The sequence below is a fragment of the Xenopus laevis genome, chromosome 9_10L (genome assembly GCF_017654675.1).
Source record: "Xenopus laevis strain J_2021 chromosome 9_10L, Xenopus_laevis_v10.1, whole genome shotgun sequence".
NCBI classification, from domain to species: domain Eukaryota; kingdom Metazoa; phylum Chordata; class Amphibia; order Anura; family Pipidae; genus Xenopus; species Xenopus laevis.
In genome coordinates, this window is record NC_054387.1 from 70,306,686 (window position 1) to 70,428,581 (window position 121,896).

The window sequence follows — 121,896 nt, forward strand, 5'->3', positions numbered from 1 at the left end:
ACTTATTGGTTCAAGAATAACATTTTATATGGTAGAGTGAATTATTTGCAGTGTAAACAGTGTAATTTAATAATAAAAACAACAATAAAAATTATTACAGAATCCCTTAAAATTATATGCCAGCAGCCATGTTGTAAGCATGACATGACATTTGCAATACATGTTAGATTGCAGTTCTAATGCATAAATGCATTCTAAATGGTAAAACTACTTCCCTGGTTTGGCTAAGCAGACACTTCTGAATGTATTGAGCATGGGGTTGCCATTCATTTACACAGCAGTCATAAAGTCATTTATGCTCATTTTAGTGACCTTCCTCGTTCACACATCATCTCCAAATTTCTCAGCATGCTGAGCGTACTTTGCAGGAAAGTGGCAACCAAACCAAACATTGTTACTAGTTATTGTTAACTAGTTATTAAATCTGTCACTTGAAATGTGTTTTTTTTTGTTCTTCCACCCTCTGTGTTCCCTTCACTGCCTTTCCCTTATTTATTTTTTTCATTTTAGATAGTTCACCAGAAATAAAGACTTTTTCCAACTACTTTCTGTGTGACTGTTTTTCTAATATTAAAGTGTAAAGTGTAATTTTTCACTTTCTAAAGCAGCTCTGGGAGGGGGGTCACAGAACCGGTAAACTGTTCTAAATTGATACATTTAGGGGCAGATTTATCAAGGGTCGAAGTGAAAATTCGAATTTAAAAATTAAAATTTTCGAGTTATTATAGTGTAATTCAACTAGGGAATAATAATAAGTTTTTTGAAAAAATTCGAGATTTATCATGTACTGGCCCTTTAAGAATTCAAATTCAACTATTTTCACATGAGCATGAGCGTTCTGACCTGCGCTCCCCTGCGTTCCGTTTTTTGGCGTTCAGCCGCAGGGGAGCACAGGAATAGACGCAAGTCATTATTTGAAATGGGGCTGTACTCACTCAGGGGCGTGAAGGCGACGAACGCAGGTTCAGACGCAACATGCTGCATTTTTCCTGCGTTCAGCGCCTACACGCGCCTGAGTGAGCGCAGGTCAGAACGCTCATGTGTAAGAGCCCTAAACCTGCTGAATTGCTGTTTGTCTATGGGGGAAGTCCTGGAATCAATTGGGAGTTGTTTGCCGACATCCTGAAAATCTATTTTTTTTTTTGGTGAAAAAACTTTAATCGAATTCGATTCGAGTTTGCATATAGATCCCATTCACCGTATTTGAAAAATAATTTTTTTTTTTTGGTAATTTGTTTCCGAATTTCAAGTTCATGGGAGTTTATGGGAGTTTTTACAAGCTCCCATGAACTCGAAATTCTGCCCCTTAGTGGATACGTTTCTTATTTTTGTCCCTGCTGAGCAGAATCCCTGAGTTTCATTACAGACAGCTGTTAGAATTGATACAATAGTTGCTAAACTCCAGTGATGCTGCTGAGAAATGTATCGACTAAATTGTAACAGTTCAGACTGCACCTGAATTACTGAGCTCCCAGACTGAAACAACACAGACAAGAACCTTGAAATTTAAACTTAGATGTTTAAAAAAAACGATAAAAAAATAGTCTTTATTTCTGGTAAACAATCTGAAAACACTGAACAACCACTTTAAATAGAAATGGACAGACATACATGGTTAAACTACAACTTCTAGCCCCACTGATTCTGGAAGTTAAAGTGTAGCAACATGTGGGAGGCCACAAAAGGCTTGTACCTCATATACTCATATTTTGTTTTACTTTTCTTGCTGTTCAGACTACCTCAAAGAAAAGTTAGACACATATGTGAAGAAGCTTCGCAAAGTCCGGGTTCTTCATCTCCCTGAAAGACATGGACTAATTCGTGCAAGGATTGCGGGGGCCAATATTGCCACAGGTAATAGTGTTTATTGTGTTATATCTGGAGTAAGGGTTACTCATATGCCCAAATAAACTACATGTTTAAACCTGGGAAAGTATAGCCATCCTAACTTGACATCCTACACATGTCCCCAGAAACCACATGTAATTTTGTTTATTACTTATAGCGAAACATTTTACAATAGAAACGTGATCCCGAGTTCCTGTGTATGTGGAGGCACTGAATCTGCTCCAAGATAGCAACCTATGTGGTTGAACTCTTGATAGAGTGTACAATATACATATACAAAACGGACACATTTCTAGTCATGTGCCTGATACAGCTTTTGGATATTCTTGTGAACAAAGTGCATTCACAGTAATTCATTGGTCTCATTATCTTTCCCAGGAGACGTTCTGACATTCCTTGACTCCCATATAGAATGCAATGTTGGGTGGCTGGAACCACTTTTGGAGCAAGTTCGAATAAATAGGAAAAAAGTAGCATGCCCAGTGATTGAAGTTGTTAGCGCTCTGGACATGAGGTAATGTAGTTTAAATAGGAATACCCCCTATCTTTTTTAACCAGTATAGTACCTTTTGCCCTACCACAAAGTGCATCAACCCCACTGCATAAAAGTGAACAGTTGCCTTTAAATAGTTTGTTCACATTTTAGTTAACTTTTAGTATGATGTAAAGAGTATTATTCTGAGGCAATTTGCAGCTGGTTTACATTTTTTATTATTTGTGGGTTTTGAGTTATTTAAGTTTTTATTCAGCAGCTCCAGTTTAAAATGTCAGCAATATAGTTGCTAGGCTCCAAATTACCTTGGCAACTATGCTCTGGGATGAATAAGAGACTGGGATGTGAATAGGAGAGGGTCTGAATAGTAGCTTTACAGAGCATTTGTTTTTAGATACCCCCCATTTGAAAGCTTGAAAGAGTTAGAAGAAGCAAGGCAAATCATTTAAAAAAACTATGAAGAAAAAGACTGATTAAAAAATTATTTAGAATTGGCCATTCTATAACATACTAAAGTTCAAATTACATGTGAACCTCCTGCAGGGGCATGTGAAATGAGCCAGAAGAAGAGGTTTCCTCCTAGTTGCATACTGGTTGATGATCAGGAGTATGCAGTAATGTATTTAGAGGAGTGTATCAACAATGCTGAGAGGAATGGTTTTAGTGACGTATGGAGCCTTCTGCAGCAAAGGGATTTTGTGAGGATTTTAGCAGACTTGCCTGAGCTGTTCCTTTTTACAGCATGTTCCACCTAAAGGTAGAGAGTAGAATCTATTATTAAATATTAGCCTGTGTAAGTTATGGGTTGGGCACTCAGCAGACCTGCTATAGAGGCACAGCTATAACTAATAAAATATGTACCATTTTTATTTTGATTGCAGCTATATAACAGTAGAGAACTTCCAAAGAGGCGTATTCACCTGGCCCTTAAATTTTGGCTGGAAGCGCATGTTACCAGAAGTAATTCGAAGAGATAAAATAACAGAGATGGATCCGATAAAGTGAGTAAAATGGCATGATCCTTTAATTTTATTTTGCCCCTTTTTAGTCTTGGGTGAAAGGCATGCTGGTCCTCCCTATAATCACAGGAAGCAAATGAGGGGTATTGGGTGTCCTCTGTCAGGTCAAATATGTTGCCAAAGAAATGCTACACGTATGGTGCCTTTCCAAAGGCTCGCTTGGGTAAAATCAGTTATATATATTTCTATTGAGCAGGTAAGTAGGTGTCAAATGATAACTGATTTGGCACAGTGATGCGGTCCTCTCTGCATGGGTCTCTATATTCCCACAGTATGATTACCCAGGGACTAAACATATAGCTAAATCCAATGAGACCCAACACAGAGGTGCCAAAATTGGAAAAGACCAACAGTTTGGTGACCTCAGCAAAGAAGCAGATCTTCCCTGTATGGACAGCTTTGCACTGCAGCTTGTTTATCCTAGAGCCAGGAATACAGTCAGCTGTCCTTTATAACAAGTGGTTCCTGCATATGACTGCCCATGCCAATTTTTTTTTTTATATACACTAAAGCATAGTATCATTTTATAAGTATACTTATAGTAGTAACTGAAATGAAAAGTGCACAGACAGTTCTGTGTTAGATAGAGCTCTATGCATTTCATTGCATGGGAATATATAAGCTGAACATCTTCTTTACATAACTTCTGTTTCAGGTGCCCAGTCATGGCCGGAGGATTGTTCTCCATTGAAAAGAATTATTTCTATGAACTTGGTACCTATGACCCTGGATTGGATGTTTGGGGGGGAGAAAATATGGAAATATCATTTAAGGTATTGTCATACTGAGTTACCTTTGATTCTCTTTCTATATTAACAGACACTTCCAGGAGAGGTAGTAGGAATTTAGGTAACTATACGCAATACATGTAGCAGGGTTTGGTGAGGCTCACACAGTGATGGCATAAGGAATCAAGCATAAAGGGGACATTATGTTCAGTTGTTCTGAGCAGAACAAGAGGATTTCCATGCTAAGAGATGGGATAATCTTTAGCCACACGAGAATGGTCTGTGCAGTTCCAGACAGTATACATTAGCCAAACCCCACACAGTTTAGAGTGAGTTTAGAGTTTGGGACAAACAGTTGTGGTATGAAATTAATCTTGCCATTGTAATTGGCCACCAGAGGACACTGTTTAACAAGAATGTATTATTATTTACTGGTTCCTTAACTGGCAGTAGTATGGCACCTCCTTGTGCTCAGAGATATAAATAAGTCTTTTTGCATTAAATTATTCATGCAGATATGTTTTATTAAACATTTGTTGAGATACAAGGTGACCCCAAACTCTTAAATATAGTATATTTTCTCTTTAATAGTAAAATACTATATATTTATTTAAAGTAGATTTAGAACTCCAAGAAGTCTGGAGAATTTCAACAACAGATAGAGGGCTACAGGTTGATCATTCATCACATAATTACATCAAAGCCATAAATTACCTATAAAATATATCGTTATAAACAGTGCTTAGTAATGGCATCAGCTATTATCAATGATTAGTAATGCCAGTTACTTTGTTGGCATCTGGTATTGATGTGCCATATTTGTCCCATTCAGATATGGATGTGCGGAGGGGAAATTGAGATCATTCCTTGCTCCAGGGTTGGCCATATATTCAGAAACGACAATCCATATTCGTTCCCGAAAAATCGTGTCAGGACGGTGGAGAGGAACTTGGTACGTGTTGCCGAGGTTTGGTTGGACGAGTACAAGGAGATATTCTACGGCCATGGGCAGCACCTCCTTCAGTATCTCACTGATATTGGGGACCTGACGGAGCAAAAGCAGCTCAGAGAGAAACTCCAGTGCAAAAGCTTCAGTTGGTACATCGAGAATGTGTTTCCAGACATGGGAACTCCGCTGCTCAGGGCCACTGGAATGGTGAGTGGAGGGAAAATAATTGCAACTTAGATTTGAGGAGGAGGAATTAAATCTGCTCAAAGCTGTTGTCTTATTGCCATCAAAGATGATGCTATGTGCTGCTACCAGGAATTCCAGCCACATATTTCTCTATGGTGCAATGCGGCTAGCTATATGGCAGAATGACCCGAATCAACCTGTCTAACTGCTACTTTTAGTATATACCCTATTTTACCAGTGGTCCCTATGCCACTTATGTGCCCTATATATTAAAACCTAAGGAACTGGCAACTAGCTGTCTGCCATTGATTAACTGATTGACCTGGGAACCTGCAGTGCTGCAAGATCAGAGAAACAAGAGTAAGAGTAAGGGTGTGGTTACTGTTTTCTGGAGTTTTCATGCATTTGCATTGTACATACCTTCTTACTGTGTTTGCATTTATACATATGAAAAGGGGGGGGCGCTGTAATATTTGAATCGCTAGAGGCATTTGAACTCCTCCTTACAAAAAGGGCCTCTCTTGGCTGATAATAAGTACTGTTTCAATGTAGAAATAAAATGCCTCTGCAGAGGCAGGCAGTTAGAACATTCACTTTTTATTTTCCCCTTTTAAGACAGTAAAGTATAATATTATATACTTGTACTTTACTGTCTTATAAGGGGAAAATACAAATGTATATTCTCAGTTTCGCATCATGTCTTGGGAATCCGGACATGGTTACATTCAGTTACGTTCAGTAAAAACATTACTTGGCCATGCGCTGCTTATTTTGTGCATCTGCAGTGATGAAAGCCAGACTAAATCACACTTCTTGTTAATATGGAAACTATGTGTTCCTAGTCTGGGCCGTACAAAATCCCTTCATTTAACCCTTTTCAGTCAGCCTCTGCTAACATATATTCATTAGGAACTTTTTAAAGGGTTAAATAGTCTGATTGATTTCCATAGACCACTAGGGGGCAGCCATGCAATGTAGTAATTAGTAGTAATAATTTACTTCGAAACACAGCCATCCGCATAAGGCGGTCACACTAAAGATCACCATGGCACACATTAAAAAAAAAAAAAACAATGCAAAACATACATGTTTAAAATTTAATGTGTTTTTTTATTGTTTTGTTTTATTTCAGTTGTCAAATCCAAAGCTTAGGAAATGCCTTGCCATCGAAAACAACTCTTTTGTCCTTGACTCCTGTGATGGAAGCAAAAAGGTAGTCTAACAAGTTAAAACATAAAGCCAGCCAGAATGGAAATATTCTTAGTTATCTGGTATGACCCAAGCAGGATATTATAATACAGAACAAGGTCCTCAGCCTAACGGAAGTTACTCTGGCATGACCCTTTCCAAATGCATACAAAACAAATTTATTGTTGTTTCTAGATTCTCTATGTTTCTATTGTTTCTATGCCTGAACTGTATTGTGACCCTCAATAATGGTTTGTCCTGTTTTAGCAATAGATAACACAAATTCACTTTTGTCACCCCCAATGACATAACTAGAATTTACTGGGCCCCACAGCAACTTCCGGACCTCCCTTCCTATCATGGATAAGATATCTTTCATAAACATATGAAAACTGCCTATCAGTCTGGGCCCCTCTATAGCTCCTGACCCCTCTAGCAGTTGCAGGATCTGCTTCCTCTATAGTCCTGCCCCTGATCACCCTGACATAGGAAAGGAAGGTGTCTTCTAAGGAAGCAGGTATTGGTTAAAATGTGTTACCTATTGTGGGTGGAGCAAACTTGTACAAGTCCTGCCCTTCTCCACCTGATGCAGCCATAAGGTTTACACCGCACCAGTACCCTGCCTGTGATACCCAGGTAGCGCAGATCTTAATATCATTCACAGTGGAAATTAAGAGATAGTACTTTGCAAATTGTATTTATTGTGATTTTCTCCTCAGAGCCAGCAGTTTAACTATACCTGGTTACGGCTAATCAGACAAGGGGATCTCTGTATCACTCCTGTTGAGAATGAGGAGAGACTGACCCTCCAGCCCTGTGACTTTACAAATGTTTATCAGAGGTGGCTGCACAAATCCCAGATCAGTTTCCACGCAACTCTGGTAAGTGAGCCCTGTGTGACCCTCCCGTGTTTGTTTTCCACGACTTAAGGAGTCTCAGATAGAGAACTCACATTGCATCACTTAAGGTGGCCTTACACAGGGAGATCCACTCGTTTGGCGATGTCACTAAACAAGCGGATCTCTCCCCGATATGGCCACATTGAAGTGGGTGATATCTGGCTGATCCGATTGTGAGCCCTAGGGCCCAACAATCGGATCAGATTGGAGGCCAAACGGGCGGTCGGATTGCGGGACTGCATCAATGAAAAGATGCGGCCGCAATCAGACGGTATTTTTTCAACCTGCCCAATCGGCATCTGCCCGATATCGATCGGGGACGCCGTCCGATGGCCCCACACACGGGCAATAAGCCGCAGACTTGCCAGCTTTTATCGGCCCTTTAGTTGCGGTGATGATGTACCTGCAGCTGGCCCTTTGACATTTAAAAGGATTCAGCACCCTATTGTGCTCCCTAAATATTGTCATTTGGAAGGAGGCTGGGGGTTTATAGATCAAGGCAAGTGAAAACTGTTGTCCTTTATATGTGTGTCATGTCAAAATGCCTTAAATATACACTTAATTTATAGTGCATAATGTATTCCTACTGTAATTAAATATGTTAAAAGTCACTGAGGAGTTCTGTGATCATATTAAGACACAAGGCTGCAGGCTGAGTTACACAGGGAACTCTGAGAATCACTCCTGTATTATAAGGGATAATGTACCCCTACTGTAAATTATAAGGTTATTAGAAGTTGATGAGGAGTTCTGTGACCATATAAAGGCACAAGGCTGCAGGCTGAGTTATACAGGGAACTCTGAGTATCACTCATGTTTTATAAGGGATAATGTGTCCCTACTGTAAATTACATTGTTACCAGCAGCGACTGAGGCACAAATGTACTGCGTTGGTATGTCAAAGATGTATGTAATCATATCTTGTTTGATTTGCCTTTCAGCAAGATCACATTTTGCTGGATAGCACTTTTGTAACATGTCTTGAAGCGGATCCGGGTAGTGGCGGCCTGGCAGCGAGAGAATGTAACTCATTAAAACATTACCAGAAGTGGCGTTTCGAGAGGTACCTTGTTCAGTGAAGAGGACGCAACTACCCCGAGAATTAATTTATTATCTGCTGTCAGATGATGTGCACACACCTTACTTTTTACTGAAGCCCAGAGAATATATTTTTGTATGACCAGCTTCTTTTACATGTGATCGGATGTTTACAATTGAGTTTGAGCCTTACAGCGTGAGCCTCAAGGATAAGACTTATGCCAAATAGAGATGCACCCAGAAAAATATGGGGCACGGCTAAAGATTCTAATGGAGAACTGGATAAAATGCAACTTTGCTCTACCCGGGGTCTGGTGGGATGTTTTATAGACTGTAAGTTTGTATGTGTCTGTTACATAATTTTCTAATTTAATAATAATAATGAATATGTATGTGTACAGTATATGAGCATACAGGGTTGACATAGATAAAGTATAAATAATAGAATCCTCAGTGGGACTAGGGCAAGAGCAAATACACATGGTACGAAAAACGAAGGCTTGTTTTTATCGGCTACATTTTATGCCGCTTTGCAGCTGCAGTTTAAGGAGAACTAAGCCTTATACTGGCTAGAAATGCTGTATTTTATATAAATGTATTTATTGTACCAGCTCAGATGTTCAACAGCCCTATATCAGTAATGATCCAAGCCATCAAAGTTGAACACAGTAGCTCCCCATCTTGGATCTTGTTCGACCATCTTTTGAGTGCTATACTGCACATGCTCAGTGTGCTTTGGGCAGCTCTTGAAAAGCTGAACTTAGGGATCGTCAGAAATCATCAAGCAGAAAATTAGCTGATGCTGCATTATTCAATTTGGGTGAAAAATGCACTGGTTTCTGCGCTGCCATGTATTGTGAATCTGAATTAATTATTAATTAGCCTTGTATTGTGACCTTTATTTTTTATATATACAGTATATTATGAGACACTCCCTAAGCTCAGTGAGAGAAGCCCAGAGCATGTGCAGTAAAAGCAGGAAAGAAGATGTGAAGCTACTGGGGATATATTCAGAGATCTGTACTACTAAAGGACTGTGGTGGCATTTGTTTGGTACAGAATCCCAAAACAATGTGCAGCATTTCTATTCTACTTCTTTGTTAAGATTTAGTTCTCCTTTAAACTTCGTTAAGCTGTGGTTTTAAGGGGACACTATCGTCAAATAAAAGTATTTTATGTGCACCTATAAATGCTCTCAAATTGTGATTAGATAATTAGATTTTCTGTACTTTGCTGATTTCAATACCCCAGCAATCCATGACCCACCACAAGAGTTACAACAAAAATCACTGGTTGTCGTGTGGATCTGGTTAACCCCAAATTGGGCTGACGGACCAACAATCTGATCATAAATTTTGGGCCTACAGACAGCCATTTGATGAGAACTGCATCAACCAATGCACTCTTTGTCTGACAGGATTTTTAAACCTACCAGATTGCTATAAGATATTGGCCCATACAGATAAACTGCAGACACAGTCTATAGGGGTTGAATCAGCAGCTTTAATCAAATTAAATCGTATGTCCAACTTAAAGGAATAGTTCAGTATGAAAATAAAAACTGGGTAAATAGATAGCCTGTGCAAAATAAAAAATGTTTCTAATATAGTTAGTTAGCCAAAAATATAATATATAAAGGCTGGAGTGAACAGATATCTAATAAAACAGCCAGAATCCAACTTCCTGCTTTTCAGCTCTATAACTCTGAGTTAGTCAGTGACTTGAAGGGGAGCCACATGGGACATTTCTGTTCAGTGAGTTTGCAAATGATCCTCAGCATTCAGCTCAGATTCAAAAGCAACAGATATGACCCATGTGGCCCCCTCTCAAGTCTCTGATTGGTTACTGCCTGGTAACCAGGGTAACCAGTCAGTGTAAACCAAGAGAGCTGAAAAGCAGGAAGTAGTGTTGTGACTGACATGTTATACATCAAATCATTCCAGCCTTTATATATTAAATTTCTGGCTAACTAACTATATTAGAAACAGTTTTTATTTTGCACTGCCTATCTATTTACCCAGTTTTTTTTTTACACTGAAGAATTCCTTTAACATACAGGAAAGATTCATAGAAAAGAAAACAAAAGCATAGTACTTTTAAAGTTATGTAACACTATTGAAGCCTGTGTAAAAAGAGAAATAAATGTGAAGTAACTGTGAAATGATGTGATGATAGTGCCCCTTTGAGCAAGAAGATGCAAACATGGCAAGTCTGCCATGTCAAAGCTTTAGTGCATCTCTTTGGGGATGACTGGTGCAAGACAAACTGATTAAACACAAATTACAGTTGAAAATAATGAAAAATAATAGTGTGTGACCTTCAGTGGCAGTAAGTGAATGCACCAATAAGCTATCAAACCTGTTTTATAAATAGGTGTGAATTGGTACATTACAATAGAGAAGCTCCCTTTTTTCCCTTACTGCACTGAGTTGCACTTCATCATTTTAAATGAATGGGCTTTTATGTGGGTTTAGGGCAATTTATGATTTTAGCTCTTGAAATTTTAATAGGGTTGGGTACAATAACAATGTTATAATAAAGGACGTTAATTAGGAATCTTTTGTTTTGGAATGCAAGACTGCTGTACAGTCTTCTGTGTACAGCAGTTTACCTTTCTCCCCTCTGACACCCTGCCTCTTTTCAAAAGAAGCTTATGAAGTTATTTAATTAATGTCTGGGACTAAAGTTCAATAACAACTGGAGGGCTCCTGGCTGGACATCCCTGTTCTATAACTTATGTGGCCTTTAATAAACGTATTAATGCACTTTTCCATTGAATCACAATGTGGATCTGTGCAGTCTAAGTGACTTCACATTGGGGACCTGCACCCCTGCCCAGCGTTGCATTCGTTTTTATGTATACATTTAGACCTCAACCACAGGAGCTGTCCTGCTGCAAATGTCTAATCACCTGGTGCAACTATCAGTCTCATCTTGCAGTGTCCATGCAGCAGTTTCTGTGAAACCTGATTTATAAAAAGGCACATTCTGATAGAACAAGGGATATTGGATCTAATTACCAGTCACATCAAATCCTTTAACCTACAATACTCTCTTATGGTTGCATTAAAGGGGATGCAAATCTTACTCTCTGTTTGCATTAAACAGCTCTCCAAAGTAGCCCAGACATTGCTGAATTTGAAATCCCAGCAAACTTTAACATATTATCAAGAGATAAAGTATGATGAGAGCTGTGGCTCTGGAACATCAGGGTTGCATTCTTACAGTAGTATTGCTTGAAAAAACTTTTGCCAACTTCCGGGGCTAGTGGCCCCAATAAAATTAAGAGAATTGTCCAATGAGAAAATCACCTGATCTGTAAAACTCTGCAGATGTGTTTTTGTTCTTTTAAGGCAAGTCGAGTGGAGCTGGAAGCATTATTTTGCTTTTTATTCTGCAGCTCTCCAGTTTGCAATTTCAGCAATCTCAGTTGTTATGGTCTGAATTACCCTAGCAACTATACATTAATTTGAATAAGAGAAGAATATGAATAGGAATAGGAGAGGGCCTGAATAGAATAGAAATATGAGTAATACAAAGTAGCAATAACAATAAATTACAGAACATTTGTTTTTTTAGATGGGGTCAGTGACCCCCATTTGAAAGCTGGATAGAGTCAGAAGAGGAAAGCAAATATTTAGAAAACTATGAAAAATAAATAATGAACTAATTAAAAAGTTGGTTATTATTTAAACACAATGCCAGAGAACATAATAAATCCCATTGTTAGTCATGAGGGGACATATTGGGGGTATTTTTAAAGGGAAGATGTGTTGGGCTAAACACCTGAATATGTACAGAACATATACCATAGGCCTTAAGGGTACATTTTGCTGGAAGGAAAGTGTAACAGCTCCCCCCCCCATAATTAAAAAGTTCTGATGCAATATCTGTTAAGATGTGCAATATCCAGATGTATCATCTAGCTGCTATAGCTTCTCAAACTGTGGTACATGTTCACTTGGGGGTACATATGGTTACTCTCTTACTTCATTTCACTGTTGATTGTGTTTCCCATGCCTGTACATTTTAAATAAAATACTTGTTTGGGCCACTTTTTCTTGTAATGGCAATTATTGGGTGTTTTACACTTTGCAAATATTGGGTGCTTTACACTTTACTTCACAATTATTGGGTGCTTTACACTTCGCGTGCATAGATACCAGTAGACCAAAGTTCATTTATACAATATTTTGCGTTAGATTTAAAATACATTTGTTTGTTTTTTATTTTAATTGGCAATTTATATGTAAGTTTTCTATTAAAGGGAAACATAACCCCTGCTTTTGACATGAGCTCATGTAGTTGGGCTTATGTAGGGCTCATGATTCCACAGATTGAAAGGAAACCAGTATAGTCTGTCCTTAAATCATAAAGACCAATTCCCCACTGTCATGAAAACGGGACTCTCAGCCACATGTGACTTTGGGTTTGGTTACAAGGGGTTACACTCTGTCTCTCAATCACCTTACACACAGGTTAGCAGGGCCGCCATCAGAAATCACGGGGCCCCGTATGGCAAAATTTTCTGGGCCCCCTGGTCACACCCCAGATCCTATCCCCAAGCCCCACCCCCAAAAAAAACCATTTGTGGTCAGGGCCCCCCTACAAGTTAAAAAAAAATGTCATTAGTGGTCAGGACCCCCCTATAAGTGAAAAAGAAATCATTGGTGGTTAGGGACCCTGAGGTTAGACTAGCATCAAATGCTCCAAGACATACCAACACCCAGCAAATTTACTTGCTGCCAGAGCCACATTCTTTCGTTAAAACTTAGGTGGATAGAGTCCTACTATAATTCTCCTGTTCTCTATAACAAGTAATACCTCACTTAATAACCAATGTATCAAGCACTGTCTCTAATCCACAAGTACTCCAGCAAAGGTTAAAGTGAATTCAACCAGTACATTTAAACACCCTCTCCTGTTAGCATTCAACTAGTTAATTAGCAAGACACAAGCATTCATACAGGCTATGAGTTCTTAGAGCAAAAGGACAAAACGTATTACATTTTATATTTAATGTTACAGCAGTAAAAAGTGCATGCATATTTACCTTATGCATGAAGTAGGAGTGCCCAGGAAGTGTCATTTACGACCCCTGTAGGAGGTTTCAGGCCAGATTCTCCAATATAATATTAGTACTTGCCAGAACCCAATATTATAGGGAAAATATGGGCATGCTGTGATCCATATGTGGGTGATCAGAACAATACCAAACATGAGGGGTGTCTTATGTCCCCCAGGAAACATCCCTCCTAACTGGTGGGTGTAGGTTTGGTATTATTAGGACGCAGGTAATCGCCTCATAACTAATATGTTCGTTACAGGATGTGAATCCTATGGCAGAGGGGATATGGATCTTTTCCTATAATCCATATATTTTCTCATAACTGTCCCCCCTGCAGTTCTAGATTCACAGCTCTGTTATTTGAACACCAGGTCAAAGAAACCAGCTCTCTTGCCCAAATGGTCTGGCTCCGAATAGTCCTATAGGCAAGATAAGGATGTCACCTTTCCACAGCCCCCTGGTGGGATATCCAATTAATGGTCTCTTTGTGAGCCTGAGACCAAGGGGGTATATTTATCAAAGAGTGAAGTTAGAGGTCACTCTCCACCACTCTCCATTTATTTATATGGGATTTTAAAAAAAAGTGAAAACTCCCCCTTAAATGCCATAGAAATTAATGGAATTTCACTTTAGCTGACTGGGATGATCTCTAACGTCACTCTTTGATAAATATACCCCCAAATGTCTCCAGTGTTAACCCTTATAAAGCCAAAGCAATAATGCCCTGGCATTATACCCACCCCCTCAGGCTCACAGCGTCATGCAACCCTTCCCTCACCTTGTTCTGTTGTGAAGTGATGAATTCTGGGACTTGAAGTCCCTCTGCGTTCCAGAGAATCTGTGCACCATCCGATAAAGAAAGCAGAGGGACTTCAAGTCCCAGAATTCATCACTTCACGATGGAACAAAATGAGGGAAGGGTTGCACTACACTGTGAGCCTAAAAGGGGTTGGGAAAGGGTTTGTATGAATATCTTGTGGTTTTTCAATTTGTGTAATCGGTTATTAATTAAATTATATTTTTTTCTGGCAGTTCAGATAATGTTTTTGTATAGGCGGTGGATGATTTTTTTTGGTGTGGGTGGGCTAAGCTAATGTCACATGGACAGTTTCTTCACCAGCAATCTTTCATTGGTGGACAAGCAGCTGATTAAGTCCCATATTATGTGGCACTGACAAAAGCTGTACTTCATCTGTCACTGAGAACATGCACAGGGTGGACCTTTTTTGTCTAAAAATACACTCCAGCATTATCACGCTGAAATTTGTTATACATGGGCTGACTTAACAACTAATGGCATACCTCTCAACTATCCTGCTTTTGACAGCTCAACCCACAGTCCCAGATTTGTACTGATATTTCCCGAGTTTCTCTTTGATCTGCTGCACTGAACAGCCAGAAAAAGATACAAAGTTTCTAAATTAATTGGCTCTTTACAGAGAGCCCAGAACACATACTTAATATACTTTTGTAACAGTTTTAGATAAGATAAGAATGAAGACTCACAGCTTAATGGGAAATTCACCTTCATTAGCAAAACTGTAATAACATATAAAAACCATAGAAATGTGTTCAAACTTTCATAACCTATCAAATTTTGTAAAATGGACATAATAATTAGGGGATGTGACCACATAATGGGTGTGGTCAAAAAAATTTGCAGCGCACCACACAGCTAATATTTTTTTCCCTCTTTCTGTTTCCAAAATTTTGGGAGGTATGCAATGGGCCCATATGGCTACAGATATAGGTACTGTTTTATTATTACAGAGCAATAGGAAATCATTTTGAAAATTTTGGATTATTTTGATAAAATGGAATCTACAGGAGACGGCCTTTCCGTAATTCAGAGCTTTTCGGATAACAGGTCCAGATAATGGATCCCATATCTGTAATTAAAAGTGGCCCTTTTTTGGTGCAAAAGTATGACTTTCATTAGAGGACTTGAAAAATTAATGCAAATTAATGAGAAAAGCAAATGTTATTTGCAAAAATGTGTTCTCATCATGTATGCTGTATGTTCAGTCAACTACTCTGTTTACATTCTCCCCAATATTTCACCAGTTTTTTACAGTAACACAGTAAAAATGTAGATGAGGTTGAAAAAACAGACTTGCATCAAGCCATCAAGTCAACATTTTTGTCTGAGTGAAATTTGTCTAATTTCTCTGATAGTTGAACCAGAGGAAGGGGAAAATGGTAGCGGGAAAAATTCCTTCCTGACCCCAAGAGGTTAATCAGACCAGTACAACAAAGGCATGTATGTGCAATGTAAGCTGTTGCTGTATGGCCAAGCATTAGATGTTTTGAAGGTGCTGTGAACAGTGGGGTATTCACAAACACCTTTGTCTGATAATGTCCGACAACATAGTGTTCAACACAGAGACAAAAAGGTCCTTTGCACCCCTGGGTGCATGCTGAACCCTCTGTTCGGGTGCTTTAATACAGAATAATGAAAACAGCAGCACCAAAATCCTACGGATATTTGTTTTCACAAGAAAAAAACAGATGCAGCTGTTTTTCATTGTTCTGTTTGTCTGACACTGTAGTACATTTAAAAGATGAATGAGTACCAGATACACATCCCACATATGTATACATGCTGTAGCAGACTGCCTGATGCTACATCCTTCCAAAATATGGGACCCTGAGACACTAACTGCTGTTGCATTCCATTAACAATAGGTACTCCACACAAACTGCCTGCTATTTCATTCCAGTTATTGCAGTGGCCCCTAGATGCAGTATAATAGAACCTTTGATGCCAACTTTAATAAAGCCTTCAGACATACTCACTGCTGCCACATCCCTTTATACTAGCTTTAGACCAACTGCTACTGCATCTAGTTAGGGTCCATAGACACACTTCTTTTTCGTTTCCAACATTTTATTGAAGTTTTACAATAAAACATGCAAGGTTACAAGTTTTCAGACATAAGAATGTAGGGATCTAGAGGGTTGATTCCCCTCTGTTCCTTAAAATGTGGAACCACATGTTGGGAAATCCCCTGACTGTGCAGCTACAGGTTGAACTTAGAGTGGCAGGAAGAGCAAGAACCCTTGTCTCTGTACAGTGTGTCTGGCATATACTGGAGGGTCCAAACAAACCAGTGATTCCCTTGTGTAATAATACAGATTCTTATCCTTGTATTAACGCAGAGGTCTGACCTAAATCAGTGGTAATTCAGTTTAGATTTTTGATAGAAAGAGAAAAAGTACCCCGCTTAATCACTCAGTCACAGATTGGGCTAGCTTGTAGCTTATTCAATTACCTTATAACTAGGGTTTAAATTATAAAGTGCAGTGCTATAATTATATTACATTCATTAAAAAACAATTACTTAAGTTGATGATTAATAAATTAGTAAAGTGCAGTGCAATATAATCTCTTCAGTGATTCAAATTTAAAAGACAAAAGTTCAACCAATTATAAGCCACCAATTACCCTTAGCTGTGATATAACCCACTAAAATATTGTAAATAGCAACGTTGCTTGAAAATTGGATACTTCTATTTCTTGATGGGGGAATAGAAGTATCCAATTTGAAACAGGTGTTACTTGTGAACATAAAAATCTAACATATCTGTTTAAATATCAAGCATTTTAAAAATCTCATCTTTATTTGTGGAGTCGATAAAATCAAAATAAAGCGACCATATCTTTTTAAACATCAATTTGAATTTAACTTGTTTTTTCTTTACACACTTCTTTTTGCTGCTAGACCCAACACACACTGCCTTATACAGGAATACTGTCTGCAATACTGTTTTAAATTAGAGGTGTTTATTTTTTTTCAATAACTTGCAACCCAAAGCCCGAAGCTACTTCTTCAGGGGTTACTGGAAGGGGCTTTTTTGGACAAATGGTTTGGGGAGGTTTTGGGGAGGAAAGGCAGATAGGGAACACAACAGAGAAAGAACAGGTGTAAGCATAACTAGAGCAGGAAGAAGAAGAATCGAAGAGCAAGAGAAATAAAGAATGAAAGAAAGAAAGCAATAGAAAGAGTTAGAGAAATATACAAACAAAAGCCAAGGTGTTCACGGATCTTTTGGGTTACATTGCTAGTTGAAGTTAGAAAAAAAATAAATCTACACCATCACGGCCCCTCTAAGGCCAGAAATTGGCATAATGTGTAGAGTTCTAATAATGATGCTGAAAATTTGTATACCTACTGTATGTGTAATTAAAATGGCAGCATACTTTCTTGTTCAACATGATTGCATATGCATATTGTTTTAATCACAAAAAATAATGTTCTTTGTTATTTCTTGAGCTTAACAGGTCAAACAGGGAGAATGAGTCTACTCCATATTTGGTCTTTGTGAGGTAGATTACCAATATAAAATGCTTCATCAAGGGCTGTATCTGTGCACTGGAGATTTAATGATCTACCTTGCAAGGACCAAATATTGAGTAGCTTCAATTTCCATGTTTGCCCTGTTTAGCTCAAGAATCATAGATGTTCTGTGATTAAAACAATAAACAAAAGGTACTGTATGTTCAGCACCCACCCCAATTATTGCACTCTAAAAGTATATTTAGGTAGGAAGTTGTCGCAATCACATCACAGTGTAACACTGTGACAGGAGGACTTCCCAAAAACACTCCTCTTACAACAAGCTTTTATACCTTAAATAAGAGCAAAGGGTACACGGATATACCATAAATGGTCAAAGCCCTCCTTCTATATAGGTAGTCGTGTTAGCTTACTATAGTAAATATTGCAATACCTGTTGCACCAATATATGGTTCCTGATTCCGACATTCACAAACCATAAAATCTATGTCTGTTAGTTTGAGATTTGAAGCAACACTTCGGTATCTAACTGCTGTTTGACTTCTGTCTGCAGAGTCTTGACCTTTGGTCAGCATGCCATTGTTTGATTACTTGAAACCACTATTTGCCTCCATTCACCTATCTGTCTTAGGTCTGGCCTCTGTAGGTACCAGGACGAGGGGTCTTGATTTTAAATTTATATTAGTAGTCCTGAATACCAGCCATTATCCGTCATGGATTAGTGTCTTCTCATTATTCTATTGTCAATATCATTATTTTATTGTCAGCTCATGTTGAACAAGAGGTATACTTCCCCTCTTGTTGAAGGTGTAAAGTCTTCCAATTACTCGCCTTTGCTTGGCAAATACTGTATGACAGAAATAGGAATCATTTATATAAGCCACCTCAGAAGTATTGATCTTAAGAAGTTTAGTCAATTACAATTTGGATTTTCACTGGAAAAAAATCACAAATGTCTTGGCACATGGGGTCCTATTGTTACATTTATCACTGATTGATGAATTTGTCAACAGTGTCGGACTGGCCCACCGGGATACCAGGAAAACTCCCGGTGGGCAGTGGGCCCTTGTGCTGCTAAAGATTTGGTCTATTTCATGGCCATTCCCTATTTCTTTGAGAACAAAGATGCTGCAAAAATGGAATAATAGATTATAGTATGTAAAGAATAGAGACTAGGAGAATAGAGGTTGAGTGAGGAGAAGAAGAATAATAGTACTGAGAGTGGGTTCTTTGGTGGGCCCCTGGTCTAAGGTTTTTGTTGGGCCCCTGGTGTCCCAGTCTGACACTGTTTGCTTCCAAGCATACGTATTCATTACTCTCTGCACTGGCTATGACATTGCTCTTATACAATGTATACATTCTATTTAGAGGAAATCAGAAGACGTTAAACACTAGCTGAACACAAGATAAACATTATGTATACAGAAGCCCTTGATTCCCTTTGAAAGTACTGTGTTATGAAAAACAGGTGAACATTCATTTTCTAAAAGTTCTGAAATCTCAGCAATCTGGGCATCGGGGGGTAATAGCCTGGTGCAATAGCAGGGGCTACACTGTTTCAGTCAATACTGGACTAATTTGCTGTATGTTGCTTTTTTTCCCCTTCTTTCTTTCTCGTAACACAAAATATTTGCTTTTTAGTTGTGATTTTGCGGTTTAACAGAAATGCAAGATCTTCTGGGCATCTCAATGTGTTTAGTTCTCTGAGAAAAAAATTCAGAAAATGTGGTCAAAACCAAAAGAGAGGATGAGTGTATGAAGGAACAAGAAAGAGCCACAATGTGCATTTTGCAGCTCAGCAGTCTCCTAGAGGTGCACGTACACATAATGCAGCCTCATCTTACTGCTTGGTTAGTGTCGTCTGATCAGTTGCCATTCCAAAGAGCAATATGAAAAAGACCATCCCCATTGCAGCATCCAAAGGTATTGGCGTCTTTTTCATATTGCATTAATCATTGGCATGTGGCTTGGCCAGTGCCATTAACTTACACCCCATATATACAGAACTGTTATTCCAAGGAGCAAAACATTATGGGTCCCCAGTACATAAATGGATCATTGGAGGGAATAAGAATTTAATCCCATCAGATAAATGTTGGCATAAATGTTTATTGGCCAGTCCCATCTATCAAATTAGACAATAAAAGATAAATAAAAAATACATAATACAATAACATATATGACTGATGAAACAGTATGCAGTACAGGTATGGGATCCGTTATCTGGAAACTGGTTATCCAGAAAGCTCCAAATTAGGGTGTGGTAAGTGACAAGGAGGAAAAAGGTCACTCTAGCCTTTAGTTTCTCCCCAGGGACTGAGATAGGCTCCAGGAAGGGAGTTATTAAACAGAGAATCAGTGCCAGGTACTCCATTCCCTAGTTCCAGTCCAGAGATTGGAGCTCACCTTCCACAAAAAAGCTGTCCTGTGTGTCCTGCAGGACACAGCAGGTAGTAGACCTGGCTGTGTTAAAGGGATACTGTCATGGGAAAAAAAATTTTTTTCAAAATGAATCAGTTAATAGTGCTGCTCCAGCAGAATTCTGCACTGAAATCCATTTCTCAAAAGAGCAAACAGATTTTTTTATATTCAATTTTGAAATCTGACACGGGGCTAGACATTTTGTCAATTTCCCAGCTGCCCCATGTCATGTGACTTGTGCCTGCACTTCAGGAGAGTAATGCTTTTTGGCAGGCTGCTGTTTCTCCTTCTCAATGTAACTGAAGGAGTCTCAGTGGGACATGGGTTTTTACGATTGAGTGTTGTTCTTAGATCTACCAGGCAGCTGTTATCTTGTGTTAGGGAGCTGTTATCTGGTTACCTTCCCATTGTTCTTTTGTTTGGCTGCTGGGGGGGAAAAGGGAGGGGGTGATATCACTCCAACTTGCAGTACAGCAGTAAGGAGTGATTGAAGTTTATCAGAGCACAAGTCACATGACATGGGGCAGCTGGGAAATTGACAAAATGTCTAGCCCCATGTCAGATTTCAAAATTGAATATAAAAAAATCTGTTTGCTCTTTTGAGAAATGGATTTCAGTGCAGAATTCTGCTGGAGCAGCACTATTAACTGATTCATTTTGAAAAAAATTTTTTTCCCATGACAGTATCCCTTTAAGAACTCCCACAGAAGCTGGGAGTGCCGTCTGATACTGCATGAAGCAGAGGGAGCATGTGACCCTGACAAAGTTGTGACTGTCAGAGAGAGTCTTTCTAAGAGATTGAGAAGGCTAAAAACTACCAGGAAGGAGTCCTGTGAGTACAGGGATGAGCCACAACATTGCTTTGTTTGCAGGTAGTCCACAAGAGGCCCAGCCTAGTCAGGGGACTGCTCCAAAGTTGGAAGGTAGTACCCAGGGAGCTAGGTTTTATTTTATGACTTGTTTGTATGATGCAATGGTCACCCCTGTGTCTGTGAATAATTGACTGTTTAAGTTTGTTTGAAGTGGGAAAATAAACTGCTGTTTTCCTTGAAGAAGCTGCGTGTTCCTGTCTTCATGCTCCTTTGTCCTATTCTGCCTGCCCACCATTGACTAATTCCCCCAAAAGTTTTGTGTGCAAGCTGCCAGTTTGCCTCATAAGGATACACCAAATACAGGATTCGCTCAAGATTCAAGATTTTTCAGCAGGATTCGGTAGAATCCATGTGCCTGACCGAACCAAATCCGAATCCAAAAAAATCACACAACCAAGGAAGTCAAAACACTTTTACCATGTGTAGTTCTCTTTCCCTAATATGCAAATTAGGGTTCTGTATTTGGCCGCATCTTTCACATAGGATTTGGTATTTGGCTGAATCCTAGAATAGTGGTTTCGGTGCATCCCTACTCCAAATTAAGGGAAGGCCATCTTCTATAGTCTCAATTATAATCAAATAATTCACAAAACCATTCTATTTGGTTTAATTAACGTTTAAAGTGATACTGACACGTTCCTATAAAAATCATAGGCATGTGTCAGTATCAAGTAGTTGAGGCACCCAGAATATTTTCCCTGAAAACCCCCCACAAAGCTGCCCCCCACCCAAACCTTTGCTCTGCCAACCTGCTGACACTACTTACGGATCTTCAGTGTTGCTTCCGTGACGCTGGGCTGGCCATAGACTGAAGTCCTGTTTTAATTCGTAATCATCCAGCATCACTGAAACTGCACAGTAGATCTTTTAGCAGTGTCAGAAGCCGGAGGGTCGGGTCAAAGCAGGTTCAGGGGGCTTTCAGGGAAAATATTCCGGGTGCAGCAATTACTTGATATGATTTTTATAGGAACGTGTCAGTATCGCTTTAAATAATTATTGGTAGACGATAGGCATGGTGATCCAAATTACAGGTACCGAGCATTCATGATAATAGGTGGCATACCTACAGTATGCAGAGGACACATACTGTAATCAAATCTTAACAATATATATATATATATATATATATATATATATATATATATAGTGAATAAAGTACCCCCTCTTGTAAAATATAAGGATATTATAAGTTACCGAGGAGTTTCATGACCATATAAAAACACGAGGCCGAAGGCCGAGTGTTTTTATACAGGTCATGGAACTCCGAGGTAACTTCTAATATCCTCATATTTTACAACTGGGGGTACTTTATTTATTATAATACACACATTTCAGTGAGTCATGTGACAGAAATGACATCAGAACTCACCGTTTATAACTGATGACATCAGTACTCACCGTTTATAAGGATATAATTTACAAGATATTCATGGCTTTTGTGTATTATATAGTGGATAATGTACCCCCTACTGTAATTTATAAAGATATTATGTTACCGAGGAGTTATGTGACCATATAAAAGCACGAGGCCGCAGGCCGAGTGCTTTTATACAGGTCACATAACTCCGAGGTGACTTTTAATATCTTTATAAATTATAGCAGGGGGTACATTATGTATTATAATCTACATTTTCTAGGTGCAGTGTCTTGATTCCTAAAGATGTCTGGCTTTGCTTTATGAACTACAAAATTAGCCTGTTTTGCTTCTGTCCCACTTGCTGTTCTACAGTACCTGTAGTTGAATTCCTAATTTTGTTCTACCCTTGCCTTCTTGCCTGCCATGGGTAACATCATAGACATAGGAGAAAGGCCAGGGAAGGAGGAAGATTGAAGGTGGGAGAGAGAGAGGTTATGCAAAAACTGGGAGGGACGGTGGAAAGGAGGGGGGGGGGCAAGAACAGAGTGAGACCATGTGAGGGATGGGAGATTGGAGAGGGTTCCTAGACAGAGTGAAAAATGGAGAGGCAGGTAGTGAAATTTGAGACAGGGGGTGTGAGAGAGATAATATAAAGAGGAAAGGGAGAGCAGTAAGGCATCATAGGATGAGGGTACAGACGTGGATATGCAGGGGGGAGCGAGAAATGAGACTGAAGCAATAAGGGGCAGTATCGAAGGAGTGAGAAAGTTTCCATTCTTAGGGGATAGAGGGCTGAGTTTTGTTTGCTTCTGTGAGACCCCCTCTATCCCAGCCTATCCCTCCTGTGCCCAGGAATAACCTCAGCGCTGATCATTCCCACACTTACTTTTCTTTTGGAGTACAATCCTTTCTGCTGCTGCTCTTAGAGAGCCTTCCCTGCCTGCGTTGCCATTTGTTTACTATTTGCATTCAGCCAAATAAATCTAAGTCCATTGGCTGCTGATATATATATACAGTATACTACCCTCCATGCATTAGAAGCAGCAACAACAGCAGCAGGGCTACTTGGCAGCCCGAGCACTGTGTTAGGCTGCAGCGGTCACTCGGCACTAAACAAGCAGCTCTGCTCCTAACAGGAGGGGGATTAACGCCATATAAGGTCAAAACCGCACCTCCTTAGATGTGTCCGGCTGACAGTGCTGCTCCCCTGGCTGGGTTTAGAGGTTTGGCTCTCGTGAAAGGAGGAGCGCTCCGTGCTGCGTAAGTAAACATATAATCCTGGCAGTCAGATGGGAGGGGGGAAAGAGCGGAGGTAGAGCTGTAGGGAGACGGAAGTGCTGAGCAGCGGCGGAAGTGCTGACTCAAAGAAAACGGCGCGTTCTGACGTCAGAACGCGCCGTTTATAAGGATATAATTTACAGTCTGGTCCCATAGGGAAAGGACCAGACTGTAGATTATATATATATAAACACACAGGTGTGTATATATAACATGGAAACTATAGGAAAATGACATAGCTTACATCTACAGGGACCAATTATAAAGGACAAAAAAGTCACAACCCTTAGAGACAGTTGCAGTATGCTCTTGAGTTTCTACAGTTGCACCCTGACCAAGTTTAAAAGTTCAGCACAAGATGAAGTGTAGCGCACTAGATCAAAACATTGTGCAGTGTTGTCAGACATAAGGGAGGTTGTGCATACAGAGTTCCTATGTGGCACCCACATCCCACCCCTTCTATAAGCAGCTCTGCTCAATGCAAAGCTTTATTGGGCAAATGAGGTACAGTGTCTTTTTTTGTATATATGAGTTAGGGCTCAGCAACAATTTACTGAGGCTACACCAACAATGCATATAGCAAGGTGTATAAAATCAAACTTTTATCATGTTTGGTTCTCACCCTGTGGTCCCAGCACAAGCAATGGATTATAGTAGTGATCTATTTACCCAGTTTTTATTTTTACACCTAACTGTTCCTTTAAAGCTAGCACCTGCTTTGAGGTCATTAATTATAGTATCTAAGGGGTGATGAACAACATGTTGCTGAAAGCCACTGGTTGGGAATCAGTAAGTCAGAGGGATCTAGGACTGGCAGTGTGCAAGTGCTGCTCTGTGGTCAGTCTGGAAATTATGCCACTACATGCATATTCCCTATGTGTTTTTGATTCCTCTGTGAAAACCTACCATGAGTCCTGAAATGTTTCCTGCTACCTACTTAGCAGTTGGCTGTTCTGAATATGTTTATTCTACATGTGACATATTCCTATGGCACATCCCCTCATGCAGTCACAAAAAGCTAAGGCCACTGGGGGTGATTAAGTGCCTAGTACTGTGTAGTAAGCAGGAATCAAAATAATCTTTCTCTGGTGCCCTTTATTTACAGAAATGTTTGCTTAGCTGCATACTGATTGATGTGATTTCATGTGACTCCTCACTTAAGCTCCGTTCTGCAAAAGGCCAAGCACACTGAAATCCCTGTTTCCATTGGGAGACAAAACAGTCTTGGGTTTTGATTCAATGCCCCCTTTTAAGAATGTGTTTTTTCTTTGGAAGCAGAATATGAAACAATGCTGGGATTGTTATTGCCAAGAACAGAAAGCACTATGATGTTATTGTTGTCAGTCATCAAGTAAGGGATGCTTCTTTCTATTTATAGAACAATAATTGTTGTTTTATTCCTGTAATTTTATTTTTGCATTTCTTATTTTACCACTGTAAAAAATGTTATCAAAAAGTAAAAAAAAAAAAAAAAAAAGCTGCTTCATTACCCTTTAGTGGTTAATTAGAAAAGGGGACGCTGGGTAATGAGGTATTTGAAAATTATTTCTTGATATAATTATTCGATTCTTGATTTTAGGAATTTTTATCTAGGTCAGGCTGACATGCCAGAGTAACAAAGGATCTTCAGGTGGACCCAAGCCATGGACAACCCTTATCAGTCCTTTCTTGTTTCCACCATAGACTTATATAATACAGTTCCATGAGTGGGCCCTGATTGACAGGTTCTCTGGTGGACCCTAGAAAGCTCAGTCTGGGTTTGTGATCACCATGCCAATGCAAAATCAAGGTCAGTTCTCTGGCAGTGTAAGATTAAACTTGTCTAACAGGGCCTAATGGGTAGTTCACGTATAGGCAACACTGAAATAGGTGGTACAAGAAGCTACCTGCTCCTTAATGGGAACAGTCATAAGACAAAGCTAAACAACGTCAAATGCTATAGAAACAGCAGCCAAAGTGATGGGCTAAACTCCAAATTATATAAAGTTCTAAATCAAAACCATATCACGTTTGCTTTCTTTTTGCAAATGTTATAATATTTAACAAGTTTCTCAAAAAAATTATTTGCAAGGCCTGAGATCATCAGGGAGCATAACAAGTATAATAATGGTTTGTGATCACTGTTTTGCAGTGTTGCTTGCTTTCACATGATAAAGTATTAGGCAATGGGGTGTAAGAAGTAGGATTGACATTTTTAGAGCAGTCAAAACATAGGACAACTACCCTATATGCCACATGCTTACATGTTTGCTTTAGGGAAGGCAACATTGCTGAAATGCTGAATATGAATCCTCTTTCTGGATCCTGTTTGATGAGGAAACTGACCTTTGAGAATTTTTAGATGTTTAAATCCTCATTGCACCTTGGCAGGAAGCAGTACCATGCCTAGATCGTCCTTGGGAATATAAAATGTATTATACCCTAGAATTTAAGTGGGATGAGAAATCTCAGAATGACACCTGGTCCTTCATCCTGATCTTCCTGTTGCTTAGTCAAGTAAAGCACATACAGTAGTTAGAGTCCAGAGTATAGATAAGCATCAGCCAAAGCATTTGGAGTAGAAAAGAACTAGAGCATAGAACTTTATTAGTTATTCACAGGGTGCATACCATATTGCTGTTAGATTGTTAAAAGGATATGTAAGGCCATAACGTTTTGTTCTCTGCTCAGAAATCTGCATATCCAGCTATAATATTAACTTTCTCAACCCTAGCAAAGATCCCGCCTAATAGAAATGCCCAGCATTGAATTTTCTAATAAAACAGGATCCTTCCCTCATACTAACTGAATTATTATCAAGTGAAGGCATCTGCAGTTCTATGGACAAGCCTAAGAATTGCTCACAATGCCAGGCTTGCTTCTTGTATGGGTTTACAATATAATAGAAGGTCTGTGGGAGATGATAAAGAAGGTGGTTGCCAGTCAGTCTGATAACAATGGCAGGCAAGACTGAAACTGCAAGCTGACTCAATAGCCCATTTACAGAAGCTAGGGCAAAAAAGCAACAGAAGTATAACAATAAATTATCTTCTTTACAACTTCTTTTACGTAATGTACAATGGGAAAATAAAAAAATGACGGTATACAACTTAATATCTGTTATTATCTAATAACCCAATGATTCTCAGCCTGTGTGTTTGGACTCTCCATGATCCCCTTTAATACAGTAATATTTCATTGTACAATTGAAAATAGTAATTAGAAAGGTATTACAAATGGTTCCAAACCAATTTTTGGGTTGCAAGGCTGATTCCCCAAAAAAATTTGGGGCCCCTGAGAAACCCTTTATTAACCATTATGCAAAATCAGAAATTTGAAGAAACAAGAATGACTTTTTTTATAAGATCTATTGAATTAATCATTAACAGACTGTGCACAATTAATAAAGGAGCAAGAAGAGTTAAAGAGAATAAATATTTTCAGGATTATTATAGATTCATCATAGACTCAAATTCATCAATTCTTTGCTTAGTGTTTCCTTTGCGAATCTTGCTGTAGGAAACAGTATTGTATCGTGAGTAACTGTGCCTGAAGATATCCGGCCGGTTTCCACTATTCGGGGGTCCCTCGGAGGAATCTTGTTGGCTGCCTGTTGGACTGAGTGAAAGGGAATATTTTGACCCGTTTTCTTGCTCATCATCATCAAATGACTCCTTTCCGTTTTCCTTGCCATGCCCAGTTGAAACCATTTCTTCTTCAACGTCAGTCATAAAAAAGACTGAGAGATTCTCTGTTTTCTGAATCGGAAATAAGTCTGGCATTGCTATTTGTTGGCTCATTGGACTACTGCAGTGCTGGGCAAAATCTGTATCCCCAGATATTTCACACACAGGGATATTGTCTTCCTCTGATCCTATGGACAAAAAGAGTTAATGTTAAACTGTTTCTAGTATAGCCAGAACATATATTGTGCAGTTATTTTCATACAGAAGTTCTATACCCATAGATCGTGTTTATTACAGGGGAATATGCATGTTAGCTAGGTCCTTTGGTCCCTCTCTGTACAATATTGGTTCCTAATCTGTTGGGATCAACCTGAAGGACAGTGAGATTTGGGGAGAATACATATTTGTAATACTAGTATGGTGATCAGGGATTAGAGGTTAGCACTTATGTGTTATCCCTTATATACAACCACTGCTCTTTCTGCTATATAAAGAGATATGTATGGCCCTGTTTTATAGGCCATGTCTCTAGTTTCTTCATGTCACATACCCTGAATTGTTAGGCTATGCTTCCTTCTGGTTTCTCGATATGAGATTAACACACCAAAAAAACTACTAAGGCAAAGCAAGAGACATTGCCTGGCTGGCCTATAACATTTGATTACAGAGTAGTATTAGCGAGCAAAATTTCACAGTAATTCCTATATATTAGATAACTTCAAAGCAGGTCTGGACTGAGAATTAAAATAGTCAGAGGCCCAAGTAGCCCACACAGAGGCCCAAACAGTCCCCACCAGCCCACTAAATACTGACTTTCTATGGCAGCTTATAGCAGCCCCTCTGGCATTTGCCAGAACTCACAGATTGCCAGTCCAGGCCTGCTTCAAGGTAACTGATGTATAGAAGAATCATTCTCAATGGAGAATTCTCTTGCATCTCTAATTGAGCTTGGGATTCCTACTATGGAGAGTTGAGAGGGACCAGAAATTCAGTTTTAGGGAAGTTGCAGTGAAAGTGTTTTAAAAGTAATGAAAATATCATATAGTGTTGCCCTGCACTGGTAAAACTGATCTGTTTGCATCAGAAACACTACAATAGTGTAGCTAACAAGCTGCTGTGTAGCAATGGTATAAATTGAAAAAAGACTATATGGTACAGGTTAAACAGTGGAAAACAGATAACCTGCACCTTTTCTCCTTTGAACGGCTGCCCCGTTGCTACACAGCAGCTTATTTATATAAACAATAAGGGCTAGTCCACACGGGGAGATAGCGACGCGTTTGCGGTCGCCGCGACCGGCGCAGGCGACAGTTTTGTATGGGCGCCTATGTAAAAACGCCTGTGCTAACCACACGAGGCGATGCGCTTTTCAACAGTCGCCTGAAAATGCCTCGCCAGGCTTTTTCAGGCGACTGTTGAAAAGCGCATCGCCTCGTGTGGTTAGCACAGGCGTTTTTACATAGGCGCCCATACAAAACTGTCGCCTGCGCCGGTCGCTATCTCCCCGTGTGGAATAGCCCTAATAGTGTTTCTGAAGCAAACACGGAAGTTTTACTAGTGCAGGGCAACACTGCATTATATTTGTATCACTTTAAAACACTTTCATTTGATAATGTTACTTTTCCTTTAAGAAGCAGCAAGTTGACTCATACAACTCTTGCATTATGGTTTTCTTGAAATATATATGACTAAAAAAAATCAGATATTCTTCCTCAAACTAACTGGCTGAAGCCAAAGGGTAAACATATTTAAAGGAATTAAAACTGTTGCTTCCCCCCTTAGTGGTCTCTTCCTCAATTGGGAGAATTAAGAAGAAGGGGAGAAATGCTGCACATTATATTTTGGGATTCTAAATCAGTCCAGAGAAACCACAGTCATTTATTAGATAAGCTATGTGCCTCCAAATATCCCCCCAGTAGCTCCCCAGCTTCTTTTCTGCTGATTCCCAGCACATGCTCTGTGCTGGCTGACAGTTATCTAAGCTCAGGGAGTGACACACACTATCCTGTTTATATAGAATAAAATTCTTTCAGGATACAATTCTGATTAGTAGTTAATTCAGATTCCACATGACAGCACAGAAACCAGTGCAAATGGCATCACAATTTATTAATCAGTCACAAAGCAACAGTTTCTATTGCTTTATTATTTCATTACTGTTATAGCGACGCTGAAGGCTTATGCATTAAGCTCAGTATATAATATATACTTTAAGATACTTGTCCCCTGCTAGAGTAATGTTTCTCTTGGTAGGCTAGCAAAGATGTTCCTGCATGTACATACTGTATAAAAAACATGCGTGTGTACAAAGTCACCTCTTTGGTTAGACTGTTTAAGTGCCTAGGATATGCATCAGAATGAAATATCACCCCATTTCTGCCACTGGGAAGATACAGACATCCACTGGCAATAATGGGTGCTAAAGCCTGCAGAATGAGCCAAAGTATGGAACAGTATAAGTATCACAGGCAAATAAACATGGCACATCCCATTCAAACCCAGCAGAAAAGATGTGTGTTTAACTTTTAATAGATACATGACCAGTTTCAGACATAAGACGCCCATAATAAACATTTATTGTGGTATCTAATAGGGAGGCATAGTGGCTCAGTGGTTGGCACTGCTGTCTGGGGCCCTAAGTTTAATTCCGACAAGGCCATTATGTGCCATGTGTGAATCTACTCTGATTTCTTCCCACGCTCCAAAATATACAGGTAGGTTAACTGACATCTATTGAAATTGCCCTATGTTTCTGTTGTGCTTCTCTCTGTTTCCTTATATGGAAGCCATTGGGATGCCTTATTATTATTCTTACCATGCATTAAAATGTGCTGACATATTCTAAATTCCAATATGTTCTACCATATGTGCTAGTTTCTCTAGTTCACCCCTGTAACTTTAAATCTAATGGGACAGAGGTGGATGCTGAATTCAGAAAAATTAGATCAAGACCTATAAATTGCCATTTTCTTACCAATTTCCATCCTGGGCTCCTCTGTTATTTCTTTGGCAACTTCTCTATTGTGGTAAGTGTTGGCTATAGCTGTATCTCCAAGCTTTATATTTTCTTCTACAATTTCAACTACAGAAAGAAATAAAAACAGGATACAATCAGTGCATCAGGATATTATAATTGAAAAAAAATAATCCATCAATGCATTGACCGTGATTACAGTTATTGTTGGATTCATTTATGCTATGACACAAAGTCACATTGGTATGCATATATATGATATAATTAGCAAGTGTACCATCCTTTGCCTTCTCTTCTTCAGTAACCAGTTGTTGGCCTTCACACTGTATGTGTTGCTCTTCATCAACTGGGTCTTGGATCCCAGAGTCACATCCCAATGTTCCACACAGAATGTCTTCAGCTGGTGCTGCCATTTCATCAATAATATCAGTTATCTGCACTTGCTTTACTTCTAAGCATAGATCTCCATTGTGGTCAGAAATCAATGTTTCATCCATGGTTATTCCTCGGAGAATAATGATGGTATCCCAAAATGGCACCAAATTCTGCACTGAATGTTGGTTTAACAGCCAACCCTGGTCAGGACTAATACAATAGGATTACAATACCATTATGGGTGGGTTTGCCAAATGTTTAGTGGTATTCCCTTTTCAGAGGTCCGTTCCTTTCTGCTTGCTGGCATTCTTTGTGAACAGTGACAGCCAAATTCTCTTTCTTATAAATAAACAAGAGGAATGAGCGTGCTGTCTGTGCAAGCTGACCATAAATGCTATGCATATTTCAGGCCAATGGTGACAGAGATATTGTATTCTTCAAATAATGGCTCTTTGTGTATTTAGCACAAACAGCCACAATGATTGTTCTTTAATCTGTAATCCCTAGCAAGTGACCACATTTTGCAACAAAAAAGATTAAAATCTACACTGGGGAGTTTGTTTGTATAATCCATGGAATTAAGTAATTAGCAAGAGGCTTCTCAGCTAATCATTTGTGCACCCTTCATATCAAACTTGTGATCGAGATCAGGTATTTTTATATCTGAGTCATGTCCGAGAGAATTATTAAATACAAGCTATGTTTTTTAGAGCTGAATTATTTTTGAGCTAAACAAAAAATTGTTGAAGCAACTGAGCACTAGAGCATCAACAGTAGAATATATAATTTTCCATCATACCACTTCAAACATTTTAAAAAGAATGATGTCATGTTGACGGCAAAGATGGTGTAATAAAATTCAGATTGTTCCAGCTAACTAGGAGTGCTGGCTTCTTGAATATAGAAGTGGCTGAAAATGAAGAAACAGGTATCATTGGCTTTGTAAATGCTCCCTTTTTTGGTTCTTTTTACATTCATCTATTTTGATAGACAGTAACACCAAAAAATAAATGTACTGTTGCTATGCATTGGTAAAAGTTGTGTTTTTGCTTCACAAAGACAACTATAGTTTATATAAACAAGTTGCTGTGTAGCCATGGGGACAGCCATTCAAGCTTATAAAAGGAGAAAAGGCACAGGTTACTTAGTTGATAACTATAGTAGTGTTTCTAAAGCAAACACACCAGTTGTACTAGCGCAGGGAAACAGTACATTATATTTTAATTACTTTAAAACGATTACATTTTTTTTGTGTTACTCAATGTTCCTCAGTGATGTAACTAATTTTTACTGGGCCCCACAGCAAATACATTTTACATGTCCAGATGTTGTCCTGTTTTACCAATATATGTTGAAATTTCTCATTAATCATGGCCTCATCGTGCACCATATACCTCCTCCTGGGCCCCCTGCAGCCGCAGGGTTTGCTTTCTCTGTGGTTATGCCCCTGCTGTTCCTTTAAAGCAGTAAAGTAGAACAGTATACCCAGGGCAACTCAAGCAGGAATTTGCCTGTGTTCTATTCATGGTATTTCTTCACAAAACAAGTTTCAGTTGCACTTAATACATGCAACAAACAAAAGATAATTCCCTTGAAAACAGATTGGTTGAATCTTAGTCTTCATATTTAAAATGCTTCCCTTTGTCCACTATTAGAGCAAAATAATTCCAGAGAATTATGAAGAATGCTCTTACAATCTCTTACAATACTAAATTGTGCAGAACTATAAGTTCCATGCAGGATGCTGCCACTTTGCAAAGTGGTTTGTCTAAACTGGAAAACTGGGCAGCAAACTGGAAAATGAGGTTCAATGTTGATAAATGCAAGGTTATGCACTTTGGCAAAAATAATATAAATGCAAATAAAACACTAAATGGCAGTGTGTTGGGAGTTTCCTTAAATGAGAATGATCTAGGGGTCTTTGTAGATAACACGTTGTCTAATTTCTGGGCAGTGTCATTCTGTGGCTACTAAAGCAAATAAAGTTCTGTCTTGCATAAAAAAGGGCATTAACTCAAGGGATGAAAACATAATTATGCCTCTTTATAGGTCCCTGGTAAGGCCTCATCTGGAGTATGCAGTGCAGTTTTGGACTCCAGTCCTTAAGAGGGATATTAATGAGCTGGAGAGAGTGCAGAGACGTGCAACTAAATTGGTTAGAGCGACGGAAGACTTAAATTATGAGGGTAGACTGTCAAGGTTGGGGTTGTTTTCTCTGGAAAAAAGGCTCTTGCGAGGGGACATGATTACACTTTACAAGTACATTAGAGGACATTATAGACAAATGGCAGGGGACCTTTTTACCCATAAAGAGGATCACCGTACCAGAGGCCACCCCTTTAGACTAGAAGAAAAGAAATTTCATTTGAAGCAATGTAGGGGGTTCTTCACAGTCAGGACAGTGAGGTTGTGGAATGCACTGCCGGGTGATGTTGTGATGGCTGATTCAGTTAATGCCTTTAAGAATGGCTTGGATGATTTTTTGGACAGACATAATATCAAAGGCTATTGTGATACTAAACTCTATAGTTAGTATAGGTATGGGTATATAGAAATTTAATTAAAAGTAGGGAGGGGTGTGTGTATGGATGCTGGGTTTTCATTTGGAGGGGTTGATCTTGATGGACTTTGTCTTTTTTCAACCCAATTTAACTATGTAACTATGTAACTATGTAATACAATTTTGGTATTCCGAAAAACAGCACAAACCCCTTCTCCGCTTTCTACTTTCTCTTGGACAGAGAATTTACTTGGAGCCCCCACTCCTTTATTACAGATAATTTCAGCACCAGCATTGGTCTTTTCAGCCTGAGTGAACACAGCCTCTATTATCCTCTACATCTGCTGTGACTATTAGAGCATTCTTTGATACACCTTCACTCAAGGGCCTTTCCACTTTGACCCTCAAGGGCCTTTCCATACAGTGAGTTCTTTTCAGTTTATAACCAGCAAAGGCAATTCACGTATAAAGGTGTGCTTTAGATATTTAAACTTTAAATATTTAAATTTTATTAGGTTATTCCCCCAATTTTATTTATTTTATTTTAGTGGGAATTATGCATCCTGTGAGTCACTAATAACTAGTATGAGTCTTTCAGCTGCAGAATTTGACTAGGGTAGAAGTGGACCAGCAGGAAAACATAGTCATTCTTATTTTCCTTTTTTCTGTTCAAGTATAATTACAATGTCTGTTCTAAACTCATTTCTTCTCTATGTAAGAGGTTCAGTGCTAAGGAAACTGTGCTTAAAGGAGAAGGAAAGCCACAGAGACATTTTATTGCCAATAGCTGCAATAGTGCAAGCTAGAATACTATATTTATTCTGTAGACTATTTTACCATACCTGAGTAAAAAGCTCTAGAAGCTCTCTGTTTGTTTAGGATAGCAGCTGCCATATTAGCTTGGTGTGAAATCACTTCCTGCCTGAGTCTCTCCCTGCTCACTTATAGCTCTGGGCTCAGATTACAGCAGAGAGGGGGGGGGAAGAAGAGCAAACTGAGCATGCTCATGCCCGGGAGCTGAAAACAGGAAGTCTGATACAGAAGCCCTATTGGACCTCTGCCTGGATATTGACTACGATTACGCCTGATCCTATTTGTACCGCGAACTTGGACTTTAACCCCTAAGCTTCCTCCTTGGTCCAGACTACTCCTGCTGGGAGCCGATAGGCCCCCTGCAAGTACACAATAGAAGGAAAGAAATGCAGTGTTTCTTTTGACAGAGTACTCAGAGCAGCCAGGCCCAGATTTGTGGAGAGGCCACCAAGGCCCGGGCCTAGGGTGGCAGGATTTTAGGGGGTGGCATGCTGCCCAACCACATCCACATTGGTTCAGAAACACTGGGGATTCAGAGGAGATACCATCGTATTTTTAAATTTTCTGTGCGCCAATCTCCATTGCTCTGGTCCCAATGAAAATTTGAGTGAATAAAAGGGAGGGGACAGGGGCGATGAACGAGAGCAGGCCTAGGGGCACCCGGTATGTAAATCTGTCCCTGAGAGCAGCATTACTTTGAGGGTTTACTGGTATATTTAGGTGGACCTTTCTGATAAGGTTTACTTACTTTTAACACTTCTCCTTTAAAGCTGCCAACTCCAGTTGCAGGAACAAATAACATGGAGCCATGTTTACACTGATGAGCTGGAATTCTCATTGGAGGATTATTTTGCATTTTAATGGGGAAAAGTTTTAGCATGCAATGTAGCTTTACGTATGTAACCCTGATGATGCTGGACTACAGGTTTAGCCATTGATATCATCTTAAAGTGTGCACCTGTCTGTAATTTCAGCAGTTATAGGTCATGGTGTCCTGATGTGTGGTGGGATTTCTGTAGCACTACACTGTGGGTAATTGCAAACTTTAAAAACTAATATAGTTTAAAATCTTTCTATATTCCTACATACTGCAGACAGTTGCAAAACCAATTACACTTTCTGTATAGTATGTGTGTTTCCTTTTCAGTAGATAGGTGCAAAGAATAGATCTTGCGTTTTTGTCTCGGCCACATCCTGTTTTGAACAGTAAAAGACGTACCAGCTTGTGTGGGTTTTATTCAAAGGAATGGATCATTTACCAGCTAAGGTAAAACTGAATTATATTCATTTTTTGTTAAGGTGTGTCAATTTTGGGTTTATTATTAACATCATCTGCCGCCCTTATCATTAATCAGGGAAAATCCTACAGTTGAATATAGAAAACATTCAAATTCCGGATCATTCTTGTATGATGAAATATGAAGTTTATATATTTCTGATGATCTTGGACACTATAATGTTGTTCTAGTTATTCACATTAACCAATCATATGTTTTACTTTTAAACTGCAACAATTGTATAAAACCGAGAATAAAGATTCAAGTGTAAAGATAGCAGGTAGGATCCTCACCAGAGGAGACTCTTGCACTAACTGGGATGACGGTCCTTAAGGAATCAGAAACATTTTTATTGTGCAATACTGCTTTAAGAATCTATAATTAAGGTTTATGGACAACAGTCCCCATTATTTAACTCCCCAAACAAACCCATATTTTGTTTATTTGAAGTAAAATTGTCCAGATCTGTCACAATACCATTGCACTTCACTTGCATGTTACTTAGCCTTGGAGTGCTCCCTCAACCCCCTTTTGTGTATTTTAGCAGAGTTCTGCTTTAAGAATGGCCAAACTTCCATATGGTTGTTCCATCCCCCCCTTCCTTTTAATGGTAGTCTTGTGTGTTGGTCATGAAGATCCCTACCACATAAAAGCTGCAAATGGGAAAAGATCAACCAATGCAGTAACCCCCCTTGGGGTCCACTGAGTTGTGATCAAGTTATATCATGGGTGAAGTACCAGGGACCTCAATCACCTTGTGGGACCACTGCCCAAGTAATGCAATCATGCAGGGTGGTGCCAGCCTATTAAAAAATATGAGCAAAGGTCATCTGATGCAAATTTAAAAAAAACTTTCTTCAGTTCCGACCATTCTTGCTCGGAGTATTCTTTGCCACACTTTCTTGCCCAGTGTATGGGCATCTCGAGAACCAAAGTTCCAATACTTTGAGATTGTCCAACCTAGAGGGCCCAGAAGCAGTGAATGGAGAGTTGAAAACAGCTCGTAGCTTTCCCAGATAATCGTAAAGTTCGACCGTTTAGGATGAATATGCATACTGTCCTTTATAGCAGTTTGAGTAATGCAGAAGTGTTTTCATATGGCTGTAACCTTGGTATAAGCTGAGAGATGAACATAGAGGCATGAACCCCAAACGTCTAAAGCAGCTGCTTCATAAAGTGGTTGTATTTTTTAACCTTACAGAGGGTTGATAAGGTTACAGTTTTATTTAGACAAAAGACTGGTCTGCCAATGCCTCCTATAAATGGCAACTCCCTCCTACTGGACTCTGTACTATCTGACTATCTGACTATCTACAGCATGTTTATCATAAACGTTGAGCATCAGTCCATATATGGGTTATTGTCGTGTTAATCTAGGACTTTAACATCCCATAGACCTCCAGATCTTGTTAAAATGTAATCTCCAAAATAAAAAAATGCTAGGCATATATGCAATGAAAGATACATAATACCATCCTTTCATTTAATAAGGTTTATTGAAAAAAGTTGTGTTTAATGACTGTCTATATACAAAATAAATAAATATTGCAGAGCTGCTATATAAAGGTCATATACACATAGCAGTACACCTTTGTATTAGTCAGTTTACAGTCATGTCATTATTGTGATAACTGTCCTTTTAGTCCATTACTCCCATTTGGTCAGTTCTCTTTTTAAAATGAAATCATCTAAATTAATGCTACCAGACCTCATTAACAGAACAATGAGTGAATGTCAGACTGGGCTCTCTTCTTCCTCTACTGATCTATGCAAACCAGGGATGAACTTTAAGAAATGCTTCCTAATGCTCCCTCTTCTGCTCTTCCTTGGCAAAGTCCCAAAGAAATTTGAAATGCTCAATGTGTCCCAGTTTGGCGACATGGATTCACTTCCGCTACTCGTCACGCTGATGCTCCTGTGACGGCTCAGTGAAGACCTTTTAAAGGAGATCCCATTTGGCTTCCCATAAAAAGTGTCCTCTTCTATACTAGATTGGCGGCTGAAACCTTCACTAGCCGAGTCTTCATCAAAAACAGACATCTGCCACAAGTAATCATCACTGGAGTCAGTCATGAAACTTAGACGACTTTTGCAACTGCTCCCACTCGAAACTCTGTGCTTATTCAGGAATGAATTTGATGCTGTGGGACTTTCAAACATCTTAGACTGAAGGGTGTCCATTGCTTCTTGTATTTTTTGTTCATCTACTGTTCCTGTTAAAATTATAGTTTGGATAAATTAAAATATGGTATTGATGAGTCATGCTTATTAACCAAGCTTTAGAACTGTAGTGCTAAAAACTCCAGCCATCCCCTCCATCAGAATATACTTGTTAGACCAGCTGATTGTGGTTGGCTTAAAAGGATACTAAACCCAGCTGTACAGCAGTGCCACTTTGCACCCCTAGTTCTCTATAGAAGTTGATACAAAACTTAATTACACATAGAAAATAATTCACCACTGAGAATTTTACTGACCAAAATGTTACCAGTGAGAATGCTGACTACCAGCGCTATGTCAGGCATCTTGCTGTTATCTAATCATACAGTCATTGTTATGTCAATTTAGCTTCATTATATTACATTATGGATTCCATTTAATTTCCATGTATGCATAGGGCATAGGGCAGCTTAGTCTGATATCACTGGAAATGTGGCTGGAGCTAATGGTTCTACCTGGGCATAGCTGCAGGCAGCACAATTCACCTGGAAAATAATAGTATACAATTGCCCTTAATACAAGAATACAATTATACTGGGAACTGGGGGATGACTATGCATGATTTTAGATTTTAGACTTAGTTACCATAAATGATTTGCTGCTCTTTCCTCAGTACTGTTCTCATCTCGGCCCATTTCTCACGGAAATCTTGCTGTTAATTACAAACATGTAAATGTTAATGTGATGTCATACAGTAATGTTTTCACTGGAACCATATTGGAGGCGTTTATTTTGGTGGCAATAAGTCTGTCAGAACCAAATCTTTTAAGGCGGCCATGGGCATCTAGCAGTGCCCCCCAACATCCTCTGGAGGGATGTTGGGCTCTTATAGCTGTGCCTCAATAATAATGTGAGCTGACTTGCTTAAGAGGCAAGACAGTAATAAAAATTGCATTCATTACATTCTTGCAGAAATTGTAGGGTCAGCCACTTTAATCTTCCTTTGCATATCTATATTAAAGCAATGCTTTAATATAGATATGCTTACTCATGCCATCAATATGTTGTACATCTTCCCTTCGTCCCAGCAAGGGGATGCCCTATGGGCAAATTAAACCTATCATACAACATGTTTCTTAAATGCTATTAATAAAACTGTCTCTGGACTGCAAGACATCCAAGGAGTCGCAGAGCATCATGTCAGTCATGAGCCAATGATTGGGGATCACTGACCGACAGCATACTTATCGTAAACCCCCATCATCAGCCCATATATGGGTTATTATTATTATTAATAAGGGCCTTAACATCTCCTAGGCCTACAGATCCTGTCGAAATGTAACTTCCAACCCAAAAATGACTAGATTTGCAATGAAAGATACATAATAACATACTTTCATTTAAGTTTTATTGAAAAACATTGTGTTTAATGACTGTCTGTATACAAAATAAATAAATATTGCAGAACTGCTATATAAAGGCTATATACACATAGCAAAACACATTTGTAAGTTTACAGTAAAATCAGTATTGTGATATTTGTCCTTTTAGTCCCATCTGGTAACTTCTCTTTCTAACATGAAATAATCTAAATTAATGCTACCAGACCTCCACCATACTCCAACATATTATCATGTGATCATTATTGGAAACAAGCAATTCTCTCTGCATTACATTTATGTTTTAAGATACATATATATTCCTCTTTAAATTGCAGCAGTAGAGGGATTTGTCTTGTCTCCAGGTGTTAAACTATCAAGAATGTGCTGGATAATGGCTGTCCCGTAAAGAATTTGAGCAATGCATATTTCTGCCTCCTGCTGCCTCATGTTCTACAGACTAAAGAAGGATTATATGATTTATAGAGGTAAGGGTTGCTGGGAAACAGGCATCTAATAAGCAGAAATATGCTTTGGCAATTCCAGTATCTCCTCATTACGGTTTTATCGGTGCCAGATCCAAAGCTGTCAGGTCTATAGACACAAGGGCACTGCAATTCACAGGCTGCTGCTTTATGCCCATTCTCTGCCTTACATTCACTCTATTGAATTCTTGTTACAGCTATGTGTGTTGTATATGGAAGAATACAAACAATTATACAATGGATATCACTTCAGAGATAACTGATCAAAGTGGGTGATTTTTAATAGCCCCCTGGAGACCCTCTAGTCTATTTAGAAGAGGTATCAATAGCTGGTATCTGATATTTCAGGCTGATCTGCCATAACCACACCCAGGCATGCCCTTGACCCACATAAAGCTGCCCACTTTCCAGTATTGGAATCTCAGACTGCCCTCACTTTATCAATACCAATGGGAGGTGTGAAGATATATGTTAATGTTTTGTTTATGTTGAAAATTTGAAGTGGCCCAACATAGGTATTCAGGAGTATAACAGAAGGTGCTAGGAAGCCTATAGATGCCCCAGGGGGGAACCTGATTGGTAGGTAGTAGCAATCAATGGGCACTAAATATATTTGTCACCATTTTACAACAAAATTGCTCCTAAAGTGAGTACTAAGGGGTGCACTTTTACAGACCATTTGTGCTCTTGCACTTCTGTCTGATTCTTTGTAAATGAGTCCTATTATTTTCCAAAGATTTGAAGATGACAGGTCCTAAAAGTAATTCAGTTGGGTAACCGAAAAAATCAACAAATAATATCAGAATTACCTTTAAAAACAACAGCTTGGCTTCCAATTCTGATCTTCTAATTCTCGTTCCATTAACGGCTTCTATCCTATCAGGACAAAAATGATGAAAATAAGTCAATTGAGGTAATTAATTGTGTGCTGTCACATACATGGTCACTAACATGGATGCAAATGTTACATTTATTGATGCTATTCATTAAAGGTATTTGCATCCAAAACACCTCTTACACTTCTACTGCACCCATCATGCCTCTTCTGCTTAATCACAAATGCGCCTATTGATGTTGCAAAATCCTGGAGCTACTGCCACCCTGAACAGGAGACACGGAATCCCAGGGTTTCCAAAGCCAATATGCACAGCAGAATTGCATCAAAAGAATCACATGTAATTTTAATGCCAGAAGTAACACAATCTAGTGAGGCCAGGTAGGGGTTGGGTTGGTTTGGGTTAGAGTTGGGTGCTGGTCCATTTTTTCTGACCTGTACACAGGGTTGGAACTAGGGGTAGGCAGAAGAGGCACCTGCCTAAGGCACAAAGATGTGGGGGCGCTGGGCAGGTACCTATTCTGCCTACCCCTTGTCCAGGTATCTCCCTGCCCTGCTGCTCTCCCCCCCTCCTCTCTCCTCCCCTCTCCTCTTCCCTCCCTGTCACTCCCCCCTACCTCCCTCCATTGTCTTCATATGGAGCATGCGCACTTGCACATGCATGCAGTACTGAGTGTGCGCACACGACGGGGGGGGTCGTGGGATAGTCGACCGGGTGTCTAGGGCACCCTGTCGGCACTGCACGGCCCTGCCTGTACATCACTAACCCAATCCCTACTTTGAAAATGTTAGGCATTGCATTCAGTCTGCAATCACACACACATATGTAATTGTGTTATTTTTGATTGTGACAGGTGCAACTCCATACATGGGTGCAATAAGGCTAAAATTATGGGAAAGATTCCTGCATCATTTTGCACACTGTTAGCATCAGTATATGAGCCCTAATGCATTCCTGCATAGTCCCACTTTGTCAGACAACACTTGACCAGGTATATGCAGGGCACTTAAGAGAGGCTTGTCCCTATCTGGCAAAAGTCTAAAAGGTAAAACAGGATAATAAAATATAGGGGCTATGTAACAAAAGGAGCAAAATATTTTACAGGTCTAGTCACCTATAGCAAACAATCGGCAGGAAACATTTGCTATCAAACTGTTTAAAAAAGCAAACATTTTATTGGTTGTTATGGGTTACTGTGCCAGGGCAAACTTTGATTAAATATGGGGGAATTCTTCTGTTTGAGGGAATCATCATTTAGCTTGTTGGCAAGGGAAGCAAAACACCTACCTGAGGTAATTTCCTGACGACCTGATTAGATCTACAGTTTCCTGGTGGCTGAAGCCATCTGTACTGACTCCATTTACAATCTTTAACATGTCACCTACAACACAGATTTAAATAAACACTCACATTTTTCAAATTAGTATTTTAACATTAAATGCCCCAAACCAAGGAGTTAAATTAACATTTTAAATATTCAGTTATACCAAAGCCATGAAGAATCAGAAAAATATAGACTTATAAACAATATTTGTCAATGTCACCAGTTCTAATTCGTGTTCACCACTTTTGTGCTTAATTATGTTCCTAGTGTAGCTGCCGTACCGTAACCAGTCCCTGTTATTTGTTGCTGCTGCTGCAATGTAAAATAGATGGCACCATTGAGTTTTATAACCCTTTGACCTCTTTCATGGTCAGTGGGGTGCAAATGTGCCCAATATTCAGCAGCAAAACTACCATACAGCAGCCCCATGATCTGGGCTCCTTGTTGCTCCGGCCTTGGAGTCTGCTGCATGGTGGTCCCTATCACATGCACTTTGATGATATTACCGATATTTTCACATGAATAATATTAAACATATTTGTAAAAAGCCAATGAAAAGCAAACTCACCAATCTTTAATCCAGCACGTGAGGAAGGGCTGTTTTCGTGCACCCTGCAGACGTAAGTGCACATTTCGTAGGCATGGACATTTTGATGCTGCAGTTTATAGGTCTAAAAATGAAAAGGAAAAAGATTTAGTTATTCTAGTGATAAGCAAGAGGGGCCTTCAAAATTCTGTTTAAAGAAGTTGTAGTTGAAAGTATCTAGGGGAGTGTCCCATTGCTCCTGCTTGTGTTAGTTTTTGGTCCTTCTTATAATGGATCCCTTGTAGCCATTGGGGAATGACAGGCCCCTGCCACAGTGATGTAAAACTTGTACCTGCCTTACAATGTAGAAAGTAGAAAATAACTGTTAAAAAAGAGGAGAGATTTCTTTTTGTCACCCTCTTTTTCTGCCACAGGTGTTTATGTTCATTGCAACAATTAGACAGTGGAAGATTCCATACTGCATTTTGAGAGTTAAGAGGTGTAATTGTTTTTTGAAATAGTACCTGTCTGGCTTAGATGCTGAAAGAATATACGTTGTGTTGTGGACAAAATCTTTCCATAGTGCAAATGCAGGTCACTCCTGGGTGCACGATACCCACATGCCCATTCAGTGTTAATATGAGTTGGCTCTATAGCCAATAAACTATAACCTATATATAAGTTACTGACCATAATATATAGTATATCTGTTACACTATATCCACAGGTGTGCATGCACATACGCATTTCATTGTGTAGTTGGTGGGGCCAAAGCAGTTTTCTGTGCCCTAAACTCAGGGGTGCCAGAGATTTGAGTGGCAAACAAGAGACAATATATATCCAGACTTTACAGAGAGGCATAATTAAAGGCAAAATGCAATATGTGTATGATTATCAAATATCTTATAGTACCACTCCTATACAGTATAAAGCACTTTAAACAGATTGTTTAATCATCCACACCAGTCCCCCAAAGAGAAGCTTTCATTCAAATTCCCCAACCACTAGCACACACAGTGGGGTTCAAAATCCCAAGATATTCTACCATTTGGAAATTAACCCATGATCACTGTGCCAACAAACTGCTTATTTACTAAGTGCAGTGAAAGGTGGTAAGTGCCAAAAAGGATGTTGCATCTGCTAGATTCCACAAGCAGAGGACCTCATTGGCCCATTAATGTGATTCTCTAGTAACAGATCTGCATAAACCCCCATTATTATCCAATTGTGTGAACAGGGGCCAAATTAGGAGGTCAGTTCAATTTGGCTGAGCACATTGATGGCCAAATCAGGCCATCTGCTCCTCATCCTAACAAGTGGATGTTCCCTAGTATTATTATATTTACACATTATTATATTTACACCAATAAATTGACAAAAATGGCTTACCTGAATTTCAAATCCAAATGTTTCATTGTCTTGCTTAACTGCAACCAGTAATCTTCTGTAAAATAGAGTACATGCAATAAATGATTGTATTTATAAAATTATACTATACAGTTCTATCAGTATTAATTATAGCAATAACCATTAAAGCTATATTTTTGTTTTATAACTATATATAGTTCATAGCTGAAGATATTTGATATTGTAGAACATGATCTGGGCAGAACATCTTTTAGAAAGGATGCTGGTAAAGGTTAATGTAACCAATGGAAGTGCAATGAGGCACAGCCTGAGTGGGAATGCCTCTGTCTGAGCGCACTTCTGCATCACTACTATACCCGATCAAACAACACATCTGTTTGCAAATATTATGCAACTTCCAGGATGCGACTGAGCGTGGGTGTCATAGCAATTACAGTAATGTTTTCATCATTCACATTTGTTTGTCAAGTACATTTGTTCATCAAGGCCATCATCAGGCCATGAAACCACAAGCAATGCTGAACCACGGAAAAGAAAAAGCTGATATGTATGGAGAGCAGTAAACTATTTATTGAAGTTGGGACAGGGAGGCAGTGCCTATATAGAAAAAAACATCCCCAGCCCACTAGCCAACATGGCATCAAAAAATGAGGTGAGGAAGACTATTGCGCATGTTCCATCTGGTAGTAAAAGGGGCAGGTGAGGAGGGAGTGCTTGGGGACCTTGTAGTGTGTAAATACCTTACCTTCTGTGCATATTTCAGTTTACATGTGGGAGCTGACATGTGTTTGACCATTCTGTTTAACTGTAATAAATAAAGTCTAATTCTCCATCCCTAGTGTTTTGATTAGGGTTCTAAGAGTCTCTCGTGAATAATTCACGCCTAGTGTGTTAATCAGAAGACTTCATTACCAATAAAGTTAGCAAAAACAATCAAGAATGTTCAGTTAGCAATAAATAATATTAATAAAATAATCAAGAATGCATCACTGTTTGAGACAGCATCATCATCTGCCCCAAGCATCCTGTTTCATTTGGCAGAGAGGTCTCAAGCTGGAATCAAGGGTCCTGGGCAGCATGCGTGTTTACTCCACAGGGGAGATCTCAGTCAACAAAATGGGGACCCTCAGTTTTATATGCTCTACTAAACAATAAGCTCATACTTTGGTCAACAACAGAACTTCCTTCCCATGCACTCATCAGGAGCTGGCCAGACCTCCAACATGCACATCCGAATCAGAGATCTTATCTTATCGGCTAGTACATATTCTGCCCCTGGCTATAATAAAAGAGGTTCTCATGAGAACTTCCAAAAGTCATAAACATACTAGGACAAAACTGTAATATTGTGGGTTAACTGAATATTTCTCAGGTTCAGCAGTTCTTCTCTACAAAGGTGTGTTATACACAACTATGATAAATGTATCCATGTCTGAAGTTCAACAGTTCCTTCCTACAAGGCTGTTTTGTACAAAACCTAATCAAAGCCACTGATGAAAAAATTCTTTCATTACACCAAGCATGTCATGGTTTTCAGCAAGGTTCATTCAGTGGCTATTTATCTACAATTTTGCAATAGACAACATGGTAAATCTGGATACCAACCTTTGCGGTCCAATTCCAGATGAATCAATCAAAGAGTTTGATCTGGTCATGGCAACCTGTGAATACAAATACTTAACATTCATTTCACTGCTGTTAATTCCAACGACACATTCTTACAAAATACAATGGAAGGGGTTGCACTAAACTTTACTAAAGTCACATAAAACATAAGGAGTAAATAAAAATTAAAGGTAGATATTAAAAGCTCTTCAATCTCATCTTTGAAGGGCCAACAGGACCCAGAAGCTTACTCTGGGCCTAAATATGGTGGGACACAGATTACTAAATTGAAGCAGGCTTCTACTTCCCTCTCTTAATGCAGTGATTGTCGGTCTTTTTTAGTTCAAGACTCCCTTGGAACTTTGATCTTTAATCAAGCCCCCCCAAGGTTACAGATATAGAAAACATTGATGTTTCAGCAATAGTTCCAATAATATTTAATCTTTTAACCACCAGTCTCAACCTACTTGATCTTTATGCTGGACTTTCAAGTGCATCTTGAAAAAATCTTCCCAAATTGCCTTCAGGCTGAGCTCCCTCTGCCTCTATTCCAGTTTGGAAACCACTTAATGCAATAAGCCTGCAGGACACTTCTCTGACTGGTAGAGGATCAAAACCCATCAACCCATTATCATTTGATAAATCTTTGTGCCTGGAGTCAGTATAGCATTGCATGGCCATTGCAATACAACATCATAATTTAATGTAATCCAATAGAAAATAGGGATATTTACCAAGCCTAAAGCTCCCCCAACCTAAATCTGCCACTTGGTCAGACATAAAATAGCCATAGTTTGAACTGTGAGACCCTTGTGGTTTAGATTTGTTAGTTTAGGATTAAAAGAGCATTTTTTCACCTTGTTATGGGCTACTATGGGTGAGGAACATGCCAGCTAGTTAACATCACTGACGTCACCAGTACAGGTATGTGATCTGTGATCCAGAACCCATTATACAAAAAATTCAGCATTACAGGAAGGCCATCTCCAATATACTCTATTTTAATCAAATAATTCCAGTTTTACAAACAATTTCCTTTTTCTCTGTAATAATAAAACAGTACGTTGTGCTTGGTCCCAACTAACACAATAATTTTTATTGAAGACAAAACAAGCCTACTAAAAGATTTTTTTAATAGACTTAAGGTATGGAGATCCAAATTACAAAAAGATCCCTCATCTGGAAAATCCTTGGGCCAGAGCATTCTGGATACCAGGTCACACATTTATTCATAGCAATTGTCTCACCATGAAAGTACTGCTGTGCATCCATTGTTCATCTAAAGCAGGTATTGCACATAGAGCTGCGGAACTGCTGTCTGTTGTTAAAATGTTTAGGCACTTTGTCCTGGTGATTACACAATGGGTGATTTTAAAATCTTGTAACCTTTTGAAAACCTTAGACTAACCAAATCATGAGCTATCTCATGTAAACATTAAATAAACCAAACAGGCTGGTTTTGCTTCCAATAAGGATTAATTATATCTTAGTTGGGATTATGTACAAGGTAATGTTTTATTATTACAGAGAAAAGGATATTTTACATTTTTTCTTTAATTATTTAGTTAAAATAGAGTTTATGGGAGATGGTCTTTTCTTTTTTTCTGAGCTTTCTGGATAACGGGTTTTCCAGATCCCAACATGCATCGCCAGTTTTCACTAATATGGCAGCTCCCACTGGTATGTAAATATATTTACATACCATACTTCAAATAGTACCAGCTGTTTTCGGGTTACCAGTAGTTTTGACACAACCAGATGTGGAGGCCTTCAAGTTCCCATCACTGTTTCTAGAATGTCAGTTGTATCTGTGTTTAGTTCTTTACAGTCGAGAACCGATAAGCATCAAATACCCTCTGACCAAGGGTCAGCAGCACAAGAGGATAATTGCCCTTCTCTGAGCCTTCAGTGGTCATGCTTCATCTAACCCTTTGTAGTATTCCTGGTTGTTCAGACTGGTCATTTTGCTGCATCTCCATTAATGCTACAAGGGATCTCTGTAGAAGCTTTCATTATTCTTTATGGGGCAGTTGGCATAATGGGGTTGCAGCAAACTTGTCTGTCTAAAACCTGACAGTAATTGCAATACAGCAAGATAGCATACTTAGGTTCTATAGCTGAATACCCACTTCAGTTCCAAGGCAGATAAATCTCCTTCAGTCAAAATAAAAGAATATTCTAGTAGCAAGCAAAGAGAATCTTCACACGAAAGAGAACCTACTCCATCTACATATTCCAGTCCAAGAAAAGATTTACTAATACCACTAGTCCCAATAACATCCTCAAACCATAGCTACTTCTTTATATCAAAAACAGAAGCTGCTCCAATCCCAAATCAAATAGTCCAAGAATAAAGGACCTATTCCACCCATTTACAGAAGACAGAACCTTCTCCATTCTTAAAGCAGATGTATTATTTCAGTCTCCAACCTGTTACCAACCACAGAATAGCGACAATACTTTAGCCTTCAGACAAATGACTTACCTGTTTGTGCCCCCTTGGCAAAGTTGCCAGTGCTCTGGCCAGAAAGTGGCTCCTTTTGCCATTCATCTCATTGTTACACAATTGTTGTGAATGCGTTCCAATTTTATTAAGGTTGTCCAGATTAGATCTGCAGACATCTTCATTCTTGTGACTTTTTGAAGACATTTCACTGTCATAAAGATGCCTTTTCTAAAACCAGTAACATGTCTATAGCTAAAAAGAAAATATGTGTCGCCTAGCTAAATGAGAACGGAAACAACCGTGTGTGGTTTTCCTCTGCTCGGCACGCAAATTATTTGTGATGCAGTAGTATAGACTGTGTTATCTTAAAGGGACAGTGGATAACTATTGTTTAGTATATATACATATTGCTGAACATTAAAAAAATACATTAAGTGCAATGTATTAAAGGGACTGACATCATGCTCATAAGCAGGGGTATCACTAGTGAATTCTTTTGCATCTATAATGAAGTTTTGTGCAACCTACTTCAAGAAAGCTAGGGGATGAGGTGTGATAATTTTATGTAAAGTTTATATTTCCTTTAAAGGTACACAACCCAATCATTAAATTGTTTCACTGCACCCCTAGTTCTCTGTAGAAGTGGACCAAAAACGAATTTACTCATGAAAAACAGTTCAACGATGAGAATGATACTGAGAAAAATTTTAAAGGGCATGTAAAGTCTAAAATAGAATAAGGCTAGAAATGTTGTATTTTGTATACTAAATATAAACATGAACTTACTGCACCACAAGCCTAATCAAACAAATAATTTATGCTTTCAAAGTTGGTTACAGGGGGTCACCATCTTATAACTTTGTTAAACATCTTTGCAAGACTAAAGGTGGCCATACACGGGCCGATAAAAGCTGCCGACAGACCGTGTCGGCAGCTTATTGGCCCGTGTATGGGGGCCCCCGACGGGCTTCCCCGATCGAGATCTGGCCGAAAGTCGGCCAGATCTCGATCGGATGGGATTAAAAATCCCGTCGGATCGCGGCCGCATCTGTTCGTTGATGCGGTCCCGCGATCCGACCGCCCGTTTGGCGAACGCTAGGATCCGATCGTTGGGCCCTAGGGCCCACGATCGGATCAGCCCGATATTGCCCACCTCAAGGTGGGCATATCGGAGGGAGATCCGCTCGTTTGGCGACATCGCCAAACGAGCGGATCTATCCGTGTATGGCCACCTTTAGACTGTGCACATGCTCAGTGTGGTCTGGGCTGCTTAGGGATCATCATAAACAAAGCTGCTTGAGTTCTGCATGGCTGGGAAGTAAGGCGAGGGCGCCCCCTGCTGTTCATAAGTATGATTGTTTCCTGCTCAGCAGTTAGGGACCATCTGACAATTCCTATCCACAGCAGTAAATGAAGGGAGAATTTCACTACATACAGTCAGGTTTCTTATAAAAACGGTACACATTTTTTAATTAAAGAGTATTGGAGATAGGTTTCTTTTTCATTTAAGAAAGTAAAAATGGGATTTTATTTTTGTTGCCTTTACATGCCCTTTAAGTATAGATTATTATAGAACAGAATTCACCAGTAAGAATGCTAATTACAAGAACTATGTCAGGCTTCTTGCTCTTATCTTACAGAGATTATTACATCATGTTGGGGTCATTATATTACACTGGAATCAGACATAAAAATAAAGGACAGACTGGTTAATGCTGGGAAACTGTGCTTAAAGCTTCCAACTTCAGTTGCAGAAACAAAGAGCATAGAGCCAGATTTACACAGATCAGATGGGATTATCATCGATTGTTTTGTATTTTAGTGCAGCCATTGGCCCTGGAGAACTGGATGCTTGACCTAATGCATTCTCATTGGTGAATTCTTTTGTATCTATAAATATGTTTTTTGGCTTTCCTATTGGCTAAATGGTTCCCATGAGTAATTACATTTTTCATCAACCTCTACAAAGAATTACGGGATGCAATGGGACGGCTTTATGGGTTGGATTAATTAAGTGTCTCTTAACCCAACCCAAAATTTTGTATTTTATAAAATTGTTTAGAGCTCTCCCAGTGAATTGAAATAAGGGGTAGGTCATTTCTTGGGAAATTCCGAGGTACTATGGGGCTGATTTACTAAAGGGCGAAGTGGCTAACGCTAGTGACTTTTCTCCAGAAATCACATCTGCAGGGACATCGCTAATTCACTAACAGGTGCAGGCATCAATTCACTAGCAAAATACATTATTGCTAGCGTTCGTTTGCACTCTATCACCAGGCGATTTGCCAGATTTGACATCACCATTTAGACCAGGCAAAGTGCTTAGAAGCAAATAGAACTTCCTCAATCTTCTGTGTATCCTGTGTGCCGAAAATGCATTAAAGTTGAAAAAACTCTGGCGACTTTTCCTTTTTATAAGCCGGAGTGACACTTCCTAACATATGGAACAGACATTTACAGTGGGCTGATGTGTAGGGCATTATATTAACTCTTGTGTCTTTATTAAGGTACCCTGGACATTTTGTAATAAAAAGTGGTAACTTCAAGCATTTGCACCAACATTTATAATAAAGACGTCCATGCAACTTTAAATTACCCGCCGTATGCAAATTGAACTAAGAGCAAGATCACTAGCTAATTTTCGCTAGGCACAAACAAACAATAGCGCATCTTTGATATGAAATGCTCGCACTGCCAAAGTAATGCTAGCGAAAAGTCGCCAGTGTTCGGTGCCCAGGGCGCAAATTTGAATATTAGTTTATTAGCGTAGTGGTAGCAAATTTGCGCCTGTCGAAGTGGTGCGATGTGTGCAAAGCTGTTGCTTGTGACAATTCGCCCTTTAGTGAATCTGCCCCTATGACTCTACAACCTCCATTGTGTATTAGCTCTTGAGAATCTGAGTATGCATGATTTGTTGTCAGTAAAATGTGGGCAAAGTAAGACTGAGCAACTGTATTTAGATCTTCTATAATTATCTGCCTTCTTTTGCATTTTATGATGATGTGTAACCATAGCTCATGTATGTATGTATGTTGGTAAGGTGCTTAACTATCGCCCATGTATCTGTGTATCATCAATATGACAATATGACAAACTGATACTACTTACATCTGCAAGATTCTGCTAAATCTGTTTCTTCATGAAATTTCATGAGAATTGGTGGCAGTTGGACCACATAATGAGTAACAGTTTCAGTCATGAAAGAAATCTTGCGTTTCCAGGAAACTCTGCTCATGAAAATGTTGTTAGGCTGACTCCATAACTGGGGTTACATTGGGTCAACTAAAACGTATGTGATGGTGTTGGCATTATCTTCGCTTGATATTGATGGGTCTTTGTTCCTATACAACAAACTTGTCCTCTAATATAACTACATATTTAATTTTGTTTTATTGAATTATGCGCTTGAAGAAAGAGCACTGATATCCATCATCTGCAATAACCTACTGTGTCTAGAACCTACATAGAGGAGGTTTGTACAGAACTTTAATGGGACACAAAAGCCTAATGTATTGCACTGCTTAACCACACTTTACTCAGAACCCCAGTGCTGCAAGGCAGACATTGCCCATATGCATTACGATTATGTTTAATAACATATATATATATATTCACATCTGGAATGTACAGGCTGAGTCAGGCTGATGGTAATCACTTTGTATCTTGTATATCTTCATATGCTGATGCAGCTGGTTTCACCCATAACCTGATTCCTGAGACAAACTTCCAGTTACTTGAAATGAGCAAAATTAACATACTTTTATCTATTTAGTCACCACTGCGAATATTTTGTCTTTCTACTCACTCTTCATTATATAGGTACATATAACTAATGGTTAGTGGATTACTCTGCAGCGCCTGGGTTCAATTCCAGCCAGGGCACTATCGACCATACTGAGTGTGAATGTGATGGGGACCTTAGATTGTAATCTCTGCTGGGTCAGTAAATGCTGTATAATTTCTGTCAATCGCTATATAAATAAATATAATACTATATCATGTAACCTTCCCATTACTCTCCAAAGGAGGCACATAAATGTAAAGGGACACATAACCGTACTGTACTGCACTGCTCCACCACACTTTATTCTATTGAATACATTTCTGTGGTTTTGTGTGTTATTAGAAATTTGCTAATGATGGTGAATTAGAAATGCCCCATACTTTATACTAACCCCTCGTCGCAGATTCTGGCAACAGACTTCATTCATCTTCCGGGTCTTCGGTAAATTACTGGGAGATTGGCAATCTCCATGAATTTCGATGCATGCGCAGTTGTCGCAAACTGGCAAATTGCTCCAACTACGCATGCGCCTACATACTGATCTCCCAGTCAGCTTACCGCGGACCGCTGCCAGAATCTGTGACGAGGGGTAAGTATAAGGTATGGGGCATTTCCCTGGGGGGGGCAGTTAGCCTGTGGGGAGGAAGGAGGGGGGTCTATGTGGGGTGGGGGTAACGGAGGTTTTTTTTCTACAGGGTTTCCTTCTCCTTTAAGCTGCAAGTCATAGTTTCCCCAAGAGACTTGCTTACCTTAAATTGTTACAATTGTTTCTTTGCTTATCTTAAATTGTTACAAAAGTGCACCTGCCACGTATTTTAGTTTTAGAAACTTTGTATCTTTTTCTGGCTGTTCAGTGCAGGAGATCAAAGAGAAAGTTGAGACATTTCAGTAACAATCTGGGACTGAGGTGTCAAAATCGGCACTGTCTCTCGAAAAACGGGACAGTTGGGAGGTATGCTATTGTTGCTGGGCTTTGATAATATGCTGGAGAATACTGACAAAACTTGGCTTGGGTCACACAGCTAACTGAGAGGTCTATTTCCCCTTTAAACCTGGGTTGCTGGGGATTGTACTTTAAAATGCTTGAAAGTAATCTTCCACTTTGTTTGAATGTCTAATATGTTATTTCTCTCTGGGGCATCCCAATTTACAACTTTTGATCTTCTAAAACACCTAGAATTGATGGCTGACTTTAAATGGGAAATTTGTTGGAAATCAGGTCCATAAATGAGGTGGTAAATTATCCCTTTATGCTAAAATATTAGAGGCTTTCACCCACCATTATGTTTGATAAATCTTACCCTCTCCCACATAAATTCTCTTCTAATCATTAGTTTAACGTTCCCTCCCCTGCCGCCTCGTTTTATCCATCGACCCCTTTCATTATACAATCCAGCGGCTGAGTGGTTTGATCGGTCCCTGGGCAGCCTGCACCTCGTACATTAGGAATATGTCATTTTTACTATGGGTTTATGCTACTTTTATATATTTTTTTATTCCTATTTAGCCCATCCAGCCGCTTTATGAAATACATACGGCACTTGTGTCAGGCAAGTTTAAATACCAATGATCAATTTTACTTCATTAGCGCTTTGATAGGAATTCTAATGATTTTTTTTTTTACAACTTAAAGTAAAAACTGCATCTTATGTTCACTCTGCTTCTATAGAAAAGAATTTTGGATGATATTCATAAAAGAAACTTTAAACCTTTCTATTTATGACTCAGTAGTATTAGCACCCAAGGCAACTCTACTTGGCCCAGCATCCCCTGAGAATGCTGCTCTACCGCTTGCTCCACCAAGTCTTACCCGCTGCTGCCGCCACCACTGCTCAGCTCCACTCCAACCCTCCGCCTATTAGTCACTCGCTCCCTCTATGACTTCCGCCTGCTGGTCACTCACTTCAAATTGTGTGCTTTTTATTCAGCAGCTCTCCAGGTTGCAGTTTCAGCAATCTGGTTGCTAGGGATCCAATTACCCTAGCAACAATGCATTAATTTGAGTAAGAAACTGGAATATAAATAGGAGAGGGCCTGAATAGAAGGATGATTAATAAAAAGTAGCAATAACAATATATTTTAGCCTTGCAGAGCATTTGATTTAGATGGGGTCAGTGACCCCTATTTAAAAGCTAGAAAGAGTCAGAAGAAAAAGGCAAAATATTTTAAAAAACTATAGAAAATAAAGTTGCTTAGAATTGGCCATTCTTCAAAATACTAAAAGATAACTTAAAGATGAACCACCCCTTTAATTTACTGATGCAGGAAGCATGTCCTAATGTTTGCCTGCTCATTTCTATGAGTAATAATTAGATATCTTATATCTAACTGACAATCTCTATAAAATCTAAAAAAATAAAATAAGCACAAAGACACCAACCCATACCTCCCACTTGTCCAGATTTCCATGGGACAGTCCTGATTTTGACAGCTCAGCCAACAGTCCCGGTTTCTTACTGAAATGTCCCACATTTCTCTTTGATCTCCTGCACTGAATGCCAGAAAAAGAGACAGCGTCTCTGAAACCTAATTAAATAAGAGGTTTTAAGCAGAAAGCCCAGAATAAACACCTGCACTTAGACTGCACTGTAACTAATAAGATAATAAGGTCTCTGGGTTTAAAGGGCAATTTTCCCTTCATTAGCAAAAATGTAATGACACATAAAACAAGACCCTAAAACCCCACAGAAATGTGTTCAAACTTTCCATAATCTACCAAGTTTTGTAAAATGGGCATACCTCCCAACTGTCCCTATTTTTGGAGGGACAGTCCCTCTTTTGACAGCTCAACCTGCAGTCCCTCATTTGTACTGGAAAGTCCCTATTTTCTCTGCACTGAACAGCTAGAAAAAGAAACAAAGTTTCTCACTTCATTGGCTTTTAGCAGAGAGCCCAGAACACCTAACAGGTGCAAATAAGATACTTTGTAACAATTTTGAGACACAAAAAACTGTTTTTAGATGAGAAATATTTTCAAACTTTCATAACCTGCCAAATTTTGTAAAATGAACAGGGTAATTAGGGGGGGTGACCACAGAAAGGGGCGTGGTCAAAACATTTCGCTGTTCTATGTGCGAAAAAATTTTTTGTCCCTCTTTTTACTTCCAAAATGTTGGGAGGTATGAAATGGGCGTGGTATTTAGGGGGTGTGAACACAAAATAGGCGTGATCTCCATGCTAAGGTCAGCAGATGTTTTTGTCCTTCTTTAAATTTTTCGAATGTTGGGAGGTATGCAACCCATTGGTTTTATATTTCAGTTGTGTCCAAGGCTGTCACTAGGGAGGGGTAGACAGAAGAGCCACGTGTATAAGCCCTAGGCACATGAGCAGACCTGGGTGCAGAATGTACACCTGTGCCCCCTCCCTTTTGGAAGTGCACCCAACTTTCTTTTAATGTGTGGGCACACAAATGTCTTCAGGTTTGCCCCCAATGATATTCTGATGCATCTCTAGTAGGCCTAAGTGCAATATGCATCCCCCCAACCCCCAGTAGTTACACCACTGCACATGGCTCAAACAAATCAACTTCTCACATTATCTGCAAAAAAGTAGGTGAAACTCTTTTACAAAAGTTTCAACACACGCTGAGAGATGGTATTTCAAGGCCATGAGCCAGCCACACACTTACTTTATATAGAAACCCCTATGAGCATTAGTATAAATAAGAAAAACTGGAAAAAAATACATACAAAGCCAATGAGAAAGAAAAAAAAATTTTTAATTGAATTATTTGGTAATGTTCTAGGCCTAGGCGGGTATTATTTTAGTAACTGTGTAGTATGTGGCCAGAGTTCTGAATATATATATACAGGTATATCAGTATTTAAGTATTTATCAAGGTACCGCAATATACTCTGAAGCATAATCTGACGCTTTCCATGCTAGTGAGAAATGTTGGCATCTTGAAAGTCACTTATTAAACTAATCTAAGTAGAGGAATATTTACAGATATATTATTTAATCGTTCATGCCCTAAAATGAGATGTAGCAATAAGGAAAGCAAACCTGTTTCTGCTTGGGGGGGGCAGAAGTGTAGTGGGTCCAGCAGAGTCCTGGCTAAATTATGTTTGTAGTGGACCCTGTAAGTTCTAGTTATCCCTCTGATTGTAATGATCTCTGAAATACTTTTGAGACAATACTCTTCAGATGGTTTTGATAAGGACAGTGAAGTGGAAATCAAGAACCTACCTTACTGGTTTGGATCTCCATACACCTTCTGGTACAGAGGACAGACAGCAGAATCTAGAGATCCCTGTAGGACAAACAGATGGGCATGGATCCCAATTGTTGAAGAGATGCATTTTTGATGGTGAATGCATTTAGGGATGCGCTGTATTATTTAGCAGCTGGTGTGAATATGTAAATATGAATCTGCATTCTAAGACTTTTAGTCTGTCCAGTGCACCCGAGCCTCTGCCTGCATCCATAATTTTATGTTTTTGAATGTGGTTTGAACTTTATATGCTTTCCTTTAGATGCTGCCCAATCAGTCCAACGAATTCAATCGAATTTGTGTCAGCGCATGGGTACATGGTGCTGACCCTAAACAAGAACAATCTTAGTCTATAGTGCAGTGGCCTTTAGTTGTACCCCAGGGCTCCAATGGGCCTTAGCGAGCTGCACCTTGAGCCTCAGTCAGTTGTGAGAACCAGCTGTGGGACTTCACTGGGGTGCACAACAGCATTATTTTTTTCTGCAAGCTAGAAGTATTGTTTCCAAGACTGGGATGGTATGGTAAGTCAGGGGTAGGTTGAGAAACTGCTTTTGCACATATTAGCAGGCATTGCGTGTCAGGGCCACCATCAGGAATCACTGGGTCCCATACTACTACTTTAGCAGGCCCCTCTCTCCACTGGGTACTGGGCAGAAGTCCCCACTAAACAGTAAAATGATCTGAGCTCACACAACTCTGCCCCTGATTCACCCCAGTCATACCTAATTATGCCAGGACCCCACCCATGATACATCCATGCCATGCCTACCCTGCAAGTCCCAATCCCCTTCATAATTCGCTTATCTTACTTTTATCTTGGGGCCCTCTCTGCCACAGAACTCTTGACTGCTTTACCCCTGTACCCAGGCCCAGACTGGCAATCTGTGGGTTCTGGCTGCTATAAGGTGCCATAGAAAGTCAGTATTTAGTGGGCTGGTGGTAGAGCTGTTTGGGCCTCTGTGTGGGCTGATTTGGGCCTCTGTGTACCTGAAATGCCAGGGCCTATTTTAGTTCTCAGTCCAGCCCTGCCTGTACCCCATTATGGTGGCCCATTAGGGTATAGCTAACTTGTTATAGGAAAAAGAATTAGAGTTAATACAAATGGAGTGGCAAATTGTGATTTTTTTTAACCTATTTTTTCCCCTATATGTTAAAAATTTGTTCAAAAACAAACTTTTGCCCCTTTTTGTTTGAATCGCCTTTTTTACATTTCTCCCACATCACCTTTAATGTGCAATGGTCACTTTCTCATTCACCATCATGTACTTTTTAAAAACAGGTTGTATTCTAATTGCATTTTAAAATATATGCTTTGAGAATATTATTATTAACATTTATTTATATAGCGCCAACATATTGCGTAGCACTGTATGTAACATGCCCATTTCTCTTTTTTTTGTGGTGAACACAGGAAGCCTGTTGTTAGTGCCTGGCACACCCACAGAAGTGTAAAGAGCATACAGCTTGCCATGCTGCACCCTTTCTTTCCTCTCTCTCTCTCTTTGTGTTTTGTGTGTGAATCTGTGGCTAAATAAGACTCATCTTAGTTTACAAAGTAAGATTTTGGGGAGATTTTAGAGCCACAGAAAGATTACAACGATGTTAATATATTTTCAATATGGAGAAATTCAATTCACAGTCTGATCTTTATTTTCAGGGTCAGCGTGAATTATATCTTATTATAATACACAAAAGCCATGAATATCCTGTAAATTATATCCTTATAAACGGTGAGTAGTGATGTCATCAGTTATAAACGGTGAGTAGTGATGTCATTTGTCACATGACTCACTAAAATTTGTGTATTATAATAAATAAAGTACCCCCAGTTGTAAAATATGAGGATATTAGAAGTTACCTCGGAGTTCCATGACCTGTATAAAAACACTCGGCCTTCGGCCTCGTGTTTTTATATGGTCATGAAACTCCTCGGTAACTTATAATATCCTTATATTTTACAAGAGGGGGTACTTTATTCACTATATATTATTACTACGAGGTCCATGGGCTCATTTACAGTACTACAATGGACATGAAAACTGGTGCAAATCACAAGTACAATAAACCATGCTTTCATGAATTGCACTGCCGAAATTCTTGTGCTTGATTATGAAGGCAGACAGATTTGTGCTTGGTAGCCAACAGCATATAATTTGGCATAAGTTGTGCCCACTATGTATGGGGTGGCAGAAAGAAATCCACTTGCATACCCTTTGATGCAAGACAGCACCTATGGGAGAATGAACTCAGTTGGACCCCTGAAATCATTACCTTTCAATCATGCTATGCCTTGACCATGATATTAAGTTTCATTATCCATAGGGTGGGGGAAAAACACTACAAATCACCCCCACCCCCCATTCAATGTGAATGGAAATCACAGCAACAACACCTTGTTCTTTTTAGTGACATGTCGTACTAAGATAGGTGCTTACTGCATGTGCCATTACAGTATGGGGCTGATATATCAAGGTTCGAAGTGAAAATTCGAATTTTCGAATTCGAATTTTCAAGGTTTTTTATGGCCTAGTCAAATTCGACTTTTAAATAACCCCCATGAACTCAAAATTTTGATAAATCTGCCCCTAACTGTAAAAAGCCATTAAATTTCAGCTCCTAAATGGTTATTATAGAGCACATGACCTGGTAAATTATTTGCATCTACATTTTCTTACAAAGCTAGAACACAAAATGGAAGCAAGTGCTAGATCACCAAGCTGAGGCCTGGATGGTGTTAGGTGCAGAACACAGTGCCAGAGAGCACAAGGCAGGCACAATGCAGCCCTGTCCTTCAAGCCGCAATAAGGAAAGTGGTAATACATTGCTCCGTTGTGGCCAGTGTCAGCCCAGTCTAAATGATGTGCAAGGAATCGGGCAGGAGAAGGCACCTATTTGCCTCCCTTTAATTTATGAGTACATTGCTGCTAAATGCAGCTCTCCCTGTATTCATGGAGTGAAAGGGTCTGTGATTAAAGGGCTGCTGCTGGGATTCATCCTTTTCTTTTAACATTTTACAGGTTATTTACTAATGACAGGGCAGGTATGAAAAACATGATGGTTTGTGCCATTTGCTGCATTCATCCCATACACAGGAGCACACTCTGAAGAACAGAGAGAAGTCACATCTGCAGGCCCTGAACCACTAAATGTTTAATTCACATGAACCTTATCCCTATTTATTTAAAAAATCAGACAGAAAATGTTTTCATTTTTTTATTTAAAATATAATTTGATATTTCACAGAAACACTGATAAGAGAATGGACTATAGCGACCACTTTACAAAACAATACTTAATAAAAATAATGCATCAAAATACATTTATAGAGTTACATCTAAAAGCCGAGGTCTTAATGTTCTGCAGAATAAATATCCGCACGTGTTTGGCTTATTTTTAGTAATACATTAATATTTTGCAAAGGGGTTTCAGCCTGCGGCTGTGTAGCTGTTGTTGCACTGCTACTGCCTGCACCCAGAAAAGCTGTATGGCAGCAGGTTTAAAACCCCTAGGTATACAGCAGATACAATTAGCTACACAATACAAAGACAAGACACTGTGTGCTACAAAACAAGTCATGATACAAGGTCACAGAATGTTAAAATTATACATTTTACAGCAAGGGCAGGCAACCCGGGGTTCTCCAGATGTTGCTGAACTACAACTACCAGTATTCCAGCATCTGTCGACTAAGGTTAAGCATCACTGTAATCATTAATAAGATTAAGAATTTCAGCATGACCCAGCTTTGTCACTAGCTGTTTATTTTAATCCCATGTGACCATCATTATACTCAATCCATTATACATTCTAATAATCATAGAAACTATTTGTTATTTTTGCCCTTGCACAGAAGCTAAAGTATGAGAGCATCCATCCTCATTCCAAGGTATTATTCCTAAATATCCATCCTCATTCATGGACCACATTAAAAAGGGGTGGTAAAGATTGTGGGCTTTTACCTTTGAGGGGTGTGGCTTTGGAAGAACAAGGTATGGCTAAAAATAGTTTTCAAATGGGTGATGTTGAAAGGTATTCAATGGTAAATCTAAATACAGTTGAACCCCTACTTTACATTTTACAGTGGACCAATAAAAATAGTGGAAAATCAAGGAAAATGTAAGATCAGGGAAATGTATTATGGGTTTTATATTGGTGGGACAAGGTGTAAAATGCAGGAAAACTTCAAATCAGGGTATGTGAAATTGAAGTTTGGCACCATAATAAAAGTTCCATGACAACAATTATGTTAAAGGAAAACTAAACCCAGTTACAGACCAAAAGGATGCTACAACTATCTTGCTGTTATCTTACATCTAGAGATAATTATTCAATTTTTCATAATATTATACTGGAATCGGACATGAGAATAAAGAACAGACTGGTTTAGTGCTGGGATATTGTGCTTAAAGGGATACTGTCATGGGAAAACTTGTTTTTTTCAAAATGCATCAGTTAATAGAGCTGCACCAGCAGAATTCTGCACTGAAATCAATTTTTCAAAAGAGCAAACAGATATTTTTATATTCAATTTTGAAATCTGACATGGGGCTAGACTTATTGTCAGTTTCCCAGCTGCAGGCACAAGTCACATGACTGGGGGCTGGGAAACTGACAATATGTCTAGCCCCATGTCAGATTTCAAAATTGAATATAAAAAAAATCTGTTTGCTCTTTTGAGAATTGGATTTCAGTGCAGAAGTCTGCTGGAGTAGCACTGTTAATTGATGCGTTTTTAAAAAAACATGTTTCCCATGACAGTATCCCTTTAAAGCTTCCAACTCCAGTTGCAGGAACAAAGAACATGGAGCCAGATTTACACAGATCAGCTGGAATTCTCATTTGAGAATGTTTTGCATTTCAATGCTGCCACAGGTAGTGGAGATTTGGAGAAACGTATTTTTGAGCAATATTGCTTTAAAAATACAACCCTGATGTTGCTGGACTACAGATCCCAGCATGCCCTAACCTTTATAATATGTTAAATTATACTGGGATAAGTAGTTCAGCAACAACTGAGTAAAGTGTGGTAGAGCAGAGCAGTGCAGCAGGGTTTAGTGTTCCTTAAAACACACATGAGCTGCTCTACTTTCTTCAAGTCATAGCACCGGTACTGCTGATGCAGAATATTGTTCCTGAACAAAAAAAAATAATTAGTGGAAATGTGTGTAAATATCTGAGTGCAGCAATCAGGCTGAACTTGGTGTATTCTGATATATAACATACATTGATTGCAATGTATAGACAACACAGTCACCATGCTCAGCTCCTGATATCATTCTGCAGCCTGCTAGTTATAATACTTCTACATATTTAACATTCTAATAGTAAATGTGCTATTTAAAATTAAGTGCAGGACACACAACACAAACATATTAGTTTCTCACATATATTAATAGGCAGCTACATGACTTATTAAGGCAGCACAACAGAGTAAAGCAAATACCATATTTCTTGCTATAAAGCTGAATTCCTCCATTTGGTCAAATTATCAGCAGCTCCAAACCCTCTTATTCTGAATTTGATTTTGGTTTGGCATCAGTATATCCAGCAATCAGAGCTGGTTTTGGTTTAGCACTGCCTTCTGGTTGGTGCCTATGGCAAATGCCTCGGTAAAAAGCTATCACTATAGCAGCGCTTAAAGGGAAAGTCAACCCCCAAAATAAAAGTTGTCTAATCAAAGAAAACATAAGTCTAAGCAACTTTCCATTATAAAATGATTAAACATTTTAAGCGCTTTTAAAGTTATCTACAAAAACAATCGCTATTGAAAGCAGCATTTGCTCAACTCCTGGTTGTTACTTTTAAACAATGTTGCAAAAGTCGTAGTTCCCCAGGATAAAGAGGTCAGCCATCAGGGCACAGAACAGAAACGGACAAACACTGCTTTCAGTAGCATAATATATACAAATAACTTAAACACCATAGAAGAATTGTAATGATTGTATATTGCAAAGTTGCTAAGAATTATGTTTTCTTTTATTAGCAAACATTTATTTTTGTTAGGTAAATATTTCCTTTAGATGCAGAATCATAATATCAAGCACACACGTGAAACTAATCTAGGGTTTATCTTCCCTTTTAACTCCTCCCACTGGGAAGGTCTGATCCCTTTATGTGCTGTGCACACAGATAAATAGGAATATTGGGAACATTATCTACTTGCTGGCAGGATAATACTTTTGTTGTGGCGCTGTAAATGTACATTTACTAGCATGCAAAAGCTTAAAGCAGAACTAAACCCTAAAAATTAATATTGCAAAAAATGCCATATTTTATATAATGAACTTATTGCATCAGCCTAAAGTTTAAGCTTTTCAATAGCAGCAATGATCCAGGACTTCAAACTTGTCACAGGGGGTCACCATCTTGGAAAGTGTCTGCGACACTCACATGCTCAGTGGGCTCTGAGCAGCTGTTGAGAAGCTAAGCTTAGGGGTCGTAGCAAAATATCTTGCAGAAAATTAGGTTGGCCTGTGGCTGATGCTACAAGGCTGATTATTAAATTCTGATGCTAGTTGAACTGGTTTTGGTGCTGCCATGTAGTAATTATCTGTATTATATACTAATTAGCCTTATTACTGTGACATTTGTATTCTATGTGTACTGTATATTGTGAGTGGGTCCCTAAGCTCAGTAAGTGACAGCAGCACAGAGCATGTGCAGTGAATCAGCAGAAAAGAAGACAGGGAGCTACTGGGGCATCTTTGGAGACACAGATCTTTACTGCTAAAGGGCTGTGGTTGCCTTGGGTTGGTATAGAATCCAAAAACATGATGTACAACATTTCTAGCTACTTCTTTAGTTAAGCTTTAGTTCTCCTTTAAAGCAGTTTTGCCCACTAAAGCAAGCATCGCTGCACTGTGGATTCATTTTAGACCTCTGCGTAAGGGCTCTTACACATTTGTGTTACTGTGCAATGGCATTTTTGTGTGTCTGAACTAGGGATGCACCAAATCCAGGATTCGGTTCGGTATTCCCAGGATTTGGATTCAGCTAAATCCTCGTGCCTGGCCGAACCTAATCCTTGAAATCATGTGACTTTTTGTCACAAAACAAGGAAGTAAAATATCTTTTAGCTGCGCGCTGAGCGAACAGCTCTTTTTTTCCTCTCCCACTCTGATTTGCATATGCAAATGAGGGTTTGGATTTGGTTCGGTATTCAGCCGAATTTTTCACAAAGGAAATTCAGTGCCTCCTTAGTCTGAATTCACATGCACCCTATTCCTCTCTATAGGGACTGTATCCATGCATGGCAGAGCATTGTCTGGGTCTAATTTCTGAAATACAGAACCCCATCATGAATTTTTATATGGTTTGGCCTGCTACCCAATCTGACCCACAACTGATTGCTGGCCACAATGAAACTGGGGTCACCAAAAAGTGAAGGTGCCAACATTAGAAGGGAGATGAAAAATGTTGAGTCACATGACTTGACTCACTAAACCCAAAGACTCGTCCCTATACCCACATCTGTAATTCCAACCCACCACGTGCACAATAGCCACTTTTTGGGGGTATTATTATTTACATCTATTTATAACATATTCCACAGCGCTGTACAATAAATGAGTTTATATGTTGAACATACAGAATTACATACAAAGCAACCAATAACCAATACAAGAGGTGAAGAGGGTCCTGCCCACTGATTTGTGACTTATATCTGTCTGAAAATCACCGCTTGGCTTGATTCTGCCTTCACCTCAATGGTCTTCATATACCATCATTGTGATCTGTTGGTTTGGCTCTTGGACCAAACGATCTGCTCAGCCCAATATCGCCCAGCTCAAGATGCACATATTGTGGATAGATCTGCTCATTTGCCAGCCTCACAAAACAAGCAGATATTTGTGTATTGCAAGCTTCACCCATAACATTTCTGCACTGAAATGTCAAACACAGATTAATGTAGCCCAGTGGGTACAGCCCTGGAGAATAATTGAGAGCATTACACAGGGGTGCAAAAAAAATGGCCCTACAGCTGTTTATTGGGGCCCTATTATGGGTAACCGGCCTACAGTGCTGCATATAAACTGCAGTCTATTAGAGAAGCAGTTGAAAGTTGCATATAGCTAAATGACAACAGCAGCCTATTATCAGTGTCACTCTACCTGCAGCCTTTCAGTGATGGTTGTAGTACTACTATGAAGTCCAGATTTGTTTGTCCACCCAATATACAGAATTCTGCCCATGGGAAGTGTATGGCTAGCCCACTCTAAACTGTGTACCCTTGTCCTTTTTATATCAACTCCCCCTCTCCACATTAATATTCTCTTTTTTAAATTGTATCAACTGTGAAACAAGTTGGCACAAACATATAGATAAAAACAATTACTACAAAAAGCAGTTCGATCATTGACCACTAGAGGGATCTCTCTTCACAAGAACTGTAAGGATAACATCTTTGGATATGAATAGCTTACAGAGTAGATCTGGCACACTATCACTAAAGGGCGGTATTTCTTGTGTGCTGATAATAGAGATCACCACGGCTTGCCAAAGGCAAATTTAAAATTTTTCTATTCACCTATATAGTATTTCAGGGTCATATTCAAAGGGTGAAAAAAGCAAGAAAGCTGGGTAGTTCCCTTCTCATGCAATGGACTGTGCTGAGCTATAGTTTTGCCAATCTGCTCTGTGTACACCTGCATCCCATTAACCCCTTCCTGGCCATATTAGTGGCTTCAGGAAAGGCACAAAGCAAGGCAACCTTCTATTCCCATAGCTGGAAACATAGACTCTACTTTGCCAGCAGGTAGTTACATGACTTATCAATGATATAGAATCTACATTGTTGTCAAGGAAAGGGTTAAACTCATTTTTTCTAGCACAGATCACCTTAACATCTCATATTATCCGTGAACGGTTAAAGAGTTCAGGGGGAAATGTTTGTGATAATAAGGGGTGATGTTACTTTCCCTTTTATGAATGGGGAATATCGCCATTACACTATGCCAAACATTTCCCTTTACCAGGATTACACTGCTACTGCTGAACTAGCATCTGCTAAAGGCATTTCAGATGGCACTGTCCAAACTGAAAATTTCATCTGCCAAGGCTCCTTCTCCTGCTGGATGCAAAGGGGAAAGGAGCCACAGCCTCTTCTTACTTGCCTTAAGATCTGCTGGTTCTTCTCTGAGACCCACGAACTGGGGTAGAAATAACTAAGCTCCAATATCTATAGCTGCAGAACAATATCTTTGAAAGCAAAGCTGTCAATCACCTTCTGCAGCCATTCTCCACTGTACTTCCCCATCCATGTCGGAACAATCCTCGGCAGCCATTAGCAGCTTTTTACCTCAACAGCATCAGCGCCAAATAAGGTCATCCAGCAACATGAAATAACCTCCATGGAATGTACAACTCCTATGCAATTTTCATAATTGTTTCCCTTAAATTACAGTCTCTGTGCTTGGGAACTGTAAATTAAATCTAATACCACATTTCTGTTAATATTCTTTCATGTTGCATACTTCATAATTTGGCGTGGTTCCACAATAGAAGGGAATCCACAAATACTTGTTAGTAATTACATTTGTGTATGTATATATATATATATATATATATATATATATATATATATATATATATATATATATATAACACAGGATCCCTACTGTAACATTTAATAGTCCTAGTTCCATCTCTGGGTATTGTACCGGTTTCTTAACATTTGGTTGCCAGATGTTGCTGCAGTACAACGCTCAGAATCCTCAAACATACTATCAAATATATTGTGAGTTGTAGTCCTGCAATATATAAGGGACACTGGGCTGATAAATTATGGTAGTGGTTGTAGAAAAATGTATAGATAGAGCTGTGCTCAGACAACAAGTCAGGAACCTTCTTAGCTCATAAAACAGTTAGGAAAGGAATATTAGTTTATGAACCATTCAGAAAATAAGTTTTCAACCTAAATTAGGTATATCTCCCCAAATTCTACCTTAACCGTCATTGCTATGAACCCTGCCACTGCTTCCCACAGTTTGAGAACAAATACACCCCTCTCATTTTCACCGGAATCAAATAGATTTGCACGCTGCCTGTAGGAGTTGTGATGACCTGGGTTAACTGCCCAGGGCCCTTCATGGTGGGCCACGCAGAGCACATACTGTGATTTGGGTTTTAGCAGGTATAGGAGCAGAGCAAGAAGGCAACAGCAGGGCAACATGCGTCTGTATCCCCTAATATCAGCGGTGCCCAACTTGCAGCATGACCAACCGATAACATTCACAAGGGCTTTAGGTTGAATTGTTCTAATTTTTTTTTAAATTTATACAATGGGGCCAAATAGAAACATAAAAAGTCCTTTAAGTAAATGTTTTTCTTAATTAAATTAATGGGGGTGGTGGAGTTAATTAGAGTTTTAAGGCCATTTCAGGTTCATTTGTATTAAAATATATCTGACCATACTTTTCAAGCAAACATATTTCCCAATGATACCATAAAAAAAGTCAATCCAACCACAGTCACCAAGAAGCTGCCATTAGAGCCATTTCTTGGCATGTCCACCTGGCACTTGTTACTTCTGAGGTAGAACGAATACGAGCCGACCCGAGTACAGTATTATCAGTCTGTGTACTCTGGGCAGCATTCCATTTACAGCTTGTAATCTTCCTCCACACAAAGCTGAGCGATGGTCTTCTTAATGCGGAGGGAGGTCAGTCGGGCCTTGCCATTGGCATACCAACATTCCCGCATGATTCTGCCTATGACTCGCAGAGCCTGAAATGAAAATATAAATAGCAGGGAACTGCCCTTTTAGGGGGAAAACAAATGACAATATACTGTCCAATTTCGCTATACACTTACTTCAAAACTCTGCCACTGGTTTGGTATGCTGGGTCTTAACTTCTGCTCACAGACCACCTTCCTGATGTCTTCCAAAGAAGGGTCTGAAGGCACCATGTCATAATAAGGCAACTGGTATTCATCAACAACTCCTGTAATAAGGGAATACCATCTAAGAATTTCATGAGCAAAACTTTATAATTATACACAAAAGCCATGAATATCTTGTAAATGATATCCTTATAAACGGTGAGTACTGATGTCATCAGTTATAAACAGTGAGTAGTGATGTCATTTCTGTCACATGACTCACTGAAACCTCGGCGTTCCATGAAACTCCTCGGTAACTTATAATATCCTTATAATTTACAAGAGGGGGTACTTTATTCACTATATTAACTTTCCCATTATTTGGTGAAACCAACAGTGGTGAGCTCACCTTAAAGGAGTGGTTTACCTTTAAGTTAACTTTTAGTATGTTATAGAATGGCCAATTCTAAGCAACTTGTGAATTGATTTGCTGCCTTCTTCTGACTCTTTCCCGCTTTAAAAAGGGGGTCACTGACCCCATCTACAAAAACAAATGCTCTGTAAGACTACAAATGTATTGTTATTGCTTCTTTTTATTACTCATCTTTCAATTCAGACCCTCTCCTATTCATATTCCAGTCTCTCATTCAAATCAATACATGGCTGCTAGGGTAATTAGGACCCTAGCAACTAGACTGCTGAAACTGAAAAACAGAGAGCTGCTGAATAAAAAGCTAAATAACTCAAAAGACACAAATACAAAAATGAAAGCCAATTGCAAATTGTCTCAGAATAACACTCTCTACATCATACTAAAAGTTAATTTAAAGATGAACAACCCCTTTACGAGCAGTTAATCACTGCTACAAGTAATAGTGATCTTAAAGAGATAATGACACCAGAAATTGAACCTTTAAACCATAAAATTGACTTTGCATGCATCTTATAATTTTGCCATAAAGTATTTGCATGACCTATAGGTAACTTTTAATATACATTCATATTTTAAAAAGTAGTTTTTTAGTGTCAGTATCACTTTAAACTGCCGCACAACCATATTGTTAACATTCACACAGCTGAAACCTGTCTGAATCCATTCTATGGAACCATTCAAAATAAACATTATGGCGATAGGAAGAATTGTTGGTATTGCCATTACTCCTCTTGTTTTTTTTATGGCCAGCAAGGAATACACTAAGTGTGACAATTACCTAATTTTTAACCAGATGGCCAACCAGCTCAAAGGCTCAGTGATATAAATGAGGTTCAAGCCACAATTTTTTTCACACTTTGCACCCTACGCCACAGCAAGAGCCCAAAACTCATGTATTTACACTCCTCAGGGATACACAAGGACAGTTATAACTACATTCAGCCACATTGTATTTTCGAGAGGGAGGCACATAGATGTGCCTTATTCTGCCCCTTACCTGCCCCTAGATATGCAAGTTATAAACAATGGTCCTTACACATGCAAGAAGCAGGTTGTGTACAATAGAGATGTCGCGAACTGTTCGCCGGCGAACTTGTTCGCGCGAACATCGGGTGTTCGCGCTCGCCGGAAGTTCGCGAACGTCGCGCGACGTTCGCCATTTTGGGTTCGCCATTGTTGGCGCTTTTTTTTGCCCTCTCACCCCAGACCAGCAGGTACATGGCAGCCAATCAGGAAGCTCTCCCCTGGACCACTCCCCTTCCCTATAAAAACCGAAGCCCTGCAGCGTTTTTTCACTCTGCCTGTGTGTGCTGAAGAGATAGTGTAGGGAGAGAGCTGCTGCCTGTTAGTGATTTCAGGGACAGTTGAAAGTTTGCTGGCTAGTAATCGTTTTGATACTGCTCTGTTATTGGAGGGACAGAAGTCTGCAGGGGTTTGAGGGACATTTAAGCTTAGGTAGCTTTGCTGGCTAGTAATCTACCTTCTACTGCAGTGCTCTGTATGTAGCTGCAGTGGGCAGCTGTCCTGCTTCTGATCTCATCTGCTGACTGCTGCAATAACAGTAGTCCTTGTAAGGACTGCTTTTATTTATTTTTTTGTTGTTTTACTACTACTACTACTACTACTACTATAAGAGCCCAGTGCTATTAGTCTAGCAGTGTTGGGGAGTGGGACTGGTGTGCTAATCTGCTGCTCCTAGTAGTTCAGCAGCACCAACTTTAATTTTTTTTTTTTAATATTCATTTTTTTTTTATTTTACTTTTTTTTATTTTACTACCGCTGTAGTAGTGTATAAGTTGACCTTTTAGGCATTATTTGCCCTGTAGGCATTATTTGCACACTGTTTTCTTCAACCCGCCATCGAGCTGTGTGACCTTGTTCACATTCTGTCTAAATATCCATAATATTACCGTCTCCAGAAAAAACACCGGAGTCACTTTTTTCAAGCAGCCATAATATATTTTACGTAATCCGTATCCACCGCTGTAGTAGTGTATACGTTGGCCTTGTAGGCATTATTTGCACACTGTTTTCTTCAACCCGCCATCGAGCTGTGTGACCTTGTTCACATTCTGTCTAAATATCCATAATATTACCGTCTCCAGAAAAAACACCGGAGTCACTTTTTTCAAGCAGCCATAATATATTTTACGTAATCCGTATCCACCGCTGTAGTAGTGTATACGTTGACCTTGTAGGCATTATTTGCACACTGTTTTCTTCAACCCGCCATCGAGCTGTGTGACCTTGTTCACATTTTGTCTAAATATTGATAATATTATCGTCTCTAGAAAAACCACTTGAGTTACTTTTTTTCAAGCAGCATTCATATATTTTACGTAATCCGTATCCACCGCTGTAGTAGTGTATACGTTGACCTTGTAGGCATTATTTGCACAGTGTTTTCTTCAACCCGCCATCGAGCTGTGTGAGCTTGTTCACATTTTGTCTAAATATTGATAATATTATCGTCTCTAGAAAAACCACTTGAGTTACTTTTTTTCAAGCAGCATTCATATATTTTACGTAATCCGTATCCACCGCTGTAGTAGTGTATACGTTGACCTTGTAGGCATTATTTGCACAGTGTTTTCTTCAACCCGCCATCGAGCTGTGTGAGCTTGTTCACATTTTGTCTAAATATTGATAATATTATCGTCTCTAGAAAAACCACTTGAGTTACTTTTTTTCAAGCAGCATTCATATATTTTACGTAATCCGTATCCACCGCTGTAGTAGTGTATACGTTGACCTTGTAGGCATTATTTGCACACTGTTTTCTTCAACCCGCCATCGAGCTGTGTGAGCTTGTTCACATTTTGTCTAAATATTGATAATATTATCGTCTCTAGAAAAACCACTTGAGTTACTTTTTTTCAAGCAGCATTCATATATTTTACGTAATCCGTATCCACCGCTGTAGTAGTGTATACGTTGACCTTGTAGGCATTATTTGCACACTGTTTTCTTCAACCCGCCATCGAGCTGTGTGAGCTTGTTCACATTTTGTCTAAATATTGATAATATTATCGTCTCTAGAAAAACCACTTGAGTTACTTTTTTTCAAGCAGCATTCATATATTTTACGTAATCCGTATCCACCGCTGTAGTAGTGTATACGTTGACCTTGTAGGCATTATTTGCACACTGTTTTCTTCAACCCGCCATCGAGCTGTGTGAGCTTGTTCACATTTTGTCTAAATATTGATAATATTATCGTCTCTAGAAAAACCACTTGAGTTACTTTTTTTCAAGCAGCATTCATATATTTTACGTAATCCGTATCCACCGCTGTAGTAGTGTATACGTTGACCTTGTAGGCATTATTTGCACACTGTTTTCTTCAACCCGCCATCGAGCTGTGTGACCTTGTTCACATTTTGTCTAAATATTGATAATATTATCGTCTCTAGAAAAACCACTTGAGTTACTTTTTTTCAAGCAGCATTCATATATTTTACGTAATCCGTATCCACCGCTGTAGTAGTGTATACGTTGACTTTGTAGGCATTATTTGCACAGTGTTTTCTTCAACCCGCCATCTAGCTGTGTGTATTATCGTTTCCAGAAAAACCAACTGAGTTTTTGTTGTTGTTGTTGTTTTTTTAAAAATAATGCCAGGCAAAGGCAGGCCGCCACGCAGAGGCCGTGCTAGGGGCCGTGCTGCTATGCAATCCTGTGGCCCTAGCAAATTGCCCAGTTTTAAAAAGCCAATGACCCTGAACTCCCAAAATGCTGAAGAGGTAGTTGACTGGCTTACACAGCACACCCCATCCTCTACCGTTTCTAACTTTACCACAACATCCTCCTCATCCTCCACTGCTATGGCCACCCCACGTAACACTTCCTCCACCACCGGTGCCCCTTCTTCACTGGGGTCAGAGGAGTTATTTTCCCATGAGTTTCTTGAACTGAGTAATGCGCAACCATTATTGCCAGAAGAAGATGAAGGAGATGAGGACCTTACACCAGATTTAATTCTGGCAGAGAACACGATAGAGATGGACATAATGAGTGATGAGGAGGAGGTCCCCGCTGCTGCTTCCTTCTGTGATGTGTCAGAAGAAATTGATGCATCTGAGGAGAATGATGATGAGGAGATTGATGTTTTGTGGGTGCCTAGTAGAAGAGAGCAAGAGGAGGGTAGTTCAGATGGAGAGACGGAGAGTCAGAGAGGCAGTAGGAGAATAAGACTTAGAAGAAGCAGGGAGGACAGCCCGCAGGGATCAGTAGGGCAACAACATGTATCGGCACCTGTGTTCAGCCGGCCAACGCACCCGCCATTGCCGCCAATACCTCCAACTCCGCCAACTTCTACTGTTACCGCCAGATCGCACACTTCCAAAAGTCAGCAGTGTGGGATTTTTTTAATGTGTGTGCCTCTGACAAAAGCATTGTAATTTGCAATGAGTGCAGTCAGAAACTGAGCCTTGGTAAGCCCAACAGCCACATAGGTACAACTTCTATGCGAAGGCACATGAGCGGCAAGCACAAAGCACTTTGGGAGCAACACCTCAAAGGCAACAGGCAAACTAAAAGCCACACTCCTTCTGGTCCAGCATCTTACTGCTCTACCTCTGCTCTCCTTGACCCGTCTGAACCACCCTCCACTCCGCCTTCCACCTTGACCACCTGTTCCCATTCCCAGTCATCTGCCACCAGCCAAGTTTCTGTGAAGGCCATGTTTGAGCGTAAGAAGCCAATGTCTGACTGTCACCCCCTTGCCCGGCGTCTGACAGCTGGCTTGTCTGCACTCTTAGCCCGCCAGCTTTTACCATACCAGCTGGTGGACTCTGAGGCCTTCCGCAAATTTGTAGCAATTGGGACACCGCAGTGGAAGGTACCCAGCCGCAATTTTTTTTCTAAAAAGGGAATACCACACCTGTACCAACATGTGCAGAGCCAAGTTACCGCATCTCTGTCACTTAGTGTTGGGCCAAAGGTCCATATGACTACTGACGCATGGTCCTCCAAGCATGGTCAGGGCAGGTATGTCACCTACACTGCCCACTGGGTGAACTTGGTAATGGCTGGGAAGCAGGGAATGGGTAGCTCAACAACAACAGTGGAGTTGGTGTCACCGCCACGGATTGCACGCGGTTCTGCCACCACCTCTACTCCTCCATCGCTCTCTACCTCGTCTTCTTCTTCTTCTTACTCTGCTGCTGGGTCCTCCTTCTCCTCCTCCACACCTGTGCACCCCCAGCTCCCCCTAGGCTATTCGACGTGCCAGGTACGCCGTTGTCACGCTGTCTTGGGGATGACGTGCCTGGAAAGCAAAAACCATACCGGATCTGTACTCCTGTCATCTCTGCAGTCACAGGCCGATCGGTGGCTGACCCCACACCAACTGCAGATCGGAAAAGTGGTGTGTGACAATGGAAGCAATCTGTTGGCAGCGTTGAGACTAGGCAATTTAACACATGTGCCCTGCATGGCACATGTGTTAAATTTAATAGTCCAACGTTTTGTCTCCAAGTACCCAGGATTCCAGGACGTTCTCACCCAGTCCAGAAAGGTGTCGGCCCATTTCAGACGTTCCTACACAGCCATGGCACGCCTTGCTGACATTCAGCAGCGCTACAACATGCCAGTCAGGCGTTTGATTTCTGACAGCCAGACTCGCTGGAATTCAACGCTCCTTATGTTGGAACGTCTGCTGCAACAACAAAGGGCCGTCAACGAGTACCTTTTTGAACTGGGTGGTAGGACTGGATCTGCACAGCTGGGGATTTTTTTCCCCCGTTACTGGGTGCTTATGCGCGATGCCTGCAGGCTCATGCGACCTTTTGAAGAGGTGACAAATATGGTCAGTCGCACCGAAGGCACCATCAGCGACCTAATACCCTTCGCTTTATTCCTGGAGCGTGCCGTGCGACGAGTGACAGATGAGGCTGTAGACCAGCGTGACGAGGAGCTGGAAGCGCACGATTTCTGGTCGGAATCACCAGAACGAACCCAGGCACATGCTGCAACGCAGGGAGAGGTGCCAGAAGTGGAGTCAGAGGAGGAAGGTGGCTTTGTGGAGGAGGAGGAGGAGGACCAACAGGAGCAGGCTTCCCAGGGGGCTAGTGGTGACCTTTTGGGGACCCCTGGTCTTGTACGTGGCTGGGGGGAGGAGACCGTGGATGATGCAGTCCTTGATAATGAGGAAGCGGAGATGGATAGCTCTGCATCCAACCTTGTGAGAATGTGGTTTTTCATGCTGTCATGCCTGTTGAAGGACCCCCGTATCAAGAGGCTTAAGGAGAAGGACCTGTACTGGGTCGCAACGCTACTAGACCCTCGGTACAAGCATAAAGTGTCAGAAATGTTACCAACATACCACAAGTCCGAAAAGATGCGGCATTTACAAACCAGCCTGCAAAACATGTTGTACAATGCTTTTAAGGGTGATGTCACTTCAGGAACTCATCAACATTCCAGGGGCAGAGGTGCCAGTAATCCTGCCACGAGCACACCTGCAAGGACAAAGCCCTTTGGCCAGTCTGTAACGTCAGACATGCAAATGTTTTTCTGTCCAAGGCAGCGCCACAACCCTTCTGGATCCACCCTCAAAGAACGCCTCGACCGGCAGGTAGCGGACTACCTGGCATTAACTGCAGATATCGACACTCTGAGGAGCGATGAACCCCTGGACTACTGGGTGCGCAGGCTTGATCTGTGGCCAGAGCTGTCACAATTTGCCATGAACCTCTTGTCTTGCCCAGCCTCAAGTGTGCTCTCAGAAAGGACCTTCAGTGCAGCAGGAGGGATTGTAACTGAGAAGAGAACTCGCCTAGGTCACAAAAGTGTCGATTACCTGACCTTTATTAAAATGAATGAGGGGTGGATCTCGGAGGGTTACTGCACGCCGGAAGACTTGTTCTGACTTCTATGCAGCTGTCCTTCTCTTCAAGCCTCATGACTCCACACACAGCTGTCCTTTAGCGTCCTCCTCCTCCCTCCGCCACCGTTACAAACTAGGGTGCAAACCCTACTGGTTTAATTTTTTCTGGCCTCTGTGCTTCAGTGGCTGCGACCAAAAAAATGCCTATTTTCTGCATTTATATGACATAATTTTTCTGGCCTCTGTGCTTCAGTGGCTGCAACCAAAAAAATTTATATTTTCAGCATTTATATGGCATAATTTTTCTGTCAACTGTGCTTCAGTGGCTGCGACCAAAAAAATGCATATTTTCTGCATTTATATGGCATAATTTTTCTGGCCTCTGTGCTTCAGTGGCTGCAACCAAAAAAAATTACTATTTTCAGCATTTATATGGCATAATTTTTCTGGCAACTGTGCTTCAGTGGCTGCGACCAAAAAAATGCATATTTTCTGCATTTATATGGCATAATTTTTCTGGCCTCTGTGCTTCAGTGGCTGCAACCAAAAAAATTTATATTTTCAGCATTTATATGGCATAATTTTTCTGTCAACTGTGCTTCAGTGGCTGCGACCAAAAAAATGCATATTTTCTGCATTTATATGGCATAATTTTTCTGGCCTCTGTGCTTCAGTGGCTGCAACCAAAAAAATTTATATTTTCAGCATTTATATGGCATAATTTTTCTGGCAACTGTGCTTCAGTGGCTGCGACCAAAAAAATGACTATTTTCAGCATTTATATGGCATATTTTTTCTGGCCTCTGTGCTTCAGTGGCTGTGGCCAAAAAAACTGGGCAAACAATGCCTACAAGGTCAACGACGTTGACCTTGTAGGCATTGTTTGCCCAGTTTTTTTGGCCACAGCCACTGAAGCACAGAGGCCAGAAAAAATATGCCATATAAATGCTGAAAATAGTCATTTTTTGCCATACGTTGACTCAACGTATATGGCAAAAAATGACTATTTTCAGCATTTATGTGGCATATTTTTTCTGGCAACTGTGCTTCAGTGGCTGCAACCAAAAAAACTGGGCAAACAATGTCTACAAGGTCAACGTATGGCGAAAAATTACTATTTTCAGCATTTATATGGCATATTTTTTCTGGCAACTGTGCTTCAGTGGCTGCGTCCAAAAAAACTGGGCAAACAATGTCTACAAGGTCAACGTATGGCGAAAAATGACTATTTTCAGCATTTATATGGCATATTTTTTCTGGCAACTGTGCTTCAGTGGCTGCGTCCAAAAAAACTGGGCAAACAATGCCTACAAGGTCAACGTATGGCAGTTGTTTAAAGAGAACAGTAGATTACTAGCCAGCAAAGCTACCTAAGCTAAAATGTCCCTCAAATCCCTGCAGACTTCTGTCCCTCCAATACAGAGCAGTATCAAGCAGATTACTAGCCAGCAAACTTACTATCATCTGTCCCTGAAATCACTAACAGCTCTCCCCCTACACTATCTCTTCCAAGCACACACAGGCAGATTTTTCAGATACATTTTTGCCCTTGATCCCCCTCTGGCATGCCACTGTCCAGGTCGTTGCACCCTTTAAACAACTTTAAAATCATTTTTCTGGCCAGAAATGTCTTTTCTAGATGTTAAAGTTCGCCTTCCCATTGAAGTCTATGGGGTTCGCGAACCGTTCGCGAACCGCTCGCATTTTTGCGCAAGTTCGCGAATATGTTCGCGAACTTTTTTTCCGACGTTCGCTACATCCCTAGTGTACAAATCCCCTGCCACAGGTTCCATGTAACTAAGTACTGAAGAATATAAATACAAGTTATTTTGCAGCAGGAGATTGGGTAAATGACCCCTACTGTCTTAAACATCATTTAAGGAAATATGAATATATATATATATATATATATATATATATATATATATATATATATATATATATATATATATATAATGTATAAACCTGAACTCACACTATAGGTTGAGGATGAGGATAATTGTAAGAGAATGATTGTAATACATTATGGGGTACAGTAGAATCTATGGCCAGCCAACTGAGACAATGGCAGTTTATAAAAGGCTGAAACTGCAAAACTGCAAGCACAGCCAGTGACACCTTCATACAAACTAGTGGCAAACAAAGCAAGGAAAAAAATACTTCTACATTCTTAATATCTCAATTACATAAATACAAATAAAAAGCAGGTACAGTAGTGCCACGTTAAGCCCTTATCTCAAGGCAACATTAGATCCATATGCTTTAATGAACACGGATTGCTAAGAAGTGCTTCATTGGCCGAGTCCTGTTATCTACCGCCGTTTCATTCCTGGGACAAATGAGCAGCACAAGTACAGCCTACCATATGGCTAGGTAATAAATTAAGATGCTATTTAGGCATAGAACAAACAGAAACCAACCTCCCACCGAACATCTCCTGGCGATCTCCCAGTATACCAAGCCAAGGGAATAGATGTCTGCACATTTGAACGATTCAAAGTGATATGTGTTTATTGAATCATCCAGCAATTCCGGGGCCATATACCTTTTAACAGAGGACAAAGAAAAAATATTTACACAGGAGAGAACATTATATCAGGTAACGACTGGTCTTGAACATCAGCTAAAAAGCATTAAAAGCACGTCATTATATCAATTAACAGCTCACTGTTGGCACAAAGAAAATGTCTGAATTTGAGTCACTGCCCCTATGCCATAGGAAAGTATCACTGTTTCCTGATTAGTAAGTACATGTACGGGACCTGTTATCCAGAATTTTCGGGACCTGTTTTTTTTCCGGATAACGGATCTTCCTACCTTAAGTCTACTAGAAAATCATGTAAACATTGAATAAACCCAATAGGCTGGTTTTGCCTCCAATAAGAGTTAATCATATCTTAGTTGGGATCAAGTACAAGCTACTGTTTTATTATTACAGAGACAAAGGAAATCATTTGGGAAATCTATGGGAGACTGCCTTTCCATAATTTGTAGTTTTGTGGATAACAGGTTTCCGGATAATAGATCCCATACCTGTACTCTTTCAAATTCTCTAAAGAGAAGAATCTAAAGATCTGTGGTGAAAACTCAAATTCTGTATACTGCTGAGACATCTGATCCTGGTCTAGTAACCAACAGCAACCAATCAATGAATCAGATGTTTGCTTTCAAACAGCAGACCAAAGACCAGCACCAACTGATTGGCTGGTATGGGTTAGTTAACCTATTTGAAAAATTGCATTCTTAGTCCAATACAACTAACCTGTACCAAAGTAACTCCAATTCCACAAACACATTGACCTTGATTATGCTGTTTGGCCAAACTTTCTGCCCAGATCCCACTAAATCAAACTTGTCCCATGTGATGCACTCAAGATGTAGAGGGACAGTAAACCTGATGGAGAAGTAGTACCAGTTCTGGCTTATTCTTACCTCTTGGTTCCTACTCTAGGATTTTGAGGGATATCTATTGAATTAGTTATGGAATCATGTTTCACAGCCAGACCCAGATCTGCAATGCAGCAAGTATCGTTCTTCTTCACGAGAATATTTTTGGATTTCAGATCTCTGTGAGCAATGGCAGGTTTCCCTTTGAACATAAAAATAAGATAATAAGTACAATGGTAAATCCCGTCATTTAAACCACATAGGGGGACATTTACTAAAGGGTGAATTTTCGCCTCGGAAGGCTCCACCAAATTTCGTGCAACTTCATCAAACATTATTAATTTGCAGCGCATACACTTGTCAGCACGAGCATTTCACTAGCTTTACTTTCTTCCTAGCGTAACTTAGTTAACACACTTTAAATAGGGCGGATACATATAGGTCATATATGTGTCTTTATTAGAAATGTTGGCGCAAATGCTTGAAGTGGCCATTTATTATTAAAAATGTCCAAGGAAGCAAAATAAAATCAAAAGAGAACCTCTAATGTCCTAGATATGAGCCTACCCTAAAACAAATGTGACATGACCTTCAAATGGTTAAAAAAATGTAAAAAAATATTTTAACAGTTACAATTTAAACATAATCCCACTTTAAAATATGAAAAAACGCCAGCCTTTTGACTTTTTTTATGACTTTTCATCATACAGGATATGATGTCACAGACATATGATTGTTGAGGATGTAGCTTCATCTTATCAGTTCACCAGGTATAACCTGGCGAAGCCGATTCTGGCGAAAAGGGTAACCTAGTGGAAAATTCACACTTTGATTAATTTGCGGCGTAACGAACGTTCGCTTGAGCGAAAAGGTGCTAGTGCTGACCTCTTTTGCTAGCAAATTGTCCTCTATGTCTGTTAGTAAATTGGCTGCATACTGTCTTTTTTTGCCGGATTTTCGCTAGCGAAGGCCACTTTGCCCTTTAGTAAATCTGCCCCGCAGCCTATAGCATTTGGCCTATATGACTTCCTCCCTCACCATTTCTCCCTCTTCCTACTATGAAGTCCCAATTTATTAAGGCTCCTTTAGTATTCTTCCTTTCTATACCCAGCAACTCATATTATACTGTAACATGGATGAAACTTGGCCAGTTACGACTATATCTAGCAAATAGCTTACTCATACTTTTATTTTATATTTTTATTAAAGCACAAATATGTCTTGGTCAAAGCATATTGACTCATCTCATACCTTGAGTACCAACAATCTCCATGTGTAGGTGCGCCAGCCCACTCACTATAGACAGTGCCAGTTTCATCATTCCACCGATAGTTACAGTGTTGCGGTTTAGGTAATCAAACAAGGAACCCTGTTCATGGAATTCTGAAATAAGCCACAGCTGGGTCCAAGTGCCATTATCTGCAGGGAAATTGTATAAACTAATAAGAGTGCATTCTGTACAATGTAGTATATTTACTGTAAATGAACGGAAAGTACAAAAATACAGCAGAGGTCATTTCTGTCTCCCTTTGTGTATGTGTGAGGCAGATCTTGTTTTGCTATGTTTTCAGTAGCAATAACAAGGTTACAGGACAGTTGTGACCGGCTTGTGTGGCTGATGGCACACAGAACGTTAACTCTGCTGCTCTCAGCCTACATTCTTTGCACCCAAAGAGAACGAATCTGCTCTCTTCCCCTGCTCCATTTATCTGAACTGAAAAGTACAGCTTCTGAGTGAGTGCAAGTACAAGGTGAGGTTGGCCTGAAAAACACAAAAGCAGCCAACCAGGTTGGCTGCGTGTTAAGGTTTTGCGGGTTAGGGTCAGCTGCGGGTTCAGTTTTTCCTGACCAGCAGATAGCCCCAGTCCCTTCCCAGAGGCTATTATCCCCAATGCTACTGTAGGCATTATCTCTCCCTATCATACCTGCTATCCCATAGCTACAGACCCTTCCCAGAGGCTATTATCTCCAATGCTACTATTGGCATTATCTCTCCCTATCATACATGCTACCCCACAGCCACAGTCCCTTCCCAGAGGCTTTTGTTCCCAATCCTATTATAGGCACCATATCTCCCTACTATACCTGATATCCCACAGCCACAGTCCCTTCCCAGAGACTATTATCCCCACTGCTACTATAGGCACCATCTCTCCCTACTATACCTGCTATTCCACATCCGCAGATCCCTTCCCAGAGACTATTATCCCACTGCTACTATAGGCACCATCTCTTACTGCTATACCTGATATTGTCCATTCATTCCCAGAGGCTATTATTGCTACTGCCACTATCTCCCTTCCCTTTGGCTGCTACCCCTCTGTAGCAAAAATATTTTTTTCTAACCATACTTGCCAGGTCACTGCCAATCCCAAAGGATATTACGCCCAATGCAGACCATGCCAAGTTAGATGTACACTCAAGCATATTATCAAACATTCCAGGACTCTGGTTCCACTACATAAAGGATACATGCCAGTCACCCCTGCCTGAACTAACTAAAGACTATAGGGTATATCTATATACTGTACCTTTATTATCAGCAGCAATAAAGCCAAGGATATTTTCATGCCTTAGCATAACTGTCTGATATATCTCAGCCTCCCGGAACCAGGACCTTTCATCCCTAGAGGAAAAGATCTTTACAGCCACATCTTCTCCACACCACTTTCCACGCCACACTTCTCCAAATCGTCCTTTACCGACAAGTTCTTGAATGACAACAGTCCTTGCAATAGTTCTTTGAACCAGAAGAGGCAAACCTAAAATAAATGTAAAATATAAATGTAAGCACATTAGGAGCCTGCTTATTAAAGGAGTGCTACACCTTTAAAGGGGTGGTTCACCTTCAAACAACTAGTTGGTTTCAGATAGATCACCAAAAATAACGACTTTTTCCAATTACTTTCTATTTTCTATGTGTCACAGTTTTTTTAATATTGAAGTGTCAAGTGTCATTTTTCATTTTCTGAAGCAGCTCTGGGAGGGGGGGTCGCCGACCCTGTAAACTGTTCTAAATGGATACATTTAGTTGATACATTTCTTATCTTTGCCCTGCTGAGCAGAATCTCTGGGTTTCAGTACAGGCAGCTGTTAGACTTGATACAATAGTTGCTAATACTCAAGAGATGCTGCTGAGAAATGTATCAACTCAATGTTGCAAAATTGTAACAGTTTAGAGTCTACACCTGAATTACAGACAAAAAAAACAGAGACTGCAACATTGAACAGTAAAGAAAAACCAGTAAAACAGTAAAAAATAAATAATGGAAAGTAATTGAAAAAAGTCTTCATTTCTAGGGAACAATCTGAAAACAACTGAACTGAAAAAAAGGAAGGTGAACAACCCCTTTAAGTTAATTCTATGTATAGAATGGCCAATTGTTATAAATAAAAAAAAATTGCTATAAATAAATTGATATTGCTACTTTTTATTATTCATCTTTCTATTCAAGACCTCTCTTATTCATATTCCAGTCTCTTATTCAAATCAATGCATGGTTGCTCAGGTAATTTGGACATAAATATTGACATAAATGGCATTAAATCCCTTAAATAACCAGGAACTAATATCTTACATACTATGTATACATGTTATATACAATGCAGAAATGTGCTTTTACTCAGTATTTAAAGGGGAACTGCAAATTTTTTTTTTTTTGCACAATGAAAGAAAATTTAATTTTAAGCAACTTTCCAATATATACTAATAAAACATTTCCATTGGCTTTAACATTACTTGCAAGTGTTATTACAGTAAAATTTGTTTTTGTTTATGACTTTTTGTTCTGACTTCTGAAACAATGGGCTTGATTCAATTCAATGTGATAAATGTTCGATAAAGTGAACATGTGTTTACCTCTGAAAATGAATGCTCAATTTTACCTAATTCAATTCACTGCAATATAGAATTAAGTGAATACGAAAAACAGTCAATTTGGTGTAACTGTGTTATAGCTGTTTCCAGTTTTTACTAGAGTTTATGGTGGAAACTGTTGGTATTGCTCTTTTTCTTCGCAAATCACACTGCAACTTAACACGCAAAATTCTACCTAAGTTTAAAATTACTTAAATACAACATAAGTGAAGTTCATAAAGATCAGCACTGCCAAAGATTATGAACTATAAACATCTTCTACTTACTCATCCCAAACAATCAAAGGTTATTAGTTAAACACCACACCCAGACATAGCAACACTATAAAAAGGAGTTGCTTTTCAAAATACTCCATGATTTATGACAGGAAGCCAAGGAGTGAAGGGTTTTTATAATTCTGTTTGCCATGGCGATATCTAGCACTAGCACTTTCAGATCTGGGTCTTAAAAACAACATTAAAAATGACCTTAGCACATTCAACTTGCATAGATGTCATGTGCAAACATCATTTACACGGTGGATTAGTGGGATCCATTAAAAGAGAAATGATTTAGAATAATTTGTGATGATAATTGTTGAAAGGACTATTTAGGATTTGTGTGGATATGTTTTAGGGTGGTGGCAGACCGGGAGATTAGTCGCTCAACGACAAATCTTCTTTGCTACGGGCGACTAATCTCCCCAAATGCATTCCCATCGGCAAGAATATGAATCGCTGACGGGATGGCATACGAATCCAAGCTGACTCAACTTCAGGCGATTCATATGCCATCCTGCCGGCGGGAGGGCATTTGGGGAGCTTAGTCGCCCGCAGTAGAGAAGATAGGTCACTGGGAAACTAATCTCCCCTTCTGCCACCACCCTTATGTAAGATGTTAATATTTTAAACACATCAATCTCTTTTTGAAGGTTTGTCTTGATAGCTTTAGAATGTGACCAAAAACCCAGAAGCCAAAATATATTGAGGTGTGAGGTTGAACATTATAATTTTATTGGCAGTTGAATACAAATTGGAGTTTAGGTCAGGCCCTTTCCAAGTCAACTTGCAGTCTGACTTTTTAAACACTAGATGGTTGCTAGGGTCCAAAAGAAATAAAATGATGTAGTACTAGTCAAGTGTTATACACACACTTGTTAAAACAAAACAAAAAAAGACATGGAAATGAAATAAATAAAAATAAGGCAAATACGTCATATATTTTGAATAAATATATCTTAAAAAACAATAGAACCTTTGAAAGTACTTTTGTTAATGAGATATACATTGGCATAGCTGTAACTGCCTTTAAATCAATTGTGTGATAAGGTGCATGTGTCAGAAGATGGAAAGAGGGTAAAAAAGTTTAAGGTGACATAAGGGAAACAGGAAGATAACGTAACTTGGTGAGCGGTTTCGGGTTGAATTGAATTGTAAAAAGTAAGCATTCCAGGCACTTTTAATGGGCTATTAGCTAGTGAAAATAAAGGTCACGCAAAGATATAATGGTTGATGCGATAAGTGTTTAGCGCAATGAATTGCAAAGCAGACATACGAAAAGGCACACTTATCAAAACGAAATGTACCATATTGCATTGGATTGAATTGAGCCCAATGTTACTGAAGTCAGTTCTTTAGTTCGGTTAATTAGCTACTTATTCAACATTGTTTTATTCATCGTGACTCAGACCCAGTAGTGCTGAGAATGTAAAAACTCACACTTATTCTAATAACAGTTACATTTACAAATATCTTGTTGCCATGGCATTGTCTTAGTTTAGTCCACTGGACTGGACAAAAGAGACTAAAACTGCCCCAAAAGGGTGGTGGGAGACAGGGAGATGAGTTACCCAGCGACAAATCTCCTCTACTGCGGGCGACTAATCTCCCTGAACTGCCTCGCAAGGCAACTTCGGAAATCCAAAGCGATTCCGCTGGAGATTCTTATATTTGCCGGCGGGAGGGCAGTTTGGGGGAGATTAGTCGCCCGCAGTAGAGGAGATTTGTTGATGGGCAACTAATCTCACCCTACTGCCACCACCCTTAATATTAAATGGCTACAATTCTCTGTTGTTTGAAGGGAGATGTTGTACTTTCACCTATTAGCAGGTCATACTTTAAACGTTGATAGAGCAGATTAACAGGGAAAAAACAAAGAGCCATATACACTGCTCTAAAAATAGAAAGAGATTCTAGTTAAGCTTAGTCAAATGTAAATAAGTGCAAATCTTATGGGCTATTTTAATGTCCCATTTCTTGTATATAAGTACAAATACAGTCTCAGACACCCAAAGGACATCCACTTCCTAAAATTTACTATAAAAAAGCTGTTCATATTTTACCATTGTTTCTAGCTCACTGCTGCCTTCCTATGGGTTCAATGGTCATTGCTGCATTCCTCTTTAATCCTCACTGCTGCCTCTGTATGATTTTTGTGCTCACTGCTGTCTCCCCATGTGTTCTATTTTAAATATATTATTCTTCATTATGTTCCATGCTCACCATTGCCACCCTACCATTAGCTCCATATTTACCTCTGCCTGATAACCCATATGTTTCCTGCTCACTGCTGTCTTCTCTCCCCTATGTGTTCCATGCTCACGCTTGCTTCTCCACCCATGTGTGTCTCTACGTGGTCCAAACTCAGCGATGCCTAACCTTCCCTATATGTTCCATTCTTGCTGCTTCATGCGTACCTGACCCAGATCCCGAAGTTGTCATATCATAAATAAGATCTTTAAGTGATTTCCCAGCAATATCCATGGGACACTCTGTAAGAGGCTCCTCAACACATTGCCGCCGGGCTTTCTTCTTAGTACAGTAGCGCCCCTGACAGACATACGCAGTCACCATTATGACTATTGACAAGAGGCATATAGATACGGTGATGATAACCGTCAGTTCCACATGGCCCATATGGTACACTCTTGGAGTCACTGCAGTGTTAGAAAAAGTAGAGTGTTATTGGCAGTCATTAAAAATAGCATATGAACAACTGAATATACTCTATGGGTATTAGTACAGTGAGGCTTATGTCTACTGAAGGGCTGTCCAACTGGAGAGATAAGATTGGTTCCCGGTCTGCTCAAGAGTTCTTCTGACCTAATCATTTTACTTTTATCTGGACATTATGAATTTAAAGAATAAAGTAAAAAACTGTCTCGTTATACAACAGTTGGACAACCCTGATCTGCTGTATAGGAAGACCTGGGGACGAGGATCTCTATGACCAAGGAATTTATGTCTTTTATTTATTTTTCTATAAATGTTCAGAAAATACATGGGTTACAGATTGGTACTTTGTGTACATCTGTACTTATTATACTGATTTATGAATTTTGCAGCGATTTTGCACAATTATTTTTCTCAAATGTTTTTTTTTTTTGGCACAATCACAATTTAATTTTTTTTCGCTGCACTGAAAACCTGCCACGCCACTGGTTTTTACAAATCAGACGAAACCAACACGATCAACAATGATTAAATAACCTCAGTGGGAAAAAACCTTCTGATTGAAGAGATCAAGCAAATTAATTCTTCATCATTCATTCGTAATTTTTTACCCAAAGTAGCAGGTTATATAGTATGACTCTATACATGTAAAAAAATGCTATTTAGCAGAACATTATGTGCTGTTCTATCAAATTGTGCAAAACTGTGTTTTAATAACATGTGTCTTGACTTGACAAACATGCTGGAGACTTTATCATCCTGTTGAGTCTATGTAATTCCTCATTATCGTAATGAATCCTAGAGGGTGTAAATTTCACCACGGGGAGTAAAACTCTGTAACCCTTTCACTGTATAGAATAGCCTTATTTGCACCTACAGCAATAACAAGGACTCATCTGCATATGGATAAACTGTTACTAGGCATTTTGTGGGAGCGATTTGTTATGGGAGCTACTTGTTGCGGTTGTTGACAAAGTTGGCATACCTCTGCACTCCCAGTCAATCCACACCCAAGTATATAATGCTGCGACCCCATAAAAGCACAGGGGTGTTGGTTACAGTACTTGTTACCCAGGTTGGTACTGTAGTATGAAAGCCAGCATGCTGAGAAAAACAGAGAATACTGCTGGAGGGGGTTTAAAGGGACAGTATACACCCCTTTTCATTTTTGGTTAACTGAATTGAATGTTGAACATACTTTTGCCTGTTCTTTAACTTAAGAAATATGTAAGCTTTTTCTTTTTTTTTGCACTAAACTGGGCAAAACTGAAAATGAAACTTTGTCCCATTCTACTTTCTGATACCATAGTTAGAGCAAAGTCAAAGAAACCAGCAGAAGCCTCTGTATAATTAAACCTCTTTTCCCAACTACACCCAATGATCCTTTTGGCTACATACAAGCTCATTAAACCATACCTCCTAATTGTTCCAACTTTTCATAGGACAGTCCCAATTTTGAGTGCATATCCAGCTGTCCCAGCTTGTAATGAGATGTCCAGCATTGCTTTGCTCCTCCACTGGTTCTTCCTGGCCAGCTCTCTGCTTCATGGATTTGAAAAAAAAAAAATCAAAAATAGCTGTGCATTCCAATATGGAATGCACGGCCATCTTGGACTTTTTCCTTTAGATACAGGAATCGGAGAGACGCAGAGACAGAACCGTTGGAATTATGGAAGACATACTTTCAATCTGCTTTCAATCCATCTATTTCTGCATTGATCTTAATGACATTTCTGTAATTAATGGAGTGCTCCTTAGTTATCTATTTTCTGTAGTGATTATACTGGCATGTCTGAGGTTAATATGCCTGTTATCTATTTTATTTAGTGATTTTACTGGCACGTCTGGAGTTAATATGCTGATTATCCATTTTAATTAGCAATTATACTGACATGTTTGGGGTTAATTTGTCCTTTATTCATTTTATTTAGCGATTATACTGGCACGTTTGGGTTTATTATGCCCTTTATCCATTTTATTTAGTGATTATTTTGGCATATTTGGACATATTCAGTGATAATACAGCCATGTCTCTGGCATGTGAAATGGATGTGGCATGTAAGCGCGTGGTAATAAAGTGAGCATGGTCAAAAATGTCATCCCTCTTTCTCTTATGTTGTGAAGTATGATTAAACAGAAACTTCTCTGTGAGTTGATGGTTTGTTTGTCTTTGATCATTGGGATCAGGAAGTAGAATGGGACTTCACTTTTATTTTCAGATTCTGCCCTGTTTAGTGGAATAAATAACAAAGGCCATATTTATTTTTTAATTAAATAAAAATGTTCTGCACAAGCCTTATTCATTGAGCCAATGTTGGGATATACTGAACCCCAGTAAGTTAGAAAGCATTTCCAGATAATATACTATGTCTGACAAGAATCCCAGCAAGGTGAAGTTTAAGACCAAAGGTAAAAGATGAAATCTTTGCACACAATCATACATCAAGTCAGCAAATGGCTGCAAACACAGGAGATGTGATATAAACACTTTCATAGCTGGTCTTAGTGCAATGGAGTGAGATTATATTGCACCTTATATACACGGGTGGCAAAGGCGGCTGTTTACTAAAGTTCAATCGAATATAACTCATGACCCATTAATAGAGTTCTAATAGATTGACACCTATGTCACCCATTGTAGCCACATTTGATGTCTGAAGGTAAGATAGGTCAGAGGACTTGCCAATATACAATCTAAAGACAAAGCCACTCCAGACGAAGGCACCAGCTTACTGGAGAACAATTTGCCTGGCCGATATGTCAGGTCTGAAATTCTTTACAGTAGAGAACTACATCAGGCCAATCCCCTCCCAGTAGGTCTGTATAGGCCCCTACCATAATGTAATCAGCACAGCTAATAACATAGCCAATTTTAGTGTGACTATAGCCTTTAGCCATTACTAACCAGTCAGACAATTAGAGAGCTCTACCAAGCCCTTTTGATGTTCTGTATCCCGGGTCCCCAAAGGAAGTTCTGGGAAATTTGCTCTATCCTTAGCATATATTTTGTTTCCATTATTATTATTATTAATGATAATAATAGTAAGCCCAAGCGCTGTATATAGAACAATAAATCCCATTTCGGTTATTAGCATTGTAATAAACTGTCCTGATTGAGTTTTGAAAGGGTCGCTCCAAAGACTTAATAAATGAGCCAGTGCAGTCCAAACCTCCATACACTTAAATCAGAGTAGGTGATTTCCATAGAAAAACATGGCTGAAGGTTTAAAGTACTCGGGGGACCATTTATTAAACAACAGAGTGGATCAGTGTGCAGAATACACAATTTTATTACATTTTATCAACTTTTACAAGTAAAATCTAAACATGATTGGGTGTGTGTATATATATCAGTCCTGACAGGGCCTGCCGGTGAAATGTGTTGAGAAACACTTTGGGAGGGATCTTGCCCCCTTGGGGATTTTACTGCAGATGAAAGGAAATGAATAACTGCCTGTGTACAGTGTATTTCTCCAACTCTGTCTATAGATCTTGCAAAATGTCCCAGTTTTAAACGTAGGATATACTTTTACTTTCCTATATTCATTAATACATGAGGCAGCCCCTTAATTATATATTATATATAATTTATATATAAATAGAAGAAAAAGCTGCCATACCACTTTTACTGCCAAAGTAAATAAACACTTAGCTGTAGACTTCAATGAATCAGCAGCCTAAAGGCTACATTATAATTAAACTCTGTATTATGTTCGCTTGGCTATACATCCCGCAGACATGGAAGCACACAACATTCATACATAGCTGCTGAGGGGTTCAAGACATAAAACTGTTCATATAAAGTTAAATTTCAACTAATGTCTGTCTGCTGGGATTAGTGGCTCACACAACCACGTAGCATTTTAAATATCTAGAATACTCCGGACCTTGAGTTTTCCAGATAAGAGATCTTTCTGTAATGTGGATCTCCATACCTTAAGCCTACTAAAAATCATTTAAACATTAATTATATGCATTGTTTTTTTATAGGATTATAGGATTGATTGTTCTGCCACCAATAAGGATTAATTAAATCTTAGGATCACATACAAAGTACTGATTTTTTATTACAGAGAAAAATGTATAATAATAATTTTTAAAATTATTTGATTAAATAATTAATTAATTAATGGAGTCTATGGGAGATGGCCATCCCGTAATTGTGAGCTTTCTGGATAACGGGTTTCCTTATAACAGATCCCATACCTTTATTGACTCTTAAAATGTAGCAGAAGTCAGGTTTTTTCTGGGCCTTTTTTTAAAATTGTTACAGGAGTCTGAACCAACAGAGCAGAGAATTTAAACCACATCTATAATACATTCAGTACATAAAAAAATTAACTATTCTCAAAATACTTGCATTTATAGATATCAGTGGGTGATGTGATACTTATGCATTGTGTATTTTCTCATTGGACCTTAAAAAGAGCGCCACTTATTAATGACCACTGGATGCTCCCACTCCACTTATGTATCAATCTTATGTATCAATGCAAATTCAATATGATAAGCTGTGTTGTCATAGTGTACAGACTATTCAGAAGTGAAAAGCTATCAAAAACCGAATTAATACACAGCATTTATTTATTATGTTAAAGGGAGATTTTGTTTAACAAACTCACTATTAAAAAAAGGCATAAATTGAGGCGTAAAATATACTTAGTAGTTTTTAGTTACTGACACTAGAGGGCACTTAAGTATCTCATATGTTCATGTTACTTATACTATGAACACGCTATTTTTATTATAATACACAAGTGATTCCATGTAAACTGTATAACTCAGCCTACAGCCTTGTACCTGTATATAGTCACAGAACCCCTCAGTGACTTATAATATCTTTATCAATCACAGTAGGGGGTACATTTACCCTTATAATACATGAGTGATACTCAGAATTCCCTGTATATCTCAGCCTGCAACCTTGTGCCTTTATATGGTCACAGAATCCCTCAATGACTTCTAATATCCTTTTAATTTAGAGTAGGAGGTATATTATCCCATATAATACATGAGTGATACTCAGAGATCCCTCTATGACTCCCCCTGCAACAGTGTGCATTTATACAGTATGGTCACAGAACACTTGAGTGACTTATAATATCCTTATCGTTTACAGTAGGGGTATATTTCCCTTATAATTTATAGTGGGGTATATTATCACTACATGAGTGATAATCACAATTCCCTGTATAACTCAGCCTGATACGGTCACAGAATCCTTCAATGACTTCTAATATCCTTATTATTTACAGTACGGGCTACAGCACCCCTTATAATACATGAGTGATACTCAGAGATCCCTCTATGACTCTGCCTGCAATATTGTGCATTTACGTATATGGTCACAGAACTCCTCGGTGACTCCTAATATCTTTATATTTTACAGTAGAGGGAGCATTATCCCTTGTAATACATAAGTGATACTCAGAGTTCCCTGTATAACTCAGCCTGCAGACTTGTGCCTTTATATAGTCACATAACTCCTCAATGTATCCTTATAATACACAGCATGGGATAGAGTATTGCTTATAATACATAAGTGATACCCAGATTTATTTATAGTCTCAATATAAGCTTTAGACAATCATAGACACTATGCCCCTGACCATCTTATATACAATCCTATTATTTTGAGAAGCAGGATGTTCCCACAGAGTTGCAGATAGAGGTAGTGAATAAGTGGCATGCAGTCAAAGAGAAGCCAATGGAGACCTACCCATAAGAGCTTACTATTCAAAGGGAAGTTGGAACAGAGGGTAAAAGCCAAAAATATAATTTAGCTGGCTACAAAGTAGCCTATTTGTTGTTCAGAAGGTACTGGCAGTCAGTGGCAACTGAAGGGGATTTTAAAAGGGATGTTGGACCACTGTACATACATTGTGACAGAACTGTTGCTTTGGTTAAAGATTCCCTTTAACCATTCAATTATAGTATCCTACACCTTCACACTATTATATAAGCTTTTAAAGAATGATTTCACTTTGTTAAACATTACACCCAGATTAATGTGTCCGTTCCCCTTGTCTGAAAAAATTCTGCTTCGTGGGGTGTTAGAGATCATTGGCTGCTCTGAAATCTACACAACTCCACATCTCAACTTTTTATTGCTCCACAAGAATAAACGTGTTTTTGTTGACATTTATAAATCAGCCCCTCTGTTTCAGACACAAAAACAAACTTCATTTTAAATATGTATTTTTAAAGAGGCATTATCAGAATGTCATATCTGGGCATTTTTTTCTTACTCATTAAACAAGGATATTGCTATTTCTTAGAGACACAGTAGAATTGTTAATGGTATTATGGCAAGCACACATTCTGTTATTCATATGTAGGTAGAACACCAGGGGGACATTATTTAATTATAGAATGTACATGAGGTTAACCCCGCAGAGCAATCTAACTAATATATCGGGCATATTTTGCCTTTAAAAAATCAGGAAGCTGTGTACAAAATGGCATAAGCACAGATGATATTTTTCAGTCTGAACAAACAACCTCAAAGGGCCTCTGCTTCACTTTTACCCAAATATTGCTCCTTGTGCAATAAAACAAGGAAAATGAGAGTAAATTGTCTTTGGCACCACTGAGAGATCTAATGGGAATTTCAGAGGGTGAGTAGGGCAAAGGGCCTTGTTCAGTTGCTGCAGGACAAGAAAACAATTAGCAGGCAGGCAGCGTCCAGGAAGAAAGAACTGGAAGAAATGCGTTGCACATAAACCGTGTAATTGGAAGTGTGGAACTGTGCCCGATGCTGGGAAGCAGATCTGTGTCCTGTAGGAATGTTACCTTATGTACACGGTCAGGGAAATATGAATACTTAGTAGATACATTTCTACATTGCAAAGTGCTATGACTAAAAGATGTATACCTGGAGCTCTGGTCAGGGGTCCCAAGCAGGTGGGCCTCACAGAGTTACAGCAGCATGCAGTGCGCTCAGTTCCAAGGATTACTTTTGCCTATTTTTTAAGGGCAAGGAGCTGTAAATATGGGATAGGGTGTACAGTAAAGCAAGATGGTATCAGGGTATGTAACTGTGGGATAGTATGTATTGTAAACAATGGTATCAGGGAAATTTACTGCAACTTTGGGATGGTGTGTGCAGTAAGGCACCCATCTAACTCTTCTTCATATTACGGTATGTCCAACATGTAGACTTCAGCTTGGGCTTACGATCAACTACCAGCATCCACAAACCGGTGAAAAGGATCATTTACTCATCATAGAGCTAAGGGGCCCAAGAGCAAGCACTTTTTCCAGGATAAGCTGTGCTCTGTTGCTGGTACCAGAGTGAAAAATCTGGCGTGAGGCCCTGTCCTTACCTGTCTGAATGATGTGCAGATTAAAGGACAGGTAAAAGACAGGTAGGGGATGGGCAAAGCATGGGTAGGGGATGTCTAGGTACCTAATCCCCACCCGCTCCTCACCAATACAACAACACTAATGTAGTTAGCACTGTATTTATAGGGGAACTGCCGGTCTCTTTGCTCCAAAACGGAAACTCTGTGAAGGGTCCAGATAAAGATTATGAATGTTAAAGGGCCTATATATCATGCTGAGTAAAAAGTGGAGTGAAGCATTACCGGTGATTTGTCCACAGCAAATAATCAGCAATTAGATTTTAACAGTTATAAAACAAAAGCAAAGATCTGCTTGCTATGAGCAACATCATAGCTAATGGTTCACTCTACTTTTTACACAGCATGAGAAATAGACCTCAGGTTGACTGGGATGGCAGTCAGAGTGTCTAGAAAGAACATATTGTATTTCAGTTCTACCAGTCAGTTTGGAGTCAGATGTGTGCCCTTAAACTGGCTGCTACACATCCTGCACTGAGATATCTAGTGATCGGGATTCAGCCTGGATTTTGTAGTTAAATGGATTCTATCATGATTTTTATGGTATATTTCTTATTTCTAATTTACACAGTTTACACTGCAAATAATTTACTTTACCATATAAAATTAAATGTTAAACCAAACAAGTGTATTTTTTTTAGTTGTGATATTGGTGTGTAGGCAGACATCTCAGGTCATGTGCTTTCAAAAAAAAAAAAAAAACAGTGCTGCACTATGGAACTGCTTTCTGACAGGCTGTTGTTTTTTCTATGTAACTTAACAAGTCACAGAGGGACTTGGATTTTCAATATTGAGTGTTATACTTATATCTACCAGGGAGCTGTTTTCTGGTTACCTTCCCATTGTTCTGCTGATCGACTGCTAGGGGGGAAGGGAGGGGGGTGTTATCACTCCAACTTGCAGTGAGGCAGTAAAGAGTGACTGAAGTTTATCAGAGCACAAGTCACATGACTGGGGGCAGCTGGGAAACTGACAATATGTCTAGCCTGTCAGATTTCAAAATTAGAGATAAAGAAAATCAGTTTGCTCTTTTGAAAAACGGATTTCAATGACGAAGTCTGCTGGAGCAGCACTATTTACTGATGCATTTTGAAATAATATGTTTTCCCATGACAGTATCCTCTTAAGATGAAGTAGGATTGAGGACCATGGGTCACAGCTGACTTATTGTGGGAGTTGCAAACAATATCCTGCTTTGGGTTTGAAGAGTAGCCTTCTTACATAAATATCCTCTTATAAATGGTTCTGTTGAAAATTCAACTGTAAGATACTGAGGGAAAATATGCCCAGCAACCCCAGATAGGGCTGTGCCAATGAGCCAATTCTATTTGATTCACATGCTTAAATGTTAAACTTTGTTCCCATTGGCTGATGTGCAGGGCGGGCATTTGTACCTGGCCACCTGGGTAAATGTATGCTGGAACTTATAGCAACCAACCAGAGAACTATTCCACTGGTAAATCTGACCAGTGTTGGTAATTGAGCCCCAGTGTGTTGAGAAGAGACAGGAAACAAATAGCTGTATTTATCACTAAACAAATCGCAACAAGAAAAATTCCCATGGCAGCACTTCTAAACTTGCACTATTTTACACCCCAGCTGCAGTTATTTCTAAACTGCACAAGGTGAATTCTGGGTGCAAATAGGGGTGCATGTTATGCAATATTTTCCACCACCAAGATAACTTTTGATTTTGATGTCACCTCATTTTTACACTAAAGCCCCCTTGGGATCCTAGGAGTTAAGGCAGCAAGACAACTCCAGGCTACAGACCACTGAGGTTAATCGCCAGAACACCACAGGTATTACAAAGCATTACCTGCCGGCAATCGGAGTGTTATATTGTTACAGAAATCTGAAAGGCAACACTCGGTCCTGGTGATGTTGTTAGAACTGTGGCAGAAAACCTGAGCTTTAAACTCCGGCAGCGAGATGCAGGATTTCAGCACCTCCTCCTTCCCATGGGTGAGCATCACGGACGTCCAACAGGCCCCTTCTGTCTGGCAGGTGTAGTTTGTGTTCTCACATAGCAGGCACACACATTTCAGGGCTGTAATACACAAAAAAAAACCAAATAAGCTAAAACACTTCTGCTGCCTTATTTAATCCTCTTGTTTATAGTAATAATGAGCACAAGTCAGGTTGTATTCTTCCCATTTACAGTACATCCACAGATTTTACATTTTCCTTGAACCAATGCCAATTTTTCATGGTCTCGTACAGGCAAGTGGTGTTTTCTTCTTACTGGATTTTACATTTTCCTTGAATGTGTGCTGTTTTGAAACTACAAAAATGGAAGCACTTTGCAGGGAGACACAGATTATGTTTTTAGGTCTCCTGGCAGCTGAAGTAACTGCCTGAATGTGTTGTTGTTGCACATGTACAGGGGTTGAGGACTCACAGTAGCACTCAGAAATCACAAATTCAAGGATTCAGTATTACTTATACTTATGCAATAAACAATCATCTTCAAGTTGGCATATTTCTGTTTGTATTCCCTTAAATGTAGCAATTGAAATCATCAGTGTTTATATGTTTAGGCTCGTTAAATTAATATTTGCTAGATGAACAAGCCTGTGCTTTCTGCAGAGAGATAATAGGCATTACCTGTAAATTGAGCTTCAGAAAATGAAAATGCTGGGGAATCAGGAGACACTCTGCTGTCATTATGAACTGGAACACAAGTCTGGTGCTCAATTGGATTATTATACTACGTTGCACATTTCAGGGCTTGTTTCTGCCCAACTGTGAGCACCTGTGGGCGTAGGTCTTTGTGCTCCAAAATGGAAAGCAAGTACCTGTGTTTTCCATATAAATACAGCACTGCCTGTGTTCAGCTGCAATGTATTCATGAGGGATGGGCAGGGGGGGAGGCACGTAGGCATACCCCATCATGCCCACTTACTTGCATGATATTCAGTCGTGCGAATTATGGAGCAGACAGCAGGGGCATGGTGCCCTCTCTTGTGCCTGTCAGTGTAGTGCTCTGCACTTCATTTTTAATCTAACACAAGGTGTAGAGCACGGCTATGCTTCAGACGCAAGTGCTCAGTGAATGAGCACTAACGGGTGTGATTTTGCCCCATTAATGTTCATGCACTTGCATCTGGTGCATAAGTAAATGACAACTTTGGTCACAGTCACAGATTATTTCTAAAAACATACAATGGACAATGACTTTAAGAACAGCAATTAACAAAAAGCTAGGGGTAACTGTGGGGAGAAAGGGTACAGTTCCTAACTAATGTCCCTGCAGTTAATGGACTGCGAATATCGATCAATGGAGTGAGCAGGTGGTGTTAAATACACTCCCACGAGAAGTGCACAGAGAGGGACACTATAGTTGGGCTAGTACTTTTGTAATTACTTAAACCCACTATCATGGTGTATATTACAGTCAGTCCTTTAATTCACCTGCTCATAAGTAACCAGATATGGAGCGTTTACCCTAGGCAGGATCATATGAATGGGTCCCTAATCTCTTTATTATATAAATCCAACTCTTCAATCAGACCACTTGACACTAACATATTCAGATGCTAAATCTATCTCTAATCCTTTCCTTTATCATTTTCTCCCATTCCCTGCCCTGGCTATTATAATAGGATTTCTACACTTTTATTGAAAACCTACCCCTATTACTAGGATTATATACTGAGAAATTTATGAACATGTGGTGAGCCATCCACCGACACTTAATTATGGCAACTGTGCACACACATTACATATAAACCCACTCATATATAAAAACATTTTATATATATATATATATATATATATATATATATATATATATATATATATATATATATATATATATATATATATATATATATATATATATATATATATAAGTCCAGAAAGTACCTGCACTCTATCCCTTCAGGTTTGTGGTGGGTGCTGGGTCAAAATTATGACATATAATCTTCAAGGATGGATCCGCACTCCAAACAATTTAATCAAAGTGATTTTTATTGAATCATCACTCACGTGTCCAACGTTTCGGCCCACGTTAGGGCCTTTATCAAAGACCTTGATAAAGGCCCTAACGTGGGCCGAAAAGTTGGACACGTGAGTGATGATTCAATAAAAATCACTTTGATTAAATTTGATTCAAATTAAATTCATATTGAATCATAACTCACGTGTCCAATGTTTCAGCCCACGTTAGGGCCTTTATCAAGGACCTTGATAAAGGCCCTAATGTGGGCCGAAACGTTGGACACGTGAGTGTGATTCAATACAAATCACTTTGATTAAATTGGTTGGAGTGCGGATCCATCCTTGAAAATTATATATATATATATATATTTTTTTTTTTTGCCCTAGCCTTTATATGAAACTTGTTTTACTACTTATGAGACAAATATGTCAAACTGATGTTGTAGGGCTACATGTGGCAATAGCGCTTTATGCAGCTCCCAGACACTTACTAAATACATGATTTCCATTGTTCCATATTAGTTCTTTGAGGGAGATTTATGTACACAAAAGCCATGAATAGTCTTTAAAATATAAACTTTTAAATGATGCAAATGTATGTTATAATTTAAACAGGTGCTTAGTGTATTATATAAATATTGTACCCCCCCCCCCCCCCACTTGAAACTATCTGAACTTTAAACTGAAAAAACTTTGGAGTTCCATGAAGTAACCCTCCAGTTGGTTATGGAAATCTTGGCGACTTCTAACCCTGATACATTTCTCCTTATATATTCAAAAATTATCAGACCTTCTCTGCCTGCATTGATGCAGAATAACATTGCACTTTGTATAATGTGATTTTTACACTGGGCAATAACCAGCTCACTTCAGCTAGAGACCATTCATATATATAATGCCATGCTATTCACTCTTTTCATTACCTAAGTAACATAAATCCTTTAGGTGCTCAATCCAGCTGATTGCTCTTCAGGATAAACGGGATATTAGAAATGCTTCACAACAATTAGAGGGCCACAACTGTCTGCCTGCTGGCATTCTGCCCCTATTGTAACAGTTTTATGGAGATCAGACTGACACCCAGACCCACTGAGTGATGGCAATAAGTAAGTGAAGTGCTCACAAAATCTTTACCAGGGACAGAATGTGGGAAAGAGCAAGAAGGCTAAAAAATAACAAACACAATAAGAAAACTAAAGCAAAGTTATGTATGACAGGTACATATTGTAGATGACATGACAAGCCGAGGTGCAGCTGATACAATGTCTTGTTAAACGCACAACCACACCTGTGCATGTGCCAAGCTATTGTCTGTATATCCGTCAGCCCTAATTCCAAATACTGCAGGAGGGATGGGGCACCCCACTCTCTATTATTTAGGCTGAAACACAGGTATTTCTGCACCAATTAAAGGTATACTAAAATCATATAAGTCTTCCAACCAGGGTGCTGCAGTACAACCTGAACCATCTACTGGAAAGCAAAGTGCCACTCTGGTCTCTAGATTTGTTTTCCAGTCCCTGTTAACCAAAGACAGTGAATCGGGGGGAACTGGTCGAAAATAAGGAAGAAGTAAAGCATCCATGCTTCTGATGGTCAGTTTTTTTCCCACAGTTCTAGCATCAGGAATATTTGAGTCAATAATTTATTCATAGGCCAACAGAGCTTGAAACAAAGGAAAAAATCTTACATTTTTAGTACATAATGTGCTTTCTGATTGGCTCTAAAATCTATGACTGGCTTTCAGCTAAATATTAGCCAGTTGCCTTTCCTGAAATAATCATACAGATAACTAAGGTACATGTTGTTCTATGAAGAAAAGTATTTTGCAACAATCCTAAATATGTAGTTTAGATTCACTTGCTGCCTATAAACACTGAAAATATTTTACTGTTTTAGTATTAACTTTTATGATCTCTCAGAATAATATTGTGCCGGTGCTCAGTTATTAGGAGCAAAGGATGCAAAGCCACAGCATGTAGACTGTGTCTGTCTGGGATTGTGGAGGGCTAGGTAATGAAGACTTCAGTTTAGGAATTGGCCCCATTGAGTGCATTAGCAGTTATAGGGCTCTTCCTGGAGATGTTGTGTCCTGGCACAAATCATTAAGTATAAGAGCAATGAATTTTGCCTCTGTATAAAACAGCATATCATAAAATTCATTGGTCTGAATTTATATGGGATAACTGTGCACTTGGGGCAATACCTCTCCCTGCTATATCCACTTTCCCACAGCCACAGTCCCTTCCCAGAGGCTATTATCCCACTGCTACTATAGGCAACATTGCTCCCTACTATACCTGCTATCCCACATCCACTTCCCAGAGACTATTATTCCACTGCTACTATAGGCACCATCTCTCCCTACTATACCTGCTATCCCACATCCACTTTCCAGAGACTATTATCCCCACTGTTACTATAGGCAACATCGCTCCCTACTATACCTGCTATCCCACAGGCACAGTCCCTTCCAGAAACTATTATCCCCACTGCTACTATAGGCACCATCTCTCCCTACTATACCTGCTATCCCACAGTCCCTTCCCAGAGGCTATTATCTGACTGCTACTATAGGCACCATCTCTCCCTACTATACCTGCTATCCCACAGCCACAGTCCCTTCCCAGAGGCAATTATCCCCACTGCTGCTATAGGACAACTGCATAGCTGTAAGCAAGTTAAACACACAATGGGGGTCTAATGCTGTCAAACTTTTCTTCTTCCCAGGCAATTCAGGTTGATGAGTAGTCAAACAAATTTTGATTAAGGTCGAACAGTGTGAATAGTGAGAGGCCCTTTTACATATATCAATAAATTGTGAAGGTTTTTTGGTGTCCTTTAACTGCTCATGAAAAAAATGTTAATGGGTACATTGCAGAGGGGTTAATAATTAACTAACCTTACCTAGATTACCCATTGTTATTACCTTAATAGGTTTTGTTTTGTACTTCTGTGAAAAATAGTTCATTATATACAAATATAGTGTCAAGCTCTGCATGCGTGAATAAGCAAATTCAGTGTACTTCACAGATAAACACCACCCATACTCTTCATTACTGTCCCATTTATTTGTACTAGTTAAGAAAATACACAATGGTACCACAATGGGGTTGACCCTCTCTGGTCACTTGATGTCCTATTCCCAGAAGCATGCACAGTTAATGCTGATGTGGTCCTGCCTTCAACTGCACATGTTCCTGGTCAAAGGGAAAATGCATAAACCAACCATAGATATGGAAACCAAGAATTTCTTTTTGAGACATCAACTCAATATCCAGGACGAAAATTCAAATTGGTTGTAACACCTCAACCATGTCCCATTGTTCAACCCTCGGTGGTTATAAATGCAGGCTGACATTTCTCCATATAATATGGCTTCTCTAATCAGATTTCCATCTGTGTAAAACATAATCCTTATAATATTTTTTCCAGTTGATGCAAAATAAATAGATATAAAATAATTAGATATTAACCCTTTCCCTGCCAGCCGTTTTGTCCTAGATGCGAACATCTACTGCCAAGCAGTTTTTAGATATTTTGCACTCTTTCACTTTAAGGGCCTTTCCTGGGGTGGTCTTTTAGTTTACCCAGGAAAACAATATATTGTTTTTTTCAGGACAACCTGAACTTTCACAATATGCAAGAATTTTGGTGTAATTCTACTTCTGTAAAAAAATATAGGCTTCTAAGTATCTAATAAAATGAAAAAAATCATGTTTCACGAAGAACAATCACATATATCAGAAACATCATTTATTTTATGTACGAGAACACAGCTGATTTAGAAAGGTCTATGTCTCCTGAACACGGCAATACCAAATATATATAGTTTTATGGAGATTTCTCACTTGTATAGCTCAAAATCTACAAGCAGTACACAACCAAATTTCCAAAGCAGCGCTCCCCAAACGGCATACTTCTGATTTCAAGGCCAAACATTCCGCTAACAGTAGGTCTACCCTAGAAAACTACCCATTACTAGAAAGAACAGATTCTGGTGAACCAAAAATGGGTAAAAATATCTTTGTACTCCAAACTACCAAGTTGCAATTGTTTCCTAAAGTTAGAATGTTTTATAGAAATTGGTGAATTTTTTGAAAAATGACCTCAAAGCTTCAACTCTACAGCAACATATCTCCCACACATCATTAGGTATCAATGTAAAACACCCCAAATATGAAATCCTGGGGTCCACTGAACAGTTTGATGCCCAATCTGTATAGGTGTACCCAAGCACGTGGCATAGGGGGCCCCAAAAGGAAGACCCCCCATTTGTTCTGTCATTTCAGATACTGCAAAATCAACACATTTACATAGTTTTGGGGGCGGCAAAGGTAGAAAAAAGGACGTTCACCCCAGAAAACCATATATTTTCGGAAAGTACACATTCCTCTGAATCCAAATTGGGTATGCATGTCTTTTTACACCAAAGTACCAAGCGGCAAACCATTCCTAGATTTGGTGATTTTGGCGACATTTCCAAAAATCACCTAAAAATTTCTAATGTCTACCCTGCAGCATCGTATTTCCCACATACTTTTAGGTATCAAGAGAAATCACCCCAAATATGAAAGCCTAGGGTCCTCTGAACAGTTTGATGCCCAATATATATAGGTGTACCCAAGCACGTGGCATATAGGGGCCCCAAAAGGAAGACCCCCATATGGTCTGTCATTTCAGATACTGCAAAATCAACACATTTACATAGATTTGGGGGCGGCAAAGGTAGAAAAAAGTACGTTCACCCCAGAAAACCATATATTTTCGGAAAGTACACATTCCCCTGAATCCAAATTGGGCATGCATGTCTTTCTACGCCAAAGTACCAAGCCGCAAACCATTCCTAAATTTGGTGATTTTGGTGACATTTCCATAAGTCACCTCAAAATTTCTACCCTGCAGCATCGTATTACCCACATACTTTTAGGTATCAAGAGAAATCACCCCAAATATGAAAGCCTAGGGTCCTCTGAACAGTTTGATGCCCAATATGTATAGGTGTACCCAAGCACGTGGCATACAGGGGCCCCAAAAAGAAGACCCCCATATGGTCTGTCATTTTAGGTACTGCAAAATCAACACATTTACATCGTTTTGGGGGGGGCAAAAGTAGAAAAAAGTAAGTTCACCCAAGAAAACCATATATTTTCGGAAAGTACACATTCCCACAAATCCAAATTGGGTATGCATGTCTTTCTACGCCAAAGTACCAAGCCGCAAACCATTCCTAAATTTGGTGATTTGGTGACATTTCCAAAAATCACTTCAAAATTTCTACCCTGCAGCATCGTATTTCCCCACATACTTTTAGGTATCAAGATAAATCACCCCAAATATGAAAGCCTAGGGTCCTCTGAACAGTTTGATGCCCAATATGTATAGGTGTACCCAAGCACATAGCATACAGGGGCCCCAAAACGAAGACCCCCATATAGTCTGTCATTTCAGGTACTGCAAAATCAACACATTTACATCGTTTTGGGGGGGGCAAAGTAGAAAAAAGTAAGTTCACCCAAGAAAACCATATATTTTCGGAAAGTACACATTCCCACGAATCTAAATTGGGTATGCATGTCTTTGTACTACAAAGTACCAACATACTTTTAGGTATCAAGAGAAATCACCCCAAATATGAAAGCCTAGGGTCCTCTGAACAGTTTGATGCCCAATATGTATAGGTGTACTGAAGCACGTGGCATATACGGGCCCCAAAACGAAGACCCCCATTTGTTCTGTCATTTCAGATACTGCAAAATCAACACATTTATATAGTTTTGGGGGGCGGCAAAGGTAGAAAAAAGTACGTTCAACCCAGAAAACCATATATTTTCGGAAAGTACACATTCCCCTGAATCCAAATTGGGTATGCATATCTTTCTACTCCAAAGTACCAAGCCGCAAACCATTCCTAAATTTGGTGATTTTGGTGACATTTCCAAAAATCACTTCAAAATTTCTACCCTGCAGCATCGTATTTCCCCACATACTTTTAGGTATCAAGAGAAATCACCCCAAATATGAAAGCTTAGGGTCCTCTGAACAGTTTGATACCCAATATGTATAGGTGTACCCAAGCATGTGGCATACAGGGGCCCCAAAACGAAGAACCCCATATGGTCTGTCATTTCAGATACTGCAAAATCAACACATTTACATTGTTTTGAGGGGGGCAAATGTAGAAGTAAGTTCACCCCAGAAAACCATATATTTTCGGAAAGTACACATTCCCACGAATCTAAATTGAGTATGCATGTCTTTGTACTCCAAAGTATCAAGCCGCAAACCATTCCCAAATTTGGTGATTTTGGTGACATTTCCAAAAGTCACCTCAAAATTTCTAACCTGCAGCATCGTATTACCCACATACTTTTAGGTATCAAGAGAAATCACCCCAAATATGAAAGCCTAGGGTCCTCTGAACAGTTTGATGCCCAATATGTATAGGTGTACCCAAGCACGTGGCATATAGGGCCCCCAAAAGGAAGACCCCCATATGGTCTGTCATTTTAGGTACTGCAAATTCAACACATAAACATAGTTTTGGGGGGGAGCAAAGGTAGAGAAATGCACATTCACCCCAGAAAACCATATATTTTCGGAAAGTACACATTCCCGTGAATCCAAATTGGGTATGCATGTCTTTGTACTCCAAAGTACCAAGTCGCAAGCCTTTCCTAAATTTGGCGATAAAAGCAACAGTTTTTACATTTTTGAAATTGCCTAAAAATATTGCAATTGGCCGCATTTATCTCACCCAATTTTTTGCATACAATTGTAAAACACCATAAATATTGATGCCAAGGGTCTACTGAACAGTTTGATGCCCAATATGCATTGATATACCAAGGCAGCTGGCATATGCGGACCCCAAATGAAAATAGTGCATATGATTTACTCCGCTGCCGATTCGCCTTCTGTGAACATAGACCCTTGACTTCATATTATGTGCCTCAAGACCCTCCTAACAGCAAAGACCCCCCAAAACCATATGTTTTTGGAAAGTACACATTCTGACGAATCCACCAAAGATAAAGACGTCTTTCTACACCAAACTACCAAACTGCAAAGCTTTTCTAAACGTAGAGGTTTTTACAACATTTCTGAAAATCACCTAAAATTGTTGCAGTTTGCCGCATTTATCGCACACAATGTTTTACGTATAAAGAAAAATCACCCTAAATATGGACGTCAGAGGTCTACTGAATAGTTTGATGCCCAATATGCAAAGATTTACCAAAGTATGTGGCGTGTACGGACCCCAAATAAAAAACATGCATATGAATTTTCACGCTAGCCAACTAAGCTGCAGAAAAGAGAGCCCCAACTGTGCGTTATGTGCCGTATGACCCACAAAATGTAAAAAGACCCCCAGAAAACTATATATTTTTGGAAAGCATATATTCTGGCGAATCAAACTAAGTAAAATAAATCTTTCTATACCAAAGCACCAAACAGCAAAACAATACTAAAGAACAGGAACAATAATGCAGGGATAAAATGGCAATAAAACCACAAAAATAACGTAAATCAATGAAATAACAAAATAATTGATCCGACAGCGTAATTAGTGGCCGAAATCGATTATCCAATAGTCACGCTGTCAAAATAACATGTTTTTAGGCAAAACAAACAGTACAATGAATAAGTAAAAAAAAAAAAAACCTGTTTGTGAGTTTTTGTGTATACATATTTGTGCACTAATAAAAGTTGTCTGAGTGTGCAAATACATGTAATTAAGTGTAAATAAGTGTACAAAATTGACCAAGTGTGCTAAAATAAAAAAACAAAAAATACAAATTTTTACTAAAATGTTTGTATAAGTGTATAAATGTACTGTAGGTATGTGTAAGTGCAGGTAAGTGGGTAAAAAAATGTGCACTTACCGTTTTTGTAGCAGGAGGATCGCTGGAACAGATGGAGGCAGCCAGAACAGCGTGACTGCAGAGTTACTGCGCAGCAGGAAGTGTGTGGGCGGCTGTGCAGGAAGGAAGAGGTGAGTATGACGCAGCAGCGCTATTTCCAGCGCATTTGCGACTTTGAAGTCGGATCTGCGACAATCGTGTCGCAGATCCGACTCGACAGCCCCCCAGCCTTGTTGCCCAGGGGGCTGTCAACCCTTCTGACTCTCTGCGGAGGCGGCAAAAGCCGCCGATGCAGAGAGTAGGGCTCAGCTGCAGGAGAACGTACATGGTACATTCTTGGCAGCCTGAGCCCTGAACCGCCAGCACGTACGCCGTACGTGCTTGGCGGTTAAAGGGTTAAATAAACTTCTGTATGCAACAAAACAAATTTCAGAATTCCAATAACCTTGAAAAACCAACAAAAGCCCAGAAGCCCAATACACTCATTTTGCAAAAGCCAAAGACCAATTATTCAATTATTATTTGAGTGTTGTTTCTACAGGTGCAGGAAAGAAGACAATATAAAATGTTGGGAGGGGGAGAAGCAGAGATGATACAAAAAAACCTTGGTCTTTAAAACTGTTTACTTCTAAATACTACATAAGGCCCTAAATAACCTGTTGAATGTAAAAAACTTTCCTTATAAAGGAACCCAGCGATTTAGAAAGGCTGTTTACTGTACTAGGTGCTCCTGGAAGCCCATTTTGAAAGCAAGCTACAGCAAGATTTTAGATAAACACTTATTTGATGTCCTATACATTAATGAAACTTCGGTTAAATAGCTGATTCATTTTCATATATTTGTATGTTTTGGTTAAATATTTGGCCTCAAAGGGGTCTTGGATCAAATAAATCTGAAAAATAATTCCCTAGGTAGAGAACCAAAGGGAATAAGACAGGCTAAATATAGGTATTGCTTATTGAGCTAGAAAAGGTCTTTGAACAGTGATTAATTTTTGCAATTTCGAGCATGCTAACACTAGGAGAAGAACTAAGGAGGCCAAATTAGGATTTAGGGAGGCCTGTGAAATGATCTAGGCATAAAGCTGGCCATAGACGTAAAGATCTGATCGTACGAATCGAGGATTCGTACGATTTTCGGAACCTGTGTGGAGAGTCCCGACATTTTTCGTCCGGCGGAGATCGTCGTTTGGTCGATCGGACAGGTTAGAAAATTTCTGTCGGATGCCGATAATATCTCTGCGTGTATTGCCGATCGTACGATTTTCAGTGGGAGACTGTCACTAGCTTTGGTTGGACATAGATATCGTACGATTGCTGTCAGGGGCAGAACATTGCTGATCTGTTCTTTAACTAATCTGACTGGTAAGACTTTGATCTGAATGGTTAGTGGCGGGTCGGGAGATGGGAAAGTCCGATCGTACAATGATTCGTACGATCGGATCTTTGCATCTATGGCCAGCTTAAGAATCATCCCTGCAGTTGTTTTCAGCAGCTACCACTAGTGAGAATGGAAGGGATAAGCCAAGCAGAAAACCTGTGCTACCTTACAGTTGTGTAAAGATGGCCATAGACGTAACAATTACAATCTTTCTTGGAAAAGATCTTTCCAAGAAAGATCGTTCACTTCAATACACACGTGTAGAGCTGTATCTTCAGATATACAGGTAGATATATAGGTAGAAACAATAGAATTCTTCCTGTATCTGATGATTCAGCAATAACAATGGGCTATGTTTGGGTCCTTCAAAGGCACCCGATCATAATTTTCCGTCCAGCCCGATCGACGAGCCGACAGATATTCAAGTCTTCTGCCGATATCGGGCAGCTCTTTTCCCACCATACATGCACCGAATATCGTACGGAAATTAGTTTTGTAAGATATTAACTGTGCGTCTATGGTCACCTTAAGGATCATGGCACACAGGGTGAGGTCTCCGCCAGCATTTACCTGTCTGAGAAGCACCCAACCCCACCTGACCTAGTTTTAATTTAAACCACATGTCACTAGCTCAAATGCATGTTTTCTGGAAAAAAATATGATTGTCACCCCTGGTGAGAGATGATTTCTGTGAAAACTAATAACAGGCTCCTCCACAGATTTGGGTGTCCCACGTGCCATGAGCCTTTGTTTGACTTTCTGATGCTCCTGTTTACTTCTAATAGTAACACATCAAAGTGGTCCTAAGTACAGTCCTTACCAGAACATATTCAATATTATAATTTTATGATAATCATGGGTGTAGGTCTATTAATGATACTTCTGCTGTTTGAGGGTATCAAGACAAGAATTCACTGGACAAAAAGTCGATGGTCTGAAACTCCTTTGTTGTACAAGTATGGGACCTGTTATCCAGAATGCTCGGGACCTGGGGTTTTCCAGAAAACTGATCTTTCTGTAATTTAGATCTTCATACCTTAAGCCTACTGAAAATCATGTAAATACTAAATAAACCCAATAGGCTGGTTTTGCTTCCAATAAGGATTTATTACTGTATATCTCAGTTTGAATCAAGTACAAGGTGCTGTTTTATTATTACACAGAAAAAGGAAATATTTTTAAAAAAAATGTAACTATTTGGATAAAATGGAGTCTATATGGCTTTTCTGTAATTGGGAGCTTTCTGGATAATGAGTTTCCGAATAACAGATCCCACACCTGCATTATGTAACAACCTTGTAGCCTGATGGATTTCTTCATACAAGAAATGTGGGAGAGACAAGAGAGACAAGGCAGGTTTAGCTTGGTCCAGATATTCATATAAAATAGAACTGACCAGCCTATGGCCATTCAGCGGTAGTCTGCAGCTTATACTACACGTGCAACAACAGCATGGATAATTCGGTGAATGCGAGATCAAATGCTTTCCTACCTCTCTTCTCCTGTCAGTACGGCAGCCAGGGCAAAATGCACATTTTTATTAGAAATCCTGCTAATGTAAATTTAGGTTTCTAAATACAACAAACACCTTTTCCTTGAATACTTCTGAATGTTTTTTGAAGTGTTCCTGCAATTTAATAACATCAAAATAAAAGCATTATGCTAAATACACTACAACTCTTACAGTAACTAGAAAACTAAAAAAAAATGTTGCAAAATCGGCATCCACATGAAAAAGCGGCAGCTGTTTCTGGGCGATAAGCTGTCGCAATGAGTTAGTCCTTGCAAAGAGCACAAGGCTAAAGGTCAGCTGTAGAAATAGAAAGAGTACGCATACATACTGCTAGCTATATCACTTCTCTTTAAATTGCTATGATACAGCTATACTGCCTTGGTATAATAACTGCAGTACAGCAAACGCTTTGGAACATAACCCAGCTAACTGCAGAGTTTTTGTAAGGCTAACTTCAGCCAAATAGATTCAGCCTCCTATTGCAATTCGTGTACAAGGTCACCTATTGACAATGGAAAATCCCAGCTCTACCACCACCTACTGTATCTAGTGCCAATAGGCGTAGAACCCGAGCACCATAAATTATGTGAATTTTTGGTGCAATTTCGTCAGACGCATCTACACCTCATGGTCACAATATAAATACACTTTGTTTTTAACATCATTCCAATACCTCTAGAGTGCAGCATCAAGACAGAATGGTTTGAAGAATTCTACGACTACATTCATTCAAACCCACAGCCTATTTCATCCCCAAATCTGGGTTACCATGTGATTTTCTCCCCTATTCAACTTGAATGGCTCAACCCATGGCTACACAGCAGCATATTTATATATAATATTGGGGCTCATTTATTAACACTGGGCAAATTTGCCCATGGGCAGTTACCTATGCCAACCAATCAGTGATTAGCTTTTTAAAGCCAGCTGCAAGAAAAATGAATGGTTGTGATGGGTTACTGCCCATGGGCAAATTTGCCCAGTGTTGATAAATGACCCCCAGTGTTTCTAAAGCAAAATAATGTACCGGTAATAATACATTATAATTCAAAGCAAATATATAGGGATGCACCGATTCCAGGATTCGTGATTCGGCCAAGATTCGGCTTTTTTCAGCAAGATTTGGATTCGGCCGAATCCTTGTGTCTGGCCGAACCGAATCCTAATTTGCATATGCAAATTGTGGGGTGGGCGGGATTTCATGTGACTTTTTGTTAGAAAACAAGGAAGTAAACTAATTTTTCCACTTTTTCCTTTCCTGTCCCTAATTTGCATATGCAAATTAGGATGGATTCGGCGATTCGGACAAATCCAAAATAGTGTCTTCGGTGCATCCCTACAAACATAACATCGTTACTGGTTGTTTAATAAATCCTGAATCCTAAAGTGTTAGGATTTGGTGAATCCCTAAAAAAAGATGATGCTAGTTTCTGCACTGGTGAGTTTGTATTTAAAATGCTTCCTGCTTATACTTTTCAGCCAAAAATGAAGCTTTCTTTTAACATTTAACAGGAGACATCATGGTTGTGTTTTAACTTTTACTAAATTCTCTAACCTTTCATCAGTTTCCCAGTTATGTGTTAATTCAACAACTTTTGAAAAAAACATGTGAAATGTGTATAAAATGCTTGCAATTTTTAATGTACTTAAGCTGGCCATTTGTCTCCCTATCAAACCTTTTATAAGGAGATTAAAAAGTTAAACTAAATAACCAGTCATTTGAGTCACTTGCCTGTTATGATGGGCTGGTGCTATTCTTCTTTAAAAAACATACCAACTACTGCTACTTGCAGTACAACTTTGCACCCACTCAATAAATTGTACCTTTCCTTGTCCTATAAAGGGGTTGTCCACCTTTGTGGAAAGTCCAATCTCTGTGGTAGCACAATAAATACTTTTCCCAATACAACCATTTAAAAAAAAAATACCATCTTCTCTGCTATTTGAATTACAAATAGGCATTTACCCAATTCTTAGGTACAGCATTTGTATAGAGATTTGCAGCAGGGAGAAAAGAAGAGCAGGAGAATCACACTTCTGCTCATGTGCCCGTTCCTCATTCATTTACATAGCTTTACTCTGATTGGCTGGCAGTAGGATTAATGTTGTGCAAATGAATGACAAAGAGAACAGTCAATCGCAAAAAGTCCTGGATTCTTCCTGATGATCTAAATTTCTCTCCCCCAGCTGCTGGATTTCTGGGTCTTTGGGGGGAGAGAGGGGTCAGTGACCCACTTCTGCAGAGGTGTGACTCAATTCCCCAGAATTGCACCTCACAAAATTTGAAAATCAGAAAGAGGAACAAATGGTTCCGCGGCATAGAATTTTTTTGACCATGCCGTTTTGTGGCAACACCTCCAAAATACCATGCCCTTTTTGCAAAAATTTTCAGGTTATAGAAAGTTTGAACACATTTCTGCAGGTTTTAGGTCCATGCTTTATGTGTTATTACACTTTTGCTATATAAAGGTGAAATTGCCCTTTAAGCTTTAATTCTGAGTTCTCCCAAGAGACTTGCTTATCTTAAATAGTTACAATTGTAACTTTTTTTAATCTTAAAGGGGTAGTAAACCTTTAATTAAACTTTTAGTATGCTATAGACTGGCCAGTTCTAAGCAACTTTTCAATTGGTCTTCATTTATTTTTTATAGTTTTTTTTAATTATTTGACTTTTTCTTCTTTCCAGCTTTCACTGACACCATCTAAAAAACAAATACTCTGTAAGGCTACAAATGTATTGTTATTGCTGCTTTTTATAACTCGACTTTCTATTCAGGCCCCTCTCCTATTAATAGTCCAGTCTCTTATTCAAATCAATGCATATTGCTGACATTGAAAACTACATAACTCAAAAACTACAAATAATAATAAATGAAAACCAATTGCAATCAGAATATCACTGATGTAGACATCATGCTAAACGATCATTTAAAAGTCAACAGCCCCTTTAAATTGTTACAAATGTATCTAAGTGCAGGTGCTGTGTTTTCTGGGCCCCTTGTTCAATTAGAAGTTTTGCATCTTTTTCTGACATCAGTGCAGGAGAATAGAAACTCAGGACATTTCAGTAACAATCCGGGACTGCGGGCTGATCTGTCAAAATCTACCACTTTGGTACAATTGTACATTGTTTAAGTTGTACATTGTTGAGATTAAGCACTTACCTTTCCTTGTTCATTGGGAACATATGTACACCCAACATCCCTATTCAGTGTACATACAACATCCCTATTTGGAGTATCACAATTATTTGAGCCACACCCTGACACACAGCAACCTCAACTTGTAACAGACAGAGGTTGCCCCGAGTCTCCTGTCTAAACAGGGATAGACAAGGCCACTAGGAGCAGGAAATAAAGAAAGTGTTAAGCACTGGGCAGTGCCAGCAGTCAGTAGAAGTCCAGGAACACGGCAAGAGTCAATAACTAGAATATCAGAAATATACACCCAAGAAGAGTAAGACCTACCACTGGGCAAAGTACCTGTGACAAGGCAGGATATTTTGAATCTGGCAACAAACATGGCACCATGACATCAACATAAAACACCCATCATGGCTCCAAAGGTCTGAAGCAATGATATCAACACACACGGCGACCAGCGCATACTGGCAAGCTTTATATAAGTACTAACATGATTTCCTGCCTAAACTCCTTTTGTAAATGACGTATACTGAACTATATACATAAAGTATAGTTATGACTAAATAAATGCGGTATCAATCATATTTAATAGTCACATTTAATGTTGTACCCAGGAAAAACTCAGGATTATATTTTACAGGGGAGCTTTGATGTCATGACTCATGATTATCATTAAACTGAGACTCCTTTAAGGAGAACAAAAGCGTAATTAAAGAAGTAGCTAGAAATGTTGTACATTATGTTTTGTGCTTATGTACCAGCCCAAGGCAACCACAGGCCTTTAGCGGTAAAGATCTGTGTCTCCAAAGATGCCCCAGTAGCTCCCCATCTTCTTTCTGCTGATTCACTGCACATGCTCAGTGCTGCTGTAACTTTCTCCACTTAGGGACCCACTCACAATATATAGTACACATAGAATAGAAATGTCACAGTATAAGGCTGAATAGTAAATAATACAGATAATTACTACATGTCAGCACAGAAACCAGTGCAATTAGCATCAGAATTTAATAATCAGCCCTGTAGCATCAGTTTATAGTACAGACCAACCTCATTTTCTGCTGGATAATTTGTGACAACCCCTAAGCTTAGCTTCTCAACAGTTTCTCAGAGCCCACTGAGCATGTGAAAGTGACACTTTCCAAGATGGTGACCCCCTGTGACAAGTTTGAAGTCCTGGATCATTGTTGCTATTGAGAAGCTGAAATTTTAGGCTGGTGCAATAAGTTCAGTATATAAAATAGGGCATTTTTAGCCATATTAATTTTAAGGGTTTAGTTCTCATTTAAACGTCAGAAATGTCCAGGGCAGACAGATCTGCAAAAAGAGCAACGCTTGCATGCAAATGGGTAAGCTTGTATGGAATGTACAACATCTGCCAGTTATTTCAAGTATCAGAGTGAGATGTAATCATATGAAACAATCGTAGGTATGCACTGTTTCTATATATATATATATATATATATATATATATATATATATATATATATATATATATATATATATATATATATATAAATATTAAATTCCATTATGAATACGGACTATGTCTTTATAGCATTGATACACATGGCTTGAGAAAGGGCCAAGATGGCTCGAAACATCGCCGAATGATATGTGCACATATATGGCGATGTGAAGTTTTTATCTTTCAATACAGAATTTAAGCATTAATAGTGAGTGCTGTCCATCCTTTCATCTGTACATATTATGGGAAGCTAACCGGAGTATGGCGAAGGACGAGCACCACATCCATATTCACTTAAAGGAATAGTTCAGTGTGAAAATAAAAACTGGGTAAATAGATAAGCTGTGCAAAATAAAAAAATGTTTCTAATATAGTTAGTTAGCAAAAAATGTTATGTATAAAGGCTGGAGTGAACAGATGTCTAATAAAACAGCCAGAATCCAACTTCCTGCTTTTCAGCTCTATAACTCTGAGTTAGTCAGCGACTTGAAGGGGGGCCACATGGGACATTTCAGTTCAGTGAGTTTGTAATTGATCCTCAGCATTCAGCTCAGATTCAAAAGCAACAGAAATGACCCATGTGGCCCCCCTAAAGTCTCTGATTGGTTACTGCCTGGTAGCCAGGGTAACCAGTCAGTGTAAACCAAGAGAGCTGAAAAGCAGGAAGTAGTGCTCTGACTGACATGTTATACATGAAATCACTCCAGCTTTTATACATTACATTTTTGGATAACTAACTATATTAGAAACATTTTTTATATTGCACAGCCTATCTATTTACCCAGTTTTTATTTTTACACTGAACAATTCCTTTAAGCGTGAGTGCTGTTACTTACCTTTTGTATATATCTATATATATTTATATATATATATATCAGGCCTGGACTGGGAGTCAAAATAGGCCCTGCCATTCCAAGTACGCAGAGGCCCAAACAGCCCCCTACCAGCCCAAACAGCCCCCAACCAGCCCACTCTATGGTAACTTTCTATGGAACCGTACAGCAGCCCTTCTGGCATTTGACAGAACCCACAGATTGCCAGTCCGGGCAATATACAATGTAGATAATACAGTCATAGATACAAAGTCTGCACCAGGTCTAGAAACCCATAGCAACCAATCAACAGACAGCATTTACTGGTCTACTATCTGAAAGCAAAGAGTGTCGATTTTCCTTCAGAACCTACAGTCCCAAATTCTAGTTCTGCTCTGCTGATTCTGACTCCAGCAACAATGCAGCAGAGGGCAGCTGATTAACAGGACCGCAGAACAACTGATCTTTGATGCATAGTTTGAATAGTCTGAACAATAGAATAGAAAGCAATATTTAAATTCCACATTCAATAGCAATTATTGTACTGTATATTGCAGAGTTGTTTAGAATAATGTTTCTTCATACAAAAAAAAGAGTTCTGAAGTACACATAACTTTTAAATTTCTAAGATCTGACCCTCCTTGCCCCATTAGTTTGTCTGGATTTTCAACTGTGTCTATCCTTCTGCCCTTGCTGATATCTTATGCCTGTACACAGCTAAATTCTTGGGTATGAAAAATGGGTACTTCCACAGCCCGGTGCCAGCCAACTTACAAATAGAGTTGGCAGAGGATGGCATTGAGAGGCAAAGGAACACACATTGTATATAGGGGAGAAAGTGTCTAGGGAGTCTAGTGATGCTGTAAACAAGGAGACATACAGCAGCCCTTTAATGCCTTTTATACAGAGATCTAGTGACCGGTCCTAATAAAATCAATATAAGTCACCACTAGTAAAGGGAATAATCGTCCTATTGACAAAATACCAAAATATAAGTCAGTGGAGAACAGCTTAAAAAAAACCCTGTATCTTTTCTTCTACTCCATACTGTCCCTTTTATGTTTGGATAATGATTAGCTTATACACAAATATTCCTTTGAGCGGCACAGTAGCAACCTAAACAGGCAAACTGACATAGTGAGTAAAGCCAGGCTGCATTGTAACCCAGCTGTTAACATGTCATTCTCTCTACCAACCCTGTTCCCCACTGAGTGCATTTTATGTTAGTTACATTACAGTCTGGAAATGTTCCCTGGCTAATTCTCTTTATACAAGTACACAAGCACTGCCTATATATCCTAACCGCTCTACTCCTGACCTTTTTTTAGAAGCGCTCCTGTTTAAGAAGATTAAACTGGGACTCAAGAGTTTACCCTGCAACAGCAGCTCTAATCCCATGCTGCGCTCTCTCCCTGGTAATACCACACATTCAGAGCTTTAACAGCACCACAGTCTATTCCGGCAACATTTACTTAAGCGTTAGAGCAACTTCCACCACTTGTATGCAAAGGAAAGAGCCATGTCCAGTTCCAACTGATGATGGCCTCTGCTGATGCAACACAATTAGTTAGTAGTAATATTATCTTAAACAAATAATTCTGAATATTCTTCTGGAGCTATGTTTATATACATCTCAACTAGCCATTCAGATGAGTCCAAGCATGGGATATTACCCCTGCAGCTAGAGAAAGACTCAATAATGCACCATAGATTTTCCTTTTGACTCTCAACCTATATGTGCACTTGGGATAATAGTCTCTGGGAAGGGACTGCGAGTGTTGGATAGCAGGTATAGTAGGGAGAGATGGTGCCTTTATTAGCATTGAGGGCAATACTCTCTGGGAAGGGACTGTGCAGTGAGATAGCAGGTATAGTAGGGAGAGATGGTGTCTATAGTAGCAGTAGGGATAATAGTCCCTGGGAAGGGACTGTGGCTGTGGGATAGCAGGTATAGTAGGGAGAGATGGTGCCTATAGTAGCAGTGGAATAATAGTCTCTGGGAAGGGACTGTGGCTGTGGGATAGCAAGTATAGTAGGGAGAGATGGTGCCTATAGTAGCAGGGGGGATAATAGTCTCTGGGAAGGGACTGTGGCTGTGGGATAGCAGGTACAGTAGGGAGAGATGGTGTCTATAGTAGCAGTAGAGATAATAGTCCCTGGGAAGGGACTGTGGCTGCGGGATGGCAGGTATAGTAGGGAGAGATGGTGCCTATAGTAGCAGTGGAATAATAGTCTCTGGGAAGGTACTGTGCCTGTGGGATAGCATGCATCAAAATGTAGAAAGAAGGCGCACACCCTATTGGTAAACTACAGGGTGCTAATCCAAAGGTGACTCCCCATAAGGGTCTCCAAAAAATATTTAACAGCAAAAGGAATGGATAGCACACCTAATTTGAAAAAGTAAAATTAATTTATTGGACAAAAGAATAAACTATACAAAAATTACAAAACAAAAACCAAAATCATAATGAGCCCAACGCGTTTCGACCTTAGGGGTCTTCATCAGGGGCACAAAAAATGAACAAAAAGGCAGGCCTTTTGATTTTTGTTCATGATTTTGTAGGCACAGTATTTTGTGGACGTTTGATGTCTGCAACATGTAACTTAGTGCGCATCTGCTTATGGGTAATACACTGAAGATTCCCTATGCACAATATTCCTCTCTCTCAGAAAAGATTCAAACTCATATGAGACAAACTGTGGTCCGTTGTCTGATATTAACTCCTTTGGATTACCTTCTCAGCTGAAGACTGTAGACAGAAATGTTATTACTGTAGCTGATGTTATATGAGAAACAAATGCAATTTCAGGCCATTTACTGTAACAGTCTATCAAGGTTATAGCAAATCTACAATCTATAGGAGCATCTGTAACAGGACCAACAATATCAATAGCAAGTTTTTCCCATGCTGAATCAGGGAATGGTAATGGCTGAAGTGGTGGTGTATGTGTGATAGCTGTTTTGTCATGATTCTGACAAGTAACACAAGAATGAATTTCAGTTACCACATCAGTATCCATTGCTGGCCACCAGTATAGTTCTCGTAGTCTTTGTTTTGTACGTACAATTCCTTGATGACTCTCATGTGCAAGTTGTATGAGCTTTTCTCGCAAGGTGTCTGGTACCAGTAAACGATGAGCTCCACAGACAACATAGCCATCTACTAAGGACAGTTTGTGTCTAATCCTGTTGTAAGGTTGAAGATCAGGACTAAGTTTCTTCTCAGCATTTGGCCATTTGCTTTTGTAAGATGTCCCGTAGTTTTACTTGAATTGGACATGTGAGGCAAGCTTGCTTAAAATCAGCTACAACTTCTATGTCCTCAACCAGTGTATCAGAAGCTACAGATAAAGGTAAACGTGACAAACAATCAGCAGTAACATTTTTCAAACCTGGTTTGTATTGCATTTTGTAATTGAAATTCAGTAGCCTTGCTGACCATCTAGCTATACGCATTCCAGCTCTTCCTAGTCCCTTTCTTGTAAGCAGTGTAGTTAAAGGGCTATGATCAGTGCAAAAGGTAAATTCTCTACCCCATAGGTAGGTTCTCCATTTTTCTGTTGCCCAAACACATGCTAGAGCTTCTTTTTCAACAGTGGAATACTTACGCTCTGTCTCTGTAAGTGTTCTGGAGGCAAATGCAACAGTTTTCTATCTATTATCAGGATTGATCTGTGTGAGAACTGCACCAACGCCATAGTCTGAAGCATCTGAAGTAACCATAGTGGGTAGTGCAGGATCAAATAAAGCTAGCGCTGGACTGTTCACAATTAGCTGTTTCACTATTTCAAAGCTATGTTGAGCAGACTCTGAGCACACCAGACTTAAAGTTCCACGTAGTAGAGCTCTAAGTGGCTCCACAACTGAAGCATATTTGGGAATAAAGTTAGAATACCATGAAGTAAGACCTTAGAAAGCTCGTAAGGTCTGAAAATCAGATGGAGGTGGTGCTTGTGTAACAGCAGTGACATGGTCAGGGTCAGGCAGTAATCCATTTTGTGAGATTATATGACCCAGAAATGACAGCTGAGTTTGTCTGAAGTGGCATTTGGAAAGGTTCAGTATCAGTCCTGCAGAATCAATGCATTTCAGAACCTTTTCTAGGTACTTGTCATGAAGATCCATAGTTGGAGCATAGACAATTATATCATCCAAGTAGCATTCTACACCAGGTATGCCATGGAGTATTGAAGACATCAGTCTTTGAAAACAACACGGTGCTGCAGCCAGTCCATAAGGTACACACTTGAACCGAAACAAAACATCATGGGTGATAAATGCAGTGGGGACTCTGCTTTCCTCATGCAGTAATACTTGATGATAAGCATCCAGAGTAAAAAAGAATTTTGCTCCTCAGAGTTCTGAAAATATTTCCTCTATGTGTGGCAAGGGATGATTATCCGTAACAACTGCTTTATTAGCTTCACGGAGATCAACACACAATCGAATACCTCCAGTTTTCTTCATTGTTACAACAATTGGTGAAACCCATTCAGAGGATTCTGATTTTTCAATCACATCTTGCTCTACCAGTTTCTTTAGTTCCTGTGAGACAGTCTCCCTTATAGAGTAGGATAATCGCCTCAATTTCTGGCATACTGGTTTTACATCTGGTCTCAACTTAACTTTGTGTACAAAGTTCTTTGCACAACCCAGTGAAGTGTTGCTTTGTGGTGAAATTTTAGACACTGGTGCTGTAGTAATGAGACCATCAACTAATTGTAGGTTTAATGCAGCAAAGAGATCCCTTCCAAGTGTAGCAGTACCCTTATTCACAATGTAAAAGTCACATTTTGCAGTATTTGATTAAAATTGTACAGTCGCTGGCAAGCAACTAAGCACAGGGATTGGATCCTTTAAGTAACTGACCAGTTTCAGGGCAGGTGCAACAAGCGGATCTTTTGTTTTTCAAGAAAATATCCTTTGGTAGTATAGAAACAGCTGAACCTGTATCAAAGATCAGGTTAATGGAGTGTCCCTTGTCAGCAGAAGCAGTACTGACACTGACAGTGTACATAAACTTGTCTGGAATAAATGTACCAGCTTTATCCACACTTAATACTGTGACATTTGTAGTAGTGACTTCATGAACATCTTTAGCAGAACTACAGCAGATCTTAGCAAAATGTCCTACTTTTGTGCATTTGCGACACTGTACAGCTTTTACAGGACAAGTAACACGATTTGCAGTGTGTTGTGTTGAACCACAGCGAAAGCAGTATTTTCTATTTGTATTTGCTGCACGGTTTTGCAGTGTAGGTGAATCCCTTTCCTTAGCATTGTATTTTGCCTGTGACTGTGCATTATTAGGCCACAGTGTTGAATTCACAATCTGTACATTCCCAGCAGTTCCATGACTGAGAGTTTTAGCCTCTGCCACTGCTGGTTCAATTTGGCTAGCAACTGTAATAGCCTTTGCAAGGGTTAAATCCTGCTCTAGCAGCAGTCTCTCTCTAATGCGAGGTGAGTTTATTTTTTCCACTATTTGGTCTCTTAGCATTTCATCTGTTAGATTCCCAAACTCACAGGTAACAACCAGCTCTCTCAAAGCTGCTACAAATTTTTCTGTGGATTCACCATTATGTTGTCCGCGTTGGCGGAATTTATATCTTTCAGCAACCACATTTACTCTTGGCACGAAAAAGTTCTTTATAGCAGTAAGAGCAGCTTCATAAGTATCATCAGGTAATGGTAATGTATAGAATATACGCTGTCCCTCTGCTCCCAGGCAGTGAATAAGTAAAGCACACTTTCTAGCAGCAGAAATCTCCCCTTGGTCAGCAACAATAATGTAATTTTCAAACATACGGAACCAAGCAGTAAAAGGTATAGTAGGCTCACCAGGGTTTGGAAGAAAAGGTGCAGGCTGCTGCAGAAGTAGAAGAGCCATCCTTGTCGCCATTTATTATGTTTTGGGTAGCCAAGGATGAGTAGAGTATAACAGTGCTTTATTAGCAGAGTCATGGAGCCATTATACAAGTAGCAGTAGGAAAAAAAGAATCTGGGAATTGATTGTGAATGTGGGATAGCAGGTAGGGAAAGATTGTGGCTATAGTAGCAGTAGGGAAAATAGCCTCTGGGAAGTGATTATGGAGGTGGGGTAACAGGTATAGAAGGGAAAGTTGGTTCCCCCTTCTGGCCTGCAGCCCCCCCCATGCCGACACCCCACCCCCAGCGTGAGCATGCACGCAATCGTGCAAACAGCTGGAAGAACTTCAGACACGCAGGGTGCAGATCTGGGCCGGTGGGGCCTTTAAGAGCCTGATGTCCCGCCGGCCCAGTCCGACCATGCCTATAGTAGCAGGTAACACAGCCTCTGGGAAAAGACTGTGCGACAGCAGAAGATACTAGCCTCTGGGAAGAGACTGTGGCTGTGGGAGAGCAAGTATAGTAGGCACTGCAGCTATGGGATAGCAAGTATAGTAGGGAGAGATGGTGCCTATAGTAACAGTGGGGGTAATACACTCTGGGAAGAAACTGTGGTTGTGGGATAGCAGGTATAGTAGGGAGAGATGGTGCCTATAGTAGTAGTGGGGATAATAGCCTCTGTGAAGGAATTGTGGCTGTGGGATATCAAGTATAGTATTGAGAGATGGTGCCTATAGTAGCAGTGGTGATAATAGTCTCTGGGAAGGGACTATGGCTGTGGGATATCAAGTATAGTAGGGAGAGATGATGGCTATAGTAGCAGTGGGATAATAGTCTCTGGGAAGGGACTGTGGAGGTGGGATAGCAGGTACAGTAGGGAGCGATGGTGTCTATGGTAGCAGGGGATAATAGCCTCTGTGAAGGAATTGTGGCTGTGGGATTTCAAGTATATTATTGAGAGGTGGTGCCTATAGAGCAGTGGGGATAATAGTCTCTGGGAAGGGACTGTGGCTGATGCATAGTAGGTATAGTAGGGAGAGATGGTGCCTATAGTTGCAGTGGGGTTAATAGTCTCTGGAAAGGGACTGTGGCTGTGGGATATCAAGTATAGTAGGGAGAGATGGTGCCTATAGTAGCAGTGGGGATAATAATCCTGGGAATGGACTGTGGCTGTGAGATAGCAGGTATAGTAGGGAAAAATGGTGCCTATAGTAGCAGTGGGATAATATTCTCTGAGGAGGGACTGTGGCTGATGGATAGTAGGTATTGTAGGGAGAGATGATACCAGTGATGAAGCAGTAGAGATGATAACCTCCTAGAAGGGAAGTAACCATTAATAATGTTGCCCAGCTTGCTAGACTTGGTTGTTACACTGCTATTTCCTGTATTCATCAATACCCAAAAGTTTCTCAACAGATTAAGAGCTGTATGTTTAATAGTCCTAAATATAAAAATGACAGCACTGCAAAGTCTGCTTTATTCAGGGCACCACTATCACAAAAACAGTCCAATCTTAAAGAGAAAATATGTCCCACTTTTTGACATGAGTTCATTCAGTTAGGCATAACCAGGTCCGGACTGAGAATTAAAATAGGCCCTGGCATTTCAGGTACACAGAGGCCCAATCAGCCCACATAGAGGCCCAAACAGCCCCCGCCAGCCTACTAAATACTGACTTTCTATGGCACCTTATAGCAGCCCCTCTGCCATTTGCCAGAACCCACAGATTGCCAGTCCGGGCCTGGGCATAACACAGATGTACCTGTTTCCACGGAGAGAAAGGAAACCATGATAGTTGTCAATGTAACAAAGTTTCCAGCATCCCTAGATAGCCATCAACTGTCAGTGTTTGCTTGACTTGTAGTTGAACTATGCATGGATAGCCATCGGCTACTGATCAAGCCGACATACTAGTTACAGAGGTTACAGAAATATATCTGGTATAAACAGACAAACAGACTTGTTTAGCCATAACAAGGCTCACATGGAAAGATAAATGAAACAAAACGCAACATCCTATCCTGCTTAGTTGGTGCACTTGCAGGAAAGTGGAATCAACTAGTACAAAGTATAGTGGAACTGCTATAGTACAAGGATTAGATCTACTGATACTGATACCAAACCCAAGAATCTAACACAGGCTGCATCTGTCTTTATCTGATGTGGTGTGACAACAACATGTAATCAGTGTCCAGCTATAAAGAGAAGTAAAACTGCTGCATCTGTAGTGAGCTCCAAATGCACCATTCCTCATACACAACGTGTATTATTCCTATTTAGAGAACCATGTTACTTTTGTTTTTTCTAATTCTATTCAAATAACTATATTGCTCTGCTAGCTGTGCACTGATATGATGCATACTTATAACCCTTTACATTCTACCAAGAGGCAACCTAGTGCAGCCCCCTCAATTGCACCAACACAAGGAAGGACCCCAGTGACAACTCCCCTCCATTCTGAGCACATGACTACACAACTACGACATGGAAGGTGCCACATTAGAACCCTCTGGTTTCCATGCTGGCATCAATCAAAAGCTGAAGACTCCAAAATCTGTTCTCATTGGCCGGTTCTGCAGCAGCAGGTATATATTGTCCGACTTTCTCCTTCTTTCCAAACTTTCACACTCCTTAAAGACCCACCTGTTTAAAGAAGCTTATTCAATATATCTTAATTGATCAATTATTGCTGTGTCATAAGTCATAAAATTGTTTCTAAAATACTAATGTCACAATTGTACCCTAACCTTTAGTTTGTAAACTCTAATTTGTAGGGCCCTCTAATCCTATTGTACTCTGTAACCCTTGTTTGTTATCCACCATGTATTCCGTGTTTGTTATAACTAAGGTAAAGCACTGCGTATCTTGTCGGATCTACATACGGTAAATAAATGATGACGATGATGATGATATTGTTTCGACAGGCTACACTGAATCAGATCAGGGACCCATATATTTTTTCTGACAACTTCAGCTGCCTGGACACTAGGGAGAGCATATTTCTATGATAAATGGGCATTACATACTACTCTTGCCAATCTAAGCAACTGTATTATAGGACATAATTGTATTAGAGAGGGTCCAGAGAAGGGGCGACTAAACTGGTAAAAGGTATGGAAAATCTTAGCTATGAGGAAAGACTGGCCAAATTGGGGATGTTCACGCTGGAGAAGAGGCATTTAAGGGGTGATATGATGATATGATAACTATGTATAAATATATAAGGGGATCATATAATAATCTCTCTAATGCTTTATTTACCAGTAGGTCTTTTCAGCTGACACAAGGTCACCCATTCTGATTAGAAGAAAAGAGACTTCACCTAAAAATTCGGAAGGGGTTTTTTTTACAGTGAGAGCTGTAAAGATGTGGAATTCTCTCCCTGAATCAGTTGTACAGGCTGATACATTAGATAGCTTTAAGAAAGGTTTGGATTGCTTTAGAAGGAAGTGAGGGAATACAGGGTTATGGGAAATAGCTCATAGTACAAAGGACTAGTCCGATTGCCATTTTGGAGTCAGGAAGGAAATTTTTCCCCCTTTGAGGCAAATTGGAGAGGCTTAAGATGGGTTTTTTTGCCTTTCTCTGGATCAACTGGCAGTTAGGCAGCTTAAAAAAAGGTTGAACTTGATAGATGTGTCTTTTTTCAACCTTAACTTACTATGTAACTATGTATTCCTAAAACCAATGCCAATTAAAGGTGGGGGGACTGTTGAACTAATGCATTGTCCCCCAACAGCACAAGCAGTATGGCAGCACCTAAAGATTATATTAAGTGCAAGGAAACAAGGCAGAATGGCATATCGGTATCTATTGGCTATAGGTCACCATTACTTGCCACTACACAGCCAACGCCCCCCAGCAAGTGTAGAATTCCTATGCCAAACCCTCTGCCAGTGACGCCAGCTGCAGGATTAACCTTTGGCTGGGAGTTCAGGAGCCCCAGTACCTGTGCAGAGAGAAGCAGCGGAGAGCAGGATCAGAGAGGCGCCCAGGTGAAGGAGCCCGGCCCACGGCATGTTGCACCCACATCGGCACAAGAAGTGTCTCGGCCCAGGCTGGGCAAGCTGGCTTCTCCCCGGTGCTGAGATGCGGAGCTGGAAAGCGCTGCAGGACTTGAGTTCCCCGGCACTTTGTACGTACTGATCCCATCCAGGCACCAGCAGCAGGCACAGCCCCGCCTACTTTCACTGCCCACTGTCACGTGTCTGTCACTGTTTATGTGCCATATTTCCAGGGCAGGTAACCGAGCCAGAGGTTTAGTGCTGCTGTGTTGGGCTGGACTGCCAGTCGCTACTCGCTAGTAATGTTAAAATGGAGTTTCACCCAAAAAAACTGATATTTTGCTTAATAAAAGTTATTTTAAAGCAAGCAGTAGTTATAAAGGTATCAAGGCTGTTTATATTCACTGCTCTGTTGGTATGACTCGATTGCCAGGCTGAGGAGAACTCATTAACAGACCTGGAGGAGAGCTGACTTCTGCTGCCTCAGGAGCCACAAAACAAACACCACTTTCAATTGCAGTCACAATTCCAAAGAACTTTCAAACCACTGAACAATTCACAAACATATGCGGTCGGGAATCTAGGGAACACTTTCCTTCAAAGCTAGGGACATAAAGGACTATACACAGAAATATGAGGAGCAGTTCTGACTTCTATGTCTGGTGGCCAGGGTTCCCCTATAAATGAAAAAAAAAAACATTGGCAGCAGAGCCCCCCATACCCATAGGCTCCTTTTGTGGCTTCGGTTCTTTTTGTAGCTTCAGAAATTCAACTTCAGGTCTTTTTGTGGCTTCGGGTCTTTTTGCGGCTTCAGGACTTCAACTGAGTATTTTCATGACTTTGGGTCTTTTTGAGGCTTCTGCCCAGTTCACGACTTCGGGTCTTTTCG

At 39.6% G+C, this 121,896-nt stretch overlaps 4 protein-coding genes across 4 annotated transcripts in view; 1 reads left to right on the plus strand and 3 right to left on the minus strand.

Moving 5' to 3' along the window:
* galnt5.L (polypeptide N-acetylgalactosaminyltransferase 5 L homeolog) overlaps positions 1-9,963 on the plus strand; it is a 17,939-nt gene extending 7,976 nt beyond the window's left edge. Inside the window, exons 3-10 of the mRNA XM_018235788.2 lie at positions 1,735-1,854; positions 2,227-2,362; positions 3,223-3,342; positions 4,016-4,133; positions 4,921-5,244; positions 6,356-6,436; positions 7,131-7,292; positions 8,252-9,963. Of these exons, the coding sequence (XP_018091277.1) occupies positions 1,735-1,854; positions 2,227-2,362; positions 3,223-3,342; positions 4,016-4,133; positions 4,921-5,244; positions 6,356-6,436; positions 7,131-7,292; positions 8,252-8,389 (1,199 nt within the window). The 3' untranslated portion in view covers positions 8,390-9,963. The remainder of the gene's footprint in view (positions 1-1,734; positions 1,855-2,226; positions 2,363-3,222; positions 3,343-4,015; positions 4,134-4,920; positions 5,245-6,355; positions 6,437-7,130; positions 7,293-8,251) is intronic.
* A 16,248-nt stretch (positions 9,964-26,211) lies between these two features.
* LOC121398167 lies at positions 26,212-31,018 on the minus strand. Its single transcript, XM_041576946.1, has 3 exons — positions 30,559-31,018; positions 30,282-30,389; positions 26,212-27,495 (listed from the first exon to the last, which is right to left on the minus strand). Exons 1-3 carry the CDS (start codon positions 30,776-30,778, stop codon positions 27,071-27,073), a joined length of 753 nt encoding a protein of 250 aa, XP_041432880.1. The 5' UTR covers positions 30,779-31,018; the 3' UTR covers positions 26,212-27,070.
* A 5,705-nt stretch (positions 31,019-36,723) lies between these two features.
* Positions 36,724-47,655, minus strand: cytip.L (cytohesin 1 interacting protein L homeolog). Its single transcript, XM_041576897.1, has 8 exons — positions 47,415-47,655; positions 44,930-44,985; positions 43,346-43,400; positions 41,999-42,101; positions 41,394-41,487; positions 40,080-40,146; positions 38,052-38,118; positions 36,724-37,459 (listed from the first exon to the last, which is right to left on the minus strand). Exons 1-8 carry the CDS (start codon positions 47,577-47,579, stop codon positions 36,981-36,983), a joined length of 1,086 nt encoding a protein of 361 aa, XP_041432831.1. The 5' UTR covers positions 47,580-47,655; the 3' UTR covers positions 36,724-36,980.
* A 14,476-nt stretch (positions 47,656-62,131) lies between these two features.
* On the minus strand, positions 62,132-121,692 carry acvr1c.L (activin A receptor type 1C L homeolog). Its single transcript, XM_018235789.2, has 9 exons — positions 120,953-121,692; positions 92,830-93,060; positions 83,394-83,633; positions 79,374-79,604; positions 78,094-78,261; positions 76,888-77,044; positions 75,876-76,000; positions 66,185-66,315; positions 62,132-66,097 (listed from the first exon to the last, which is right to left on the minus strand). The coding sequence occupies exons 1-9, from the start codon at positions 121,020-121,022 to the stop codon at positions 65,972-65,974; spliced, it is 1,479 nt and encodes a 492-aa protein (XP_018091278.2). The 5' UTR covers positions 121,023-121,692; the 3' UTR covers positions 62,132-65,971.
* Positions 121,693-121,896: the final 204 nt, after the last annotated feature.

Bases quoted from the DNA above. Each gene is read 5' to 3' on its own strand.
- LOC121398167 (XM_041576946.1), bottom strand. From the start codon at position 30,778: ATGGATGAAACATTGATTTCTGACCACAATGGAGATCTATGCTTAGAA. The intron at 30,390-30,558 runs GTACACTTGCTA...TTCTTTCTGTAG, and splicing joins AGAAGAGAAGGCAAAGGATG to TTGAAATTGTAGAAGAAAAT. The intron at 27,496-30,281 runs GTAAGAAAATGG...TTTTGTCCATAG, and splicing joins GGAGCCCAGGATGGAAATTG to GATCAGAGGAAGACAATATC.
- acvr1c.L (XM_018235789.2), bottom strand. From the start codon at position 121,022: ATGCCGTGGGCCGGGCTCCTTCACCTGGGCGCCTCTCTGATCCTGCTC. The intron at 78,262-79,373 runs GTACAGTATATA...ATTTCCCTGCAG, and splicing joins TATTGCTGCTGATAATAAAG to ATAATGGCACTTGGACCCAG. The intron at 76,001-76,887 runs GTAAGAATAAGC...CTCTGTTAAAAG, and splicing joins CCTAGAGTAGGAACCAAGAG to GTATATGGCCCCGGAATTGC.
- cytip.L (XM_041576897.1), bottom strand. From the start codon at position 47,579: ATGTCTTCAAAAAGTCACAAGAATGAAGATGTCTGCAGATCTAATCTG. The intron at 41,488-41,998 runs GTGAGTTTGCTT...TCTGTGTTGTAG, and splicing joins ACGTGCTGGATTAAAGATTG to GTGACATGTTAAAGATTGTA. The intron at 40,147-41,393 runs GTAGGTGTTTTG...TTGTCCTGATAG, and splicing joins TCGTCAGGAAATTACCTCAG to GATAGAAGCCGTTAATGGAA.